The sequence below is a fragment of the Coregonus lavaretus genome (assembly GCF_964263955.1).
Source record: "Coregonus lavaretus genome assembly, chromosome: 3".
NCBI lineage: Eukaryota > Metazoa > Chordata > Actinopteri > Salmoniformes > Salmonidae > Coregonus > Coregonus lavaretus.
The window spans coordinates 21,254,913-21,398,050 of record NC_139990.1 but is presented as its reverse complement, the minus strand read 5'-3'; the positions used below and the strand labels follow the sequence as shown (position 1 = coordinate 21,398,050).

The window sequence follows — 143,138 nt, the reverse complement described above, 5'->3', positions numbered from 1 at the left end:
GTCCATTTAGAATTTGTGATAAAACTGTCATCATTTGGCAAGAAATGTAGCTTGTTGAAATGCAATTGAGTGAGTGGAACACTGAGGGGAAAGGGAATTTAGGGATCAGAACTGTGTGACTGTTTATTTTTTGTTGTGTCCCGCAAATGCATATGTACACATGGAACACTACAGTCAAAGCAAATTAACATTGTCTTCAAGACAAAATTTCAACCAACAAGTTTAACAGTATTTCATGAAAATGTGATCTCTGGTTAAACATCGAGTTTTGATTTCAGTTTGAGTACTGCAGTACTCAATTACTCATGCCCATCTCTCTCCCACAGCACTTATGAAATCCAGCTTCACTCTTCTCACTCCAGCTATAACCAAAATCATAAATTACAGTCTTAATTCAGGTACTGTGCCTAATTCCCTGAAAACTGCCTCCGTTACACCAACATTGAAAAAACCTGGACTTGACCCCAACACCCTTGAAAATTACAGACCAATTTTCAACCTGCTCTTTCTATCAAAGGTCCTGTGTGGAATGTGTGGGGAATGTGTGGTCTCAATACAGCTACAGAACTTCCTTTCAACCAACAGTCTCCATGATCGCTTCCAGTCTGGCTTCTGTGCACAGCACATCACAGAGACAGCCCAGGTAAGAGTATGAAATGACTTATTGATGGCAGCTGATGATGGGGACACTAGCATCCTTTTGCTTCTGGACATGACATCAGCCTTTGACACAGTGAATCATGACATTCTCATCAACAGACTACACAATTTGCGTGGATACTCTAGCACAGCTCTCCAGTGGTTTCGCTCCTATCTGATGACAGACAACAATTTGTGACATTTGCCAATTATAAATCCAACCCTGCCACAGTCACTCAAGGGGTCCCACAGGGCTCTGTTCTGGGGCCCCTCCTGTTCTCTATATACATGCTGCCACATGGTATACTAACAGTGCTGGAAAAAGTACCTTAATAGAAAATGACTCAGTCACCCAGTAAAATACCATTTTGTCAAGGTCGAGGTAAGGAGTAGACCAAGGCGCAGCGTGATGAACAAACATGACTTTAATTAGTTAAAGCGTCAAAATACAAAACAAAACACGACTCGTGACGTCCACGGTATCAATGACCGAACACGGAACAAAAACCCACAAACACAAAGGGAAAACATACAGTTTAAATATGGCTCCCAATCAGAGACAACCAGCCAACAGCTGACACTCGTTGCCTCTGATTGGGAGTCACTCAGGCAAAACATAGAAATAGACGAACTAGAACCCCCAACATAGAAATACACACATAGAATGAACACACCCCGGCTCAACACAATGAGTCCCAGAGCCAGGGTGTGACACATTTGAGTAAAAGTAAAAGTATTGCTTTTAAATATACTTAACTATCAAAAGTAAATGGAATTGCTAAAATGTACTTAAGTATCAAAAGTAAAAGGAAAAGTATAAATCATTTCAACTTCCTTATATAAAGCAAAAGTTATTTAAAAAAATTTTTATTGACGGATAGCCAGAAGCACACTCCAACACTCAGACATAATTTACAAACGAAGCATTTGTGTTTAGTAAGTCCGCCAGATCAGAGGCAGTAGGGATTACCAGGAAAGTTATCTTGATAAGTGTGTGAATTGGACCATTTTCCTGTCAAAATGTAACAAATACTTTTGGGTGTCAGGGAAAATGTATGGAGTAAAAAGTACATTATTTTCTTTAGGAATGTAGTGAAGTAAAAGTAAAAGTTGCCAAAAATATAAATAGTCAAGTAAAGTACGGATACCCCAAAAAACTATTTAAGTATTACTTTAAAGTATTTTTACTTAAGTACTTTACACTACTGTGTACTTATCTGAAGATGTGGACTGAACTGTCATTTTTATGCTGATGACACACAAATATATGTAAGGACAAATGGGGACACTGAGACTTTAAAAACTAAACTGACAGACTGTCTAAATGCAATCAAGAGATGGATGCAGTTGAACTTCCTGAAATGTAATTGCAGCAAAACAGAGCTTGTGCTTAATGGCTCTAAGAGTGTATGGAGCAAGCTGAGCACATTCTCCATTTCTCTGGATGATGACACCACGTAGCTTCCCCCACCACTAGATTTTTAAATTTTTACTGTAATCTCTCATTTGAAGCACACATCCGCAACACAAAGAAAGTGTAATATTGACATCTACATAACATCGATTTGATCATGTAGTTCTTGTCCACTGTCGATGCTGAGAAGCTTGTGCATGTCCTGGTAACATCATCTTGACTACTGCAATGCACTGCTGACAGGAATCCCAGTAAGGCTCCTGTCTCAACTCCAGATGATCCAGAATGCAACTGCCAGATTAATCTCACACACCACACAAAAATAACACATCATCCCTGTTTTATTCAACCTCTAATGGCTGTCAGTTCAATATAGGATCAAATTCAAGATTATTCTGCTCACCTTTAAGGCCCTCAAAGGTGATGCACCTAAATACATATGTCAACTTCTAGAGAACTATTCCCCAGCACGCACTCTACGATCATCAGGCTCAAACAGCCTGGTCATACCAGCCACAACCCTGCACAGCATGAGTGTCACGCCCTGACTTATGGGACTCTAGTATGTTGAGTCAGGGTGTGGAGTTCTATGTTGTATTTTCTATGTTCTCAGTCTAGGTGTTGTATTTCTATGTTTGGCCGGGTGTGATTCCCAATCAGAGACAGCTGTCGCTCGTTGTCTCTGATTGGGGATCATACTTAGGCAGCCTGTTTGCATTCAGTTGTTGTGGGATCTTGTTCCGTGTAGAGGCTTGTATTGTCTTTAGCCTGAGGACTTCACGTTACGTTGTTTTGTTCGTGTGTTTATCGTATTATTAAACATGTATGCATTTCACGCTGCGCCTTGGTCTGACCCGTCCTTAAACGAACGTGACAGAAGATCCCACCAAACACGGACCAAGCAGTGTGCCCAGGAGCAGCAGACACCCTGGACACAGCTAGTGGAGCAGAGATCATGGACTTGGGGGGAGATAAGAGAGGATCTGGCCAAGCAAATGGATGCCCTGAAAAGGTTGAGGGTGGAGAAGGAGAGAGTAGCCGGTAGAGGACCCTGGGCGAAGGAGGAAGCCCAGGCAGGAGAGGAGAAACGGCGACCCAAGAGGACGCGGTCACGACGAAAGCCTGAGAAGCAGCCCCAAGAAAAACATTTTGGGGGGCACACGGGGTGGTTGGCGAAGCCTGGGTTCAGAGCAGAGCCAACTCCCCATACTCACGCTAGGAAGCGTGTGACCATGCAGGCTCCGTGTTATGCGGAGCTACGCACTGTGTCGCCAGTGCGCCGGCATAGTCCAGTGCGTCCTGAGCTAGCATCACGAACGTGCCGTGGAAAAGTGGGCATCCAGCCAGCACGGGTTGTGCCAGCTCTCCGCTCCAGACCTCCAGTCCGCCTCCACAGTCCGGTACGGCCTGTGCCTGCTCCCCGCACCAAGCCAGTGGTGCGTGTTCCCAGTCCGGCCCGGCCCATTCCTGCTCCTCACACCAGACCAGTGGTGCGTGTTCCCAGTCCGGCCCGGCCCGTTCCTGTTCCTCGCACCAAGCAAGTGGTGCGTGTTCCCAGTCCGGCCCGGCCCGTTCCTGCTCCTCGCACCAAGTCAGTGGTGCGTGTTCCTAGTCCGGTCCGGCCCGTGCCTGCTCCTCGCACCAGACCAGTGGTGCGTGTGTCCAGTCCGGCACGGCCCGTGCCCGTTCCACCGGTGCCTGGTCCGGCACCGGTCAACAGCTTCACTCCGGAGTCAGAGCAGTCCGCTTCACCGGGGTCCAGTCCAGCTCCGGTCAGCAGCTCCAGTCCGGAGCCAGAGCAGTCCGCTCCACCGGTGCCTAGTCCAGCTCCGGTCAGCGGCTCCAGTCCAGACCCAGACGTCAGCCCCTCGCCAGGATCGGGGTCTCCCACATCAAATCAAATCAAATTTTATTGGCCACATGCGCCGAATACAACAGGTGCAGACATTACAGTGAAATGCTTACTTACAGCCCTTAACCAACAGTGCATATATTTTTAACAAAAAAGTAAAAATAAAACAACAACAAAAAAGTGTTGAGAAAAAAAAGAGCAGAAGTAAAATAAAATAACAGTAGGGAGGCTATATACAGTGGGGGAAAAAAGTATTTAGTCAGCCACCAATTGTGCAAGTTCTCCCAATTAAAAAGATGAGAGAGGCCTGTAATTTTCATCATAGGTACACGTCAACTATGACAGACAAATTGAGAAAAAAAAATCCAAAAAATCACATTGTAGGATTTTTTATGAATTTATTTGCAAATTATGGTGGAAAATAAGTATTTGGTCACCTACAAACAAGCAAGATTTCTGGCTCTCACAGACCTGTAACTTCTTCTTTAAGAGGCTCCTCTGTCCTCCACTCGTTACCTGTATTAATGGCACCTGTTTGAACTTCTTATCAGTATAAAAAACACCTGTCCACAACCTCAAACAGTCACACTCCAAACTCCACTATGGCCAAGACCAAAGAGCTGTCAAAGGACACCAGAAACAAAATTGTAGACCTGCACCAGGCTGGGAAGACTGAATCTGCAATAGGTAAGCAGCTTGGTTTGAAGAAATCAACTGCGGGAGCAAAAATTTGCACACACTGTATATTATATGTATTTCTGTTGTATTTTTGACTTTGTTTTGTTTTACCCCATATATAACTCTCTGTTGTTGTTTTTATCGCACTGCTTTGCTTTATCTTGGCCAGGTCGCAGTTGTAAATGAGAACTTGTTCTCAACTGGTTTACCTGGTTAAATAAAGGTGAAATAAAAAAAATAAGGAAATGGAAGACATACAAGACCACTGATAATCTCCCTCGATCTGGGGCTCCACGCAAGATCTCACCCCGTGGGGTCAAAATGATCACAAGAACGGTGAGCAAAAATCCCAGAACCACACGGGGGGACCTAGTGAATGACCTGCAGAGAGTGGGACCAAAGTAACAAAGCCTACCATCAGTAACACACTATGCCGCCAGGGACTCAAATCCTGCAGTGCCAGACGTGTCCCCCTGCTTAAGCCAGTACATGTCCAGGCCCGTCTGAAGTTTGCTAGAATGCATTTGGATGATCCAGAAGAGGATTGGGAGAATGTCATATGGTCAGATGAAACCAAAATATAATTGTTTTTGTAAAAACTCAACTCGTTGTGTTTGGAGGACAAAGAATGCTGAGTTGCATCCAAAGAACATCATACCTACTGTGAAGCATGGGGGTGGAAACATCATGCTTTGGGGCAGTTTTTCTGCAAAGGGACCAGGACGACTGATCCGTGTAAATTAAAGAATGAATGGGGCTATGTATCGTGAGATTTTGAGTGAAAACCTCCTTCCATCAGCAAGGGCATTGAAGATTAAACGTGGCTGGGTCTTTCAGCATGACAATGATCCCAAACACACTGCCCGGGCAACGAAGGAGTGGCTTCGTAAGAAGCATTTCAAGGTCCTGGAGTGGCCTAGCCAGTCTCCAGATCTCAACCCCATAGAAAATCATTGGAGGGAGTTAAATGTCCGTGTTGCCCAGTGACAGCCCGAAAACATCACCGCTCTAGAGGAGATCTGCATGGAGGAATGGGCCAAAATACCAGCAACAGTGTGTGAAAACCTTGTGAAGACTTACAGAAAACGTTTGACCTGTGTCATTGCCAACAAAGGGTATATAACAAAGTATTGAGAAACTTTTGTTATTGACCAAATACTTATTTTCCACCATAATTTGCAAATAAATTCATTAAAAATCCTACAATGTGATTTTCTGGAAATAAAATTCTCATTTTGTCTGTCATTGTTGACGTGTACCTATGATGAAAATTACAGGCCTCGCTCATCTTTTTAAGTGGGAGAACTTGCACAATTGGTGGCTGACTAAATACTTTTTCCCCACTGTATACAGGGGGGTAACGGTGCAGAGTCAATGTGCGGGGGCACCGGGTAGTTGACGTAGTTGAAGTAATATGTACATGTGGGCAGATTTAAAGTGACTATGCATAAATAATTAACAGAGTAGCAGCAGCGTAAAAGGATGGGGTGGGGGGGGGCAGTGCAAATAGTCCGGGTAGCTATGATTAGCTGTTCAGGAGTCTTATGGCTTGGGGGTAGAAGCTGTTGAGAAGTCTTTTGGACCTAGACTTGGCACTCCGGTACCGCTTGCCGTGCGGTAGCAGAGAGAACAGTCTATGACTAGGGTGGCTGGAGTCTTTGACAATTTTGAGGGCTTTCCTCTGACACCGCCTGGTATAGAGGTCCTGGTTGGCAGGAAGCTTGGCCCCAGTGATGTACTGGGCCGTACGCACTACCCTCTGTAGTGCCTTGCGGTCGGAGGCCAAGCAGTTGCCATACCAGGCGGTGATGCAACCAGTCAGGATGCTCTCGATGGTGCAGCTGTAGAATTTTTTGAGGATCTGAGGACCCATGCCAAATCTTTTCAGTCTCCTGAGGGGGAATAGGCTTTGTCGTGCCCTCTTCACGACTGTCTTGGTGTGTTTGGACAATGATAGTTCGTTGGTGATGTGGACACCAAGGAACTTGAAGCTCTCAACCTGTTCCACTACAGCCCCGTCGATGAGAATGGGGGCGTGCTCAGTCCTCTTTTTTTTCCTGTAGTCCACAATCATCTCCTTTGTCTTGGTCACGTTGAGGGAGAGGTTGTTGTCCTGGCACCACACTCCAGGTCTCTGACCTCCTCCCTATAGGCTGTCTCATCGTTGTCGGTGATCAGGCCTACCACTGTTGTGTCGTCGGCAAACTTAATGATGGTGTTGGAGTCGTGCCTGGCCATGCAATCATGGGTGAACAGGGAGTACAGGAGGGGACTGAGCACGCACCCCTGAGGGGCCCCCGTGTTGAGGATCAGTGTGGCAGAAGTGTTGTTACCTACCCTTACCACTTGGGGGCAGCCTGTCAGGAAGTCCAGGATCCAGTTGCAGAGGGAGGTGTTTAGTCCCAGGATCCTTAGCTTAGTGATGAGCTTTGAGGGCACAAAGGTGTTGAATGCTGAGCTGTAGTCAATGAATAGCATTCTCACGTAGGGGTTCCTCTTGTCCAGGTGGGAAAGGGCAGTGTGGAGTGCAATAGAGATTGCATCATCTGTGGATCTGTTGGGGCGGTATGCAAATTGGAGTGGGTCTAGGGTTTCTGGGATAACGCTGTTGATGTGAGCCATGACCAGCCTTTCGAAGCACTTCATGGCTACAGACGTCAGTGCTACGGGTCGGTAGTCATTTAGGCAGGTTATCTTAGAGTCTTTGGGCACAGGGACTATGGTGGTCTGCTTGAAACATGTTGGTATTACAGACTCAGTCAGGGACATGTTGAAAATGTCAGTGAAGACACTTGCCAGTTGGTCAGCACATGCTCGGAGAACACGTCCTGGTAATCCATCTGGCCCTGCGGCCTTGTGAATGTTGACCTGCTTAAAAGTCTTACTCACATCGGCTACGGAGAGCGTGATCACATAGTCATCCAGAACAGCTGGTGCTCTCATGCATGCTTCAGTGTTGCTTGCCTCGAAGCGAGCATAGAAGTGGTTTAGCTCGTCTGGAAGTCTTGTGTCACTGGGCAGCTCACGGTTGTGCTTCCCTTTGTAGTCTGTAATAGTTTTCAAGCCCTGCCACATCCGACGAGCGTCAGAGCCAGTGTAGTACGATTCAATCTTAGTCCTGTATTGACTCTTTGCCTGTTTGATGGTTCGTCGGAGGGCATAGCGGGATTTCTTATAAGCGTCCGGGTTAGAGTCCCGCTCCTTGAAAGCGGCAGCTCTACCCTTTAGCTCAGTGCGGATGTTTCCTGTAATCCATGGCTTCTGGTTGGGGTACGTACAGTCACTGTGGGGACGACATCATCGATGCACTTATTGATGAAGCCAGTGACTGATGTGGTGTACTCCTCAATGCTATCTGAAGAATCCCGGAACATGTTCCAGTCTGTGCTAGCAAAACAGTCCTGTAGCTTAGCATCTGTGTCATCTGACCACTTTTTTATTAACCGAGTCACTGGTGCTTCCTGCTTTAGTTTTTGCTTATAAGCAGGAATCAGGAGGATAGGCTCCATCAGGGTCCAGACAGGGCTTGGTACATCATGGGAGGAAGGAGAGGGGAAGCAGCGCGCCGAGGTCCAGACCAGACCAGGGGCGTAACGGGGAGGCTGAGAGAATGTGGTCGTCATGCCCGGAGCCGTATCCGCCTCCGAGGCGGAATGACCACCCGGACCCTTCCCTGTTATGTCAGGTTGGTGCGGTCGGAGTCCGCACCTTTGGGGGGGGGGGGGTACTGTCACGCCCTGACTTATGGGACTCTAGTATGTTGAGTCAGGGTGTGGAGTTATATGTTGTATTTTCTATGTTCTCAGTCTAGGTGTTGTATTTCTATGTTTGGCCGGGTGTGATTCCCAATCAGAGACAGCTGTCGCCCGTTGTCTCTGATTGGGGATCATACTTAGGCAGCCTGTTTGCATTCAGTTGTTGTGGGATCTTGTTCCGTGTAGAGGCTTGTATTGTGTTTAGCCTGAGGACTTCACTTCACGTTACGTTGTTTTGTTCGTGTGTTTATCGCATTATTAAACATGTATGCATTTCACGCTGCGCCTTGGTCTGACCCGTCCTTAAACGAACGTGACAATGAGTGACAGGAGCTCCTCACATGTGGCCCAATCAGCTCTGGAACACTCTAGCTGTACATGTCAAGGAGGCATCTTATATTTCCTCATTTAAAAAAACATTCAAGCTACCTTTTAATGTTTGATTGCTTAATTTGGTTAAAGTCTATATTTTGCATTAGTAGGTAATGTTTTTATGTATTATGATCGATTTCTACTTTTTTATGTATTGACGCTGTTTTTAGTTTAGTTTTTGTTTTCTACCTTATGTGCATTGAACTTGGGAAATGCATTCTAAAAATGAAATGTTGTTATTATTATCATTATAATAACCCAGGAGTAGTAAAGGGTTGCAAAAATGGAGCAGTAGCTTTTCAAGGTTGTGCCCTTTAGCTGGGCACTATGCCCAAAAGTGATCAATACAATCAGTTGATCTAAAAACAAATGATTTTGTGCAACTTGTTTCTAACCAGCAACATGTATCACTTCTGAACTTGTACATGCTCCCTGAGAGGGATGGCTGACTCAACTTGTCTAAATGTTCAAATCAGAGCCTTCTTGGCTAATAAGGAACGTTGCCATGGATGTAATGTGTGTGCAATTCAGTTATGCTTGCTAGGCGAAGAGAACATGTTTATTTTTTTAGGGTGTAATTTTTTCAGGTGTGACAGCTTTAGTTTGTAAGGCTCATATTGCCCAACCTATTCACGGAGTAATATGACATTTCACATTCAACAAAACCTGAGATGACATAGTCTCGGATATCTCAGACCTTGGAGCATCGTAAGCTATAGCCTGGTTACCCATCCACATCGTTCAGGCCAACTGACGTTTAATCTCCTCTATGAGTCTGGAAATGCCTCCCTCCCTGATGATTTCTAGAATGCAAACACATTCTGACCGTTCTGATTGCTCCCAGAAATCGATGGGTTGGGCCAGAGCCGGCCTACATGATGACGTTATCTGTATTGATGTGATTGTGAGTGATTGTTTAAGACACTCTTTTACGACACCTGTGATATATATGGTGGCAATGGTGAATAACAATAAAAGGCCATACTGTTGGCTTTGCAGTGGGTGGAGGAAGTCAAACAAGACAGAGTAGTTATTTGCTCTGATTCATGTGCAGTGTTAATGAGTCTCCAGTCCGTTAGCTCACGTAGCAGACACAACCTGCTTTATGAGGTGCTACAAACCCATGGCAGGATTAAGCAGATGGGTATTCAGATAAGATTTACCTGGGTCCCAGCCCATGTGGGGGTGGAGGGGAACGAGGCAGTATATTAACAGGCTAAACAAGCACTTAGTAGTGGGGCTGTTGATGTTGAAGTTTTAATGAGCAAGGCAGAGGCAAAAAGACTGATAAATACAGTGATGGTGCAGAGATGGCAGGAGAAGTGGAATAGAGATAATAAGGGAAGGCATTTATTTCAAGTACAGAGGAAAGTCAGGGAGGACGGCAGGAAGGGACAGAAGAGAGGAGGCTATTTTTACAAGATTATGGGTGGGACACAGCCAGTTTAATAAGACATTACATATGATAGGAAAGCATCCAACAGGAAAGTGTGATTATTGTCAGGAAACAGAGACCGTGGAGCATGTATTTCTACAGTGTGGGCAGTATCAGAGGGAAAGAGAGAGGATGAGATCTAGTATGAGGGAGAAGGGGATACAGTTGTTGTCGTAGGAGCTGGAGTTGTGGTTATCACAGCAGCTGCCATTGTTGTGGTTGGAGCTGCAGTTGTGGTTGTCGTAGGAGTTGTGGTTGTCGTAGGAGTTGTGGTTGTCGTAGGAGCTGTGGTTGTCGTAGGAGCTGCGGTTGTCGTAGGAGCTGCGGTTGTAGTTGTCGTAGGAGCTGCGGTTGTCGTAGGAGCTGCGGTTGTGGTTGTCGTAGGAGCTGCGGTTGTCGTAGGAGCTGCGGTTGTGGTTGTCATAGGAGCTGCGGTTGTGGTTGTCGTAGGAGTTGTGGTTGTCGTAGGAGCTGCTGTTGTGGTTGTCAAGGGAGCTACAGTTGTTGTCGTAGGAGCTGGAGTTGTGGTTATCACAGCAGCTGCCATTGTTGTGGTTGGAGCTGCAGTTGTGGTTGTCGTAGGAGTTGTGGTTGTCGTAGGAGCTGTGGTTGTCGTAGGAGCTGCGGTTGTCGTAGGAGCTGCGGTTGTCGTAGGAGCTGCGGTTGTCGTAGGAGTTGTGGTTGTCGTAGGAGCTGTGGTTGTCGTAGGAGCTGTGGTTGTCGTAGGAGCTGTGGTTGTCGTAGGAGCTGCAGTTGTGGTTTTTCTAGGAGCTGCAGTTGTGGTTGTCGTAGGCGCTGGAGTTGTGGTTGTCATAGCAGCTGCCATTGTTGTAGTATGAGCTGCAGTTGTGGTTTTTGTAGGAGCTGCCATTGTTATTGTAGTAGGTGCTGCAGTTGTAGTTGTCGTAGGAGCTGCTGTTGTGGTTGTCCCAGGAAATGCAGTTATTGTCGAAGGAGTTACAGTTGTCATAGCAGCTGCAGTTGTGGTTTTTCTAGGAGCTGCAGTTATGGTTGTCGTAGGAGCTGCAGTTGTGGTTGTTGTAGGAGCTGCAGTTAGGGTTTTTGTAGGAGCTGGAGTTGTGGTTGTCATAGCAGCTGCAATTGTTGTAGTATGAGCTGCAGTTGTGGTTTTTGTAGGAGCTGCCATTGTCATTGTAGTAGGTGCTGCAGTTGTCGTGGTAGTATTTGCTGCAGTTGTAGTTGTCATAGGAGCTGCTGTTGTGGTTGTCCCAGGAAATGCAGTTATTGTCGAAGGATGCAGTTATTGTAGACGTAGTTGTCGTAGGAGCTGCAGTTGTTGTAGTATGAGCTGCATTTGTTGTAGTAGGAGCTGCAGTTGTTGTAGTAGGAGCTGCAGTTGTGGTTATTGTAGGTGCTGCAGTTGTAGTTGTTGTAGGTGCTGCAGTTGTCGTAGGAGCTACAGTTGTCATTGTAGGTGCTGCTGTTGTAGTGGTCGTAGGAGCTACAATTATTATAGTAGGAGGTGCAGTTGTGGTTGTCGTTGGAGCTGCAGTTGTGGTTGTCGTTGGAGCTGCAGTTGGAGTTGTTGTAGTAGGTGCTGCAGTCTTAGTGGTCGTAAGAGCTAGAGTTGTAGTAGGAGCTGTAGTGGTTGTCGAAGTAGCTGCTGCAGTTGTAGTGGTAGTAGGAGATATATTTGTTGTCGTATGAGCTACAGTTGCATTTGTTTGTGCTGCTGTTGTAGTGGTCGAAGGATCTAAAGTTGTTCTGGTAGGAGCTGCAGTTGTTGTCTTAGGAGCTTGAGTTATACAGTGGGGAGAACAAGTATTTGATACACTGCCGATTTTGCAGAATTTCCTACTTACAAAGCATATAGAGGTCTGTAATTTTTATGATAGGTACACTTCAACTGTGAGAGACGGAATCTAAAACAAAAATCCAGAAAATCACATTGTATGATTTTTAAGTAATTAATTAGCATTTTATTGCATGTCATAAGTATTTGATCACCTAGCAACCAGTAAGAATTCCGGCTCTCACAGACCTGTTAGTTTTTCTTTAAGAAGCCCTCCTGTTCTCCACTCATTACCTGTATTAACTGCACCTGTTTGAACTTGTTACCTGTATAGAAGACACCTGTGCACACACTCAATCAAACAGACTCCAACCTCTCCACAATGGCCAAGACCAGAGAGCTGTGTAAGGACATCAGGGATAAAATTGTAGACCTGCACAAGGCTGGGATGGGCTACAGGACAATAGGCAAGCAGCTTGGTGAGAAGGCAACAACTGTTGGCGCAATTATTAGAAAATGGAAGAAGTTCAAGATGACGGTCAATCAACCTCGGTCTGGGGCTCCATGCAAGATCTCACCTCGTGGGGCATCAATGATCATGAGGAAGGTGAGGGATCAGCCCAGAACTACACGGCAGGACCTGGTCAATGACCTGAAGAGAGCTGGGACCACAGTCTCAAAGAAAACCATTAGTTACACACTACGCCGTCATGGATTAAAATCCTGCAGCGCACGCAAGGACCCCTGCTCAAGCCAGCGCATGTCCAGGCCCGTCTGAAGTTTGCCAATGACCATCTGGATGATCCAGAGGAGGAATGGGAGAAGGTCATGTGGTCTGATGAGACAAAAATATAGCTTTTTGGTCTAAACTCCACTCGCCGTGTTTGGAGGAAGAAGAAGGATGAGTACAACCCCAAGAACACCATCCCAACCGTGAAGCATGGAGGTGGAAACATCATTCTTTGGGGATGCTTTTCTGCAAAGGGGACAGGACGACTGCACCGTATTGAGGGGAGGATGGATGGGGCCATGTATCGCGAGATCTTGGCCAACAACCTCCTTCCCTCAGTAAGAGCATCGAAGATGGGTCGTGGCTGGGTCTTCCAGCATGACAACGACCCGAAACACACAGCCAGGGAAACTAAGGAGTGGCTCCGTAAGAAGCAGCTCAAGGTCCTGGAGTGGCCTAGCCAGTCTCCAGAGACCTGAACCCAATAGAAAATATTTGGAGGGAGCTGAAAGTCCGTATTGCCCAGCGACAGCCCCGAAACCTGAAGGATCTGGAGAAGGTCTGTATGGAGGAGTGGGCCAAAATCCCTGCTGCAGTGTGTGCAAACCTGGTCAAGACCTACATGAAACATATGATCTCTGTAATTGCAAACAAAGGTTTCTGTACCAAATATTAAGTTCTGCTTTTCTGATGTATCAAATACTTATGTCATGCAATAAAATGCAAATTAATTACTTAAAAATCATACAATGTGATTTTCTGGATTTTATTAAATTAGAGATTCCATCTCTCACAGTTGAAGTGTACCTATGATAAAAATTACAGACCTCTACATGCTTTGTAAGTAGGAAAACCTGCAAAATCGTCAGTGTATCAAATACTTGTTCTCCCCACTGTAGGTGTCATAGTAGGTGCTGCAGTTGAAGTGATTTTATGAGCTACAGTTGTTGTTGTGGGACCTGCAGTGCTTGTCAAAGTAGTAACTGCAGTTGTAGTGGTCGAAGTATCTACAGTTGTAGTAGAAGCTGCTGTTGTGGTGATCGTAGGAGCTGCAGTTGTAGTAGAAGTTGCTGCAGTTCAAATTTAGCGTAGGTGCAACAAATGTTGTAGTAGGAGCGGCAGTTGTGGTTGTAGCTTTAGCTGCTGTTGCGGTTTTTGTATAAGCTTCAATTGTAGTTGTAGTGTTCATAGGAGTTTCAGTTGTAGTTGTGGTAGTAGGTGCGGCAGTCGCAGTAGTCTTAGAAGCTACAGTTGTTGTTATAGGTGCTGCTGTTGTATTGGTTGTACTAGGTGTTGTGGTTGTCGTAGGAGCTTCAGTTGTCATTTTAGGTGCTTCTGTTGTAGTGGTCGTAGGATCTGATGGGTTTGTAGTAGGAGCTGCAGTTGTGGTTGTCGTAAGAGCTGCATGTGTAGTTGTCGTAGTAGGTCCTTCAGTTGTAGAAGTCAAAGTTGCAACAGTTGTAGTAGGAGCTGCAGTGGTTGTCGAAGTAGGTGCTGCAGTTGTAGTGGTCGCAGGAGCTACAGTTGTTGTCATAGGAGCTACAGTTGTCGTTATAGGAGCTACAGTTGTCATTTTAGGTGCTGCAGTTGTAGATATTGTAGGTGCTACAGTTCTCATTGTAGTAGTAGGTGCTGCAGTTGTGGTTGTCGTAGGAGCTTCATTGGTAGTTGTCGTAGTAGGTGCTGCAGTCGTAGTGGTCGTTAGAGCTACAGTTGTTGTTAAAGGTGCTGCTGTTGTAATGGTTGTCGTAGGAGCTACAGTTGTTGGCATTGGAGCTACATTTGTTGTTGTTGCTGCAGTTGTAATAGGAGCTGCAGTTTTGTTTATTACAGGAGCTGCTGTTGTAGTTGTCTTAGTAGGTTCTGCAGTTGTAGTTGTCGTAGTATGTGACTGCAGTTGTAGTTGTAGTAGTAGGTGCTGCAGTTGTGGTTGTCGTGGGAGTTTCAATTGTAGTTGTGGTAGTAGGTGCTGCAGTCGTAGTGGTCGAAGGACCTACAGTTTTGTATGAGCTGCAGTTGTCGTAGGACCTGCAGTTATCGTTGTAGGTCCTGCAGTTGTCATAGAATGTGCTGCCGTTGTGGTTGTCGCAGGAGTTTCAGTTCTAGTTGTTGTAGAAGGAGCTGCATTTGTAGAAGTTGTAGGGGCTACAGTTGTTGTCATAGGAGCTGCAGTTGTCATTGTAGTGGTAGGTGCTGCAGTTGTGATTGTCGAAGGAGCTTCAATTGTAGTTGTCGTAGCAGGTGCTGCAGTTGTAGTGGTCTTAAGTGCTACAGTTGTGGTTATAGGTGCTGCTGTTGCAATGGTCGTAGTAGGAGTTGTGGAGGAGGAGCTTCAGTTGTTGTTGTAGTAGTAGTAGGTGCTTCAGTTGTAGAAGTCTTAGAAGCTACAGTTGTAGTAGGTGCTTCTGTTGTAGTGGTCGTAGGATCTAAAGTTGTTGGAGTAGGAGCTGCAGTTGTGGTTTTCGTAGGAGCTGAAGTTGCAGTTGTTGTAGTAGGTGATTCAGTTGTAGAAGTTGTAGAGGCTACAGTTGTTGTCATAGGAGCTGCAGTTGTCATTGTAGTGGTAGGTGCTGCAGTTGTGATTGTCGTAGGAGCTTCAATTGTAGTTGTCGTAGCAGGTGCTGCAGTTGTAGTGGTCTTAAGTGCTACAGTTGTGGTTATAGGTGCTGCTGTTGTAATGGTCGTAGTAGGAGTCGTGGAGGAGGAGCTTCAGTTGTCATTGTAGTAGTAGGTGCTGCAGTTGTGGTTGTCATAGGAGCTTGAGTTTTAGTTGTGGTAGTAGGTGCTGCAGTCGAAGTGGTCGTAGTAGGTGTCGTGTTTGTCGTAGTAGCTTCTGTTGTCATTTTAGTTACTTCTGTTGTAGTGGTCATAGGATCTAAAGTTGTTGTAGTAGGTGCTTTAGTTGTGGTTGTCGTAGGAGCTGCATTTGTAGTTGTCGGAGTAGGTGCTGTAGTTGTGGTTGTCGTAGGAGCTTCAGTTGTCATAGCATGTGCTGCAGTTTTGGTTGTCGTAGGAGTTTCAGTTGTAGTTATGGTAGTAGGTGCTGCAGTCGTAGTGGTCGAAGGAGCTACAGTTGTCGTCGTAGCTGCAGTGGTTGTCGTTCTTGTAGGAGCTGCAGTTGCAGTTGTCGTAGTAGGTACTACAGTCATAGTGGTCATTGGAGCTACAGTTGTTGTAGTAGGAGCTGCAGTGGTTGTCGTAGAGGGTGCTGCAGTTGTGTAAACAGCAGTTGTGGTCAAAATTCCATGGACAGTCTAGCATAAAAACACTGTGCTTTATGAGATGAATGGTTCATATATTTATTGCGCACAATATCAATATTTCCAAGATTACCCTTCATCAGCATGGTGCAGTTTTTTACATCGTAATATACAATAAACAATTAGCATTTGTAGCCACATAAATTAAATACTGAAATTAATCCCTTGATTGTTAATAATATTACCTATAATACCTTATTGAGATTACCACACATGAGTTGTATTTTTTGTTTGTTTACAAGATGGCACATTTTTCATTACAGTAGTTTGGTAATATAATTCAAGTAATAGACGTTACAGAAGTGTGGTTATGTTTATCGCTTACAATTTAGTCATTTTCCTTTTTAATATTTTGGAAATGTATTTAATTGAGGTGTGACATTTGACAGTAGACTTGGCAAAATGTAGAATTGCCCCCATGAAATTTCAAAATAAATATATTTTGAAAAAATCATATGCACTGTAACATCATATGCAAAGAATATGTACATCATTGCTCATTATTATAATTACATTATCCAAATGTACATGGTCTATTCTGTCACCATCTTGCCTTTTTGGTTGTTAATATTTTGATTCAGGATTAATATACGAGTTGGCATGAAGTTAGCAATTAGTAAAAATTAGTTAGAAACATGAACACAGAATGAAATTCAGTGTACTACATACCCATGATAAAAAAGTAGTCTTCATTTTGAACTCAGTTGATGCAGTTGTTTTCTGAATAGAAAGAAAAGTATACATTTTATTGACAGGTCATATGAACCACTATTAATGTGCAACAGTGGACACTTTTCAACTTAATATGTAACTTGGTAAGGAAACTTGTGCACTTTAACTCATTTAGGTGTGCCAGATCAAGAGGTGTATATAATTATGCATTCAAGACATCTCAGTGAATAAAAGTTTCTATGGTTTTATCATGGAGTGCTTTTGTGGAAGAGTGGAAAAAATAAGGCAACAAAATGTGAAAACTTTACAACGGTGTGAATAATTTCACAATAGGCACTATAACTGCTGTAAACATGGATGTGTACACCCTAGTGAAATTATACAGTAAAATCCAGATTAGCGTTGCATTCTTTCCATGAGAAATCAGTATCACTTCAATCATGTTACTTCATAAAAGAGGAAAAGTAATTTCACATTTTCAAATGGTCTGCCAGCGCCCAGCAATTCACTCAGAATTCTATACATACAGCTCTGGAAAAAATGAAGAGACCACTGCAAAAATATACGTTTCTCTGGTTTTACTTTTGACTGGTACTGTATATATAGAGTTATACAGTAGGGAGAACAAGTATTTGATACACTGCCGATTTTGCAGGTTTTCCTACTTATAAAGCATGTAGAGGTCTGTAATTTTTATCATAGGTACACTTCAACTGTGAGAGACGGAATCTAAAACAAAAATCCAGAAAATCACATTGTATGATTTTTAAGTAAATCATTTGCATTTTATTGCATGACATTAGTATTTGATACATCAGAAAAGCAAAACTTAATATTTGGTACAGAAACATTTGTTTGCAATTACAGAGATCATACGTTTCCTGTAGGTCTTGACCAGGTTTGCACACACTGCAGCAGGGATTTTGGCCCACTCCTCCATACAGACCCTCTCCAGATCCTTCAGGTTTCGGGGCTGTCGCTGGGCAATACGGATTTTCAGCTCCCTCCAAAGATTTTCTATTGGGTTCAGGTCTGGAGACTGGCTAGGCCACTCCAGGACCTTGTGATGCTTCTTATGGAGCCACTCCTTAGTTTCCCTGGCTGTGTGTTTCGGGTCGTTGTCATGCTGGAAGACCCAGCCACGACCCATCTTCAATGCACTTACTGAGGGAAGGAGGTTGTTGGCCAATATCTCGCAACACATGGCCCCATCCATCCTCCCCTCAATACGGTGCAGTCGACCTGTCCCCTTTTCAGAAAAGCATCCCCAAAGAATGATGTTTCCACCTCCATGCTTCACGGTTGGGATGGTGTTCTTGGGATTGTACTCATCCTTCTTCCTCCAAACACGGCGAGTGGAGTTTAGACCAAAAAGCTCTATTTTTGTCTCATCAGACCACATGACCTTCTCCCATTCCTCCTCTGGATCATCCAGATGGTCATTAGCAAACTTCAGACAGGCCTGGACATGCGCTGGCTTGAGCAGGGGGACCTTGCGTGCGCTGCAGGATTTTAATCCATGACGGCGTAGTGCAGTGCTTCTCAATTATTTTCTGTTACACCCCCCCTAGGAAGAAGTAAACATTTCGCGCCCCCCAACTCTCCGCTGCGACTGTAAATAGTATCATTTGTCTATAAAATTGTTATAAGTACACCTCTGCATAACATTGTATCCTTATTAACGTTAAATATAGATCAATTTACAACAAAGAATAACTTTATTAACACAGTTTTTTAGTCTGTAACAGAAAATACATAAAGTGCATCAATTTGCCTGAAATTAAGAAAATAATTCAATCCTTATTTAAACTGTAAACATTTTTTGACCATTTGATACTGAAAAATGGTATTAAATATAATCAATAAATAATAATAAATTCAAATTGATCAGCAACATTAACTCAGGAGCACAATATATGAAACACTTTGACCTATAAAACAAAAATGAATAAAACAATTTGTGCTGATTTTTTTTTTATCAAAATGAGGAAGTCAGGATTAATGGCTACAATGAGCACGTTTTGCAGTGCACAGCTTTTCGAAGCGGGGTTTGAAGCATGATACTGCAACTCTCAGCTCCTGCTCAATGTTTAGCTGGGACCTGTACTTGGTCTTCAGTGCAGCAACAGCAGAGAAGCCAGTCTCACAAAGATAAGATGTTGCAAAAGGAAGAAGAATGCCCATGGCCCTCTGCCCTAAGAGTGGATACTGCCTCTCTACACTCAGCCAGAATTCACTCAGTGTCTGTGATGTGAACCTCAGTCTCAATGTGGAGTCAGACGTCATATCAATGAACTGGTCCTCCTCTGCAGAGCTGAAACCAGTTGGAGCTGGTGCATTGAAAGGATCTCTCACCCATTCATATTGGGAACTGTTTTCAGGGAAGTACTTTTTAAAGAATCCCATCAGTGATGAAATATGCTCCTTAATATATGGAATCACTGAGGTGGCATCATAGTCAGTAGTGTCAACAAATTCATGCAGGTTCTCGAATGAATCAGTATGTCCTTCATCAAGTCGCCTGCCCCACATTACAAGCTTTCGAGTGAAAGAGCTGACCTTGTCTGTGACCTTATGGTATTATTTTATGTATCATTAAGGCAAATGTAGGTAGAGGTCAAAGGTAAAATAATAATATTAGTAATAAGCATGGATATGTTGTAAAATTAAAAACCTATATGCCTTAAAATGTTTATGGATTGAGAACCAGTTGAAGGGTGAATACAGAGCAGAGACATTTATGTGTTTTTCATAAAAACTCCCTGCAGCTGGTCTGGGAATGTCAATGACGTGATGGCTGTGTGGAGATTGAAGTAACAATGGAACTAGTGTTATCATTTCTTTATGCTTATGACCTTATGACCTGACACATGGCCACATGCACATAATCTCAGGGGCCGGGGAGGATGATGAATGATAAATGTTTTATAATGTGTTATGAAATGATAATGGTGAAACAGAATGAACATGTTTGATATTTTATAATCCAGATACATGCTTAAATAAGGAATATAGACGTGGAGTATATGCTGTGTTTTAAATGAATGCATGTGTTCTTTCACAGGGGCTCTTAAACTGTGGCCCATGGGCTTGTTATAGACACATGGTATGCATTACATTAGTTTTTTTAAGAAGGGGCTTTTAAGAAGGGGCCTAAGCACGCAGCCAATAGAATGATAGAATGAGAGGGGTGGTACAGAACTAAAAAAAGTTAGGAATGTACGCATGTTTTTTCATTTGGGTGGATATAAGAGATCTTTAAGCCAGAGAGAGACAGTTTTGTTCCATGGAGCAAGCTGGGCTTTGTTATGCAATAAAGTCTAATTCTTGAATTCACAGGCTCCGGTGTCTTGAGAGATATTTTTGAGTTGATTATCTATTAGTCAAATATTTCTACCACGACATAATTGGCGAGCTTGCCAGGAGATGATAGGGATCAGTGACGGTATACATCTGCAGTTATGAAACGGCTTGGACGGACCATACAAACAAAAGCGGCCGCTTTTAAAAGGTAAGCCAAGTTCTTACTTATATAGTATAACGTTTGTGTGGTCCGATCCGGGGCACGGTATCAGCAGCAGAAATACCAAAGTAGGTCTCTCCAAATTTAAGAACCAGAAAATTAGACACTAGGAGCTTTTGAATTTAAGAATACATGTCGCTGTTGTTTGTCTGAACCGTCTGTTCAATTGATTTGATTCATTTGATTCATTTGATTCATTTGATTCATTTGATTCATTTGATTCATTTGATTCATTAGATTCATCTTGTTGATCGCTCTGTCTGGGTCATTTCGACACGGGTGGTTGTCCCGCTGGTTGAGCGATCAGACAATAACATGTTAAGTCCTGCAGATACCGCTTTAGACGTGTTGGGGGAGTGAATCGTCTTGAGGACTGCTTAGGTAGGCAGAAATCCTGTGTAATACCACTCCTTTTTCTGTGTTGAGAAAGTGTAACAGAAAAAATAGGGCAGAATTTACAGGTCGCTTAGGAAAGCGTAGTAGAAGTCCAGGTGTGTTGAGGAAGTGTAATACCTAGGGGGCTAAATAAATAGAAATCCTGTGGATACCGCTTTGGAGAGCTAAAATTAGCACTCCAGGGGTGGCAGGTAGCTTAGTGGGTAAGAGCGTTGTGCCAGTAACCGAAAGGTCGCTGGTTCTAATCCCCGAGCCGACTAGGTGAAAAATCTGTCGATGTGCCTCTGAGCAAGGCACTTAACCCTAATTGCTCCTGTAAGTCGCTCTGGATAAGAGCGTCTGCTAAATGACTAAAATGTAAATGTATGTAAATGTCTGAACGGGCAGGAAGGGAATCATCCTGTGTTGTGGTGATGCCAAAATTAGGTAGGGTCGATCAGGTAAAAAAGTTAGGTCATCCGGCGTAGGTGACACCGTAAATTGGAGTAACACCGGTCATCCTGAGTAGGTGAACGGGTTAAATAGCTACAAGGGCTTCAACATTTTGATAAAGTGTTATATATAGAGTAGGTCTGCTCATCTCGTATGGTGAATGGTTTGCTTTGGTGGCTGTGAGTCATTCAACTGTCTGATTCATTTGGGCACAAGTGGCTGCTCATCTGTGTGAGTGAGAATAATAAGAAATCCTGCAAGTAAATAGCCTTTCTGTAAGGAAAGGAAATATATTTGAGGTTGTTTGAAGCTTCTGTCTGATGGAGAAAGGGTGTGCCCAATCTCACATTAGGAAAGAGAAGAATAAATGGTGCGTGGATATTCATTGACCAACTGAGTGTAGAAAATTCACGTTACCAGGAGGGGTAGAATAAATCCTGTTGGAGGAACAGGTCACGTGTACCGGTGTGGTCATATGACGTCTATGCATTGTATTTTGATAAATCTGTTAGGGTATGTTTCTGACATTATATTTAGAAACTTTAGAGGTGATGCAGTATTATGATAAATTGACTACAGTAAAATAATAACTAGGATAGGGTTAACATTCCAAATTTGGGCCCTTTGATAGAATAAAATATTCCTGTAGGTTATACAAAGTAATTAAGGGCGTTTAAGAACAACATTTTATAAATATGGAATAAGAGTGGTATAATGATGTAAATTAGTCGCACTCTGAAGTTTGAATGATGAGATATAGAGGTGTGTTTGATAATTATATATACATTGAAATAATAAGCTTTTCTGGTAAATTATATCTTGGAGTTTCGTACAACAATGCCTGTCATAGAATTTTGTAAGATCAGGGAATAGTGACCAGCATATATGATTCTAGGAGGATTCTATGACTGAGGGAAAGGATTTGGGTAATTTGTTGTTTGTTCCGCTGAGACTAGATGGTGATTAACTGATTTGTGGCAATAAAGAATAATTAGAAACATGAATGGTTTGGTAGATATGAATATATTGGAATATAATGAATTTTATGTGAGTGTGATTTAATACGAGGGATTGGATAAAATTATAGGTGTTGACTTGCCCAAACACGTAGACGTACGTGGAAATGGGAGAGAGTACATAGGACATGTGGTAGAATTAAGCATTATAATAAACTATCTATTATTTCAGAAGCAGATATATAATTCATTTGGTTAGGTCGTTAGATCTGTTTCCAAATCAATGAATGTGGGGTTTGACTTGTTGACTGCTAAGTTGATTACGTTGAGCGTGTGAGATCTGTGTCCTTCAAAGCTATTTTCTGATAAAGTGTGGTATGTGCCAGATACTAAAACTACTGGCCATTATCATTGGAATAAAGGAGGATTAACTTGTCATTTCGATAAAGCATAGATTCTGCATCGCTGAACAGAGTCTAGGTTTTCTAAGTATAGTTTAGCTACAGTTGTGGGTTGTTTAGATTGAAGGAACAGTCAGGATTATTAGTTATTGTTGGGATGTGAATAGATTTTACTAATGCCATGAATTAGTTTCCGGTAAAAAGAGAGTCATACTTGTTTGACTGTATCGAGCTGAAAGAGTTATTTAAAGAAAGTTTGAATAGTTGGATGAAAAACATTTATTTGACAAAATTCTAATTGTTATTACTTTATTCTATGGTTTGCGTGACATCAGTAATGTATGCGAATAGTTGAATTCTAGAATGATCATGTATTTTCGTTACGTGAATTAGGGGATGCAAGAAGCTTTGGCTATTATGCTATAGTGGGTTCTAGATTTGTTGAATAAACAAACTCATATTTTAAACTAAAGTAATGCAATAGGCTACAATTATAACATTATCAGAAAAAGGCACTATACGCTCATCTGTGGTCCTCTGTAGCTCAGTTGGTAGAGCACGGTGCTTGAAAAGCCAGGGTTGGGTGTTCGATTCCCAAGGGGGGCTAGTATAAGTATAATAATGTATGAGCACACTAATTGTGAGTCGCTTGGAATAAGAGCATCTGCTAAATGACTAAAATGTTAACGGAGATGAGACTACGTGGTAATAATTTTTAGTCATTGAATGAGGTCTTGCTAGATTAAACGAGTGACAATGGTGGAATATGTCTATAAATAAATTGGATTGTGATAAATGGATGATTTCAATATATGATGGTAAACTACAGCAAGTGTTTGGTGTTACTTGTAGCTTACTTAGAAAGGATAGTTAATTCATTCTGTAATGGCGGGGTGATGGTTTAATTGCGTGGCTATGATTTTAGTTGAATACAAGAGAAATAGGATATAGTTTACGACGCATGGAGAAGTGAATGTCTTATATGGTAATAGATCAACTGAACCAAACATGACCTTACTACGGCAATTTAGGATGGTTAATGTTGTTAAGTTCGTTTTTAAACCCTATGATAGAGGTAAATGCAGAACGCTGTTTGAAAGTGTTTTATTGGGTCTGCTAGGAAAAATTGAAGAATTTCTATTTTTTCTCTGTGGATGTTAAACTTGCTGAAACGTGAGAGTGTTATAAGGGACATTATGGGTTATGTTAGGTGTACGGGGATCGCGTGTTTTGTGGGAGGTCGTGGAAGGTTGAATGTTATCGGCAGGAGATTGCTAGCTGGTTAGCGGTGAGAGCTAGTGCGGTTTTTGTTGGGTGATGTCACTTGCTCTATGAACTGGAAGTAGATGCTTTGTGTGGCACTGGTGGAACGATGGGTAACGGTGCTTCGATGGTGAATGTTGTCAATGTGTGCAGAGGGTCCCTGGTTCGAACCCAGTAAGGGACAGAAAGCAAATCTTTTACATTGATGTTATTGATGTGAATTCTGGTTTCATTGATAACATTATAGGAAAGATGTTGTCCTACCAATCCATGTCGGATAGGATAACATATTAATTGAAATTAGCGGTAGAGTATGATAGATATTGTAGAGGGTTTAAAAAATAAGTTAATTGGGTGATGAGACAGGTTGACTTGATGTTGAATGGGATTGTTTAATAGAAGTAATTATTTATATTTCGGAGAATGAGAATATGTTATTAGGTAGTATTGCTTTGTGGAGACGATTAACTAATGAAGAACATGTCTCGATAGTTGAATAAGGAACGATATTTGATAATTGATCATTTTATTATGACATTATATAGTTTGTTTAAACAGCAGTGAGTTATGATGATGTTTTATTACTTCAGATAACGATCATTTGTTTATAGTACGTTGAACCTGGGGAGGTAGTTGTCGCTGTTGACTTGATGGATTGAGTAGACATCTTTTTATGGGTTTTGGATTATGAAACAATAAGTTTATATTTTAGAGAAGAAAAAAAAAGAAAAAAAAAAGAAAACATCAATGCAACAGTTTGCGATGTTTAAATTACTAAAATGGGGTTATAGGTTTATAGTGGAAGGTGTAGTTAACTTAATAAAATGTGTTATTATCTAGTGTCTTCTAAGTGGGAGTTTTCTTTTAAGGATTGATGGGAGTCTCCTATAATATTATGTTAGGGGTAAAGTAGGACACGACGTATCAAACAATTTTAAATCGATGCTGGGGTTAATGATTGTTGATGAGATAGGACTGGGGAGATATGTATGAAGTTTTGTGTGTAATTACTATCTTGGATTGTTGCTTATATGTTAACGACATGTATACTTTCTCTTCCAGGAACATGGGGATTTCTTTATTGGGAGGTTAAAAAAGTCTGTCGGCTAGGGTGGAACTAGTTAGTAAAATTAAGTAGTTTTATTTTTAGGTTGTCATAGGGAGCTACCAAAATAAATAAGGCCTGGCCATTTTTGTTTGTTTATTGTTTTATTACATGGTGTTCGAATAACCACAAACAAACTACTTAGTATGAAATGTTAGTTGTATAGGATTTTTATTTCTATTTGGGTTTTTTTTTTTGACAGGATGGAAGTGAAATATCTTAAAGGGGCATACGCATGTAATTTGGGTTTTATTTACTGAGGGATAAGTAAATATGTATGATTTATTTTGAAAAGAGCTGTACTAAGGAATTACAACATTAATGAAAGGTTTTGATGGTTGTTAGAAGTAGTATACTATAGGATGAAACAATTCATTGAATGATTTTAATGACCTCTGAAATCTGTCCTGGCTTTATAGTGCGACCTGATCACCCGCACTATGAATTCTAGAGGCATGCTGAATTAGGGAGTTAGATAAAATAAGGATAATTGTGAGGAAGTTTATAATTTGGAAAAAATCCTATATATTTATATAAATTAGTCCAAACAGGACAAGGATGAAGTGAGAGAGTTAGTCCTGAAGGAGAGGTATTCCTTGAATAGTGTTATGGAATACAGTTAAGTAAAGATATGCTCAAGGGTTGTCATTTTCAGTTTAGTTGGCAATATTGTTGTAATATTGTTGTTGTTTTGTTTTTTGTACACATGCATCACGATGTGATGCATGTGTCCAAGGGGGGAAGTTGGGATTACAGAGGTTTTAATGGTTTATTATGGTTTTGTGGGGGAAATATGCAAGGTGTATTAAGGATATGAGCAGTAGTAATAATGTGTTATGGGTTAGGTTAAATCTTTTTTTGTTTTTGTGATAGGAGGTATGAAATAAGTGGACTACAACAAGCTGGAAGCAGGTGTGCTTCATAATCTCAAGGCTTCTCTTGACGGATGAGAGGACATGAGTAGCATACTGTGTCTCACCTAACCTAATAATGTTCTTAAGATTTTCTTTTCATGGGTGAAGATAACTATGCCCAACTGAGTAGGATAATTTGAGTATTTTCTGTGCCCTGGAGACTATGTGATGGCAAAAGACTACAGAAGAAAGAGCTGGAAAGACCCTATGTGGAGGGGCCTGTACCAGGTGTGGTTGGCTACCTTAATGATGGTAAAAGTGGTGGAGACAGATACTTAGATTCATGTTTCCCACTATAGGAGTGTTCCAACCTCAGCCATTGGGTAGCATTGTTGTCTTTTGTGTGTGTATGTGCTTGTGTCTTTGCAGCAGTAACTCTGAGCTTGATAGAAGGACACTTTTCACAGACCGATGTCGATAGATTGAGAGGGACTCTGGCTGATCCGGAGACCCTAGTGACGGGGGAAGGTTAACAACTGAAGTGACCATACACATCGTTGTCCAGGTTATACCAACATGGTACGGATAGAGGGGAGTATCGGGTATCATCTTAACCATTGTACCAGAGTGAGGGAACTGATGATTAAGAGACTTTAAGGACCTTCCAGACCGCCGAGAGATTCCAGACCACCGAGAGATTCCAGACCTCCAAGATGCACCAGATATCCTTATCATTGATTTCTCTACACTTGACTAGTTACCTGAGAATAAGGGGAATGGAGTACTGATAATAATAAAGAGCAGAAGAACAAGACATAGAAGGGATATAGACAGGATTAGAATGTATATTCTTGCACAGGCAGGAACCATAACTAAAAATACAGGAAGGGATCACTATTAAAATACAAGGGTTAAAATATTATTGGTGAGAAACCAGCACAAAGAGTATGGGGAAGTCACATGGGGTAGTGTGACCTTAAGATAATGAAAGAAAGAGACAGGTGAATCATAGACATAAGGAAAACAGTCCAAGACTTAGATAAACAATTTGATGTAGTATTTGGTGTTAGATTTCCAGGGGAAAGTGTTATTAGAAGAGAGAAGTGTAAGCAATGGTTAGAATAGGAACAAGGAAAGGGAAACACCAGAGTAATGTCAAATAGAGTATGAGCAAAAATATAGGAATGTTACAATAAAACAATTGGGTTATATCATTTGGGAGAATTCAAGGAAGAATGTGAAATTAGGGGTTGTTTAAACAGATAGCCTTTGGAATACAGGGGCCCCTCAAAGGAAAATCTATCAGGCGTTAGATAGAAATGGGTATAAGAATGAGTGATGAAACATAATGATTTGTCATGTAGACAATGTTAATAGGGATGTTTTGGATTGGAAATTAACTCAACTGAACTGTTATGATCTGTCCTTTCCTGAGGTTGCTACGGATGGTGTCGTAATGCATTGCAGAGATCATTTGGCCCAGAACGGTGTAAACCTCAATAAAAACCAAAAATCCTCTACTCGGCTGAAGAGGAACAACAAAGGCGTTGAAGACGTTCCTGTCTGACCCACCTCTGCCAGGAGATCTGAATCCAGCATCAAATCAAAGCAATCAATTGCCTTCTCTTTTGTGCCTTTTCTTTCAAGAATGTGAGGAAAGAGGTATAGGCAAAGGCAACGTTCTTCCTAGTTTGGGTATACTGGGTTGCACATGGACAAAACAGGATGATGGTGGAGGTGTGGCGGTTCAGGTGTGACATTGGAATTGGGACATTGCTATGGGTAATCCAAGATGAACTATGAAGCTATCTGAAGAACATAATGAAGACGCCGGAAGATTGAGTGCCGGTAGAGGAAGGGAGTGTTAGTTGAGGTAGTATGTTGATTAAGGAGGTATTATACACTACTAAATTTATAGTAATTTGGACAATGCATTAGGGTACTGATCTGATGTAATTCTTGTTATGAGGAAGTTAATGCTAGAATTAGTATAATATAAATATAGATTCGGCCAGTATCAATATGTGCCAAGGTGAGAGTTTTAACTTTGAATGATGGAACAAAGGTGACTAATTAAGAATTGTCATTCTAAAGTTGTTTTGGGTAATTAATTTGATTATGATTATAAATTATAAGTGGACTGACTGATCTGAATAACTTATTAATATTAATGCTTAGTGATGTTGACATGGCAATTACTTGATTAGATATGGATATTGATTATTTTGATTGTTATAATACTTGTGATATGGGTGATTAATCTTTGTATTGATGGGACATTGGTGGAATGTCCCATAGGGGGGATTATATGGTATTATTTTATGTATCATTAAGGCAAATGTAGGGAGAGGTCAAAGGTAAAATAATAATATTAGTAATAAGCATGGATATGTTGTAAAATTAAAAACCTATATGCCTTAAAATGTTTATGGATTGAGAACCAGTTGAAGGGTGAATAAAGAGCAGAGACATTTATGTGTTTTTCATAAAAACTCCCTGCAGCTGGTCTGGGAATGTCAATGACATGATGGCTGTGTGGAGATTGAAGTAACAATGGAACTAGTGTTATCATTTCTTTATGCTTATGACCTTATGACCTGACACATGGCCACATGTACATAATCTCAGGGGCCGGGGAGGATGATGAATGATAAATGTTTTATAATGTGTTATGAAATGATAATGGTGAAACAGAATGAACATGTTTGATATTTTATCATCCAGATACATGCTTAAATAAGGAATATAGACGTGGAGTATATGCTGTGTTTTAAATGAATGCATGTGTTCTTTCACAGGGGCTCTTAAACTGTGGCCCATGGGCTTGTTATAGACACATGGTATGCATTACATTAGTTTTTTTAAGAAGGGGCTTTTAAGAAGGGGCCTAAGCACACAGCCAATAGAATGATAGAATGAGAGGGGTGGTACAGAACTAAAAAAAGTTAGGAATGTACGCATGTTTTTTCATTTGGGTGGATATAAGAGATCTTTAAGCCAGGGAGAGACAGTTTTGTTCCATGGAGCAAGCTGGGCTTTGTTATGCAATAAAGTCTAATTCTTGAATTCACAGGCTCCGGTGTCTTGAGAGATATTTTTGAGTTGATTATCTATTAGTCAAATATTTCTACCACGACAACCTGAGGGAGGTGTTTATCTTTCCCTTGAAGCTGTAGATTTAGTTCATTTAGCTTTCCAAATATGTCACTCAGGTAGGCCAGTTTTGCCAGGAAGTTCTCATCACTAAATTTTTCTGCGAGGTCATACTTGTGCTCCTGCTCCGAAAACATTCTTATCTGCTCTCTGAGCTCAAAAACTCGGGACAAGACTTTTCCTCGTGACAGCCACCTTGCTTCACTGTGAAACAGCACAGCTTGATGTTCAGCTCCCATCTCCTCACAGATAGCAGAGAAGACTCTTGTTTTTAGTGGTCTGGTCTTTATAAAATTGACTACACCTACAATGTCAGTCATAACCTCACTTAATTCAGAGGAAAGGTGCCTTGAAGCCAGTGCTTCTCTGTGTATAACACAGTGTGTCCACTCAGCATTAGGTGAGGCCTTCTTGATGAGTGCCCGAAGTCCTTTTCTCATCCCTGTCATGGTCTGTGCACCATCACTGCAAACACCAATGCAGTTCTCCCACTTTAGCCCATTCTCAGTCAGGAAGCAGTCCAGCATTTTGAATAGCTCTTCAGCTGTGGCTCTGTCTCTGACATATTTACAAAAAAGTAGATCCTCACACAGGGAGTTTGTCATGTAAAAACGTACATAAGCGATAAACAAACAGTCTTTGTTGCTGTCAGTTGCTTCATCGAACTGTAAGGCAAAACGTTTGTCTTTGAGTTTATCTACCAGCTGTTCTTTAAGATCGTTAGCAATGTCATTTATACGTCTGACGACAGTGTCATTGGACAGAGGGATAGTTTTTATTTTTGCAGCACTTGCGTCATCCAGCATGACAGAGACCATGTCTAATGCTGCAGGCAGTATCAGCTCCTCTGCTATGGAGTGGTTTTTTTTGCACTGAGCAATTTGGTACGCCACCTTATATGATGCTAACAGTGCTCGCTGGTTTACTGAAGTAGCATTCACAAAGCGGGACGATTGTTGGCAATATTCGGCACGTTTTCGCTGAAAAAACTAAAGCGGCTTATCAGCGTGATTGGGGTGTAATGTCTTTAAGTGACGCCTTAATTTATTTGGCTTCATGCTGTCCGCTGCCAACATTTTTAGACACAGTAAACATACCGGTCTTTCCTCGTCTCCCACCGTAGTCACAGTGAAGCCAAGCGCTACATACGCTTCGTCATATTTCCTCGTCTTAGCTTTCGGGAGACTTACGTTTGTCTCATTATCTCCGTCTCTCTCCGCCTTTCTTTTCATCCCTGTTAAATATTTTTCCATGGTGTCTCTTAAGGGTTTGTTATCTGCACTTCATATATCCTGCTCTGTGCTGTGTGCTCTTGTTCGGTGCAAAAAAAACATACTCCCTGGGGGGGAAAAAGCACGTTCCACGGGGTCACACGCGCCCCCCCTGGCATTGCTCCGAGCCCCACCAGGGGGGCGCGCCCCACTATTTGAGAAGGACTGGCGTAGTGTGTTACTAATGGTTTTCTTTGAGACTGTGGTCCCAGCTCTCTTCAGGTCATTGACCAGGTCCTGCCGTGTAGTTCTGGGCTGATCTCTCACCTTCCTCATGATCATTGATGCCCCACGAGGTGAGATCTTTCATGGAGCCCCAGACCGAGGGTGATTGACCGTCATCTTGAACTTCTTTCATTTTCTAATAATTGCGCCAACAGTTGTTGCCTTCTCACCAAGCTGCTTTCCTATTGTCCTATAGCCCATCCCAGCCTTGTGCAGGTCTACAATTTTATCCCTGATGTCCTTACACAGCTCTCTGGTTTTGGCCATTGTGGTGAGGTTGGAGTCTGTTTGATTGAGTGTGTGGACAGGTGTCTTTTATACAGGTAACGAGTTCAAACTGGTGCAGTAAATACAGGTAATGAGTGGAGAACAGGAGGGCTTCTTAAAAAAACTAACAGGTCTGTGAGAGCCAGAATTCTTACTGGTTGGTAGGTGAGGAAATACTTATGTCAGGCAATAAAATGCAAATTAATTACTTAAAAATCATACAATGTGATTTTCTGGATTTTTGTTTTAGATTCCGTCTCTCACAGTTGAAGTGTACCTATGATCAAAATTACAGACCTCTACATGCTTTTTAAGTAGGAAAGCCTGCTAAATCGGCAGTGTATCAAATGCTTGTTCTCCCCACTCTATGTGTTTGGGTGAAATTAACATTTTTGTTTTATTCTATAAACTACTGACATTTCTCCCAAATTCCAAATAAAAATATTGTCATTTAGAGCATTTATTTGCAGAAAATGACAACTGGTCAAAATAACAAAAAAGATGCAGTGTTGTCAGACCTCGAATAATGCAAAGAAAATAAGTTCATGTTAATTTTTAAACAGCACAATACTAATGTTTTAACTAAGGAAGAGTTCAGAAATCAATATTTGGTGGAATAACCCTGATTTTCAATCACAGCTTTCATGCGTCTTGGCATGCTCTCCACCAGTCTTTCACATTGATATTGGGTGACTTTATGCCACTCCTGGCGGAAAAAGTCAAGCAGCTCAGCTTTGTTTGATGGCTTGTGACCATCCATCTTCCTCTTGATCCCATTCCAGAAGTTTTCAATGGGGTTCAGGTCTGGAGATTGGGCTGGCCATGACAGGGTCTTGATCTGGTGGTCCTCCATCCACACCTTGATTGACCTGGCTGTGTGGCATGACGCATTATCCTGTTGGAAAAACCAATCCTCAGAGTTGGGGAACAATGTCAGAGCAAAAGGAAGCAAGTTTTCTTCCAGGACAACCTTGTAAGTGGCATGATTCATGCGTCCTTCACAAAGACAAATCTGCCCGATTCCAGCATTGCTGAAGCACCCCCAGATCATCACCAATCCTCCACCAAATTTCAGAGTGGTTGCGAGACACTGTGGCTTGTAGGCCTCTCCAGGTCTCCGTCTAACCATTAAACGACCAGGTGTTGGGCAAAGCTGAAAATTGGACTCATCAGAGAAGATGTCCTTACTCCAGTCCTCTACGGCCCAATCCAAATGGTCTTTTGCAAACCTCAGCCTGGCTCTTGTTTGCTTCTCATTGATGAAGGGCTTTTTTCTAGCTTTGCACGACTTCAGCCCTGCCCCTAGGAGCCTGTTTCGAACCGTCCTCGCCGTGCACTTCACCCCAGCTGCCGTTTGCCATTATTTTTTTAGGTCACTTGATGTCATCCTATGGTTGTTGAGTGACATTCGAATGAGTTGGCGTCATCCCGGTCAGTAGAGTCATTTTTGCCCTCTGCCGGTCTGTAGCTTTGTTGTCCCCAATGTCTGCTGCTTGACCGCCGTCTTTGAAATTTTAAGGATGGAAGCAACTTGACTCTCACTGTATCCCTCTGCCAGTAAAGCCAGAATTGAACCCTTCTTTCCCTCACTCAAAACTTTCCTTTTCAACTCTTTTGGCATGGTCAATAGTTATTTTTTGATTAAAATTACTTTTGAGGTACTATTGGCACTGTTTTTGCAATCCAGCTGGTCCTATTGCAAGAGGATATTGATGACCACAGCAGTGGATTTTATACTTTTCCTCGTTAAATAAGATTTGGTACATGTGATCACCTAATTCAGTAGAATGAGGTGTGCCTGTGTTGGAATGGAAGTCATACATGTAGAGATGCTGATTTAAGAGCTGTATTTTGTGACAGTAATAGGTGTAGTTCATCAAAACTTTTTTAAATATAACACAAAATAATACAGTAAAATCCACATTAGCGTTGCATTTTCTCAAGAGAAATCAGCCTTTTACTGCTGAAAAAACAATTATTTAAACTTATTCTGAGTGTTAATTTGCAACCTTATGTAGACATTGCTCCACCCACATCCGTTCAATGCATCGAATGGGGTTGGAGTATAAGGAAAACAAGCATATGTTACCAAATATAACAATGTGCATTTCATAAGTATTCTAATAATTCTAATAAAGTGTGCACATAAAAGTATTAAACAAGACTGTGAAACCACAATGAGGACATTGACCTATCAAATACGTTTTCATAAATCATTGGTTACTGTACAAGAAAAAATTGAGTTCCTGAAGTGGCGGCATTAACTCATGTTCACATTTACAACATAACATGAATGGGCATTTCATCATTAAGACCTTTTGGGTATAATGTTTAAAGGGTGAAAATCCAAAAACATTCTATTTTTCTCAGAGTATTATTTATATCACCTCCCCGGTCTGATATCTTGACTTTCTCTATGCCACAAAATCTAAAAAGGTAGAAATGTCATGTTTTTGGTCATTAACATGTACTGCGACTGGATAATGCCTGACGTTTCTCCTGATTGAACTTTTATGTTCAATAATTCTCTGTTTGAGAATGTTGTAAAATCTCAATTTAATCCATTTTGAATTCAGGCTGTAACACAACAAAATGTGGAATAAGTCAAGGAGTATGAATACTTTCTGAAGGCACTGTAAATCATGTAACTCTTACTTCATAAAAGAGAAAGTAATTTCAGGTTTTCAAATGGTCTGCCAGCAATTCACTCTGAATCCTATACATATTCTGTGACAGAATAGTAGTTGTAGTTCATCAAAAGTGTATGGGTGTTCACATATAAAACATACAGTGGGGAAAAAAAGTATTTAGTCAGCCACCAATTGTGCAAGTTGTCCCACTTAAAGATGAGAGAGGCCTGTAATTTTCATCATAGGTACACGTCAACTATGACAGACAAATTGAGAAAAAGAAATCCAGAAAATCACATTGTAGGATTTTTAATGAATTTATTTGCAAATTATGGTGGAAAATAAGTATTTGATCACCTACAAACAAGCAAGATTTCTGGCTCTCACAGACCTGTAACTTCTTCTTTAAGAGGCTCCTCTGTCCTCCACTCGTTACCTGTATTATTGGCACCTGTTTGAACTTGTTATCACTATATGTGTGAAAACCTTGTGAAGACTTACAGAAAACGTTTGGCCTGTGTCACTGCCAACAAATGGTATATAACAAAGTATTGAGAAACTGTTGTTATTGACCAAATACTTATTTTCCACCATAATTTGCAAATAAATTCATAAAAAATCCTACAATGTGATTTTCTGGATTTTTTTCTCATTTTGTCTGTCATAGTTGACGTGTACCTATGATAATTACAGGCCTCTCTCATCTTTTTAAGTGGGAGAACTTTTACAATTGGTGGCTGACTAAATACTTTTTTCCCCACTGTATACACACACACATACACACACACAGTGGGGAGAACAAGTATTTGATACACTGCCGATTTTGCAGGTTTTCCTACTTATAAAGCATGTAGAGGTCTGTAATTTTTATCATAGGTACACTTCAACTGTGAGAGACGGAATATAAAACAAAATTCCAGAAAATCACATTGTATGATTTTTATGTAAATAATTTGCATTTTATTGCATGACATAAGTATTTGATACATCAGAAAAGCAGAACTTAATATTTGGTACAGAAACCTTTGTTTGCAATTACAGAGATCATACGTTTCCTGTAGGTCTTGACCAGATTTGCACACACTGCTGCAGGGATTTTGGCCCACTCCTCCATACAGACCTTCTCCAGATCCTTCAGGTTTCGGGGCTGTCGCTGGGCAATACGGACTTTCAGCTCCCTCCAAAGATTTTCTATTGGGTTCAGGTCTGGAGACTGGCTAGGCCACTCCAGGACCTTGAGATGCTTCTTACGGAGCCGCTCCTTAGTTGCCCTGGCTGTGTGTTTCGGGTCGTTGTCATGCTGGAAGACCCAGCCATGACCCATCTTCAATGCTCTTACTGAGGGAAGGAGGTTGTTGGCCAAGATCTCGCAATACATGGCCCCATTCATTCTTTCCTTTACACGGATCAGTTGTCCTGGTCCCTTTGCAGAAAAACAGCCCCAAAGCATGATGTTTCCACCCCCATGCTTCACAGTAGGTATGGTGTTCTTTGCGCTGGCTTGAGCAGGGGGACCTTGCGTGCGCTGTAGGATTTTAATCCATGACGCCGTAGTGTGTTACTAATGGTTTTCTTTGAGACTGTGGTCCCAGCTCTCTTCAGGTCATTGACCAGGTCCTGCCGTGTAGTTCTGGGCTGATCCTTCACCTTCCTCATTATCATTGATGCCCCACGAGGTGAGATCTTTCATGGAGCCCCAGACCGAGGGTGATTGACCGTCATCTTGAACTTCTGCCTTTTTCTAATAATTGCGCCAACAGTTGTTGCCTTCTCACCAAGCTGCTTGCCTATTGTCCTGTAGCCCATCCCAGCCTTGTGCAGGTCTACAATTTCATCCCTGATGTCCTTATACAGCTCTCTGGTCTTGGCCATTGTGGAGAGGTTGGAGTCTGTTTGATTGAGTGTGTGGACAGGTGTCTTTAATACAGGTAACGAATTCAAACAGGTGCAGTTAATATAGGTAATGAGTGGAGAACAGGAGGGCTTCTTATTTGGTACAGAAACCTTTGTTTGCAATTACAGAGATCATACGTTTCCTGTAGGTCTTGACCAGATTTGCACACACTGCTGCAGGGATTTTGGCCCACTCCTCCATACAGACCTTCTCCAGATCCTTCAGGTTTCGGGGCTGTCGCTGGGCAATACGGACTTTCAGCTCCCTCCAAAGATTTTCTATTGGGTTCAGGTCTGGAGACTGGCTAGGCCACTCCAGGACCTTGAGATGCTTCTTACGGAGCCGCTCCTTAGTTGCCCTGGCTGTGTGTTTCGGGTCGTTGTCATGCTGGAAGACCCAGCCATGACCCATCTTCAATGCTCTTACTGAGGGAAGGAGGTTGTTGGCCAAGATCTCGCAATACATGGCCCCATTCATTCTTTCCTTTACACGGATCAGTCGTCCTGGTCCCTTTGCAGAAAAACAGCCCCAAAGCATGATGTTTCCACCCCCATGCTTCACAGTAGGTATGGTGTTCTTTGCGCTGGCTTGAGCAGGGGGACCTTGCGTGCGCTGCAGGATTTTAATCCATGACGCCGTAGTGTGTTACTAATGGTTTTCTTTGAGACTGTGGTCCCAGCTCTCTTCAGGTCATTGACCAGGTCCTGCCGTGTAGTTCTGGGCTGATCCTTCACCTTCCTCATTATCATTGATGCCCCACGAGGTGAGATCTTTCATGGAGCCCCAGACCGAGGGTGATTGACCGTCATCTTGAACTTCTGCCTTTTTCTAATAATTGCGCCAACAGTTGTTGCCTTCTCACCAAGCTGCTTGCCTATTGTCCTGTAGCCCATCCCAGCCTTGTGCAGGTCTACAATTTCATCCCTGATGTCCTTATACAGCTCTCTGGTCTTGGCCATTGTGGAGAGGTTGGAGTCTGTTTGATTGAGTGTGTGGACAGGTGTCTTTAATACAGGTAACGAATTCAAACAGGTGCAGTTAATATAGGTAATGAGTGGAGAACAGGAGGGCTTCTTAAAGAAAAACTAACAGGTCTGTGAGAGCCGGAATTCTTACTGGTTTGTAGGTGATCAAATACTTATGTCATGCAATAAAATGCAAATTATTTACTTAAAAATCACACAATGTGATTTTCTGAATTTTTGTTTTAGATTCCGTCTCTCACAGTTGAAGTGTACCTATGATAAAAATTACAGACCTCTACATGCTTTGTAAGTAGGAAAACCTGCAAAATCGGCAGTTTTTCAAATACTTGTTCTCCCCACTGTATATGCGACAAAAAAAAAGAAAAGAAAAAACATATGGCGGCTTGGAAGTGATGCAGACAATTACAATGATGGAAGTTAGAATCTATCTGCAATTTTAAAGCTGATCTACCCCCTAAAAAAATAAAAATAAAAATAATAATAATAATAATAATAATAATAATAATAATAATAATAGTCACTGACCAATAACCAAATGAAACAGGTGGGTTTGTAGGAGGGGTACTGAAATACAATTGTGGGGGTGTCCACTGAAAGTTGACTAGCAACAACAACTGGAACCTAATAGACACCAACCATGAGTGCCCACTAAATTTGCCCAATGAAGAGGCAAGCAAAAGAAAAACCCACATCAAACTTCGAGACAGGAAGCAAACCAAAAAGGTAGAGCAAAACAAAATCAGATAAAGGATTGTTTGTCTAGAAATCAAAATAGGGAGAGCCAACTAAAGGTGTTAACCCTCCGCATCTATCAAGACAACTGGAGCACGGGGCCAGCCCCTCTTAAATATCACCTGGGCCAGGACAGGTGAAACACCTAACGAGATGGCAACCAGCACAGGTGTAAAACATACTGACTAACAAGGTGACACCAATCGGTGCTCCCTACGTGCTAACATGCAATGCGTGCTAAAAGTCCAACCTCAAAACATCAATGGAAAAACCAAAGCCTGTAACGTGCATAATCGTAGCCTATTTCACAAGTGGTGCTTTGCAATATCACAGTCATTTTATCAATTGATTCCTCAGTGATTAAAAATAAAAAATAAAATATCCATGCTCTATGAGCTCAGTAGACCTACTACTGCCTTTAACTCTCATCACTCTAGGCATTTTAATTTCATTTGTATTTCATCTTGTTATAAACAAAATGTCTCCTGAAATAATTTGATATGTTAAGTCAGTCCTTGCAATCAGTTCATTCTCGAATAATGGTTATATTCTCCAGGCTACCAGCGCAAACCAAGTAGCAGGTTGGCCATCGACAGTAATATATAAATTAACAACTGTGGCTGTGCTGGTTTTGACACCTTAATACTGCCATAAATTAGAGATAGGAGAATCTGGCCCTCTAGTATGGTGAAAGGAATGTCCTTTGTTTCAGAGAACTTTGCAGGCCAAAAACTTCAACATCCAACAATTAACATTGGGACAATATATTTCAACATCCAAACGTTGGGAATGATGAGAAATTGAGTATGAAAAATGTGTGTCTATTTTGTGATGTCATTAAAAATTGTATAAAGGCGTTATAACGAAAACATTGTGACTTGAAGAGCTTTTACACCGTGTATATCAGGTTTACATCCTTTACGTTGTGTAGAAAATATCAAGGAGGAAGATAATGTTTTCGTGAAGATGGGAATGTGATTTTAGCTTTCTAACAAAATCATAGTGATAATAATACCTTTGCCTCGTAACTAGCCCCACCCGAGGGAGCTCAGAGAGCGTGTCAGTATGACGGAAACGCCCCTCTTTACCAGAGTGCATAAAAGACTGAGATAAGAATTAGCAGATCAGACTAGACGGACCTCAAGCTGCAGCTTTTGTCCATATTGGTCCCTGAAAATCAACACGAGGTGAAGACGACAAAGTTGCCTCCACTAACAATCAATGTTAAGGCTGAGTAGCTGTTCTAAGTACTGTATCTAAGAAGGTGAATTTAAGTGGGAGCATCCTGTTACTCTCTTCAAACCATTGTCTACTACACTGCTCTCATCACCCCACAGGGGATCATCGACACGGCTGATTAGCCGTCCTCAGAAGACCACTTCCAGAACGAGTGAATATAAACAGACGACTAAGAAGAAGGACATTGTGACCTCTTGTGGACAATCTGAGCCTTACATCTAAAAGTCCATCCGAAAAGAGAAGGCCCAATCGACCCTTCCCACGAAGGCCTCGGTCCAACAGAGACGACGAAGACAAACATGTAAATACATGCATTACTTCTTACCAAACGGGTGGCAGTTCTGGGCAAATTATAAGAAATACTATGAGCGTAGGTCCATGTGTATCCAAGTGTTTTTCTTTCTCTCTCTCTTTAACTCGCCATCTTTTGTAACAAGTGTCATATTGTGTTAGTCCGCTAGGGACCCGTTTTCATTGTATGAAGTTTCTAATCCCTACCTATACCATTTATGTGTTTGTATCTTGTGTTATTATTTTTAATTATTTAGTAAATAAATAATTACATCAATTTGTGTGGTACGGAATGATCAGTAAGACCCGGGTTCGTGCAGACTTAAAGAGCCTACGACTTTCAGAATGAGACTGATGTGGTAAATGATTAATAAATGACTGTTAAATGATAAGAGATATCTAGATATCTTTAGAGTTAATTCGGGAAATGGTAACTCGTTAAACAACTTTTCCCGTGGTGCCCCAAATTCCTAATGAGTTAATTGTTACATGATTCATTTAATCTAGTAACAATTAAACATATTAGGTAAATATTCTATAAAGAATAGTCATCACAATAATGAAAGGCACGTCACGAGGTGGAGCTTCAGTTTCTAAGAACCGGGTTACATCTTGCCTGAACTGATTTGGGGAAATGCTTCCCTATGCAAGCTTCAAAACATCCTACTCAACTAACAACAGTTGGTCCCACGGTCACCGACTTCTGATTGCAAATTAAGGTTACCAAGCAATGGGTTCCACCCCGTTAGTTCCCTTACTGCTAGCGTGCAAGATTCATCTGGCACTGGCGCATCCTTGGTTAGCACTCAGTGTTTCGTAACAATTTTAGTCAAGTGCCTTTTCATAGTTGGTCTAACAGTTTCCATGGTCATGTTGCAACAATGCCTTGACGATCTCATTATGTGTTAGAGTTGGCACTGAGACAGGTTCTACTACGGATGATTCCCATCCATGTACTTTTGTGGGATTGTCAGGCTAAGTAGTCTGCAGTTGATTGCCCTTACATTATGGATAAAGGGTAACTCTATAATAGTGGGTCTCAACACATAGGCCTAGCGACAGCATGTCGCACACTAGGCGAATCACATTATTTCAGGCAACTATTACCTCTAATTTCTTTCTCTCTTGCCATCTTTGTCCATTCATATTCAATCAGCACGACCCTTCTTCACCGCAACACAACTATTTTAATCCAAATACTAAGCTACCTGCTGTATCTAACATTCTAAATCGTGTTACTTACACTCAATACTGTCTTATGCTTTATGCTAATACAGTGCTTTCAGAAAGTATTCATACCCCTTGACTTAAAGAATTCCACATTTTGTTGTGTTACAGCCAAACATTTTGATTAAATATATTTTTCTCTAAACCATCTACACAAAATACCCCATAATGACAAAGTGAATTGTTTTGTGTGGAACTGTTGGCAAATTTATAGAAAATTAAATACAGAAATATTACATTTACATAAGTATTCACACCCCTGAGTCAATACATGTTAGAATCACATATGGCAGTGATTCTAGTTGTAAGTCTTTCTGGGTAAGTCTCTAAGATCTTTGCACACCTGGATGGTACAATATTTGCGCATTTTTTAAAAATTATTTTAAGAATTCTTCAAGCTCTGTCTAGGTGGTTGTTGATCGTTGCTAGACAGCCATTTTCAAGTCTTGCCATAGATGTTCAAGCCAATTTAAGTCAAAACTGTCACTCTGGAACATTCAATGTCGTCTTGGTAAGCAACTCCAGTGTATATTTGGTCTTGTGATTTAGGTTGTTGTCGTGCTGAAAGGTGAATTTGTCTCCCATTTTGCCTGTGCTTAGCTCTATTACGTTTGTTTTTATCTAAAAAAAACTCCCTAGTCCTTTTCGATGACAAGCATACCCATAACATGATGAAGCAATATGAAGAGTGGTACTCAGTGATGTGTTGTGTTGGAATTGCCCCAAAAATAATGCTTTGTATTCAGGACATAAAGTTAATTTCTTTGCCACATTTTTTGTAGTTTTACTTTAGTGCCTCATTGCAAACAGGATGCATAAAGTCACCATTGGCCTCATGGTGAAATCCCTGAGTGGTTTCCTTCCTCTCCGGCAACTGAGTTAGGAAGGATGCCTGTATTTATTTTGTGACTGGGTGTATTGATACACCATCCAAAGTGTAATTAATAACGTCAACATGCTCAAAGGGATATTCAATGTCCGTTTTTTATTTAATTTCTACCCATCTACCAATAGGTGCTGTCACGACCGTCTATGAAGTAGGACCAAAGCGCAGCGTTGGTAGCGAACATATTAACATTAATGAAATACACGAGAATACAAAACAAAACACGATCATGAAGTCCTCAGTGACAACGACTGAACATAGAACAAAAACCCACAAACACAAGGTGAAAACACACAGTTTAAATATGGCTCCCAATCAGAGATAACGAGCCGACAGCTGACACTCGTTACCTCCGATTGGGAGTCATTTGACCAAACACAACCAATGACAAACCAACCAAACAAAACACAACCAAAACGAACACACCCTGGCTCAAAATACAAAGTCCCGGAGCCAGAGCGTGACAGTACCCCCCCCTAAAGGCGCGGACTCCGACCGCGCCTACACCCCAAATAGGGGAGGGCTGGGTGGGTGTTGCTCCTCGGAGGCGGCTCCGGCTCCGGGCTTGACCACCACCCTACTACAATCCCCCCGTAGTGCCCCCAGTCCGATCTGACCCAGTTAGCTGGATCAGGACTGCCGACGCGCACCCCTGGCTTGGCGCGTGAGGCAGGAATGTACCGGACCTGGCAGACGATACGCACCCTTTGCATGGTGCGTGGAGCCGGAACGGACCTCACCGGACTGACGACTCCATTCCCTGGCTTGGTGCGAGTAGCAGGAACGGGCTGGACCAGGCTGACGACTCGCATCCCTGGTTTGGTGCGAGTAGCAGGAACAGGCTGGACCAGGCTGCCGACTCGCACCCCTGGCTTGGTGCGAGTAGCAGGAACGGGTTGGACCAGGCTGGCGACTCGCACCCCTGGTTTGGTGCGAGTGGCAGGAACAGGCCGGGCTGGGCTGTCGACGCACACCACTGACTTGGTGGGAATGGCAGGAACAGGCCGGGCTGGGCTGTCGACGCACACCACTGACTTGGTGGGAATGGCAGGAACAGGCCGGGCTGGGCTGACGATGCGCACCACTGACTTGGTGGGAATGGCAGAAACAGGCCGGGCTGGGCTGTCGACGCACACCACTGACCTGGTGGGAATGGCAGGAACAGGCCGGGCTGGGCTGACGATGCGCACCACTGACTTGGTGGGAATGGCAGAAACAGGCCGGGCTGGGCTGTCGACGCACACCACTGACTTGGTGGGAATGGCAGGAACAGGCCGGGCTGGGCTGACGATGCGCACCACTGACTTGGTGGGAATGGCAGGAACAGGCCGGACCGTACTGGGGACACACACCACTGGCCCCACGCAGGGATCAGGAACGGGCCGGACCGGACTGGGAACACACCCCAGTACCTCTCGCCGTGCCTCCACACATTCCTTCCCCTTCGTGACCAGTGGCCCCCTTAACCTGGCGGCCTTTTCTGCCAACCTACTGCACTCCTCTACCCCGTACTCCTGCTGCCCCGACGTCGTGAGCCCCCCCCTAAAAATTTTCTGGGGGTCTCTCCTCTCCGTGGACCAGGCCTCTATAGTCCTCTCCCAACCTTCGCTCTTCTGTCTCCACCACTCGTCATCCAACTCCTGGAAACGCTGCTCGGTCTCGTTGTGGTGGGTTTTTCTGTCATGACGTCTATGAAGTAGGACCAAAGCGCAGCGTTGGTAGCGAACATATTAACTTTAATGAAATACACGAGAATACAAAACAAAACACGATCATGAAGTCCTCAGTGACAACGACTGAACATAGAACAAAAACCCACAAACACAAGGTGAAAACACACAGTTTAAATATGGCTCCCAATCAGAGATAACGAGCCGACAGCTGACACTCGTTACCTCCGATTGGGAGTCATTTGACCAAACACAACCAATGACAAACCAACCAAACAAAACACAACCAAAACGAACACACCCTGGCTCAAAATACAAAGTCCCGGAGCCAGAGCGTGACAGGTGCCCTTCTTTGCAAGGCATTGGAAAACCTCCCTGGTCTTTGTGGTTGAATCTGTGTTTGAAATTCACTGCTCAACTGAGGGACTTACAGAACATTGTGTGTGGGGTACAGAGATTAAGTAATTCAAAAATCATGTTAAACACTTTTATTGCGCACATACTGATTATGTGACTTGTAAAGCATATGCTTTTTGATTCCAATTCCTAAATACCTCATTCCACTTTGACATTATTGGGTACTGTGTGTAGGCCAGTAACACAAAATCAGTAACACCATTTATTTTATTTTATTCAGGCTGTAACACAACAAAATGTGGAAAAAGTAAAGTGGTGTGAATACGTTCTGAAGGGACTGAAGTCGGAAGTTTACATACACCTTAGCCAAATACATTTAAACTCAGTTTTTCACAATTCCTGACATTTAATCCTAGTAAAAATGCCTTAGGCTGGAGTCAATAAAAATAGTTTTTCAACCACTGCACAAATGTCTTGTTAACAAACTATAGTTTTGGCAAGTCGGTTAGAACATCAAATTTGTGCATGACACAAGTAATTTTTCAAAAAATTGTTTACAGACAGATTATTTATCTTATAATTCACTGTATCACAATTCCAGTGGGTCAGAAGTTTACATGCACTAAGTTGACTGTGCCTTTAAACAGCTTGGAAAATTCCAGAAAATGAAGCTTCTGATAGGCTAATTGACATAATTTGAGTTATTTGGAGGAGTACCTGTGGATGTATTTCAAGGCCTACCTTCAAACTCAGTGCCTCTTTGCTTGACATCATAGGAAAATCAAAAGAAATCAGCCAAGACCTCAGAAAAATTGTAGACCTCCACAAGTCTGGTTCATCCTTGGGAGCAATTTCCAAATGCCTGAAGGTACCACGTTCATCTGTACAAACAATAGTACGCAAGTATAAACACCATGGGACCACGCAGGCATCATACCGCTCAGGAAGTAGACACGTTCTGTCTCCTAGTGATGAACGTACTTTGGTGCGAAAAATGCAAAACTATCCCAGAACAACAGCAAAGGACCTTGTGAAGATGCTGGAGGAAACAGGTACACAAATATCTAAATCCACAGTAAAACGAGTCCTATATCGACATAACCTGAAAGGCCGCTCAGCAAGGAAGAAGCCACTGCTCCAAAACCGCCATAAAAAAGCCAGACTACGGTTTACAACTGCACATGGGGACAAAGATCGTACTTTTTGGAGAAATGTCCTCTGGTCTGATGAAACATAAATAGAACTGTTTGGCCATAATGACCATCGTTATGTTTGGAGGAAAAAGGGGGATGCTTACAAGCCGAAGAACACCATCCCAACCGTGAAGCATGGGGGTGGCAACATCATGCTGTGGGGGTGCTTTGCTGCAGGAGGGACTGGTGCACTTCACAAAATAGATGGCATCATGAGGAAGGAAAATGATGTGGATATATTGAAGCAACATCTCAAGACATCAGTCAGCAAATGGGTCTTCCAAATGGACAATGACCCCAAGCATACTTCCAAAGTTGTGGCAAAATGGCTTAAGGACAACAAAATGCAAATAGTCTGGGTAGACATTTTATTAGCTGTTCAGGAGTCTTATGGCTTGGGGGTAGAAGCTGTTAAGAAGCCTTTTGGACCTAGACTTAGCGCTCTGGTACCGCTTGCCGTGCGGTAGCAGAGAGAACAGTCTATGACTAGGGAGGCTGGAGTCTTTGACCATATTTAGGGCCTTCCTTTGACACCGCCTTGTATAGAGGTCCTGGATGGCAGGAAGCTTGGCCCCAATGATGTACTTGGCCGTACGCACTACCCTCTGTAGTGCTTTGTGGTCGGAGGCCGAGCAGTTGACATACCAGGCAGTGATGCAACCAGGCAGGATGCTCTCGACGGTGCAGCTGTATAACTTTTTGAGGACCCATGCCAAATCTTTTCAGTCTCCTGAGGGGGAATAGGCTTTGTCGTGCCCTCTTCATGACTGTCTTGGTGTGTTTGGACCATGATATTTTGTTGGTGATGTGGACACCAAGGAACTTGAAGCTCTCAAACTGCTCCACTACAGCCACGTCGATGAGAATGGGGGCGTGCTCGGTCCTCTTCTTTTTCCTGTAGTCCACAATTATCTATTTTGTCTTGATCACGTTGAGGGAGAGGTTGTTATCCTGGCACCACATGGCCAGGTCTCTGACCTCCTCCATATAGGCTGCCTCATCGTTGTCGGTGATCAGGCCTACCACTGTTGTGTCGTCGGCAAACTTAATGATGTGTTGGAGTTGTGCCTGGCCATGCAGTCATTGGTGAACAGGGAGTACAGGACGGGACTGAGCACGCACCCCTGAGGGGCCCCCGTGTTGAGGATCAGTGTGGCAGATGTGTTGTTACCTACCCTTACCACCTGGGGGCGGCCCGTCAGGACGTCCAGGATCCAGTTGTAGCGGGATGTGTTTAGTCCCAGGGTCCTTATCTTAGTGATGAGCTTTGAGGGCACTATGGTGTTGAACGCTGAATTGTAGTCAATGAATAGCATTCTCACGTAGGTGTTCCTTTTGTCCAGGTGGGAAAGGGCAGTGTGAAGTGCAATAGAGATTGCATCATCTGTGGATCTGTTGGGGCGGTATGCAAATTGGAGTGCGTCTAGGGTTTCTGGGAAAATGGTGTTGATGTGAGCAATGACCAGCCTTTCAAAGCACTTCATGGCTACAGACGTGAGTGCTACGGGTCAGTAGTCATTTAGGCAGGTTACCTTAGTGTTTTTGGGCACAGGGACTATGGTGGTCTGCTCGAAACATGTTGGTATTTACAGACTCAGTCAGGGACATGTTGAAAATGTCAGTGAAGACACTTGCCAGTTGGTCAACGCATGCTCAGAGTACACGTCCTGGTAATCCGTCTGTGTGAATGTTGACCTGTTTAAAGGTCTTACTCACATCGGCTACAGAGAGTGTGATCACACAGTTGTCCGGAGCAGCTGATGCACTCATGCATGCTTCGGTGTTGCTTGCCTCAAAGCGAGCATAGAAGTACTTTAGCTCGTCTGGTAGGCTTGTGTCACTAGGCAGCTCACGGCTGTTCTTCCCTTTGTAGTCTGTAATACTTTGCAAGCCCTGCCACATCCGACGAGCGTCGGAGCCGGTGTAGTATGATTCAATGTTAGTCCTGTATTGACGCTTTGCCTGTTTGATGGTTCATCTGAGAGCATAGCGGGATTTCTTATAAGCGTCCGGGTTAGAGTCCCGCTCCTTGAAAGCGGCAGCTCTAATCTTTAGCTCAGTGCGGATGCCATGGCTTCTGGTTGGGGTATGTATGGTCACTGTGGGGACGACATCATCGATGCACTTATTGATGAAGCCAGTGACTGTAGTCCTCAATGCCAGCGGAAGAATCCCGGAACATATTCCAGTCTGTGCTAGCAAAACAGTCTTTAGCTTAGCATCTGCGTCATCTGACCAATTCTTTATTGACCGAGTCACTGGTGCTTTCTGCTTTTGTTTTTGCATGTAAGCAGGAATCAGGAGGATTGAGTTATGGTCAGATTTGCCAAATGGAGGGCGAGGGAGAGCTTTGTACGCGTCTCCGTGTGTGGAGTAAATGTGGTCTAGAGTTTTTTTTCCTATGGTTGCACATTTAACATGCTGGTAGAAATGAGGTAAAATGGATTTAAGTTTCCCTGCAGTAAAGTCCCCAGCCACTAGGAGTGCCGCCTCTGGATGAGCGTTTTCCTGTTTGCTTATGGCCTTCTACAGCTCATTGAGTGCGGTCTTAGTGCCAGCATCGGTTTGTGGTGGTAAATAGACAGCTATGAAAACTATAGATGAAAACTCTCTTGGTAAATAGTGTGGTCTACAGCTTGTCATGAGATACTCAACCTCAGGCGAGCAAAACCTTTAGACGTCCTTAATATTAGATTTTGTGCACCAGCTATTGTTTACAAATATACACAGACCGTCACCCCTTGTGTTACCGGAGGCAGCTGTTCTATCTTGCCGGTGCAGCGTATATATTCCGGCAGATGTATGTTATCCATGTCGTCGTTCAGCCACTACTCGTTGAAACATAAGATATTAAAGTTTTTAATGTCCCATTGGTAGGATATCCGTGATCTTAGTTTGTCTATTTCGTTATCCAATGATTGTACGTTGGCTAATAGGACTGAAGGTAGAGGCAGATTACGCACTTGCCGTCAGATCCTTACAAGCCACCCTGACCTACACTACCGGTCAAAAGTTTTAGAACACCTACTCATTCAAGATTTTTTCTTTATTTTTACTATTTTCTACATCATAGAATAATAGTGAAGACATCAAAACTATGAAATAACACATAGTAACCAAAAACGTGTTAAACAAATCAAAATATATTTTATATTTGAGATTCTTCAAATAGCCATCCTTTAACTTGATGACAGCTTTGTCCCTGAAATCTTCGTCTCTCTCATGCGAATGACGGGGATTTGGGCCTTGTCGGTGTCTGAAGAAAATCCTTTGCATCCGACTCGTTAAAGAAAAAATCTTCATCCAGTACGAGGTGAGTAATCGCTGTCCAGATATCCAGAAGCTCTTTTCAGTAATTAGAGACGGTAGCAGAAACATTATGTACAAAATAAATTACAAATAACCTGAAAAAACACACACAATAGCACAATTGGTTAGGAGCCCTTAAAACGGCAGCCATCTCCTTCGGCGCCATTCTATCCCAATGCACCATAGTACATTACATTTTATTCATTTGGTTATTACTTAAACGATCAAAGGAGGTTCTATCAAAATACATTATAAGTAAACAAAATCAACACGTAAAACCAGACACTTAATTCTTTCAAACCCTTCATTCTGGGTTGTACAATCCAATTTGTAAAACCATTGCAGTAGAATGTTTTAACTTAAGACCTTCGCTTCATACAGTTACACATATGCTTCATTACACAATTTCATTGATGGATTCTGGCAATGACATTTCAGCTGGAGCTTTTGTCGCGAGTGGCATGTTAATGACAGATCGGTATCTCAATGCATTTTTTGTCTAAATTACTATACATTTCGTTGTGTGCAGACCTCCACAATCAACATGATACCCCAAATAAACTTTTTTGGACAAGTCAAAACCAATTTTGGGCACATACGACCCCCTCCTCCCCCCTCCCAGCACTCATTCTTCTGCCGTTTCTTCATTTTCTTCTTCACATTTTGTTTCAGTTCGTCCTCCCAATGGCACATGTTCAAAGTGGATGGCCCTTGATAATGTCCCGATTTCAATATCTGGGGAATAATCTGATTTTCTCAAGCAGTCGAATCTCTCACCTGTCTTTTACGGTCCATTATGTCTTGTCCATTTTCCTATCAGTAGACCAGCAGCATGAGAGGTTTGGATGGGATCTCTGTCCATGCTCACTCCACGTGGACTCATGTCGCACTCCTGAGAGAAAAGTCATGAGAGAAAAGGCAGCTGATAGCTTCGACTGGATGCTGTGCACAGGTTGCTGGCTCGGACTCAGGTCTCTGGGCAGAAATGGTGAAGGACCATAGTGAATGCCATTGTCACCATTACTTCAGCCGGTTAGAGGGGGTGAGGCTCACACTGTTCTCGGTCGAAATGATCCCTTCCATGCATCTAGATACCATCTGTGGTCACCTTCGCCATAACCTCGAGAGAGGACAGACCAGAACAACAGTTTAGTTTAGGGCATTTCTGATTCAGGAAATCCAGACAAACTATTTACTGTATGACAAATTATTACTACTACAAATACTCTTAATATACATTTCTAAGACAAATGTCAAAGAGAATAACAACACACAGTTGAAACCATTTTTGCAAATTGGCTTACACTCCCCTATCATCTTGGCGATCTCACCACAGAATTACAGGGTCAGGGAGTTAGTGCTAATCCTTAGGGAGAAATCCCGACCATCCAACAGATCCAATCTGATGAGATTTGTATTGAAGCAAGACAAAAACAAAACAAACAAAACAACAATACACACAAACACAACAACAACATACACTTTTTGATTCATGATTCATGCGTCCCCAAAAAAAACAACAACACTGCCTGTTGAATCAAAATGAAAAATTTAATTAGAATTACATCTTTTGATAACAGCCCCCTTCATCTTCACCCCTCTACTCCTGCCACCATTTATTTTCACCTTCCAAAATACATAACTGCTGACATGAATGTGCCTCAGGGCCAAAATAGCACAGCATCGTTGTATTTGTATTTGTATTTATTATGGATCCCCAATCGTTCTGGAATCCAGCAAAATTAAGGCAGTTTATACCATTTTAAAAACATTACAATACATTCACAGATTTCACAACACACTGTCTGCCCTCAGGCCCCTACTCCACCACTACCACATATCTGCAGTACAATATCCATGTGTATGTGTGTGTATAGTGCATATGTTTTCGTGTGTGTGTGTATGCATGTGTCTGTGCCTATGTTTGTGTTGCTACACAGTTCTCGCTGTTCCATACGGTCTATGACTGAGGGAGCTACATAACATTTAGTATGTAGTCACCCAGGTGTCTTCACAAGAAATCTCCCATCACCTGCACTACTCTTTCTGTTACCCTCTGCTTTACAGCAGAAAGAGACCGCTATGGGACTTGGCATCAGTAGCACAATCTTGTGTAGAGGACTGAGGGTGTTCTAAATATTGTAATTGTAAATTGTGTGTGTGTGTGTGTATATATATATATATATGTATATATTTATTTTTCACTTTGTGTGTGGTTTGTGGTGTGTTCACTTTTGACATTAGATCAGTGTTGGCTGCCTACTTGGCCCTTATCTTAAATAGTTCACTTATGTGTTGGGAGGCATTGGATCAGCATTCTCGTCGCATCTCCTGTTAGTACCTTTTATGTAGGGAAGCTAATGATCCATCATGTATGACATTCCTGGGAGTGTGTAAACGTGTATTGTTTATTACCATAGCATTTTTGTATGTTCTCTATAGTTATGTACTTGAAAATATATCAATTTATCAATTTGGCCACTTGAGTACATTTGGGCAAACTCGTGAGGGACACCTGGGTGACTTTATACTAAATGTTATGTCGCTCCCTCATTCTTGAAGATATCAGTCTGAAACTTTGCACATACACTTTTGCCCTCTTGTAGACAACATCTAAATTACCTCTAGCTTCCTATCTGAATGTATGGCTTTTATTTTTCATGTCAAAAATGATACAACAAAAATATAAATAGAAAACTTATGTTTTTGTTTTATCTTTTACCAGATCTATTGTGTTATGTTCTCTTACATTAATTTCACATCTCCACAAACTTCAAAGTGTTTCCTTTCAAATAATACCAAAAATATGCATATCCTTGCTTCAGGTCCTGAGGCAGTTAGATTTGTGTGTCATTTTAGGCGGAAATTGAAAAGAAGGGTCTGATCCTTAAGAGGTTAACTGTCCTGTTGCGTAACAATCACATTTTGGAACAGTGAGTGCATTCTGACTTCACGTGCATAAAACAACCGTTAGAGATATTGGGAACTCATGTGTGAAGAGGTTAATAGTAATAATATCTCTTATTATCTAAATTTCAACCCTGTTATTATCAAAATTTCCAGCCTCTTTATATCCAAATTTCAACCAGCTTAATATCCTAATTTCAATCCTCTTATTATCCCAAATTTAAATATTTGTTGAACTCAGCTTACCACTTATTATCCAAATTTAAATCTCTTAACACCAAAGATATCTCTTATTATAGAAATGTCAATCAGTTTAATACGTCCTTTCCACACACAATTCTCACATCCACATTGACTTAGTACTATTCCCAAACACACTCTGTAATCTCCCTTATTACTCCATGTGCATTTTCAACGATTCTCTTGTCGTTACTTCCTATGCACCATATGTATCTTCAACGATTCTCTTGTCGTTACTTCCTATGCACCATATGTTACTTCAACGATTCTCTTGTCGTTACTTCCTATGCACCATATGTATCTTCAACGGGTCTCTTGTCGTTACTTCCTATGCACCAAATGTATCTTCAATGGGTCTCTTGTCGTTACTTCCTATGCACCATATGTTACTTCAACAATTCTCTTGTCGTTACTTCCTATGCACCATATGTATCTTCAACGGGTCTCTTGTCGTTACTTCCTATGCACCATATGTATCTTCAACGGGTCTCTTGCCGCTACATCCTATACATATAAAATAACACCTCGTGCTGCAGACCACATAGACACTTCAAATGAATGCCTACAGACAGCTGTCAGCGGGGCTTTCTCATGGTACTGTTACTTGCCCTCGCTCTAGTCTTCTCTATAAGACTAGCTCTAGCCTTCTTCTTAAGACTAGTGGTACCTTTTTATGTTTAGTTTTATTGGTTTTATTATTTATTTTTATACAGATTCATTTAAATTGACTTTAAATTCAGTTGCCGTGTCCCTCAATTGTTCGCGGATGATGTGGAAGCTCACAGTAAGGGTCTGGTCTAGGTGGATTGTGATGACCCTCCCACTCTGTCTGCCAAATTCTCTCTTTGTTCCTGTTTTCCTTAAAAGGATGTTGGTGGGCGTAGCTGGGAGGGTCGTCGGAGAAATGGGATACACCTGAGCTCGGGTGTGTCCCAGGGATAAATACACCTTTCCCCCATTTGTTGTGGAGACTTTCTCCATGCAGACACACTGTTGGATTTTGGTTGTGGCATTTTTGTGGCTGTATTGTTTGTTTGTGATGGCACCTTTCAACACTCATTATCACATCTATGCACGCATCCACTGACTTACATTACTGACTACACACACCATTGTTAATCGTATATAGTTTGCTTTAGTTAATATAACATTTTTGTTATTCCTTATCTCCACGTTGTCTCCCTATTTGTCAAGGATCATCATCATATGGTTGGTTCCTAGACATATTGGTGTATAGTATTTTGTTGCATTATGATGGGTTAATGTTACTTGGGATACACTTTGGTTGGTATTCACTGCATAGTCTTATAAGTGTTTGGTATAGTGCCTTAGAGACGTATCAGTGATTTTAGTTGTCCGGTGACACTACCAAACAGTGTGTTGCCTGGTAAAGTATGCCAGTAGGCCGAATACTTGTGTTTGGCTAACTGGTATGCATATTTTGTTTGGGAGAAAATGTGGAGTTAGTGTTCAATAAATTCTTTAGGTGCTTTGTTTGCATCTTTTGTTACATTTCTTTTTTTGGGGGATGTTTGGTAGGCCCAGTGTTGGTTGCGTTTTGTATTTTTAATTGGAGAGAGTAAATTGGTTAGTTTCCAGGCCCCTGCCCAGTCTGAAACTCTTGCTCTACTCGCTGTTGGGGCATCAGTCCAAGGAGGTGAGTACAATCGGCTGTGTACCTCAGTGGGAGATTTGGGTAGGGTAGTGCTATTTGCTACCCGGAGCTATAGCCTTTCTTTTCCCCTGTTAGGCTTAGTGACGTGTTCCACTTTGGAATACGTTGGGCATGGTTATTTTGTTATTTTTTTGTGGTGTCCGTGGACGGAGCAGTTGTCTCTGGGTCACATCCATGGCTTGGGTGGAATCCGCCAGCGTGCTGTTTTATTTTCTCATGCCAGCGGGCTACAGTGCGTAATTACCCACCGCAAATCCGTGTGAAGACTAGGAACGATCCCCAACCCTATATCCTAGACACCCACCTGAGCGACCCATACTCCAAAGAGCCATCTGTTTCATGGACCTGCTGTGAGTTGCCTATACAGTGGGGAAAAAAAGTATTTAGTCAGCCACCAATTGTGCATGTTCTCCCACTTAAAAAGATGAGAGAGGCCTGTAATTTTCATCATAGGTACACGTCAACTATGACAGACAAAATGAGAAAAAGAATTCCAGAAAATCACATTGTAGGATTTTTTATGAATTTATTTGCAAATTATGGTGGAAAATAAGTATTTGGTCAATAACAAAAGTTTCTCAATACTTTGTTATATACCCTTTGTTGGCAATGACACAGGTCAAACGTTTTCTGTAAGTCTTCACAAGGTTTTCACAAACTGTTGCTGGTATTTTGGCCCATTCCTCCATGCAGATCTCCTCTAGAGCAGTGATGTTTTGGGGCTGTCACTGGGCAACACGGACTTTCAACTCCCTCCAAAGATTTTCTATGGGGTTGAGATCTGGAGACTGGCTAGGCCACTCCAGGACCCAGAAATGCTTCTTACGAAGCCACTCCTTCGTTGCCCGGGCGGTGTGTTTGGGATCATTGTCATGCTGAAAGACCCAGCCACGTTTCATCTTCAATGCCCTTGCTGATGGAAGGAGGTTTTCACTCAAAATCTCACGATACATGGCCCCATTCATTCTTTCCTTTACACGGATCAGTCGTCCTGGTCCCTTTGCAGAGAAACAGCCCCAAAGCATGATGTTTCCACCCCCATGCTTCACAGTAGGTATGGTGTTCTTTGGATGCAACTCAGCATTCTTTGTCCTCCAAACACGACGAGTTGAGTTTTTACCAAAAAGTTATATTTTGGTTTCATCTGACCATATGACATTCTCCCAATCCTCTTCTGGATCATCCAAATACACTCTAGCAAACTTCAGACGGGCCTGGACATGTACTGGCTTAAGCAGGGGGACACGTCTGGCACTGCAGGATTTGAGTCCCTGGCTGCGTAGTGTGTTACTGATGGTAGGCTTTGTTACTTTGGTCCCAGCTCTCTGCAGGTCATTCACTATGTCCCCCCGTGTGGTTCTGGGATTTTTGTTCACTGTTCTTGTGATCATTTTGACCCCACGGGATGAGATCTTGCGTGGAGCCCCAGATCGAGGGAGATTATCAGTGGTCTTGTATGTCTTCCATTTCCTAATAATTGCTCCCACAGTTGATTTCTTCAAACCAAGCTGCTTACCTATTGCAGATTCAGTCTTCCCAGCCTGGTGCAGATCTACAATTTTGTTTCTGGTGTCCTTTGACAGCTCTTTGGTCTTGGCCATGGTGGAGTGTGGAGTGTGACTGTTTGAGGTTGTGGACAGGTGTCTTTTATACTGATAACAAGTTCAAACAGGTGCCATTAATACAGGTAACGAGTGGAGGACAGAGGAGCCTCTTAAAGAAGAAGTTACAGGTCTGTGAGAGCCAGAAATCTTGCTTGTTTGTAGGTGACCAAATACTTATTTTCCACCATAATTTGCAAATAAATTCATAAAAAATCCTACAAAGTGATTTTCTGGATAATTTTTTCTCAATTTGTCTGTCATAGTTGACGTGTACCTATGATGAAAATTACAGGCCTCTCTCATCTTTTTAAGTGGGAGAACTTGCACAATTGGTGGCTGACTAAATACTTTTTTTCCCCACTGTATGTAGCCAAAACAGAAATAAATGCAGTCAGAGACCTACTTGAGCAGCACCGCCCCCTCAAGATTCTGAGCCTGCCTTGCAGGGTTGGTCTTACAAAGCCAGAGCCCCCTGATGGTAGAGCATAATATACAAGGAAATTCTCAAAGCTGCTAATGAGAACCTTGACGACCTTGTACCTAGCCGGTGGGGATTCCGGTGGGGTACCCCCACCCAGGTAGTGTCAGTGCTGGCAACACTGGCTGCAGTAACCCATGGGGAGGGGGTCACACTCGGACAATCAGAGAGGGGGCTTATTATTGTGGCCCAGGTGGCACAAAATAATCAAAGGTCTGACTGCACGGAGATGCTTGGGAAAAATGGTTACAACGGGGGACCAGAATGTTTGTGTCCTCCATCACCTAGGACTTGACATAGATTAAATAGATTAATCAAATCTTACATTGTTGTCAATTTTTGCTCAATCTTGCATGCTTTCTCAAACAGCTGTAACTGTATATGCATTCGTAAATCAGGTCCTTTCTTGAGTTGGGCTCTGGGATGTAACAACTGTTGAGCATCTGATCTTATGGTTGATTGTGGAGGAAAGGGGTTGAGTGTGTTAGAGTGTGCGTGTGTGTTTATCCAACATCTGTTGCAAGGGAGTAACGATGTTAGGGAGAATATAGGATGAACCACAATAATTGTTTGCTAAAATAATAATTGCTTGTCAAAAATGTATGTAATACAATGGCAATCTGGGTTATAGGTTAAAATCCTACGCATGAACTGCCGACATTATTACGCATGTTAATTGATAATGATGGAAAATAAGATATGCAAGATATTTGAATAGATATATATTTTAAAATAGCTATATATATATATATATATTGAGGTGAGAGCATTGGAAATGCTTTTGGCAGTTGACCTGCTTCTGTTTTGTGGGTGGCACTGTGTGCTGTTTCGATGGATGGGTCATGGCCTCTCGGGGGCCTAGGGATCCGGGGGGACGGGGGTGGTATGCTGATCACTGGGATTGCGGCCCAACTTGGGATGGGGAGGGGTTTTAGCGGGGGAATTAGTGGAGAACAATTGGAGGGTTACTTAGTAGCAATGCAAATATCATGGTACAGCTATATGGACACTCAATCAGTATGGTATTTTTTATTGGTAAATGTACAAACATATATAAAGATACAAGCTTCAAATCTATTTATCTCATTATGGTATGTGGTGAAATAAGTATAGCCAGTTATAATTGTAATGGCTTAGAAGATAATAACAAAAGAAGAACAATATTTACATGGCTCAAAGAGAAGGAATATAATATCTATTGTTTACAGGAAACTCATTCAACAATTCTAGATGAAGTTGCGTGGAAAAAGGAATGGGGGGGGGGGGGGGGGGGGGGGGGGGGGGCAAATATACTTCTCCCATGGGCAAAGAAACTCAAAAGGGGTGATGATATTAATTAACAGTAATTTCGATCCGAATGTGCAAATTGTCCAAACAGATATGCAAGGTAGATGGATTATTTTAAATATGTTATTGGACCATAAACAGATATGTCTCATTAACCTTTACGGACCGAATAATGATGATCCACACTTCTTTGACAATATAATAAATTATCAACCCTGCAAGCAATTCAAGACTCTAATATTATGGTGGGAGATTATAATACCGTTTTAAATAGCTCAATGGACCGTAAAGGACATCACACTACAAACAATCACCCTCATGCTCTTAAGGAAATCATGAATGTCATGGATACATTAGAACTAGTAGATATATGGAGGCTTAAATATCCTGATCTAGTGAGACATACATGGCGGAGACTCAATCAAGCTAGTCGTCTTGACTTCTTTCTTATGTCATTCTCGTTGGCACCAAAAGTTTAAAAAGTGTTGATAGGGGACAGAATGCGGTCGGACCATCATATAATTGGCATTTACAGTGGGGAGAACAAGTATTTGATACACTGCCGATTTTGCAGGTTTTCCTACTTACAAAGCATGTAGAGGTCTGTAATTTTTATCATAGGTACACTTCAACTGTGAGAGACGTAATCTAAAACAAAAATCCAGGAAATCACATTGTATGATTTTTAAGTAATTAATTTGCATTTTATTATTAGTATTTGATACATCAGACAAGCAGAACTTAGTATTTGGTACAGAAACCTTTATTTGCAATTACAGAGATCATATGTTTCCTGTAGGTCTTGACCAGGTTTGCACACACTGCAGCAGGGATTTTGGCCCACTCCTCCATACAGACCTTCTCCAGATCCTTCAGGTTTCGGGGCTGTCGCTGGGCAATACGGACTTTCATATTTTCTATTGGGTTCAGGTCTCTGGAGAGTGGCTAGGCCACTCCAGGACCTTGAGATGCTTCTTACGGAGCCACTCCTTAGTTTCCCTGGCTGTGTGTTTCGGGTCGTTGTCATGCTGGAAGACCCAGCCACGACCCATCTTCAATGCTCTTACTGAGGGAAGGAGGTTGTTGGCCAAGATCTCGCGATACATGGCCCCATCCATCCTCCCCTCAATACGGTGCAGTCGTCCTGTCCCCTTTGCAGAAAAGCATCCCCAAAGAATGATGTTTCCACCTCCATGCTTCACGGTTGGGATGGTGTTCTTGGGGTTGTACTCATCCTTCTTCTTCCTCCAAACACGTCGAGTGTAGTTTAGACCAAAAAGCTCTATTTTTGTCTCATCAGACCACATGACCTTCTCCCATTCCTCCTCTGGATCATCCAGATGGTCATTGGCAAACTTCAGACGGGCCTGGACATGTGCTGGCTTGAGCAGGGGGACACCTTGCGTGCGCTGCAGGATTTTAATCCATGACGCCGTAGTGTGTTACTAATGGTTTTCTTTGAGACTGTGGTCCCAGCTCTCTTCAGGTCATTGACCAGGTCCTGCCGTGTAGTTCTGGGCTGATCCCTCACCTTCCTCATGATCATTGATGCCCCACGAGGTGAGATCTTGCATGGAGCCCCAGACCAAGGGTGATTGACCGTCATCTTGAACTTCTTCCATTTTCTAATAATTGCGCCAACAGTTGTTGCCTTCTCACCAAGCTGCTTGCCTATTGTCCTGTAGCCCATCCCAGCCTTGTGCAGGTCTACACAGCTCTCTGGTCTTGGCCATTGTGGAGAGGTTGGAGTCTGTTTTATTGACTGTGTGGACAGGTGTCTTTTATACAGGTAACGAGTTCAAACAGGTGCAGTTAATACAGGTAATGAGTGGAGAACAGGAGGGCTTCTTAAAGAAAAACTAACAGGTCTGTGAGAGACGGAATTCTTACTGGTTGGTAGGTGATCAAATACATATGTCATGCAATAAAATGCAAATTAATTACTAAAAAATCATACAATGTGATTTTCTGGATTTTTGTTTTAGATTCCGTCTCTCACAGTTTAAGTGTACCTATGATAAAAAATTACAGACCACTACATGCTTTGTAAGTAGGAAAACCTGCTAAATCGGCAGTATATCAAATACTTGTTCTCCCCACTGTATATTATGATATAGTTTTGCATCAATTATTATAAAAATTCAGCAATACTCACTATTGTCTTCATTACAATCAATCAAATGAACCCTGTTTTACTCCATTGTTTGTAAATAATTGATAGCTTAAACCAGTTAAAACTATAATTTTCATCTTTGGACTGTCAGTCCTTGCACTAGACGAAATGTCTATGAGAGGGGTTACATTTCCCTCGTCCCTCAGCTATTTACCAAGTGGCAGAGCTACAGTTTTTTTTTTACTTTGAGATTCTTACTTCAGTCCTTTTTGTTTACTTTTTAGCCAGTAGTACCTGATCAACGAAGACGATGAGGCCGCCTATAAAGAGGAGGTCAGTGATTTGGCAGTGTTGTGCCAGGACAACAACCTCTCCCTCAACTTCAACAAGACAAAGGTGCTGATCGTGGACTATAGAAAACGGGCCGAGCATGCCCCCATCCACATCGACAGGGCTGTAGTGGAGTGGGTCGAGAGCTTCAAGTTCCTCAGTGTCCACATCACTAAAGAATTAACATGGTCCACACACACCAACACAGTCGTGAAGATGGCACAGCAATGCCTCTTCCGCCTCAAAAGGCTGAAAAGATTTGGCATGGGCCCTCAGATCCTCAAAAGGTTCTACAGCTGCACCATTGAGAGCATTTTGACTGGCTGCATCACCGCTTGGTATGGCACCTGCTTGGCATCCGACAACAAGGCACTACAAAGGGTAGTGGGTACGGCCCAGTACATCACTGGGGCCGAGCTCCCTTCCATCCAGGACCTCTATAAAAGGCGGTGTCAGAACAGCGGAAGGCCCTAAAAATTGTCAAAGATTCCAGCCACCCAAGTCATAGACTATTTACTTTTCTACCTGATGGCAAGTGGTACCGATTCACCAAGTCAGGAACCAACCGGACCCTGAACAGCTTCTACCCCAAAGCTATAAGACTTCTAAACTGTTAACCATAGAGTCAGTGCGTCAATATAAGTTAGATTACAAAATAATGCCCATCAAAATATGTCAATTTAAGCTAGAGATATCGTTTTTTTTGCATTTCAACCTCATAGTGTTGAAATATACAGTGCCTTCAGAAACTATTAACACCCCTTGACTTTTTCCACATTTTGTTGTGTTACATGTTGGAATTAAAATGGATTTAATTTACATTTCTTGTAAAATATCTACTCTATATGGTAAAAGTTGAAGAAAAATTCTAACATAAAAAAAAACACTAATATATCTTGATTACAAAAGTATTCAACGCCTTGAGTCAATACATTAGAATCACCTTTGGCAGCAGCGATTACAGCTGTGAGTCTTTCTGGGTAAGTCTCTAAGAGCTTTCCACACCTGGATTGTGCAACATTTGCCCATGATATTTTCTAAATTCTTCAAGCTCTGTCAAATGTGTTGTTGATCATTGCTAGACAACCATTTTCAGGTTTTGCCATGGATTTTCAAGCAGATTTAAATCAAAACTGTAACTCGGACACTCAGGAACATTCACAGTCTTCTTGGTTTAGTTTATAAGGATCCCCATTAGCTACTGCACATTCAGAAGCTACTCTTCCTGGGGTCCACATAAAACATACAAATACATAAAGTACAGAACAGTAATAGACAAGAACAACATTAGATATTACATTAAATAAAACATTTACCGTACCAGTCAAAAGTTTGGACACACCTACTCATTCAAGGGTTTTTATTTATTTTTACTATTTTCTACATTGTAGAATAATAGTGACGACATCAAAACTATGAAATAACACATATGGAGTCATGTAGTAACCAAACAAGTGTTAAACAAATCAAAATATATCTTATGTTTTAGATTCTTCAAAGTAGCCACTCTTTGCCTTGATGACACCTTTGCACACTCTTGGCATTCTCTCAACCAGCTTCATGAGGAATGCTTTTCCAATGGTCTTGAAGGAGTTCCCACATACGCTGAGCACATATTGGCTGCTTTTCCTTCACTCTGCGGTCCAACTCATCCCAAACCATCTCAATTGGTTTGAGGTCGGGTGATTGTGGAGGCCAGGTCATCTGATGCAGCACTCCATCACTCTCCTTCTTGGTCAAATAGCCCTTACACAGCCTGGAGTTGTGTTTTGGGTCATTGTCCTTTTGAAAAACAAATGATGGTCCCACTAAGCCCAAACCAGATGGGATTGCGTATCGCTGCAGAATGCTGTGGTGGCCATGCTGGTTAAGTGTGCCTTGAATTCTAAATAAATCACAGACAGTGTCACCAGCAAAGCACCCCCACACCATCACACCTCCTCCTCCATGCTTCACGGTGGGAACCACACATGCGAAGATAATCCGTTCACCTACTCTGCGTCTCACAAAGACATGGCAGTTGGAACCAAAAATCTCAAATTTGGACTCATCAGACCAAAGGACAGATTTCCCCCGGTCTAATGTCCATTGCTCGTGTTTCTTGGCCCAAGCAAGTCTCTTCTTTATTATTGGTGTCCTTTACTAGTGGTTTCTTGGCAGCAATTCGACCATGAAGGCCTGATTCATGCTGTCTCATCTGAACAGTTGATGTTGAAATGTGGCTGTTACTTGAACTGTGTGAAGCATTTATTTGGGCTGCATTCTGAGGTGTAGTTAACTCTAATGAACTTATCCTCTGCAGCAGAGGTAACTCTGGGTCTTTCTTTCCAGTGGCGGTCCTCATGAGAGCCAGTTTCATCATAGTGCTTGATGGTTTTTGCGACTGCACAAGTTCTTGAAATAATGATGGACTGTCATTTCTCTTTGCTTATTTGAGCTGTTCTTGCCATAATATGGACTTGGTCTTTTACCAAATAGGGCTATCTTCTGTATACCACCCCTACCTTGTCGCAGCACAACTCATTGGCTCAAACACATTAAGAAGGAAAGAAATTCCACAAATTACCTTTTAACAAGGCACAACTGTTAATTGAAATGCATTCCAGGTTCCTACCTCAAGAATCTGGTTGAGAGAATGCCAAGAGTGTGCAAAGCTGCCATCAAGGCAAAGGGTGACTACTTTGAAGAATCTAAAATCTAAAATATATTTTGAGTTTTTTAACACTTTATTGGTTACTACATGATTCCATTTGTGTTATTTCATAGTATTGATGTCTTCACTATTATTCTACAATGTAGAAAAAAAATTCCTTAATGAGTAGGTGTGTCCAAACTTTTGACTGGTACTGTATATAGAGAGTTATATAGTGGGGAGAACAAGTATTTGATACACTGCCGATTTTGCAGGTTTTGCTACTTACAAAGAATGTAGAGGTCTGTAATTTTTATCATTATCACTTCAACTGTGAGAGACGGAATCTAAAAAATCACATTGTATGATTTTTAAATAATTAATTTGCATTTTATTGCATGACATAAGTATTTGATCACCTACCAACCAGTAAGAATTCCGTCTCTCACAGACCTGTTAGTTTTTCTTTAAGAAGCCCTCCTGTTCTCCACTCATTACCTGTATTAACTGCACCTGTTTGAACTCGTTACCTGTATAAAAGACACCTGTCCACACACTCAATCAAACAGACTCCAACCTCTCCACAATGGCCAAGACCAGAGAGCTGTGTAAGGACATCAGGGATAAAATTGTAGACCTGCACAAGGCTGGGATGGGCTACAGGACAATAGGCAAGCAGCTTGGTGAGAAGGCAACAACTGTTGGCGCAATTATTAGAAAATGGAAGAAGTTCAAGATGACGGTCAATCACCCTCGGTCTGGGGCTCCATGCAAGATCTCACCTCGTGGGGCATCAATGATCATGAGGAAGGTGAGGGATCACCCCAGAACTACACGGCAGGACCTGGTCAATGACCTGAAGAGAGCTGGGACCACAGTCTCAAAGAAAACCATTAGTAACACACTACGCCGTCATGGATTAAAATCCTGCAGCGCACGCAAGTTCCCCCTGCTCAAGCCAGCGCATGTCCATGATGATGATCCAGAGGTGGAATGGGAGAAGGTCATGTGGTCTGATGAGACAAAAATAGAGCTTTTTGGTCTAAACTCCACTCGCCGTTTTTGGAGGAAGAAGAAGGATGAGTACAACCCCAAGAACACCATCCCAACCGTGAAGCATGGAGGTGGAAACATCATTCTTTGGGGATGCTTTTCAGCAAAGGGGACAGGACGACTGCACCGTATTGAGGGGAGGATGGATGGGGCCATGTATCGCGAGATCTTGGCCAACAACCTCCTTCCCTCAGTAAGAGCATTGAAGATGGGTCGTGGCTGGGTCTTCCAGCATGACAACGACTCGAAACACACAGCCAGGGCAACTAAGGAGTGGCTCCGTAAGAGGCATCGCAAGGTCCTGGAGTGGCCTAGCCAGTCTCCAAACCTGAACACAATAGAACATCTTTGGAGGGAGCTGAAAGTCCGTATTGCCCAGCGACAGCCCCGAAACCTGAAGGATCTGGAGAAGGTCTGTATGGAGGAGTGGGCCAAAATCCCTGCTGCAGTGTGTGCAAACCTGGTCAAGACCTACAGGAAACGTATGATCTCTGTAATTGCAAACAAAGATTTCTGTACCAAATATTAAGTTCTGCTTTTCTGATGTGTCAAATACTTATGTCATGCAATAGAATGCAAATTAATTACAAAAAAATCATACAATGTGATTTTCTGGATTTTTGTTTTAGATTCCGTCTCTCACAGTTGAAGTGTACCTATGATAAAAATTACAGACCTCTACATTCTTTGTAAGTAGCAAAACCTGCAAAATCGGCAGTGTATCAAATACTTGTTCTCCCCACTGTATATAGGAAAGACACCAAGAGACAGTGTAGTTTTGGCCTTGTGTTTTAGGTTATTGTCCTGCTGAAAGCTGAATTCCACCCAATGTCTGGTGGAAAGCAGACTGAACCAGGTTTTTCTCTAGGATTTTACCAGTGCTTAGCTCCATTCCATTTATGTTTTATCCTGAAAAATGTCCCAGTCCTTAATGATTACAAGCACACCCAAAACATGATGCAGCCACCACTATGCTTGCAAATAGGGAGAGTGGTACTCAGTAATGTGTTGTGTTGGATTTGCCCCAAATAAAACACCTTGTATTCAGGACAAAAAGTGAATTGCTATGCCACATTCTTTGCAGTATTACTTTAGTGCCTTGTTGCAAACGGGATGTACGTTTTGGAATATTCTATACAGGCAACCTTCTTTTCACTCTGTCAGTTCAGTTAGTTTTGTGGAGTAACTACAATGTTGTCGGTCAATCCTAAGTTTACTCCTATCACAGCCATTCAACTTTGTAACTGTTTTAAAGTCACCATTGGCCTCATGGTGAAATTCCTGAGCAGTTCCCTTCCTCTCTGGTCACTGAGTTAGGAAGGATTCCAGTATCTTTGTAGTGACTGGGTGTATTGATACACCATATAAAGTGTAATTAATAACTTAACCATGCTCAAAGGGCTGCTTTTTTTAAATACCAATCCACCAATAGGTGCCCTTCTTTGCGAGGCATTGGAAAACCTCCCTGGGGTTTGTGGTTGAATCTGTGTTTGAAATGCACTGCTCAACTGAGGGACCTTACAGATAATTGTATGTGTGGGGTACAGAGATGAGGTAGTAATTCCAAATTCATGTTAAATACTATTATTACACACAGAGTGAGTCCATGCAACTTATTATGTGAACTTATTTAAGCTTGCCATAACAAAGGGATTGAATACTTATTGACTTTCTAAATTAATTTGTAAAAAAATTCTAAAAACATAATACCACTCTGACATTATTAGGTATTGTGTGTTGACCAGTGTCACAAAATCTCAATTTAATCAATTTCAAATTTTGCCTGTAACACAAAACATTTTGGACAAACGTCAAGGGGTGTGAACACATTCTGAAGGCACTGTATACAAAACACAGGAAAATCACGTTTTTGACTACACTGGGTCTTTAATAAGGTTTGCATAGATTGTTAAGGTGCCAGGTCAGACAATTTTGACTACTTTTAATATGTAGATGTATGTCTGTAATCACCCAGCAGTCAAACCTATTCATAAAGTATTTTTATTACATTTGTCAAACTGTAATATTAAGAAACACGTACTGTATTGCAGATTTTAAAATAAATGAGTTCATAGTTAATCAAGAGAGGAAATAACAAAAAAATATACACTACCGTTCAAAAGTTTGGGGTCACTTAGAAATGTCTACATTTCTGATAACATAAAATTGATCAGAAATGTAGACATTGTTGATGTTGTAAATGACTATTGTAGCTGGAAACGGTTGATTTTTAATGGAATATCTACATAGGCGTACAGAGGCCCATAATCAGCAACCATCAGTCCTGTGTTCCAATTGCACGTTGTGTTTGCTAATCCAAGTTTATCATTTTAAAAGGCTAATTGATCATTAGAAAACCCTTTTGCAATTATGTTTGCACAGCTGAAAACTGTTGTGCTGATTAAAGAAGCAATAAAAAATGGCCTTCTTGAGACTAGTTGAGTATCTGGAGCATCAGCAATTGTGGGTTCGATTACAGGATCAAAATGTCCAGAAACAAATAACTTTCTTCTGAAACTCGTCAGTCTATTCTTGTTCTGAGAAATTAAGGCCACTCCATGCGAGAAATTGCCAAGAAACTGAAGATCTCGTACAGCGCTGTGTACTACTCCCTTCACAGAACAGCGCAAACTGGCTCTAACCAGAATAGAAAGAGGAGTGGGAGGCCCCGGTGCACAACTGAGCAAGAGGACAAATACATTAGTGTGTCTAGTTTGAGAAACAGACGCCTCACAGTCTCAACGTCAACAGTGAAGAGGTGACTCCGTGATGCTGACCTAGGCAGAGTTGCAAAGAAAAAGTCAAGTGTGTGTGTTCTTTTGTCCATTTTAATATTTTATTTTTATTGGCCAGTCTGAGATATGGCTTTTTCTTTGCAACTCTGCCTAGAAGGTCAGCATCCTGAAGTCGCCTCTTCACTGTTGACGTTGAGACTGGTGTTTTGCGGGTACTATTTAATGAAGCTGCCAGTTGAGGACCTGTGAAGCTTACACATTAAATAAATAAGTGATAACCGTTTTAGTCAGAAGACAGCACAGCTTTAAACCACAAATGGCATAGCTAATAAATATATAAACGTACTTTGTTCAGCTCAGCTGTAACTTTGATTAACAACCAGATGCATTATATAAAAAGTAGTACATTGCACCAAAAACATGTGGCCTATTATCAATTTTCTTTTTATGATAAAAATATATGGAAGTCTTGATCTTGATATATGGAAGTCTTGATCTTCTCAGATGCAATGGTGTGTAGTCACAAGTGATTTTCCATGCATTAAAGTCCCGTGATTAGCAGATATAGATTATTGGCTGTTCTTGTGATGACAGTTGCCCACAGATGTTAGTGTTGTCACCTCAGAAGAGGCCGTTTCTGGTGGTGTACTGTACATTGTAAGATCTACGTCTGTGCCAGCGTCTCCTTACAGCTGCACAGCAGCCACACAGCATGCACTGCAAAACAAAGATGGGGAAGTATGATTCACATGTTAAATCAATATCATTGCAGAGATTGAACAGCTTATTTGATAATATACTTTGTAGAGTATTTTCACAGTACACAAGTGAACACAAGCCTATACGTACACATAGCAGGATCCACAGGGGTACCAGAATGATAGCGATGCCACAAGGGATGATAATGGCCAGAGCCCAACCAGGAAAACCTCCACCACTTGTGGTATTCAAAGGAGTGGTCAGCAAAAGGGTAGGAAGTGGTGTGGTGCTGTAAGTTGTTGGGGCAACAGTGGTTGGAAGGAGACCTAGAATATAAATGAAAATACATTTAAGAATGATTAAAAACTTGTAATATGTCATATACAGTACAACAGATGTGAACGTGTTTTTTCGAGATTGAGTATTACACATATTTTACATGGTGTTTGATAACTCATTGTAATAAAAAAACAGAAATAGCAACAAAAGCAGCATACCTGAGACTTTTAAGACTTCCTCTAGAATAGCACTAGGGAGGTTGATTTCTCCCTCTTTGTATACATACATCACGTCTGCCCTGATTTGAGTACCAACAGTACTGTGAACGTAAAATTGGTTTTGTGTGAGAGTTGAACATGTTCCCTCCATCCTGTTTAGCTGTACAAACAGCAGCTGTATGACATCTGCAGACATTCTAAAGAGTGAGTTGAGAAGGCTGGGTTGGTTCACGGACATGACGTTGTACTTACGTGAAGTCGGGCTTGGGAAAGTCAAACTGTTTGCTGTCTGGTTTACAAAGAATAGCACGGAGCTAAAAGGGGTTAAAACACCAAGTTGTCAATTACTATCATGACCTGAAGATGACCATGGATGTATCTTATGTATAAATGTATCTTACTAGGCTGTTAATTGAATCCTCTATCTGGCTGTAGGTCTCACTGGTGAATGTGATTCTATTACTTCGCGACTCCATGGTTACATTGGTTATTTTGAAACCAAGATTGACGGCAAATGAAGTATCTGTAAGTTCTGTGAGCACACAAAAAATGGTAACTATAGCAACAGCCAAAATGAATTGCTACAATTTAGGAGTTTAAAAATTAGAAAACATTCAAGAAGTATATAGATAGCGGAAGCAGTTGAATGATTTTATCTATAAAAAATGTTATAGAGTAGATAAATGTCTTCATGATATAAGCCTAATTTGTTGAACTCACTGATATAAGTTCCATTCTGGAAGGTGGTTTGAGTGTTTTTCTGAATGTTGAATTGATTATATAGTTGCTTGTTGAAGGCAATAAGGACATCATCCTCAGTGGGGACTGGTCTGTTGAGCTGGAACATCAGTCTAACAGAAACCACCACTGCTCCAAATCTAAGAGAAAATAAGAATAAATAGAAAAGTCAATTTCCTAAAGAAAATGTGTGTTCTTGCTAGCTTGTCTTAAGGTATTTATGGTTGTGAAATAAGTTAAAGTAGCGGTAGTCACTGCAGTAGTAATGGAAGTGACTGGTTATAGTTGGGAAAAGTAGGTAGATGGAAAAAATGATAGATTGGAAAGGATAGCCAGAACATGTCAATGTTGGTTTGTGTCTCTAGCTTGAATGGTTCAAGAGTTACTATTATTGTTGGTAGGTTATTATATGCTAGTTTATACTTGTTTGAATTCGTATAGTTTATAACGTTTTGAAAATATTAAAGTTGTTTTAAATGTTTGTAGCTGAAATGGTTAAGGAGCAGCAGCATTTTAAATGTTTACCACTGTGTTCCCATGATTGGCATTGATTCCATGAAGTGTTATGCTAATTTATGCAAATTATATAATTACTGTTCATAAAAGTTTTAGAATATTTGAAGCTTTTGACAAGCAATCTAATATGGGTCAGTCTGTACATTTCAACGTTGGTTTGGTCTTTGTAGCATAAATAGTTCAAGAGAAGTGGCGAAACCAAACATTTCTCATTAAAGCCTATGGAGCTTTTATGCAACTTTAAAATGGTTATAGTTCAACAAGTATAAATAGTATAAAAAAGCTGAATAAAAGCAATCTAAGTTGGGTCAGTCTGAAAATATCAATGTTGGTTTGGTGTTGAAATGCATTGGGAGCTGATTTAAATATTGTTGTAGGACTAAAGGTATTAATGCAAAAAAAAAAATTCTCAAGTAATCTAATTTGGTTCCGTGTTCATAGCTTGAAGCGTTTAAGTGCTAGAGCGGGCTAAATTAATCAAATAATTAGAAGTAGTATGTAGGAAATATGGTGGTCTTGCCTTCAGCAAGCACACTAATAACAATAGATTGGATTTATATAGCGCCCTTCTACCAACTGAGGTACTCAAAGAGCTTTTCTAAAGAAAGGCTGACATTTTGAATGCTTTATGAAAATATCAGTAGTTAACGACACAAGCACGGATATACATGCTTCTTCGTTTCAAAGGTTCCTTGATTGACAAAGTGTTAATTGAATTGCATAAAATAATTATACTAAATTATCTTGCTTACCTAGTTGTTGATGTCACTGAAGACATAGAAGTTGAGGTCAAAGTTGCAGTTGTCGTTGTAGGAAGTACAATTGTGGTTGTTGTTGGAGGACCTGCAGTTTTAATTGCCGTAGTGGAAGCCACAGTGGTGGTGGTGGTTGTTGGGGCAACAGTGGTTGGCAGGAGACCTAGAATATAAATGAAAATACATTTATGGGGGGATAATAAACTTGTAATATGTCATATACAGTACCATAGATGTGAAAGTGTTTTTTCGAGATTGAGTATTACACATATTTGACATGGTGTTTGATGACTCACCGTAATAACAAACAGAAATAGCAACAAAAGCAGCATACCTGAGACTTTTAAGACTTCCTCTAGAAAAGCACTAGGGAGGTTGATGTCTTCCTTTTTGTATACATACAGTGGGGAAAAAAAGTATTTAGTCAGCCACCAATTGTGCAAGTTCTCCCACTTAAAATGATGAGAGAGGCCTGTAATTTTCATCATAGGTACACGTCAACTATGACAGACAAATTGAGGAAAAGAAATCCAGAAAATCACATTGTAGGATTTTTAATGAATTTATTTGCAAATGATGGTGGAAAATAAGTATTTGGTCACCTACAAACAAGCAAGATTTCTGGCTCTCACAGACCTGTAACTTCTTCTTTAAGAGGCTCCTCTGTCCTCCACTCGTTACCTGTATTAATGGCACCTGTTTGAACTTGTTATCAGTATAAAAGACACCTGTCCACAACCTCAAACAGTCACACTCCAAACTCCACTATGGCCAAGACCAAAGAGCTGTCAAAGGACACCAGAAACAAAATTGTAGACCTGCACCAGGCTGGGAAGACTGAATCTGCAATAGGTAAGCAGCTTGGTTTGAAGAAATCAACTGTGGGAGCAATTATTAGGAAATGGAAGACATACAAGACCACTGATAATCTCCCTCGATCTGGGGCTCCACGCAAGTTCTCACCCCGTGGGGTCAAAATGATCACAAGAATGGTGAGCAAAAATCCCAGAACCACACGGGGGGACCTAGTGAATGACCTGCAGAGAGCTGGGACCAAAGTAACAAAGCCTACCATCAGTAACACACTACGCCGCCAGGGACTCAAATCCTGCAGTGCAAGACGTGTCCCCCTGCTTAAGCCAGTACATGTCCAGGCCCGTCTGAAGTTTGCTAGAGTGCATTTGGATGATCCAGAAGAGGATTGGGAGAATGTCATATGGTCAGATGAAACCAAAATAGAACTTTTAGGTAAAAACTCAACTCGTCGTGTTTGGAGGACAAAGAATGCTGAGTTGCACCATACCTACTGTGAAGCATGGGGGTGGAAACATCATGCTTTGGGGCTGTTTTTCTGCAAAGGGACCAGGACGACTGATCAGTGTAAAGGAAAGAATGATTGGGGCCATGTATCGTGAGATTTGGAGTGAAAACCTCCTTCCATCAGCAAGGGCATTGAAGATGAAACGTGGCTGGGACTTTCAGCATGACAATGATCCCAAACACACCGCCCGGGAAACGAAGGAGTGGCTTCGTAAGAAGCATTTGAAGGTCCTGGAGTGGCCTAGCCAATCTCCAGATCTCAACCCCATAGAAAATCTTTGGAGGGAGTTGAAAGTCCGTGTTGCCCAGCGACAGCCCCAAAACATCACTGCTTTAGAGGAGATCTGCATGGAGGAATGGGCCAAAATACCAGCAACAGTGTGTGAAAACCTTGTGAAGACTTACAGAAAACGTTTGACATGTGTCATTGCCAACAAAGGGTATATAACAAAGTATTGAGAAACTTTTGTTATTGACCAAATACTTATTTTCCACCATAATTTGCAAATAAATTCATTAAAAATCCTACTATGTGATTATCCGGAATTTTATTTCTCATTTTGTCTGTCATAGTTGACGTGTACCTATGATGAAAATTACAGGCCTCTCTCATCTTTTTAAGTGGGAGAACTTGCACAATTGGTGGCTGACTAAATACTTTTTTTCCCCACTGTACATCACTTCTGCCCTGATTGGAGTGCCAACAGTACTGTGGACGTAACAATTGGTTTCGTGTGAGAGTTGAACATGTTCCCTCCATCCTGTTTAGCTGTACAAACAGCAGCTGTATGACATTTGCAGACATTCTAAAGAGTGCAGTTGAGAAAGCTGGGTTGGTTCACGGACATGACGTTGTACTTACGTGAAGATGGGTTTGGGAAAGTCAAACTGTTTGCTGTCTGGTTTACAAAGAATATCATGGAGCTAAAAGGGGACAAAACACAAAGTTGTCAATTACTATCATGACCTGAACATGACTATGGATGTATCGTATGTATAGAAGTATCTTACTAGGCTGTTAATTGAATCCTCTATCTGGCTGTAGGTCTCATTGGTGAATGTGAGGCTATTACTTTGCGACACCATGGTTACATTGGTTATTTTGAAACCAAGATCGACGGCAAATGAAGTATCTGTAAGTTCTGTGAGCACACAAAACAATGGTCACTATAGCAACAGACAAAATGAAATGCTACAATTTAGGAGTTTCAACATTAGAAAACATTCTAGAAGTATTTACATAGCGGAAGCAGTTGAATGTTTACCTATAAAAAAAAGAATTATAGAGTGGAAATAAATGTCTTCATGATATAAGCCTAATTTATTGAACTCACTGATATAAGTTCCATTCTGGAAGGTGGTTTGAGTGTTTGTCTGATTGTTGAATTGACGATACAGTTGCTTGTCGACGGCACCAAGGACATCATCCTTAGTGGGGACTGGTGTGTTTAGCTGGAACATCAGTCTAACAAAAAACATCACTGTGCCAAATCTAAGAGAAAATAATAATTAATAAAAAAGTCAATTTCCTTAAGAAAATGTGTGTTCTTGCTAGCTTGTCTTAAGGTATTTATGGTTGTGAAATAAGTTATAGTAGTGGTAGTCACTGCAGTAGTAATGGAAGTGACTGGTTATAGTTGGGAAAAGTAGGTAGATGGAAAAATGTATAGATTGGATAGGATAGCCAGAACATGTCAATGTTGGTTTGTGTCTCTAGCTTGAATGGTTCAAGAGTTACTATTATTGTTGGTAGGTTATTATATGCTAGTTTATACTTGTTTGAATTCGTATAGTTTATAACGTTTTGAAAATGTTAAAGTTGTTTTAAATGTTTGTAGCTGAAATGGTTAAGGAGCAGCAGCATTTTAAATGTTTACCACTGTGTTCCCATGATTGGCATTGAATCCATGAAGTGTTATGACCATTTATGCTAATTATATCATTACGGTACATACAAGTTTTAGAATATTTGAAGCTTTTGACAAGCAATCTAATATGGGTCAGTCTGTACATTTCAACGTTGGTTTGGTCTTTGTAGCATAAATAGTTCAAGAGAAGTGGCGAAACCAAACATTTCTCATTAAAGCCTATGGAGCTTTTATGCAACTTTAAAATGGTTATAGTTCAACAAGTATAAATAGTATAAAAAAGCTGAATAAAAGCAATCTAAGTTGGGTCAGTCTGAAAATATCAATGTTGGTTTGGTGTTGAAATGCATTGGGAGCTGATTTAAATATTGTTGTAGGACTAAAGGTATTAATGCAAAAAAATATTTTCTCAAGTAATCTAATTTGGTTCCGTGTTCATAGCTTGAAGCGTTTAAGTGCTAGAGCGGGCTAAATTAATCAAATAATTAGAAGAAGTATGTAGGAAATATGGTGGTCTTGCCTTCAGCAAGCACACTAATAACAATAGATTGGATTTATATAGCGCCCTTCTACCAACTGAGGTACTCAAAGAGCTTTTCTAAAGAAAGGCTGACATTTTGAATGCTTTATGAAAATATCAGTAGTTAACGACACAAGCACGGATATACATGCTTCTTCGTTTCAAAGGTTCCTTGATTGACAAAGTGTTAATTGAATTGCATAAAATAATTATACTAAATTATCTTGCTTACCTAGTTGTTGATGTCACTGAAGACATAGAAGTTGAGGTCAAAGTTGCAGTTGTCGTTGTAGGAAGTACAATTGTGGTTGTTGTTGGAGGACCTGCAGTTTTAATTGCCGTAGTGGAAGCCACAGTGGTGGTGGTGGTTGTTGGGGCAACAGTGGTTGGCAGGAGACCTAGAATATAAATGAAAATACATTTATGGGGGGATTATAAACTTGTAATATGTCATATACAGTACCATAGATGTGAAAGTGTTTTTTCGAGATTGAGTATTACACATATTTGACATGGTGTTTGATGACTCACCGTAATAACAAACAGAAATAGCAACAAAAGCAGCATACCTGAGACTTTTAAGACTTCCTCTAGAAAAGCACTAGGGAGGTTGATGTCTTCCTTTTTGTATACATACATCACTTCTGCCCTGATTGGAGTGCCAACAGTACTGTGGACGTAACAATTGGTTTCGTGTGAGAGTTGAACATGTTCCCTCCATCCTGTTTAGCTGTACAAACAGCAGCTGTATGACATCTGCAGACATTCTAAAGAGTGCAGTTGAGAAAGCTGGGTTGGTTCACGGACATGACGTTGTACTTACGTGAAGATGGGTTTGGGAAAGTCAAACTGTTTGCTGTCTGGTTTACAAAGAATATCATGGAGCTAAAAGGGGACAAAACACAAAGTTGTCAATTACTATCATGACCTGAACATGACTATGGATGTATCGTATGTATAGAAGTATCTTACTAGGCTGTTAATTGAATCCTCTATCTGGCTGTAGGTCTCATTGGTGAATGTGAGGCTATTACTTTGCGACACCATGGTTACATTGGTTATTTTGAAACCAAGATCGACGGCAAATGAAGTATCTGTAAGTTCTGTGAGCACACAAAACAATGGTCACTATAGCAACAGACAAAATGAAATGCTACAATTTAGGAGTTTCAACATTAGAAAACATTCTAGAAGTATTTACATAGCGGAAGCAGTTGAATGTTTACCTATAAAAAAAAGAATTATAGAGTGGAAATAAATGTCTTCATGATATAAGCCTAATTTATTGAACTCACTGATATAAGTTCCATTCTGGAAGGTGGTTTGAGTGTTTGTCTGATTGTTGAATTGACGATACAGTTGCTTGTCGACGGCACCAAGGACATCATCCTTAGTGGGGACTGGTGTGTTGAGCTGGAACATCAGTCTAACAAAAAACATCACTGTGCCAAATCTAAGAGAAAATAATAATTAATAAAAAAGTCAATTTCCTTAAGAAAATGTGTGTTCTTGCTAGCTTGTCTTAAGGTATTTATGGTTGTGAAATAAGTTATAGTAGTGGTAGTCACTGCAGTAGTAATGGAAGTGGCTGGTTATAGTTGGGAAAAGTAGGTAGATGGAAAAATGTATAGATTGGATAGGATAGCCAGAACATGTCAATGTTGGTTTGTGTCTCTAGCTTGAATGGTTCAAGAGTTACTATTATTGTTGGTAGGTTATTATATGCTAGTTTATACTTGTTTGAATTCGTATAGTTTATAACGTTTTGAAAATGTTAAAGTTGTTTTAAATGTTTGTAGCTGAAATGGTTAAGGAGCAGCAGCATTTTAAATGTTTACCACTGTGTTCCCATGATTGGCATTGAATCCATGAAGTGTTATGACCATTTATGCTAATTATATCATTACGGTACATACAAGTTTTAGAATATTTGAAGCTTTTGACAAGCAATCTAATATGGGTCAGTCTGTACATTTCAACGTTGGTTTGGTCTTTGTAGCATAAATAGTTCAAGAGAAGTGGCGAAACCAAACATTTCTCATTAAAGCCTATGGAGCTTTTATGCAACTTTAAAATGGTTATAGTTCAACAAGTATAAATAGTATAAAAAAGCTGAATAAAAGCAATCTAAGTTGGGTCAGTCTGAAAATATCAATGTTGGTTTGGTGTTGAAATGCATTGGGAGCTGATTTAAATATTGTTGTAGGACTAAAGGTATTAATGCAAAAAAATATTTTCTCAAGTAATCTAATTTGGTTCCGTGTTCATAGCTTGAAGCGTTTAAGTGCTAGAGCGGGCTAAATTAATCAAATAATTAGAAGAAGTATGTAGGAAATATGGTGGTCTTGCCTTCAGCAAGCACACTAATAACAATAGATTGGATTTATATAGCGCCCTTCTACCAACTGAGGTACTCAAAGAGCTTTTCTAAAGAAAGGCTGACATTTTGAATGCTTTATGAAAATATCAGTAGTTAATGACACAAGCACGGATATACATGCTTCTTCGTTTCAAAGGTTCCTTGATTGACAAAGTGTTAATTGAATTGCATAAAATAATTATACTAAATTATCTTGCTTACCTAGTTGTTGATGTCACTGAAGACATAGAAGTTGAGGTCAAAGTTGCAGTTGTCGTTGTAGGAAGTACAATTGTGGTTGTTGTTGGAGGACCTGCAGTTTTAATTGCCGTAGTGGAAGCCACAGTGGTGGTGGTGGTTGTTGGGGCAACAGTGGTTGGCAGGAGACCTAGAATATAAATGAAAATACATTTATGGGGGGATTATAAACTTGTAATATGTCATATACAGTACCATAGATGTGAAAGTGTTTTTTCGAGATTGAGTATTACACATATTTGACATGGTGTTTGATGACTCACTGTAATAACAAACAGAAATAGCAACAAAAGCAGCATACCTGAGACTTTTAAGACTTCCTCTAGAAAAGCACTAGGGAGGTTGATGTCTTCCTTTTTGTATACATACATCACTTCTGCCCTGATTGGAGTGCCAACAGTACTGTGGACGTAACAATTGGTTTCGTGTGAGAGTTGAACATGTTCCCTCCATCCTGTTTAGCTGTACAAACAGCAGCTGTATGACATCTGCAGACATTCTAAAGAGTGCAGTTGAGAAAGCTGGGTTGGTTCACGGACATGACGTTGTACTTACGTGAAGATGGGTTTGGGAAAGTCAAACTGTTTGCTGTCTGGTTTACAAAGAATATCATGGAGCTAAAAGGGGACAAAACACAAAGTTGTCAATTACTATCATGACCTGAACATGACTATGGATGTATCGTATGTATAGAAGTATCTTACTAGGCTGTTAATTGAATCCTCTATCTGGCTGTAGGTCTCATTGGTGAATGTGAGGCTATTACTTTGCGACACCATGGTTACATTGGTTATTTTGAAACCAAGATCGACGGCAAATGAAGTATCTGTAAGTTCTGTGAGCACACAAAACAATGGTCACTATAGCAACAGACAAAATGAAATGCTACAATTTAGGAGTTTCAACATTAGAAAACATTCTAGAAGTATTTACATAGCGGAAGCAGTTGAATGTTTACCTATAAAAAAAAGAATTATAGAGTGGAAATAAATGTCTTCATGATATAAGCCTAATTTATTGAACTCACTGATATAAGTTCCATTCTGGAAGGTGGTTTGAGTGTTTGTCTGATTGTTGAATTGACGATACAGTTGCTTGTCGACGGCACCAAGGACATCATCCTTAGTGGGGACTGGTGTGTTGAGCTGGAACATCAGTCTAACAAAAAACATCACTGTGCCAAATCTAAGAGAAAATAATAATTAATAAAAAAGTCAATTTCCTTAAGAAAATGTGTGTTCTTGCTAGCTTGTCTTAAGGTATTTATGGTTGTGAAATAAGTTATAGTAGTGGTAGTCACTGCAGTAGTAATGGAAGTGGCTGGTTATAGTTGGGAAAAGTAGCTAGATGGAAAAATGTATAGATTGGATAGGATAGCCAGAACATGTCAATGTTGGTTTGTGTCTCTAGCTTGAATGGTTCAAGAGTTACTATTATTGTTGGTAGGTTATTATATGCTAGTTTATACTTGTTTGAATTCGTATAGTTTATAACGTTTTGAAAATGTTAAAGTTGTTTTAAATGTTTGTAGCTGAAATGGTTAAGGAGCAGCAGCATTTTAAATGTTTACCACTGTGTTCCCATGATTGGCATTGAATCCATGAAGTGTTATGACCATTTATGCTAATTATATCATTACGGTACATACAAGTTTTAGAATATTTGAAGCTTTTGACAAGCAATCTAATATGGGTCAGTCTGTACATTTCAACGTTGGTTTGGTCTTTGTAGCATAAATAGTTCAAGAGAAGTGGCGAAACCAAACATTTCTCATTAAAGCCTATGGAGCTTTTATGCAACTTTAAAATGGTTATAGTTCAACAAGTATAAATAGTATAAAAAAGCTGAATAAAAGCAATCTAAGTTGGGTCAGTCTGAAAATATCAATGTTGGTTTGGTGTTGAAATGCATTGGGAGCTGATTTAAATATTGTTGTAGGACTAAAGGTATTAATGCAAAAAAATATTTTCTCAAGTAATCTAATTTGGTTCCGTGTTCATAGCTTGAAGCGTTTAAGTGCTAGAGCGGGCTAAATTAATCAAATAATTAGAAGAAGTATGTAGGAAATATGGTGGTCTTGCCTTCAGCAAGCACACTAATAACAATAGATTGGATTTATATAGCGCCCTTCTACCAACTGAGGTACTCAAAGAGCTTTTCTAAAGAAAGGCTGACATTTTGAATGCTTTATGAAAATATCAGTAGTTAACGACACAAGCACGGATATACATGCTTCTTCGTTTCAAAGGTTCCTTGATTGACAAAGTGTTAATTGAATTGCATAAAATAATTATACTAAATTATCTTGCTTACCTAGTTGTTGATGTCACTGAAGACATAGAAGTTGAGGTCAAAGTTGCAGTTGTCGTTGTAGGAAGTACAATTGTGGTTGTTGTTGGAGGACCTGCAGTTTTAATTGCCGTAGTGGAAGCCACAGTGGTGGTGGTGGTTGTTGGGGCAACAGTGGTTGGCAGGAGACCTAGAATATAAATGAAAATACATTTATGGGGGGATTATAAACTTGTAATATGTCATATACAGTACCATAGATGTGAAAGTGTTTTTTCGAGATTGAGTATTACACATATTTGACATGGTGTTTGATGACTCACCGTAATAACAAACAGAAATAGCAACAAAAGCAGCATACCTGAGACTTTTAAGACTTCCTCTAGAAAAGCACTAGGGAGGTTGATGTCTTCCTTTTTGTATACATACATCACTTCTGCCCTGATTGGAGTGCCAACAGTACTGTGGACGTAACAATTGGTTTCGTGTGAGAGTTGAACATGTTCCCTCCATCCTGTTTAGCTGTACAAACAGCAGCTGTATGACATCTGCAGACATTCTAAAGAGTGCAGTTGAGAAAGCTGGGTTGGTTCACGGACATGACGTTGTACTTACGTGAAGATGGGTTTGGGAAAGTCAAACTGTTTGCTGTCTGGTTTACAAAGAATATCATGGAGCTAAAAGGGGACAAAACACAAAGTTGTCAATTACTATCATGACCTGAACATGACTATGGATGTATCGTATGTATAGAAGTATCTTACTAGGCTGTTAATTGAATCCTCTATCTGGCTGTAGGTCTCATTGGTGAATGTGAGGCTATTACTTTGCGACACCATGGTTACATTGGTTATTTTGAAACCAAGATCGACGGCAAATGAAGTATCTGTAAGTTCTGTGAGCACACAAAACAATGGTCACTATAGCAACAGACAAAATGAAATGCTACAATTTAGGAGTTTCAACATTAGAAAACATTCTAGAAGTATTTACATAGCGGAAGCAGTTGAATGTTTACCTATAAAAAAAAGAATTATAGAGTGGAAATAAATGTCTTCATGATATAAGCCTAATTTATTGAACTCACTGATATAAGTTCCATTCTGGAAGGTGGTTTGAGTGTTTGTCTGATTGTTGAATTGACGATACAGTTGCTTGTCGACGGCACCAAGGACATCATCCTTAGTGGGGACTGGTGTGTTGAGCTGGAACATCAGTCTAACAAAAAACATCACTGTGCCAAATCTAAGAGAAAATAATAATTAATAAAAAAGTCAATTTCCTTAAGAAAATGTGTGTTCTTGCTAGCTTGTCTTAAGGTATTTATGGTTGTGAAATAAGTTATAGTAGTGGTAGTCACTGCAGTAGTAATGGAAGTGGCTGGTTATAGTTGGGAAAAGTAGGTAGATGGAAAAATGTATAGATTGGATAGGATAGCCAGAACATGTCAATGTTGGTTTGTGTCTCTAGCTTGAATGGTTCAAGAGTTACTATTATTGTTGGTAGGTTATTATATGCTAGTTTATACTTGTTTGAATTCGTATAGTTTATAACGTTTTGAAAATGTTAAAGTTGTTTTAAATGTTTGTAGCTGAAATGGTTAAGGAGCAGCAGCATTTTAAATGTTTACCACTGTGTTCCCATGATTGGCATTGAATCCATGAAGTGTTATGACCATTTATGCTAATTATATCATTACGGTACATACAAGTTTTAGAATATTTGAAGCTTTTGACAAGCAATCTAATATGGGTCAGTCTGTACATTTCAACGTTGGTTTGGTCTTTGTAGCATAAATAGTTCAAGAGAAGTGGCGAAACCAAACATTTCTCATTAAAGCCTATGGAGCTTTTATGCAACTTTAAAATGGTTATAGTTCAACAAGTATAAATAGTATAAAAAAGCTGAATAAAAGCAATCTAAGTTGGGTCAGTCTGAAAATATCAATGTTGGTTTGGTGTTGAAATGCATTGGGAGCTGATTTAAATATTGTTGTAGGACTAAAGGTATTAATGCAAAAAAATATTTTCTCAAGTAATCTAATTTGGTTCCGTGTTCATAGCTTGAAGCGTTTAAGTGCTAGAGCGGGCTAAATTAATCAAATAATTAGAAGAAGTATGTAGGAAATATGGTGGTCTTGCCTTCAGCAAGCACACTAATAACAATAGATTGGATTTATATAGCGCCCTTCTACCAACTGAGGTACTCAAAGAGCTTTTCTAAAGAAAGGCTGACATTTTGAATGCTTTATGAAAATATCAGTAGTTAATGACACAAGCACGGATATACATGCTTCTTCGTTTCAAAGGTTCCTTGATTGACAAAGTGTTAATTGAATTGCATAAAATAATTATACTAAATTATCTTGCTTACCTAGTTGTTGATGTCACTGAAGACATAGAAGTTGAGGTCAAAGTTGCAGTTGTCGTTGTAGGAAGTACAATTGTGGTTGTTGTTGGAGGACCTGCAGTTTTAATTGCCGTAGTGGAAGCCACAGTGGTGGTGGTGGTTGTTGGGGCAACAGTGGTTGGCAGGAGACCTAGAATATAAATGAAAATACATTTATGGGGGGATTATAAACTTGTAATATGTCATATACAGTACCATAGATGTGAAAGTGTTTTTTCGAGATTGAGTATTACACATATTTGACATGGTGTTTGATGACTCACCGTAATAACAAACAGAAATAGCAACAAAAGCAGCATACCTGAGACTTTTAAGACTTCCTCTAGAAAAGCACTAGGGAGGTTGATGTCTTCCTTTTTGTATACATACATCACTTCTGCCCTGATTGGAGTGCCAACAGTACTGTGGACGTAACAATTGGTTTCGTGTGAGAGTTGAACATGTTCCCTCCATCCTGTTTAGCTGTACAAACAGCAGCTGTATGACATCTGCAGACATTCTAAAGAGTGCAGTTGAGAAAGCTGGGTTGGTTCACGGACATGACGTTGTACTTACGTGAAGATGGGTTTGGGAAAGTCAAACTGTTTGCTGTCTGGTTTACAAAGAATATCATGGAGCTAAAAGGGGACAAAACACAAAGTTGTCAATTACTATCATGACCTGAACATGACTATGGATGTATCGTATGTATAGAAGTATCTTACTAGGCTGTTAATTGAATCCTCTATCTGGCTGTAGGTCTCATTGGTGAATGTGAGGCTATTACTTTGCGACACCATGGTTACATTGGTTATTTTGAAACCAAGATCGACGGCAAATGAAGTATCTGTAAGTTCTGTGAGCACACAAAACAATGGTCACTATAGCAACAGACAAAATGAAATGCTACAATTTAGGAGTTTCAACATTAGAAAACATTCTAGAAGTATTTACATAGCGGAAGCAGTTGAATGTTTACCTATAAAAAAAAGAATTATAGAGTGGAAATAAATGTCTTCATGATATAAGCCTAATTTATTGAACTCACTGATATAAGTTCCATTCTGGAAGGTGGTTTGAGTGTTTGTCTGATTGTTGAATTGACGATACAGTTGCTTGTCGACGGCACCAAGGACATCATCCTTAGTGGGGACTGGTGTGTTGAGCTGGAACATCAGTCTAACAAAAAACATCACTGTGCCAAATCTAAGAGAAAATAATAATTAATAAAAAAGTCAATTTCCTTAAGAAAATGTGTGTTCTTGCTAGCTTGTCTTAAGGTATTTATGGTTGTGAAATAAGTTATAGTAGTGGTAGTCACTGCAGTAGTAATGGAAGTGGCTGGTTATAGTTGGGAAAAGTAGGTAGATGGAAAAATGTATAGATTGGATAGGATAGCCAGAACATGTCAATGTTGGTTTGTGTCTCTAGCTTGAATGGTTCAAGAGTTACTATTATTGTTGGTAGGTTATTATATGCTAGTTTATACTTGTTTGAATTCGTATAGTTTATAACGTTTTGAAAATGTTAAAGTTGTTTTAAATGTTTGTAGCTGAAATGGTTAAGGAGCAGCAGCATTTTAAATGTTTACCACTGTGTTCCCATGATTGGCATTGAATCCATGAAGTGTTATGACCATTTATGCTAATTATATCATTACGGTACATACAAGTTTTAGAATATTTGAAGCTTTTGACAAGCAATCTAATATGGGTCAGTCTGTACATTTCAACGTTGGTTTGGTCTTTGTAGCATAAATAGTTCAAGAGAAGTGGCGAAACCAAACATTTCTCATTAAAGCCTATGGAGCTTTTATGCAACTTTAAAATGGTTATAGTTCAACAAGTATAAATAGTATAAAAAAGCTGAATAAAAGCAATCTAAGTTGGGTCAGTCTGAAAATATCAATGTTGGTTTGGTGTTGAAATGCATTGGGAGCTGATTTAAATATTGTTGTAGGACTAAAGGTATTAATGCAAAAAAATATTTTCTCAAGTAATCTAATTTGGTTCCGTGTTCATAGCTTGAAGCGTTTAAGTGCTAGAGCGGGCTAAATTAATCAAATAATTAGAAGAAGTATGTAGGAAATATGGTGGTCTTGCCTTCAGCAAGCACACTAATAACAATAGATTGGATTTATATAGCGCCCTTCTACCAACTGAGGTACTCAAAGAGCTTTTCTAAAGAAAGGCTGACATTTTGAATGCTTTATGAAAATATCAGTAGTTAATGACACAAGCACGGATATACATGCTTCTTCGTTTCAAAGGTTCCTTGATTGACAAAGTGTTAATTGAATTGCATAAAATAATTATACTAAATTATCTTGCTTACCTAGTTGTTGATGTCACTGAAGACATAGAAGTTGAGGTCAAAGTTGCAGTTGTCGTTGTAGGAAGTACAATTGTGGTTGTTGTTGGAGGACCTGCAGTTTTAATTGCCGTAGTGGAAGCCACAGTGGTGGTGGTGGTTGTTGGGGCAACAGTGGTTGGCAGGAGACCTAGAATATAAATGAAAATACATTTATGGGGGGATTATAAACTTGTAATATGTCATATACAGTACCATAGATGTGAAAGTGTTTTTTCGAGATTGAGTATTACACATATTTGACATGGTGTTTGATGACTCACCGTAATAACAAACAGAAATAGCAACAAAAGCAGCATACCTGAGACTTTTAAGACTTCCTCTAGAAAAGCACTAGGGAGGTTGATGTCTTCCTTTTTGTATACATACATCACTTCTGCCCTGATTGGAGTGCCAACAGTACTGTGGACGTAACAATTGGTTTCGTGTGAGAGTTGAACATGTTCCCTCCATCCTGTTTAGCTGTACAAACAGCAGCTGTATGACATCTGCAGACATTCTAAAGAGTGCAGTTGAGAAAGCTGGGTTGGTTCACGGACATGACGTTGTACTTACGTGAAGATGGGTTTGGGAAAGTCAAACTGTTTGCTGTCTGGTTTACAAAGAATATCATGGAGCTAAAAGGGGACAAAACACAAAGTTGTCAATTACTATCATGACCTGAACATGACTATGGATGTATCGTATGTATAGAAGTATCTTACTAGGCTGTTAATTGAATCCTCTATCTGGCTGTAGGTCTCATTGGTGAATGTGAGGCTATTACTTTGCGACACCATGGTTACATTGGTTATTTTGAAACCAAGATCGACGGCAAATGAAGTATCTGTAAGTTCTGTGAGCACACAAAACAATGGTCACTATAGCAACAGACAAAATGAAATGCTACAATTTAGGAGTTTCAACATTAGAAAACATTCTAGAAGTATTTACATAGCGGAAGCAGTTGAATGTTTACCTATAAAAAAAAGAATTATAGAGTGGAAATAAATGTCTTCATGATATAAGCCTAATTTATTGAACTCACTGATATAAGTTCCATTCTGGAAGGTGGTTTGAGTGTTTGTCTGATTGTTGAATTGACGATACAGTTGCTTGTCGACGGCACCAAGGACATCATCCTTAGTGGGGACTGGTGTGTTGAGCTGGAACATCAGTCTAACAAAAAACATCACTGTGCCAAATCTAAGAGAAAATAATAATTAATAAAAAAGTCAATTTCCTTAAGAAAATGTGTGTTCTTGCTAGCTTGTCTTAAGGTATTTATGGTTGTGAAATAAGTTATAGTAGTGGTAGTCACTGCAGTAGTAATGGAAGTGGCTGGTTATAGTTGGGAAAAGTAGGTAGATGGAAAAATGTATAGATTGGATAGGATAGCCAGAACATGTCAATGTTGGTTTGTGTCTCTAGCTTGAATGGTTCAAGAGTTACTATTATTGTTGGTAGGTTATTATATGCTAGTTTATACTTGTTTGAATTCGTATAGTTTATAACGTTTTGAAAATGTTAAAGTTGTTTTAAATGTTTGTAGCTGAAATGGTTAAGGAGCAGCAGCATTTTAAATGTTTACCACTGTGTTCCCATGATTGGCATTGAATCCATGAAGTGTTATGACCATTTATGCTAATTATATCATTACGGTACATACAAGTTTTAGAATATTTGAAGCTTTTGACAAGCAATCTAATATGGGTCAGTCTGTACATTTCAACGTTGGTTTGGTCTTTGTAGCATAAATAGTTCAAGAGAAGTGGCGAAACCAAACATTTCTCATTAAAGCCTATGGAGCTTTTATGCAACTTTAAAATGGTTATAGTTCAACAAGTATAAATAGTATAAAAAAGCTGAATAAAAGCAATCTAAGTTGGGTCAGTCTGAAAATATCAATGTTGGTTTGGTGTTGAAATGCATTGGGAGCTGATTTAAATATTGTTGTAGGACTAAAGGTATTAATGCAAAAAAATATTTTCTCAAGTAATCTAATTTGGTTCCGTGTTCATAGCTTGAAGCGTTTAAGTGCTAGAGCGGGCTAAATTAATCAAATAATTAGAAGAAGTATGTAGGAAATATGGTGGTCTTGCCTTCAGCAAGCACACTAATAACAATAGATTGGATTTATATAGCGCCCTTCTACCAACTGAGGTACTCAAAGAGCTTTTCTAAAGAAAGGCTGACATTTTGAATGCTTTATGAAAATATCAGTAGTTAACGACACAAGCACGGATATACATGCTTCTTCGTTTCAAAGGTTCCTTGATTGACAAAGTGTTAATTGAATTGCATAAAATAATTATACTAAATTATCTTGCTTACCTAGTTGTTGATGTCACTGAAGACATAGAAGTTGAGGTCAAAGTTGCAGTTGTCGTTGTAGGAAGTACAATTGTGGTTGTTGTTGGAGGACCTGCAGTTTTAATTGCCGTAGTGGAAGCCACAGTGGTGGTGGTGGTTGTTGGGGCAACAGTGGTTGGCAGGAGACCTAGAATATAAATGAAAATACATTTATGGGGGGATTATAAACTTGTAATATGTCATATACAGTACCATAGATGTGAAAGTGTTTTTTCGAGATTGAGTATTACACATATTTGACATGGTGTTTGATGACTCACCGTAATAACAAACAGAAATAGCAACAAAAGCAGCATACCTGAGACTTTTAAGACTTCCTCTAGAAAAGCACTAGGGAGGTTGATGTCTTCCTTTTTGTATACATACATCACTTCTGCCCTGATTGGAGTGCCAACAGTACTGTGGACGTAACAATTGGTTTCGTGTGAGAGTTGAACATGTTCCCTCCATCCTGTTTAGCTGTACAAACAGCAGCTGTATGACATCTGCAGACATTCTAAAGAGTGCAGTTGAGAAAGCTGGGTTGGTTCACGGACATGACGTTGTACTTACGTGAAGATGGGTTTGGGAAAGTCAAACTGTTTGCTGTCTGGTTTACAAAGAATATCATGGAGCTAAAAGGGGACAAAACACAAAGTTGTCAATTACTATCATGACCTGAACATGACTATGGATGTATCGTATGTATAGAAGTATCTTACTAGGCTGTTAATTGAATCCTCTATCTGGCTGTAGGTCTCATTGGTGAATGTGAGGCTATTACTTTGCGACACCATGGTTACATTGGTTATTTTGAAACCAAGATCGACGGCAAATGAAGTATCTGTAAGTTCTGTGAGCACACAAAACAATGGTCACTATAGCAACAGACAAAATGAAATGCTACAATTTAGGAGTTTCAACATTAGAAAACATTCTAGAAGTATTTACATAGCGGAAGCAGTTGAATGTTTACCTATAAAAAAAAGAATTATAGAGTGGAAATAAATGTCTTCATGATATAAGCCTAATTTATTGAACTCACTGATATAAGTTCCATTCTGGAAGGTGGTTTGAGTGTTTGTCTGATTGTTGAATTGACGATACAGTTGCTTGTCGACGGCACCAAGGACATCATCCTTAGTGGGGACTGGTGTGTTGAGCTGGAACATCAGTCTAACAAAAAACATCACTGTGCCAAATCTAAGAGAAAATAATAATTAATAAAAAAGTCAATTTCCTTAAGAAAATGTGTGTTCTTGCTAGCTTGTCTTAAGGTATTTATGGTTGTGAAATAAGTTATAGTAGTGGTAGTCACTGCAGTAGTAATGGAAGTGGCTGGTTATAGTTGGGAAAAGTAGGTAGATGGAAAAATGTATAGATTGGATAGGATAGCCAGAACATGTCAATGTTGGTTTGTGTCTCTAGCTTGAATGGTTCAAGAGTTACTATTATTGTTGGTAGGTTATTATATGCTAGTTTATACTTGTTTGAATTCGTATAGTTTATAACGTTTTGAAAATGTTAAAGTTGTTTTAAATGTTTGTAGCTGAAATGGTTAAGGAGCAGCAGCATTTTAAATGTTTACCACTGTGTTCCCATGATTGGCATTGAATCCATGAAGTGTTATGACCATTTATGCTAATTATATCATTACGGTACATACAAGTTTTAGAATATTTGAAGCTTTTGACAAGCAATCTAATATGGGTCAGTCTGTACATTTCAACGTTGGTTTGGTCTTTGTAGCATAAATAGTTCAAGAGAAGTGGCGAAACCAAACATTTCTCATTAAAGCCTATGGAGCTTTTATGCAACTTTAAAATGGTTATAGTTCAACAAGTATAAATAGTATAAAAAAGCTGAATAAAAGCAATCTAAGTTGGGTCAGTCTGAAAATATCAATGTTGGTTTGGTGTTGAAATGCATTGGGAGCTGATTTAAATATTGTTGTAGGACTAAAGGTATTAATGCAAAAAAATATTTTCTCAAGTAATCTAATTTGGTTCCGTGTTCATAGCTTGAAGCGTTTAAGTGCTAGAGCGGGCTAAATTAATCAAATAATTAGAAGAAGTATGTAGGAAATATGGTGGTCTTGCCTTCAGCAAGCACACTAATAACAATAGATTGGATTTATATAGCGCCCTTCTACCAACTGAGGTACTCAAAGAGCTTTTCTAAAGAAAGGCTGACATTTTGAATGCTTTATGAAAATATCAGTAGTTAACGACACAAGCACGGATATACATGCTTCTTCGTTTCAAAGGTTCCTTGATTGACAAAGTGTTAATTGAATTGCATAAAATAATTATACTAAATTATCTTGCTTACCTAGTTGTTGATGTCACTGAAGACATAGAAGTTGAGGTCAAAGTTGCAGTTGTCGTTGTAGGAAGTACAATTGTGGTTGTTGTTGGAGGACCTGCAGTTTTAATTGCCGTAGTGGAAGCCACAGTGGTGGTGGTGGTTGTTGGGGCAACAGTGGTTGGCAGGAGACCTAGAATATAAATGAAAATACATTTATGGGGGGATTATAAACTTGTAATATGTCATATACAGTACCATAGATGTGAAAGTGTTTTTTCGAGATTGAGTATTACACATATTTGACATGGTGTTTGATGACTCACCGTAATAACAAACAGAAATAGCAACAAAAGCAGCATACCTGAGACTTTTAAGACTTCCTCTAGAAAAGCACTAGGGAGGTTGATGTCTTCCTTTTTGTATACATACATCACTTCTGCCCTGATTGGAGTGCCAACAGTACTGTGGACGTAACAATTGGTTTCGTGTGAGAGTTGAACATGTTCCCTCCATCCTGTTTAGCTGTACAAACAGCAGCTGTATGACATCTGCAGACATTCTAAAGAGTGCAGTTGAGAAAGCTGGGTTGGTTCACGGACATGACGTTGTACTTACGTGAAGATGGGTTTGGGAAAGTCAAACTGTTTGCTGTCTGGTTTACAAAGAATATCATGGAGCTAAAAGGGGACAAAACACAAAGTTGTCAATTACTATCATGACCTGAACATGACTATGGATGTATCGTATGTATAGAAGTATCTTACTAGGCTGTTAATTGAATCCTCTATCTGGCTGTAGGTCTCATTGGTGAATGTGAGGCTATTACTTTGCGACACCATGGTTACATTGGTTATTTTGAAACCAAGATCGACGGCAAATGAAGTATCTGTAAGTTCTGTGAGCACACAAAACAATGGTCACTATAGCAACAGACAAAATGAAATGCTACAATTTAGGAGTTTCAACATTAGAAAACATTCTAGAAGTATTTACATAGCGGAAGCAGTTGAATGTTTACCTATAAAAAAAAGAATTATAGAGTGGAAATAAATGTCTTCATGATATAAGCCTAATTTATTGAACTCACTGATATAAGTTCCATTCTGGAAGGTGGTTTGAGTGTTTGTCTGATTGTTGAATTGACGATACAGTTGCTTGTCGACGGCACCAAGGACATCATCCTTAGTGGGGACTGGTGTGTTGAGCTGGAACATCAGTCTAACAAAAAACATCACTGTGCCAAATCTAAGAGAAAATAATAATTAATAAAAAAGTCAATTTCCTTAAGAAAATGTGTGTTCTTGCTAGCTTGTCTTAAGGTATTTATGGTTGTGAAATAAGTTATAGTAGTGGTAGTCACTGCAGTAGTAATGGAAGTGGCTGGTTATAGTTGGGAAAAGTAGGTAGATGGAAAAATGTATAGATTGGATAGGATAGCCAGAACATGTCAATGTTGGTTTGTGTCTCTAGCTTGAATGGTTCAAGAGTTACTATTATTGTTGGTAGGTTATTACATGCTAGTTTATACTTGTTTGAATTCGTATAGTTTATAACGTTTTGAAAATGTTAAAGTTGTTTTAAATGTTTGTAGCTGAAATGGTTAAGGAGCAGCAGCATTTTAAATGTTTACCACTGTGTTCCCATGATTGGCATTGAATCCATGAAGTGTTATGACCATTTATGCTAATTATATCATTACGGTACATACAAGTTTTAGAATATTTGAAGCTTTTGACAAGCAATCTAATATGGGTCAGTCTGTACATTTCAACGTTGGTTTGGTCTTTGTAGCATAAATAGTTCAAGAGAAGTGGCGAAACCAAACATTTCTCATTAAAGCCTATGGAGCTTTTATGCAACTTTAAAATGGTTATAGTTCAACAAGTATAAATAGTATAAAAAAGCTGAATAAAAGCAATCTAAGTTGGGTCAGTCTGAAAATATCAATGTTGGTTTGGTGTTGAAATGCATTGGGAGCTGATTTAAATATTGTTGTAGGACTAAAGGTATTAATGCAAAAAAATATTTTCTCAAGTAATCTAATTTGGTTCCGTGTTCATAGCTTGAAGCGTTTAAGTGCTAGAGCGGGCTAAATTAATCAAATAATTAGAAGAAGTATGTAGGAAATATGGTGGTCTTGCCTTCAGCAAGCACACTAATAACAATAGATTGGATTTATATAGCGCCCTTCTACCAACTGAGGTACTCAAAGAGCTTTTCTAAAGAAAGGCTGACATTTTGAATGCTTTATGAAAATATCAGTAGTTAACGACACAAGCACGGATATACATGCTTCTTCGTTTCAAAGGTTCCTTGATTGACAAAGTGTTAATTGAATTGCATAAAATAATTATACTACATTATCTTGCTTACCTAGTTGTTGATGTCACTGAAGACATAGAAGTTGAGGTCAAAGTTGCAGTTGTCGTTGTAGGAAGTACAATTGTGGTTGTTGTTGGAGGACCTGCAGTTTTAATTGCCGTAGTGGAAGCCACAGTGGTGGTGGTGGTTGTTGGGGCAACAGTGGTTGGCAGGAGACCTAGAATATAAATGAAAATACATTTATGGGGGGATTATAAACTTGTAATATGTCATATACAGTACCATAGATGTGAAAGTGTTTTTTCGAGATTGAGTATTACACATATTTGACATGGTGTTTGATGACTCACCGTAATAACAAACAGAAATAGCAACAAAAGCAGCATACCTGAGACTTTTAAGACTTCCTCTAGAAAAGCACTAGGGAGGTTGATGTCTTCCTTTTTGTATACATACATCACTTCTGCCCTGATTGGAGTGCCAACAGTACTGTGGACGTAACAATTGGTTTCGTGTGAGAGTTGAACATGTTCCCTCCATCCTGTTTAGCTGTACAAACAGCAGCTGTATGACATCTGCAGACATTCTAAAGAGTGCAGTTGAGAAAGCTGGGTTGGTTCACGGACATGACGTTGTACTTACGTGAAGATGGGTTTGGGAAAGTCAAACTGTTTGCTGTCTGGTTTACAAAGAATATCATGGAGCTAAAAGGGGACAAAACACAAAGTTGTCAATTACTATCATGACCTGAACATGACTATGGATGTATCGTATGTATAGAAGTATCTTACTAGGCTGTTAATTGAATCCTCTATCTGGCTGTAGGTCTCATTGGTGAATGTGAGGCTATTACTTTGCGACACCATGGTTACATTGGTTATTTTGAAACCAAGATCGACGGCAAATGAAGTATCTGTAAGTTCTGTGAGCACACAAAACAATGGTCACTATAGCAACAGACAAAATGAAATGCTACAATTTAGGAGTTTCAACATTAGAAAACATTCTAGAAGTATTTACATAGCGGAAGCAGTTGAATGTTTACCTATAAAAAAAAGAATTATAGAGTGGAAATAAATGTCTTCATGATATAAGCCTAATTTATTGAACTCACTGATATAAGTTCCATTCTGGAAGGTGGTTTGAGTGTTTGTCTGATTGTTGAATTGACGATACAGTTGCTTGTCGACGGCACCAAGGACATCATCCTTAGTGGGGACTGGTGTGTTGAGCTGGAACATCAGTCTAACAAAAAACATCACTGTGCCAAATCTAAGAGAAAATAATAATTAATAAAAAAGTCAATTTCCTTAAGAAAATGTGTGTTCTTGCTAGCTTGTCTTAAGGTATTTATGGTTGTGAAATAAGTTATAGTAGTGGTAGTCACTGCAGTAGTAATGGAAGTGGCTGGTTATAGTTGGGAAAAGTAGGTAGATGGAAAAATTGATAGATTGGATAGGATAGCCAGAACATGTCAATGTTGGTTTGTGTCTCTAGCTTGAATGGTTCAAGAGTTACTATTATTGTTGGTAGGTTATTATATGCTAGTTTATACTTGTTTGAATTCGTATAGTTTATAACATTTTGAAAATGTTAAAGTTGTTTTAAATGTTTGTAGCTGAAATGGTTAAGGAGCAGCAGCATTTTAAATGTTTACCACTGTGTTCCCATGATTGGCATTGAATCCATGAAGTGTTATGACCATTTATGCTAATTATATCATTACGGTACATACAAGTTTTAGAATATTTGAAGCTTTTGACAAGCAATCTAATATGGGTCAGTCTGTACATTTCAACGTTGGTTTGGTCTTTGTAGCATAAATAGTTCAAGAGAAGTGGCGAAACCAAACATTTCTCATTAAAGCCTATGGAGCTTTTATGCAACTTTAAAATGGTTATAGTTCAACAAGTATAAATAGTATAAAAAAGCTGAATAAAAGCAATCTAAGTTGGGTCAGTCTGAAAATATCAATGTTGGTTTGGTGTTGAAATGCATTGGGAGCTGATTTAAATATTGTTGTAGGACTAAAGGTATTAATGCAAAAAAATATTTTCTCAAGTAATCTAATTTGGTTCCGTGTTCATAGCTTGAAGCATTTAAGTGCTAGAGCGGGCTAAATTAATCAAATAATTAGAAGAAGTATGTAGGAAATATGGTGGTCTTGCCTTCAGCAAGCACACTAATAACAATAGATTGGATTTATATAGCGCCCTTCTACCAACTGAGGTACTCAAAGAGCTTTTCTAAAGAAAGGCTGACATTTTGAATGCTTTATGAAAATATCAGTAGTTAACGACACAAGCACGGATATACATGCTTCTTCGTTTCAAAGGTTCCTTGATTGACAAAGTGTTAATTGAATTGCATAAAATAATTATACTAAATTATCTTGCTTACCTAGTTGTTGATGTCACTGAAGACATAGAAGTTGAGGTCAAAGTTGCAGTTGTCGTTGTAGGAAGTACAATTGTGGTTGTTGTTGGAGGACCTGCAGTTTTAATTGCCGTAGTGGAAGCCACAGTGGTGGTGGTGGTTGTTGGGGCAACAGTGGTTGGCAGGAGACCTAGAATATAAATGAAAATACATTTATGGGGGGATTATAAACTTGTAATATGTCATATACAGTACCATAGATGTGAAAGTGTTTTTTCGAGATTGAGTATTACACATATTTGACATGGTGTTTGATGACTCACCGTAATAACAAACAGAAATAGCAACAAAAGCAGCATACCTGAGACTTTTAAGACTTCCTCTAGAAAAGCACTAGGGAGGTTGATGTCTTCCTTTTTGTATACATACATCACTTCTGCCCTGATTGGAGTGCCAACAGTACTGTGGACGTAACAATTGGTTTCGTGTGAGAGTTGAACATGTTCCCTCCATCCTGTTTAGCTGTACAAACAGCAGCTGTATGACATCTGCAGACATTCTAAAGAGTGCAGTTGAGAAAGCTGGGTTGGTTCACGGACATGACGTTGTACTTACGTGAAGATGGGTTTGGGAAAGTCAAACTGTTTGCTGTCTGGTTTACAAAGAATATCATGGAGCTAAAAGGGGACAAAACACAAAGTTGTCAATTACTATCATGACCTGAACATGACTATGGATGTATCGTATGTATAGAAGTATCTTACTAGGCTGTTAATTGAATCCTCTATCTGGCTGTAGGTCTCATTGGTGAATGTGAGGCTATTACTTTGCGACACCATGGTTACATTGGTTATTTTGAAACCAAGATCGACGGCAAATGAAGTATCTGTAAGTTCTGTGAGCACACAAAACAATGGTCACTATAGCAACAGACAAAATGAAATGCTACAATTTAGGAGTTTCAACATTAGAAAACATTCTAGAAGTATTTACATAGCGGAAGCAGTTGAATGTTTACCTATAAAAAAAAGAATTATAGAGTGGAAATAAATGTCTTCATGATATAAGCCTAATTTATTGAACTCACTGATATAAGTTCCATTCTGGAAGGTGGTTTGAGTGTTTGTCTGATTGTTGAATTGACGATACAGTTGCTTGTCGACGGCACCAAGGACATCATCCTTAGTGGGGACTGGTGTGTTGAGCTGGAACATCAGTCTAACAAAAAACATCACTGTGCCAAATCTAAGAGAAAATAATAATTAATAAAAAAGTCAATTTCCTTAAGAAAATGTGTGTTCTTGCTAGCTTGTCTTAAGGTATTTATGGTTGTGAAATAAGTTATAGTAGTGGTAGTCACTGCAGTAGTAATGGAAGTGGCTGGTTATAGTTGGGAAAAGTAGGTAGATGGAAACATGTATAGATTGGATAGGATAGCCAGAACATGTCAATGTTGGTTTGTGTCTCTAGCTTGAATGGTTCAAGAGTTACTATTATTGTTGGTAGGTTATTATATGCTAGTTTATACTTGTTTGAATTCGTATAGTTTATAACATTTTGAAAATGTTAAAGTTGTTTTAAATGTTTGTAGCTGAAATGGTTAAGGAGCAGCAGCATTTTAAATGTTTACCACTGTGTTCCCATGATTGGCATTGAATCCATGAAGTGTTATGACCATTTATGCTAATTATATCATTACGGTACATACAAGTTTTAGAATATTTGAAGCTTTTGACAAGCAATCTAATATGGGTCAGTCTGTACATTTCAACGTTGGTTTGGTCTTTGTAGCATAAATAGTTCAAGAGAAGTGGCGAAACCAAACATTTCTCATTAAAGCCTATGGAGCTTTTATGCAACTTTAAAATGGTTATAGTTCAACAAGTATAAATAGTATAAAAAAGCTGAATAAAAGCAATCTAAGTTGGGTCAGTCTGAAAATATCAATGTTGGTTTGGTGTTGAAATGCATTGGGAGCTGATTTAAATATTGTTGTAGGACTAAAGGTATTAATGCAAAAAAATATTTTCTCAAGTAATCTAATTTGGTTCCGTGTTCATAGCTTGAAGCATTTAAGTGCTAGAGCGGGCTAAATTAATCAAATAATTAGAAGAAGTATGTAGGAAATATGGTGGTCTTGCCTTCAGCAAGCACACTAATAACAATAGATTGGATTTATATAGCGCCCTTCTACCAACTGAGGTACTCAAAGAGCTTTTCTAAAGAAAGGCTGACATTTTGAATGCTTTATGAAAATATCAGTAGTTAACGACACAAGCACGGATATACATGCTTCTTCGTTTCAAAGGTTCCTTGATTGACAAAGTGTTAATTGAATTGCATAAAATAATTATACTAAATTATCTTGCTTACCTAGTTGTTGATGTCACTGAAGACATAGAAGTTGAGGTCAAAGTTGCAGTTGTCGTTGTAGGAAGTACAATTGTGGTTGTTGTTGGAGGACCTGCAGTTTTAATTGCCGTAGTGGAAGCCACAGTGGTGGTGGTGGTTGTTGGGGCAACAGTGGTTGGCAGGAGACCTAGAATATAAATGAAAATACATTTATGGGGGGATTATAAACTTGTAATATGTCATATACAGTACCATAGATGTGAAAGTGTTTTTTCGAGATTGAGTATTACACATATTTGACATGGTGTTTGATGACTCACCGTAATAACAAACAGAAATAGCAACAAAAGCAGCATACCTGAGACTTTTAAGACTTCCTCTAGAAAAGCACTAGGGAGGTTGATGTCTTCCTTTTTGTATACATACATCACTTCTGCCCTGATTGGAGTGCCAACAGTACTGTGGACGTAACAATTGGTTTCGTGTGAGAGTTGAACATGTTCCCTCCATCCTGTTTAGCTGTACAAACAGCAGCTGTATGACATCTGCAGACATTCTAAAGAGTGCAGTTGAGAAAGCTGGGTTGGTTCACGGACATGACGTTGTACTTACGTGAAGATGGGTTTGGGAAAGTCAAACTGTTTGCTGTCTGGTTTACAAAGAATATCATGGAGCTAAAAGGGGACAAAACACAAAGTTGTCAATTACTATCATGACCTGAACATGACTATGGATGTATCGTATGTATAGAAGTATCTTACTAGGCTGTTAATTGAATCCTCTATCTGGCTGTAGGTCTCATTGGTGAATGTGAGGCTATTACTTTGCGACACCATGGTTACATTGGTTATTTTGAAACCAAGATCGACGGCAAATGAAGTATCTGTAAGTTCTGTGAGCACACAAAACAATGGTCACTATAGCAACAGACAAAATGAAATGCTACAATTTAGGAGTTTCAACATTAGAAAACATTCTAGAAGTATTTACATAGCGGAAGCAGTTGAATGTTTACCTATAAAAAAAAGAATTATAGAGTGGAAATAAATGTCTTCATGATATAAGCCTAATTTATTGAACTCACTGATATAAGTTCCATTCTGGAAGGTGGTTTGAGTGTTTGTCTGATTGTTGAATTGACGATACAGTTGCTTGTCGACGGCACCAAGGACATCATCCTTAGTGGGGACTGGTGTGTTGAGCTGGAACATCAGTCTAACAAAAAACATCACTGTGCCAAATCTAAGAGAAAATAATAATTAATAAAAAAGTCAATTTCCTTAAGAAAATGTGTGTTCTTGCTAGCTTGTCTTAAGGTATTTATGGTTGTGAAATAAGTTATAGTAGTGGTAGTCACTGCAGTAGTAATGGAAGTGGCTGGTTATAGTTGGGAAAAGTAGGTAGATGGAAAAATGTATAGATTGGATAGGATAGCCAGAACATGTCAATGTTGGTTTGTGTCTCTAGCTTGAATGGTTCAAGAGTTACTATTATTGTTGGTAGGTTATTACATGCTAGTTTATACTTGTTTGAATTCGTATAGTTTATAACGTTTTGAAAATGTTAAAGTTGTTTTAAATGTTTGTAGCTGAAATGGTTAAGGAGCAGCAGCATTTTAAATGTTTACCACTGTGTTCCCATGATTGGCATTGAATCCATGAAGTGTTATGACCATTTATGCTAATTATATCATTACGGTACATACAAGTTTTAGAATATTTGAAGCTTTTGACAAGCAATCTAATATGGGTCAGTCTGTACATTTCAACGTTGGTTTGGTCTTTGTAGCATAAATAGTTCAAGAGAAGTGGCGAAACCAAACATTTCTCATTAAAGCCTATGGAGCTTTTATGCAACTTTAAAATGGTTATAGTTCAACAAGTATAAATAGTATAAAAAAGCTGAATAAAAGCAATCTAAGTTGGGTCAGTCTGAAAATATCAATGTTGGTTTGGTGTTGAAATGCATTGGGAGCTGATTTAAATATTGTTGTAGGACTAAAGGTATTAATGCAAAAAAATATTTTCTCAAGTAATCTAATTTGGTTCCGTGTTCATAGCTTGAAGCGTTTAAGTGCTAGAGCGGGCTAAATTAATCAAATAATTAGAAGAAGTATGTAGGAAATATGGTGGTCTTGCCTTCAGCAAGCACACTAATAACAATAGATTGGATTTATATAGCGCCCTTCTACCAACTGAGGTACTCAAAGAGCTTTTCTAAAGAAAGGCTGACATTTTGAATGCTTTATGAAAATATCAGTAGTTAACGACACAAGCACGGATATACATGCTTCTTCGTTTCAAAGGTTCCTTGATTGACAAAGTGTTAATTGAATTGCATAAAATAATTATACTACATTATCTTGCTTACCTAGTTGTTGATGTCACTGAAGACATAGAAGTTGAGGTCAAAGTTGCAGTTGTCGTTGTAGGAAGTACAATTGTGGTTGTTGTTGGAGGACCTGCAGTTTTAATTGCCGTAGTGGAAGCCACAGTGGTGGTGGTGGTTGTTGGGGCAACAGTGGTTGGCAGGAGACCTAGAATATAAATGAAAATACATTTATGGGGGGATTATAAACTTGTAATATGTCATATACAGTACCATAGATGTGAAAGTGTTTTTTCGAGATTGAGTATTACACATATTTGACATGGTGTTTGATGACTCACCGTAATAACAAACAGAAATAGCAACAAAAGCAGCATACCTGAGACTTTTAAGACTTCCTCTAGAAAAGCACTAGGGAGGTTGATGTCTTCCTTTTTGTATACATACATCACTTCTGCCCTGATTGGAGTGCCAACAGTACTGTGGACGTAACAATTGGTTTCGTGTGAGAGTTGAACATGTTCCCTCCATCCTGTTTAGCTGTACAAACAGCAGCTGTATGACATCTGCAGACATTCTAAAGAGTGCAGTTGAGAAAGCTGGGTTGGTTCACGGACATGACGTTGTACTTACGTGAAGATGGGTTTGGGAAAGTCAAACTGTTTGCTGTCTGGTTTACAAAGAATATCATGGAGCTAAAAGGGGACAAAACACAAAGTTGTCAATTACTATCATGACCTGAACATGACTATGGATGTATCGTATGTATAGAAGTATCTTACTAGGCTGTTAATTGAATCCTCTATCTGGCTGTAGGTCTCATTGGTGAATGTGAGGCTATTACTTTGCGACACCATGGTTACATTGGTTATTTTGAAACCAAGATCGACGGCAAATGAAGTATCTGTAAGTTCTGTGAGCACACAAAACAATGGTCACTATAGCAACAGACAAAATGAAATGCTACAATTTAGGAGTTTCAACATTAGAAAACATTCTAGAAGTATTTACATAGCGGAAGCAGTTGAATGTTTACCTATAAAAAAAAGAATTATAGAGTGGAAATAAATGTCTTCATGATATAAGCCTAATTTATTGAACTCACTGATATAAGTTCCATTCTGGAAGGTGGTTTGAGTGTTTGTCTGATTGTTGAATTGACGATACAGTTGCTTGTCGACGGCACCAAGGACATCATCCTTAGTGGGGACTGGTGTGTTGAGCTGGAACATCAGTCTAACAAAAAACATCACTGTGCCAAATCTAAGAGAAAATAATAATTAATAAAAAAGTCAATTTCCTTAAGAAAATGTGTGTTCTTGCTAGCTTGTCTTAAGGTATTTATGGTTGTGAAATAAGTTATAGTAGTGGTAGTCACTGCAGTAGTAATGGAAGTGGCTGGTTATAGTTGGGAAAAGTAGGTAGATGGAAAAATTGATAGATTGGATAGGATAGCCAGAACATGTCAATGTTGGTTTGTGTCTCTAGCTTGAATGGTTCAAGAGTTACTATTATTGTTGGTAGGTTATTATATGCTAGTTTATACTTGTTTGAATTCGTATAGTTTATAACATTTTGAAAATGTTAAAGTTGTTTTAAATGTTTGTAGCTGAAATGGTTAAGGAGCAGCAGCATTTTAAATGTTTACCACTGTGTTCCCATGATTGGCATTGAATCCATGAAGTGTTATGACCATTTATGCTAATTATATCATTACGGTACATACAAGTTTTAGAATATTTGAAGCTTTTGACAAGCAATCTAATATGGGTCAGTCTGTACATTTCAACGTTGGTTTGGTCTTTGTAGCATAAATAGTTCAAGAGAAGTGGCGAAACCAAACATTTCTCATTAAAGCCTATGGAGCTTTTATGCAACTTTAAAATGGTTATAGTTCAACAAGTATAAATAGTATAAAAAAGCTGAATAAAAGCAATCTAAGTTGGGTCAGTCTGAAAATATCAATGTTGGTTTGGTGTTGAAATGCATTGGGAGCTGATTTAAATATTGTTGTAGGACTAAAGGTATTAATGCAAAAAAATATTTTCTCAAGTAATCTAATTTGGTTCCGTGTTCATAGCTTGAAGCATTTAAGTGCTAGAGCGGGCTAAATTAATCAAATAATTAGAAGAAGTATGTAGGAAATATGGTGGTCTTGCCTTCAGCAAGCACACTAATAACAATAGATTGGATTTATATAGCGCCCTTCTACCAACTGAGGTACTCAAAGAGCTTTTCTAAAGAAAGGCTGACATTTTGAATGCTTTATGAAAATATCAGTAGTTAACGACACAAGCACGGATATACATGCTTCTTCGTTTCAAAGGTTCCTTGATTGACAAAGTGTTAATTGAATTGCATAAAATAATTATACTAAATTATCTTGCTTACCTAGTTGTTGATGTCACTGAAGACATAGAAGTTGAGGTCAAAGTTGCAGTTGTCGTTGTAGGAAGTACAATTGTGGTTGTTGTTGGAGGACCTGCAGTTTTAATTGCCGTAGTGGAAGCCACAGTGGTGGTGGTGGTTGTTGGGGCAACAGTGGTTGGCAGGAGACCTAGAATATAAATGAAAATACATTTATGGGGGGATTATAAACTTGTAATATGTCATATACAGTACCATAGATGTGAAAGTGTTTTTTCGAGATTGAGTATTACACATATTTGACATGGTGTTTGATGACTCACCGTAATAACAAACAGAAATAGCAACAAAAGCAGCATACCTGAGACTTTTAAGACTTCCTCTAGAAAAGCACTAGGGAGGTTGATGTCTTCCTTTTTGTATACATACATCACTTCTGCCCTGATTGGAGTGCCAACAGTACTGTGGACGTAACAATTGGTTTCGTGTGAGAGTTGAACATGTTCCCTCCATCCTGTTTAGCTGTACAAACAGCAGCTGTATGACATCTGCAGACATTCTAAAGAGTGCAGTTGAGAAAGCTGGGTTGGTTCACGGACATGACGTTGTACTTACGTGAAGATGGGTTTGGGAAAGTCAAACTGTTTGCTGTCTGGTTTACAAAGAATATCATGGAGCTAAAAGGGGACAAAACACAAAGTTGTCAATTACTATCATGACCTGAACATGACTATGGATGTATCGTATGTATAGAAGTATCTTACTAGGCTGTTAATTGAATCCTCTATCTGGCTGTAGGTCTCATTGGTGAATGTGAGGCTATTACTTTGCGACACCATGGTTACATTGGTTATTTTGAAACCAAGATCGACGGCAAATGAAGTATCTGTAAGTTCTGTGAGCACACAAAACAATGGTCACTATAGCAACAGACAAAATGAAATGCTACAATTTAGGAGTTTCAACATTAGAAAACATTCTAGAAGTATTTACATAGCGGAAGCAGTTGAATGTTTACCTATAAAAAAAAGAATTATAGAGTGGAAATAAATGTCTTCATGATATAAGCCTAATTTATTGAACTCACTGATATAAGTTCCATTCTGGAAGGTGGTTTGAGTGTTTGTCTGATTGTTGAATTGACGATACAGTTGCTTGTCGACGGCACCAAGGACATCATCCTTAGTGGGGACTGGTGTGTTGAGCTGGAACATCAGTCTAACAAAAAACATCACTGTGCCAAATCTAAGAGAAAATAATAATTAATAAAAAAGTCAATTTCCTTAAGAAAATGTGTGTTCTTGCTAGCTTGTCTTAAGGTATTTATGGTTGTGAAATAAGTTATAGTAGTGGTAGTCACTGCAGTAGTAATGGAAGTGGCTGGTTATAGTTGGGAAAAGTAGGTAGATGGAAACATGTATAGATTGGATAGGATAGCCAGAACATGTCAATGTTGGTTTGTGTCTCTAGCTTGAATGGTTCAAGAGTTACTATTATTGTTGGTAGGTTATTATATGCTAGTTTATACTTGTTTGAATTCGTATAGTTTATAACATTTTGAAAATGTTAAAGTTGTTTTAAATGTTTGTAGCTGAAATGGTTAAGGAGCAGCAGCATTTTAAATGTTTACCACTGTGTTCCCATGATTGGCATTGAATCCATGAAGTGTTATGACCATTTATGCTAATTATATCATTACGGTACATACAAGTTTTAGAATATTTGAAGCTTTTGACAAGCAATCTAATATGGGTCAGTCTGTACATTTCAACGTTGGTTTGGTCTTTGTAGCATAAATAGTTCAAGAGAAGTGGCGAAACCAAACATTTCTCATTAAAGCCTATGGAGCTTTTATGCAACTTTAAAATGGTTATAGTTCAACAAGTATAAATAGTATAAAAAAGCTGAATAAAAGCAATCTAAGTTGGGTCAGTCTGAAAATATCAATGTTGGTTTGGTGTTGAAATGCATTGGGAGCTGATTTAAATATTGTTGTAGGACTAAAGGTATTAATGCAAAAAAATATTTTCTCAAGTAATCTAATTTGGTTCCGTGTTCATAGCTTGAAGCATTTAAGTGCTAGAGCGGGCTAAATTAATCAAATAATTAGAAGAAGTATGTAGGAAATATGGTGGTCTTGCCTTCAGCAAGCACACTAATAACAATAGATTGGATTTATATAGCGCCCTTCTACCAACTGAGGTACTCAAAGAGCTTTTCTAAAGAAAGGCTGACATTTTGAATGCTTTATGAAAATATCAGTAGTTAACGACACAAGCACGGATATACATGCTTCTTCGTTTCAAAGGTTCCTTGATTGACAAAGTGTTAATTGAATTGCATAAAATAATTATACTAAATTATCTTGCTTACCTAGTTGTTGATGTCACTGAAGACATAGAAGTTGAGGTCAAAGTTGCAGTTGTCGTTGTAGGAAGTACAATTGTGGTTGTTGTTGGAGGACCTGCAGTTTTAATTGCCGTAGTGGAAGCCACAGTGGTGGTGGTGGTTGTTGGGGCAACAGTGGTTGGCAGGAGACCTAGAATATAAATGAAAATACATTTATGGGGGGATTATAAACTTGTAATATGTCATATACAGTACCATAGATGTGAAAGTGTTTTTTCGAGATTGAGTATTACACATATTTGACATGGTGTTTGATGACTCACCGTAATAACAAACAGAAATAGCAACAAAAGCAGCATACCTGAGACTTTTAAGACTTCCTCTAGAAAAGCACTAGGGAGGTTGATGTCTTCCTTTTTGTATACATACATCACTTCTGCCCTGATTGGAGTGCCAACAGTACTGTGGACGTAACAATTGGTTTCGTGTGAGAGTTGAACATGTTCCCTCCATCCTGTTTAGCTGTACAAACAGCAGCTGTATGACATCTGCAGACATTCTAAAGAGTGCAGTTGAGAAAGCTGGGTTGGTTCACGGACATGACGTTGTACTTACGTGAAGATGGGTTTGGGAAAGTCAAACTGTTTGCTGTCTGGTTTACAAAGAATATCATGGAGCTAAAAGGGGACAAAACACAAAGTTGTCAATTACTATCATGACCTGAACATGACTATGGATGTATCGTATGTATAGAAGTATCTTACTAGGCTGTTAATTGAATCCTCTATCTGGCTGTAGGTCTCATTGGTGAATGTGAGGCTATTACTTTGCGACACCATGGTTACATTGGTTATTTTGAAACCAAGATCGACGGCAAATGAAGTATCTGTAAGTTCTGTGAGCACACAAAACAATGGTCACTATAGCAACAGACAAAATGAAATGCTACAATTTAGGAGTTTCAACATTAGAAAACATTCTAGAAGTATTTACATAGCGGAAGCAGTTGAATGTTTACCTATAAAAAAAAGAATTATAGAGTGGAAATAAATGTCTTCATGATATAAGCCTAATTTATTGAACTCACTGATATAAGTTCCATTCTGGAAGGTGGTTTGAGTGTTTGTCTGATTGTTGAATTGACGATACAGTTGCTTGTCGACGGCACCAAGGACATCATCCTTAGTGGGGACTGGTGTGTTGAGCTGGAACATCAGTCTAACAAAAAACATCACTGTGCCAAATCTAAGAGAAAATAATAATTAATAAAAAAGTCAATTTCCTTAAGAAAATGTGTGTTCTTGCTAGCTTGTCTTAAGGTATTTATGGTTGTGAAATAAGTTATAGTAGTGGTAGTCACTGCAGTAGTAATGGAAGTGGCTGGTTATAGTTGGGAAAAGTAGGTAGATGGAAACATGTATAGATTGGATAGGATAGCCAGAACATGTCAATGTTGGTTTGTGTCTCTAGCTTGAATGGTTCAAGAGTTACTATTATTGTTGGTAGGTTATTATATGCTAGTTTATACTTGTTTGAATTCGTATAGTTTATAACGTTTTGAAAATGTTAAAGTTGTTTTAAATGTTTGTAGCTGAAATGGTTAAGGAGCAGCAGCATTTTAAATGTTTACCACTGTGTTCCCATGATTGGCATTGAATCCATGAAGTGTTATGACCATTTATGCTAATTATATCATTACGGTACATACAAGTTTTAGAATATTTGAAGCTTTTGACAAGCAATCTAATATGGGTCAGTCTGTACATTTCAACGTTGGTTTGGTCTTTGTAGCATAAATAGTTCAAGAGAAGTGGCGAAACCAAACATTTCTCATTAAAGCCTATGGAGCTTTTATGCAACTTTAAAATGGTTATAGTTCAACAAGTATAAATAGTATAAAAAAGCTGAATAAAAGCAATCTAAGTTAGGTCAGTCTGAAAATATCAATGTTGGTTTGGTGTTGAAATGCATTGGGAGCTGATTTAAATATTGTTGTAGGACTAAAGGTATTAATGCAAAAAAATATTTTCTCAAGTAATCTAATTTGGTTCCGTGTTCATAGCTTGAAGCATTTAAGTGCTAGAGCGGGCTAAATTAATCAAATAATTAGAAGAAGTATGTAGGAAATATGGTGGTCTTGCCTTCAGCAAGCACACTAATAACAATAGATTGGATTTATATAGCGCCCTTCTACCAACTGAGGTACTCAAAGAGCTTTTCTAAAGAAAGGCTGACATTTTGAATGCTTTATGAAAATATCAGTAGTTAACGACACAAGCACGGATATACATGCTTCTTCGTTTCAAAGGTTCCTTGATTGACAAAGTGTTAATTGAATTGCATAAAATAATTATACTAAATTATCTTGCTTACCTAGTTGTTGATGTCACTGAAGACATAGAAGTTGAGGTCAAAGTTGCAGTTGTCGTTGTAGGAAGTACAATTGTGGTTGTTGTTGGAGGACCTGCAGTTTTAATTGCCGTAGTGGAAGCCACAGTGGTGGTGGTGGTTGTTGGGGCAACAGTGGTTGGCAGGAGACCTAGAATATAAATGAAAATACATTTATGGGGGGATTATAAACTTGTAATATGTCATATACAGTACCATAGATGTGAAAGTGTTTTTTCGAGATTGAGTATTACACATATTTGACATGGTGTTTGATGACTCACCGTAATAACAAACAGAAATAGCAACAAAAGCAGCATACCTGAGACTTTTAAGACTTCCTCTAGAAAAGCACTAGGGAGGTTGATGTCTTCCTTTTTGTATACATACATCACTTCTGCCCTGATTGGAGTGCCAACAGTACTGTGGACGTAACAATTGGTTTCGTGTGAGAGTTGAACATGTTCCCTCCATCCTGTTTAGCTGTACAAACAGCAGCTGTATGACATCTGCAGACATTCTAAAGAGTGCAGTTGAGAAAGCTGGGTTGGTTCACGGACATGACGTTGTACTTACGTGAAGATGGGTTTGGGAAAGTCAAACTGTTTGCTGTCTGGTTTACAAAGAATATCATGGAGCTAAAAGGGGACAAAACACAAAGTTGTCAATTACTATCATGACCTGAACATGACTATGGATGTATCGTATGTATAGAAGTATCTTACTAGGCTGTTAATTGAATCCTCTATCTGGCTGTAGGTCTCATTGGTGAATGTGAGGCTATTACTTTGCGACACCATGGTTACATTGGTTATTTTGAAACCAAGATCGACGGCAAATGAAGTATCTGTAAGTTCTGTGAGCACACAAAACAATGGTCACTATAGCAACAGACAAAATGAAATGCTACAATTTAGGAGTTTCAACATTAGAAAACATTCTAGAAGTATTTACATAGCGGAAGCAGTTGAATGTTTACCTATAAAAAAAAGAATTATAGAGTGGAAATAAATGTCTTCATGATATAAGCCTAATTTATTGAACTCACTGATATAAGTTCCATTCTGGAAGGTGGTTTGAGTGTTTGTCTGATTGTTGAATTGACGATACAGTTGCTTGTCGACGGCACCAAGGACATCATCCTTAGTGGGGACTGGTGTGTTGAGCTGGAACATCAGTCTAACAAAAAACATCACTGTGCCAAATCTAAGAGAAAATAATAATTAATAAAAAAGTCAATTTCCTTAAGAAAATGTGTGTTCTTGCTAGCTTGTCTTAAGGTATTTATGGTTGTGAAATAAGTTATAGTAGTGGTAGTCACTGCAGTAGTAATGGAAGTGGCTGGTTATAGTTGGGAAAAGTAGGTAGATGGAAAAATGTATAGATTGGATAGGATAGCCAGAACATGTCAATGTTGGTTTGTGTCTCTAGCTTGAATGGTTCAAGAGTTACTATTATTGTTGGTAGGTTATTATATGCTAGTTTATACTTGTTTGAATTCGTATAGTTTATAACGTTTTGAAAATGTTAAAGTTGTTTTAAATGTTTGTAGCTGAAATGGTTAAGGAGCAGCAGCATTTTAAATGTTTACCACTGTGTTCCCATGATTGGCATTGAATCCATGAAGTGTTATGACCATTTATGCTAATTATATCATTACGGTACATACAAGTTTTAGAATATTTGAAGCTTTTGACAAGCAATCTAATATGGGTCAGTCTGTACATTTCAACGTTGGTTTGGTCTTTGTAGCATAAATAGTTCAAGAGAAGTGGCGAAACCAAACATTTCTCATTAAAGCCTATGGAGCTTTTATGCAACTTTAAAATGGTTATAGTTCAACAAGTATAAATAGTATAAAAAAGCTGAATAAAAGCAATCTAAGTTGGGTCAGTCTGAAAATATCAATGTTGGTTTGGTGTTGAAATGCATTGGGAGCTGATTTAAATATTGTTGTAGGACTAAAGGTATTAATGCAAAAAAATATTTTCTCAAGTAATCTAATTTGGTTCCGTGTTCATAGCTTGAAGCGTTTAAGTGCTAGAGCGGGCTAAATTAATCAAATAATTAGAAGAAGTATGTAGGAAATATGGTGGTCTTGCCTTCAGCAAGCACACTAATAACAATAGATTGGATTTATATAGCGCCCTTCTACCAACTGAGGTACTCAAAGAGCTTTTCTAAAGAAAGGCTGACATTTTGAATGCTTTATGAAAATATCAGTAGTTAACGACACAAGCACGGATATACATGCTTCTTCGTTTCAAAGGTTCCTTGATTGACAAAGTGTTAATTGAATTGCATAAAATAATTATACTAAATTATCTTGCTTACCTAGTTGTTGATGTCACTGAAGACATAGAAGTTGAGGTCAAAGTTGCAGTTGTCGTTGTAGGAAGTACAATTGTGGTTGTTGTTGGAGGACCTGCAGTTTTAATTGCCGTAGTGGAAGCCACAGTGGTGGTGGTGGTTGTTGGGGCAACAGTGGTTGGCAGGAGACCTAGAATATAAATGAAAATACATTTATGGGGGGATTATAAACTTGTAATATGTCATATACAGTACCATAGATGTGAAAGTGTTTTTTCGAGATTGAGTATTACACATATTTGACATGGTGTTTGATGACTCACCGTAATAACAAACAGAAATAGCAACAAATGCAGCATACCTGAGACTTTTAAGACTTCCTCTAGAAAAGCACTAGGGAGGTTGATGTCTTCCTTTTTGTATACATACATCACTTCTGCCCTGATTGGAGTGCCAACAGTACTGTGGACGTAACAATTGGTTTCGTGTGAGAGTTGAACATGTTCCCTCCATCCTGTTTAGCTGTACAAACAGCAGCTGTATGACATCTGCAGACATTCTAAAGAGTGCAGTTGAGAAAGCTGGGTTGGTTCACGGACATGACGTTGTACTTACGTGAAGATGGGTTTGGGAAAGTCAAACTGTTTGCTGTCTGGTTTACAAAGAATATCATGGAGCTAAAAGGGGACAAAACACAAAGTTGTCAATTACTATCATGACCTGAACATGACTATGGATGTATCGTATGTATAGAAGTATCTTACTAGGCTGTTAATTGAATCCTCTATCTGGCTGTAGGTCTCATTGGTGAATGTGAGGCTATTACTTTGCGACACCATGGTTACATTGGTTATTTTGAAACCAAGATCGACGGCAAATGAAGTATCTGTAAGTTCTGTGAGCACACAAAACAATGGTCACTATAGCAACAGACAAAATGAAATGCTACAATTTAGGAGTTTCAACATTAGAAAACATTCTAGAAGTATTTACATAGCGGAAGCAGTTGAATGTTTACCTATAAAAAAAATAATTATAGAGTGGAAATAAATGTCTTCATGATATAAGCCTAATTTATTGAACTCACTGATATAAGTTCCATTCTGGAAGGTGGTTTGAGTGTTTGTCTGATTGTTGAATTGACGATACAGTTGCTTGTCGACGGCACCAAGGACATCATCCTTAGTGGGGACTGGTGTGTTGAGCTGGAACATCAGTCTAACAAAAAACATCACTGTGCCAAATCTAAGAGAAAATAATAATTAATAAAAAAGTCAATTTCCTTAAGAAAATGTGTGTTCTTGCTAGCTTGTCTTAAGGTATTTATGGTTGTGAAATAAGTTATAGTAGTGGTAGTCACTGCAGTAGTAATGGAAGTGGCTGGTTATAGTTGGGAAAAGTAGGTAGATGGAAAAATGTATAGATTGGATAGGATAGCCAGAACATGTCAATGTTGGTTTGTGTCTCTAGCTTGAATGGTTCAAGAGTTACTATTATTGTTGGTAGGTTATTATATGCTAGTTTATACTTGTTTGAATTCGTATAGTTTATAACGTTTTGAAAATGTTAAAGTTGTTTTAAATGTTTGTAGCTGAAATGGTTAAGGAGCAGCAGCATTTTAAATGTTTACCACTGTGTTCCCATGATTGGCATTGAATCCATGAAGTGTTATGACCATTTATGCTAATTATATCATTACGGTACATACAAGTTTTAGAATATTTGAAGCTTTTGACAAGCAATCTAATATGGGTCAGTCTGTACATTTCAACGTTGGTTTGGTCTTTGTAGCATAAATAGTTCAAGAGAAGTGGCGAAACCAAACATTTCTCATTAAAGCCTATGGAGCTTTTATGCAACTTTAAAATGGTTATAGTTCAACAAGTATAAATAGTATAAAAAAGCTGAATAAAAGCAATCTAAGTTGGGTCAGTCTGAAAATATCAATGTTGGTTTGGTGTTGAAATGCATTGGGAGCTGATTTAAATATTGTTGTAGGACTAAAGGTATTAATGCAAAAAAATATTTTCTCAAGTAATCTAATTTGGTTCCGTGTTCATAGCTTGAAGCGTTTAAGTGCTAGAGCGGGCTAAATTAATCAAATAATTAGAAGAAGTATGTAGGAAATATGGTGGTCTTGCCTTCAGCAAGCACACTAATAACAATAGATTGGATTTATATAGCGCCCTTCTACCAACTGAGGTACTCAAAGAGCTTTTCTAAAGAAAGGCTGACATTTTGAATGCTTTATGAAAATATCAGTAGTTAACGACACAAGCACGGATATACATGCTTCTTCGTTTCAAAGGTTCCTTGATTGACAAAGTGTTAATTGAATTGCATAAAATAATTATACTAAATTATCTTGCTTACCTAGTTGTTGATGTCACTGAAGACATAGAAGTTGAGGTCAAAGTTGCAGTTGTCGTTGTAGGAAGTACAATTGTGGTTGTTGTTGGAGGACCTGCAGTTTTAATTGCCGTAGTGGAAGCCACAGTGGTGGTGGTGGTTGTTGGGGCAACAGTGGTTGGCAGGAGACCTAGAATATAAATGAAAATACATTTATGGGGGGATTATAAACTTGTAATATGTCATATACAGTACCATAGATGTGAAAGTGTTTTTTCGAGATTGAGTATTACACATATTTGACATGGTGTTTGATGACTCACCGTAATAACAAACAGAAATAGCAACAAAAGCAGCATACCTGAGACTTTTAAGACTTCCTCTAGAAAAGCACTAGGGAGGTTGATGTCTTCCTTTTTGTATACATACATCACTTCTGCCCTGATTGGAGTGCCAACAGTACTGTGGACGTAACAATTGGTTTCGTGTGAGAGTTGAACATGTTCCCTCCATCCTGTTTAGCTGTACAAACAGCAGCTGTATGACATCTGCAGACATTCTAAAGAGTGCAGTTGAGAAAGCTGGGTTGGTTCACGGACATGACGTTGTACTTACGTGAAGATGGGTTTGGGAAAGTCAAACTGTTTGCTGTCTGGTTTACAAAGAATATCATGGAGCTAAAAGGGGACAAAACACAAAGTTGTCAATTACTATCATGACCTGAACATGACTATGGATGTATCGTATGTATAGAAGTATCTTACTAGGCTGTTAATTGAATCCTCTATCTGGCTGTAGGTCTCATTGGTGAATGTGAGGCTATTACTTTGCGACACCATGGTTACATTGGTTATTTTGAAACCAAGATCGACGGCAAATGAAGTATCTGTAAGTACTGTGAGCACACAAAACAATGGTCACTATAGCAACAGACAAAATGAAATGCTACAATTTAGGAGTTTCAACATTAGAAAACATTCTAGAAGTATTTACATAGCGGAAGCAGTTGAATGTTTACCTATAAAAAAAATAATTATAGAGTGGAAATAAATGTCTTCATGATATAAGCCTAATTTATTGAACTCACTGATATAAGTTCCATTCTGGAAGGTGGTTTGAGTGTTTGTCTGATTGTTGAATTGACGATACAGTTGCTTGTCGACGGCACCAAGGACATCATCCTTAGTGGGGACTGGTGTGTTGAGCTGGAACATCAGTCTAACAAAAAACATCACTGTGCCAAATCTAAGAGAAAATAATAATTAATAAAAAAGTCAATTTCCTTAAGAAAATGTGTGTTCTTGCTAGCTTGTCTTAAGGTATTTATGGTTGTGAAATAAGTTATAGTAGTGGTAGTCACTGCAGTAGTAATGGAAGTGGCTGGTTATAGTTGGGAAAAGTAGGTAGATGGAAAAATGTATAGATTGGATAGGATAGCCAGAACATGTCAATGTTGGTTTGTGTCTCTAGCTTGAATGGTTCAAGAGTTACTATTATTGTTGGTAGGTTATTATATGCTAGTTTATACTTGTTTGAATTCGTATAGTTTATAACGTTTTGAAAATGTTAAAGTTGTTTTAAATGTTTGTAGCTGAAATGGTTAAGGAGCAGCAGCATTTTAAATGTTTACCACTGTGTTCCCATGATTGGCATTGAATCCATGAAGTGTTATGACCATTTATGCTAATTATATCATTACGGTACATACAAGTTTTAGAATATTTGAAGCTTTTGACAAGCAATCTAATATGGGTCAGTCTGTACATTTCAACGTTGGTTTGGTCTTTGTAGCATAAATAGTTCAAGAGAAGTGGCGAAACCAAACATTTCTCATTAAAGCCTATGGAGCTTTTATGCAACTTTAAAATGGTTATAGTTCAACAAGTATAAATAGTATAAAAAAGCTGAATAAAAGCAATCTAAGTTGGGTCAGTCTGAAAATATCAATGTTGGTTTGGTGTTGAAATGCATTGGGAGCTGATTTAAATATTGTTGTAGGACTAAAGGTATTAATGCAAAAAAATATTTTCTCAAGTAATCTAATTTGGTTCCGTGTTCATAGCTTGAAGCGTTTAAGTGCTAGAGCGGGCTAAATTAATCAAATAATTAGAAGAAGTATGTAGGAAATATGGTGGTCTTGCCTTCAGCAAGCACACTAATAACAATAGATTGGATTTATATAGCGCCCTTCTACCAACTGAGGTACTCAAAGAGCTTTTCTAAAGAAAGGCTGACATTTTGAATGCTTTATGAAAATATCAGTAGTTAACGACACAAGCACGGATATACATGCTTCTTCGTTTCAAAGGTTCCTTGATTGACAAAGTGTTAATTGAATTGCATAAAATAATTATACTAAATTATCTTGCTTACCTAGTTGTTGATGTCACTGAAGACATAGAAGTTGAGGTCAAAGTTGCAGTTGTCGTTGTAGGAAGTACAATTGTGGTTGTTGTTGGAGGACCTGCAGTTTTAATTGCCGTAGTGGAAGCCACAGTGGTGGTGGTGGTTGTTGGGGCAACAGTGGTTGGCAGGAGACCTAGAATATAAATGAAAATACATTTATGGGGGGATTATAAACTTGTAATATGTCATATACAGTACCATAGATGTGAAAGTGTTTTTTCGAGATTGAGTATTACACATATTTGACATGGTGTTTGATGACTCACCGTAATAACAAACAGAAATAGCAACAAAAGCAGCATACCTGAGACTTTTAAGACTTCCTCTAGAAAAGCACTAGGGAGGTTGATGTCTTCCTTTTTGTATACATACATCACTTCTGCCCTGATTGGAGTGCCAACAGTACTGTGGACGTAACAATTGGTTTCGTGTGAGAGTTGAACATGTTCCCTCCATCCTGTTTAGCTGTACAAACAGCAGCTGTATGACATCTGCAGACATTCTAAAGAGTGCAGTTGAGAAAGCTGGGTTGGTTCACGGACATGACGTTGTACTTACGTGAAGATGGGTTTGGGAAAGTCAAACTGTTTGCTGTCTGGTTTACAAAGAATATCATGGAGCTAAAAGGGGACAAAACACAAAGTTGTCAATTACTATCATGACCTGAACATGACTATGGATGTATCGTATGTATAGAAGTATCTTACTAGGCTGTTAATTGAATCCTCTATCTGGCTGTAGGTCTCATTGGTGAATGTGAGGCTATTACTTTGCGACACCATGGTTACATTGGTTATTTTGAAACCAAGATCGACGGCAAATGAAGTATCTGTAAGTTCTGTGAGCACACAAAACAATGGTCACTATAGCAACAGACAAAATGAAATGCTACAATTTAGGAGTTTCAACATTAGAAAACATTCTAGAAGTATTTACATAGCGGAAGCAGTTGAATGTTTACCTATAAAAAAAATAATTATAGAGTGGAAATAAATGTCTTCATGATATAAGCCTAATTTATTGAACTCACTGATATAAGTTCCATTCTGGAAGGTGGTTTGAGTGTTTGTCTGATTGTTGAATTGACGATACAGTTGCTTGTCGACGGCACCAAGGACATCATCCTTAGTGGGGACTGGTGTGTTGAGCTGGAACATCAGTCTAACAAAAAACATCACTGTGCCAAATCTAAGAGAAAATAATAATTAATAAAAAAGTCAATTTCCTTAAGAAAATGTGTGTTCTTGCTAGCTTGTCTTAAGGTATTTATGGTTGTGAAATAAGTTATAGTAGTGGTAGTCACTGCAGTAGTAATGGAAGTGGCTGGTTATAGTTGGGAAAAGTAGGTAGATGGAAAAATGTATAGATTGGATAGGATAGCCAGAACATGTCAATGTTGGTTTGTGTGTCTAGCTTGAATGGTTCAAGAGTTACTATTATTGTTGGTAGGTTATTATATGCTAGTTTATACTTGTTTGAATTCGTATAGGTTATAACGTTTTGAAAATGTTAAAGTTGTTTTAAATGTTTGTAGCTGAAATGGTTAAGGAGCAGCAGCATTTTAAATGTTTACCACTGTGTTCCCATGATTGGCATTGAATCCATGAAGTGTTATGACCATTTATGCTAATTATATCATTACGGTACATACAAGTTTTAGAATATTTGAAGCTTTTGACAAGCAATCTAATATGGGTCAGTCTGTACATTTCAACGTTGGTTTGGTCTTTGTAGCATAAATAGTTCAAGAGAAGTGGCGAAACCAAACATTTCTCATTAAAGCCTATGGAGCTTTTATGCAACTTTAAAATGGTTATAGTTCAACAAGTATAAATAGTATAAAAAAGCTGAATAAAAGCAATCTAAGTTGGGTCAGTCTGAAAATATCAATGTTGGTTTGGTGTTGAAATACATTGGGAGCTGATTTAAATATTGTTGTAGGACTAAAGGTATTAATGCAAAAAAATATTTTCTCAAGTAATCTAATTTGGTTCCGTGTTCATAGCTTGAAGCGTTTAAGTGCTAGAGCGGGCTAAATTAATCAAATAATTAGAAGAAATATGTAGGAAATATGGTGGTCTTGCCTTCAGCAAGCACATTAATAACAATAGATTGGATTTATATAGCGCCCTTCTACCAACTGAGGTACTCAAAGAGCTTTTCTAAAGAAAGGCTGACATTTTGAATGCTTTATGAAAATATCAGTAGTTAACGACACAAGCACGGATATACATGCTTCTTCGTTTCAAAGGTTCCTTGATTGACAAAGTGTTAATTGAATTGCATAAAATAATTATACTAAATTATCTTGCTTACCTAGTTGTTGATGTCACTGAAGACATAGAAGTTGAGGTCAAAGTTGCAGTTGTCGTTGTAGGAAGTACAATTGTGGTTGTTGTTGGAGGACCTGCAGTTTTAATTGCCGTAGTGGAAGCCACAGTGGTGGTGGTGGTTGTTGGGGCAACAGTGGTTGGCAGGAGACCTAGAATATAAATGAAAATACATTTATGGGGGGATTATAAACTTGTAATATGTCATATACAGTACCATAGATGTGAAAGTGTTTTTTCGAGATTGAGTATTACACATATTTGACATGGTGTTTGATGACTCACCGTAATAACAAACAGAAATAGCAACAAAAGCAGCATACCTGAGACTTTTAAGACTTCCTCTAGAAAAGCACTAGGGAGGTTGATGTCTTCCTTTTTGTATACATACATCACTTCTGCCCTGATTGGAGTGCCAACAGTACTGTGGACGTAACAATTGGTTTCGTGTGAGAGTTGAACATGTTCCCTCCATCCTGTTTAGCTGTACAAACAGCAGCTGTATGACATCTGCAGACATTCTAAAGAGTGCAGTTGAGAAAGCTGGGTTGGTTCACGGACATGACGTTGTACTTACGTGAAGATGGGTTTGGGAAAGTCAAACTGTTTGCTGTCTGGTTTACAAAGAATATCATGGAGCTAAAAGGGGACAAAACACAAAGTTGTCAATTACTATCATGACCTGAACATGACTATGGATGTATCGTATGTATAGAAGTATCTTACTAGGCTGTTAATTGAATCCTCTATCTGGCTGTAGGTCTCATTGGTGAATGTGAGGCTATTACTTTGCGACACCATGGTTACATTGGTTATTTTGAAACCAAGATCGACGGCAAATGAAGTATCTGTAAGTTCTGTGAGCACACAAAACAATGGTCACTATAGCAACAGACAAAATGAAATGCTACAATTTAGGAGTTTCAACATTAGAAAACATTCTAGAAGTATTTACATAGCGGAAGCAGTTGAATGTTTACCTATAAAAAAAATAATTATAGAGTGGAAATAAATGTCTTCATGATATAAGCCTAATTTATTGAACTCACTGATATAAGTTCCATTCTGGAAGGTGGTTTGAGTGTTTGTCTGATTGTTGAATTGACGATACAGTTGCTTGTCGACGGCACCAAGGACATCATCCTTAGTGGGGACTGGTGTGTTGAGCTGGAACATCAGTCTAACAAAAAACATCACTGTGCCAAATCTAAGAGAAAATAATAATTAATAAAAAAGTCAATTTCCTTAAGAAAATGTGTGTTCTTGCTAGCTTGTCTTAAGGTATTTATGGTTGTGAAATAAGTTATAGTAGTGGTAGTCACTGCAGTAGTAATGGAAGTGACTGGTTATAGTTGGGAAAAGTAGGTAGATGGAAAAATTGATAGATTGGATAGGATAGCCTGAACATGTCAACGTTGGTTTGTGTCTCTAGCTTGAATGGTTCAAGAGTTACTATTATTGTTGGTAGGTTATTATATGCTAGTTAATACTTGTTTGAATTTGTATAGTTTATAACGTTTTGAAAATGTTAAAGTTGTTTTAAATGTTTGTAGCTGAAATGGTTAAGGAGCAGCAGCATTTTAAATGTTTACCACTGTGTTCCCATGATTGGCATTGATTCCATGAAGTGTTATGCTAATTTATGCAAATTATATCATTACGGTTCATAAAAGTTTTAGAATATTTGAAGCTTTTGACAAGCAATCTAATATGGGTCAGTCTGTACATTTCAACGTTGGTTTGGTCTTTGTTGCATAAATAGGTCAAGAGAAGTGGCAAAACCAAATATTTCTCATTAAAGCCTATGAATCTTTCATGCAACTTTAAAATTGTTATAGTTCAACAAGTATAAATAGTATAAAAAAGCTGAATAAAAGCAATCTAAGTTGGGTCAGTCTGAAAATATCAATGTTGGTTTGGTGTTGAAATGCATTGGGAGCTGATTTAAATATTGTTGTAGGACTAAAGGTATTAACGCAAAAAAATATTTTCTAAAGTAATTTAAGTTGGTTCCGTGTTCATAGCTTGAAGCGTTTACGTGCTAGAGTGGGCTAAACAAATCAAATAATTAGAAGTATGTAAGAAATCTAGTGGTCTTGCCTTCAGCAAGCACACTAATAATAATAGATTGGATTTATATACCACCTTTCTACCAACTGAGGTACTCAAAGAGCTTTTCTAAAGAAAGGCTGACATTTTGAATGCTTTATGAAAATATCAGTAGTTAACGACACAAGCACGGATATATATGATTCTTCGCTTCAAAGGTTCCTTGATTGACAAAGTGTTAATTGAATTGCATAAAAAAATTATACTAAATTATCTTGCTTACCTAGTTGTTGATGTCACTGAAGTCATAGAAGTTGAGGTAAAGGTTGCAGTTGTCGTTGTCGTTGTCGAGGTAGGAAGTACAATTGTGGTTGTACTTGTAGATGCTGCAGTTGTAGTCATTGTAGGAGCAGCAGTTGTGCTTGTTGTTGTAGGATCTGCAGTTTTAATTGCCGTAGTAGAAGCCACAGTGGTGGTGGTGGTTGTTGGGGCAACAGTGGTTGTCTGGAGACCTAGAATATAAATGAAAATATATTTATGGGGGGATTATAAACTTGTAATATGTCATATACAGTACCATAGATGTGAAAGTGTTTTTTCGAGATTGAGTATTACACATATTTGACATGGTGTTTGATGACTCACCGTAATAACAAACAGAAATAGCAACAAAAGCAGCATACCTGAGACTTTTAAGACTTCCTCTAGAAAAGCACTAGGGAGGTTGATGTCTTCCTTTTTGTATACATACATCACTTCTGCCCTGATTGGAGTGCCAACAGTACTGTGGACGTAACAATTGGTTTCGTGTGAGAGTTGAACATGTTCCCTCCATCCTGTTTAGCTGTACAAACAGCAGCTGTATGACATCTGCAGACATTCTAAAGAGTGCAGTTGAGAAAGCTGGGTTGGTTCACGGACATGACGTTGTACTTACGTGAAGATGGGTTTGGGAAAGTCAAACTGTTTGCTGTCTGGTTTACAAAGAATATCATGGAGCTAAAAGGGGACAAAACACAAAGTTGTCAATTACTATCATGACCTGAACATGACCATGGATGTATCGTATGTATAGAAGTATCTTACTAGGCTGTTAATTGAATCCTCTATCTGGCTGTAGGTCTCATTGGTGAATGTGAGGCTATTACTTTGCGACACCATGGTTACATTGGTTATTTTGAAACCAAGATCGACGGCAAATGAAGTATCTGTAAGTTCTGTGAGCACACAAAACAATGGTCACTATAGCAACAGACAAAATGAACTGCAATAATTTAGGAGTTTCAACATTAGAAAACATTCTAGAAGTATTTACATAGCGGAAGCAGTTGAATGTTTACCTATTAAAAAAATGTATAGAGTGGAAATAAATGTCTTCATGATATAAGCCTAATTTATTGAACTCACTGATATAAGTTCCATTCTGGAAGGTGGTTTGAGTGTTTGTCTGATTGTTGAATTGACAATACAGTTGCTTGTCGACGGCACCAAGGACATCATCCTTAGTGGGGACTGGTGTGTTGAGCTGGAACATCAGTCTAACAAAAAACATCACTGTGCCAAATCTAAGAGAAAATAATAATAAATAAAAAAGTCAATTTCCTAAAGAAAATGTGTGTTCTTGCTAGCTTGTCTTAAGGTATTTATGGTTGTGAAATAAGTTATAGTAGTGGTAGTCACTGCAGTAGTAATGGAAGTGACTGGTTATAGTTGGGAAAAGTAGGTAGATGGAAAAATTGATAGATTGGATAGGATAGCCTGAACATGTCAACGTTGGTTTGTGTCTCTAGCTTGAATGGTTCAAGAGTTACTATTATTGTTGGTAGGTTATTATATGCTAGTTAATACTTGTTTGAATTTGTATAGTTTATAACGTTTTGAAAATGTTAAAGTTGTTTTAAATGTTTGTAGCTGAAATGGTTAAGGAGCAGCAGCATTTTAAATGTTTACCACTGTGTTCCCATGATTGGCATTGATTCCATGAAGTGTTATGCTAATTTATGCAAATTATATCATTACGGTTCATAAAAGTTTTAGAATATTTGAAGCTTTTGACAAGCAATCTAATATGGGTCAGTCTGTACATTTCAACGTTGGTTTGGTCTTTGTTGCATAAATAGGTCAAGAGAAGTGGCGAAACCAAATATTTCTCATTAAAGCCTATGAATCTTTCATGCAACTTTAAAATTGTTATAGTTCAACAAGTATAAATAGTATAAAAAAGCTGAATAAAAGCAATCTAAGTTGGGTCAGTCTGAAAATATCAATGTTGGTTTGGTGTTGAAATGCATTGGGAGCTGATTTAAATATTGTTGTAGGACTAAAGGTATTAACGCAAAAAAATATTTTCTAAAGTAATTTAAGTTGGTTCCGTGTTCATAGCTTGAAGCGTTTACGTGCTAGAGTGGGCTAAACAAATCAAATAATTAGAAGTATGTAAGAAATCTAGTGGTCTTGCCTTCAGCAAGCACACTAATAATAATAGATTGGATTTATATACCACCTTTCTACCAACTGAGGTACTCAAAGAGCTTTTCTAAAGAAAGGCTGACATTTTGAATGCTTTATGAAAATATCAGTAGTTAACGACACAAGCACGGATATATATGATTCTTCGCTTCAAAGGTTCCTTGATTGACAAAGTGTTAATTGAATTGCATAAAAAAATTATACTAAATTATCTTGCTTACCTAGTTGTTGATGTCACTGAAGTCATAGAAGTTGAGGTAAAGGTTGCAGTTGTCGTTGTCGTTGTCGAGGTAGGAAGTACAATTGTGGTTGTACTTGTAGATGCTGCAGTTGTAGTCATTGTAGGAGCAGCAGTTGTGCTTGTTGTTGTAGGATCTGCAGTTTTAATTGCCGTAGTAGAAGCCACAGTGGTGGTGGTGGTTGTTGGGGCAACAGTGGTTGTCTGGAGACCTAGAATATAAATGAAAATATATTTATGGGGGGATTATAAACTTGTAATATGTCATATACAGTACCATAGATGTGAAAGTGTTTTTTCGAGATTGAGTATTACACATATTTGACATGGTGTTTGATGACTCACCGTAATAACAAACAGAAATAGCAACAAAAGCAGCATACCTGAGACTTTTAAGACTTCCTCTAGAAAAGCACTAGGGAGGTTGATGTCTTCCTTTTTGTATACATACATCACTTCTGCCCTGATTGGAGTGCCAACAGTACTGTGGACGTAACAATTGGTTTCGTGTGAGAGTTGAACATGTTCCCTCCATCCTGTTTAGCTGTACAAACAGCAGCTGTATGACATCTGCAGACATTCTAAAGAGTGCAGTTGAGAAAGCTGGGTTGGTTCACGGACATGACGTTGTACTTACGTGAAGATGGGTTTGGGAAAGTCAAACTGTTTGCTGTCTGGTTTACAAAGAATATCATGGAGCTAAAAGGGGACAAAACACAAAGTTGTCAATTACTATCATGACCTGAACATGACCATGGATGTATCGTATGTATAGAAGTATCTTACTAGGCTGTTAATTGAATCCTCTATCTGGCTGTAGGTCTCATTGGTGAATGTGAGGCTATTACTTTGCGACACCATGGTTACATTGGTTATTTTGAAACCAAGATCGACGGCAAATGAAGTATCTGTAAGTTCTGTGAGCACACAAAACAATGGTCACTATAGCAACAGACAAAATGAACTGCAATAATTTAGGAGTTTCAACATTAGAAAACATTCTAGAAGTATTTACATAGCGGAAGCAGTTGAATGTTTACCTATTAAAAAAATGTATAGAGTGGAAATAAATGTCTTCATGATATAAGCCTAATTTATTGAACTCACTGATATAAGTTCCATTCTGGAAGGTGGTTTGAGTGTTTGTCTGATTGTTGAATTGACGATACAGTTGCTTGTCGACGGCACCAAGGACATCATCCTTAGTGGGGACTGGTGTGTTGAGCTGGAACATCAGTCTAACAAAAAACATCACTGTGCCAAATCTAAGAGAAAATAATAATAAATAAAAAAGTCAATTTCCTAAAGAAAATGTGTGTTCTTGCTAGCTTGTCTTAAGGTATTTATGGTTGTGAAATAAGTTATAGTAGTGGTAGTCACTGCAGTAGTAATGGAAGTGACTGGTTATAGTTGGGAAAAGTAGGTAGATGGAAAAATTGATAGATTGGATAGGATAGCCTGAACATGTCAACGTTGGTTTGTGTCTCTAGCTTGAATGGTTCAAGAGTTACTATTATTGTTGGTAGGTTATTCTTTGCTAGTTAATACTTGTTTGAATTTGTATAGTTTATAACGTTTTGAAAATGTTAAAGTTGTTTTAAATGTTTGTAGCTGAAATGGTTAAGGAGCAGCAGCATTTTAAATGTTTACCACTGTGTTCCCATGATTGGCATTGATTCCATGAAGTGTTATGCTAATTTATGCAAATTATATCATTACGGTTCATAAAAGTTTTAGAATATTTGAAGCTTTTGACAAGCAATCTAATATGGGTCAGTCTGTACATTTCAACGTTGGTTTGGTCTTTGTTGCATAAATAGGTCAAGAGAAGTGGCGAAACCAAATATTTCTCATTAAAGCCTATGAATCTTTCATGCAACTTTAAAATTGTTATAGTTCAACAAGTATAAATAGTATAAAAAAGCTGAATAAAAGCAATCTAAGTTGGGTCAGTCTGAAAATATCAATGTTGGTTTGGTGTTGAAATGCATTGGGAGCTGATTTAAATATTGTTGTAGGACTAAAGGTATTAACGCAAAAAAATATTTTCTAAAGTAATTTAAGTTGGTTCCGTGTTCATAGCTTGAAGCGTTTACGTGCTAGAGTGGGCTAAACAAATCAAATAATTAGAAGTATGTAAGAAATCTAGTGGTCTTGCCTTCAGCAAGCACACTAATAATAATAGATTGGATTTATATACCACCTTTCTACCAACTGAGGTACTCAAAGAGCTTTTCTAAAGAAAGGCTGACATTTTGAATGCTTTATGAAAATATCAGTAGTTAACGACACAAGCACGGATATATATGATTCTTCGCTTCAAAGGTTCCTTGATTGACAAAGTGTTAATTGAATTGCATAAAAAAATTATACTAAATTATCTTGCTTACCTAGTTGTTGATGTCACTGAAGTCATAGAAGTTGAGGTAAAGGTTGCAGTTGTCGTTGTCGTTGTCGAGGTAGGAAGTACAATTGTGGTTGTACTTGTAGATGCTGCAGTTGTAGTCATTGTAGGAGCAGCAGTTGTGCTTGTTGTTGTAGGATCTGCAGTTTTAATTGCCGTAGTAGAAGCCACAGTGGTGGTGGTGGTTGTTGGGGCAACAGTGGTTGTCTGGAGACCTAGAATATAAATGAAAATATATTTATGGGGGGATTATAAACTTGTAATATGTCATATACAGTACCATAGATGTGAAAGTGTTTTTTCGAGATTGAGTATTACACATATTTGACATGGTGTTTGATGACTCACCGTAATAACAAACAGAAATAGCAACAAAAGCAGCATACCTGAGACTTTTAAGACTTCCTCTAGAAAAGCACTAGGGAGGTTGATGTCTTCCTTTTTGTATACATACATCACTTCTGCCCTGATTGGAGTGCCAACAGTACTGTGGACGTAACAATTGGTTTCGTGTGAGAGTTGAACATGTTCCCTCCATCCTGTTTAGCTGTACAAACAGCAGCTGTATGACATCTGCAGACATTCTAAAGAGTGCAGTTGAGAAAGCTGGGTTGGTTCACGGACATGACGTTGTACTTACGTGAAGATGGGTTTGGGAAAGTCAAACTGTTTGCTGTCTGGTTTACAAAGAATATCATGGAGCTAAAAGGGGACAAAACACAAAGTTGTCAATTACTATCATGACCTGAACATGACCATGGATGTATCGTATGTATAGAAGTATCTTACTAGGCTGTTAATTGAATCCTCTATCTGGCTGTAGGTCTCATTGGTGAATGTGAGGCTATTACTTTGCGACACCATGGTTACATTGGTTATTTTGAAACCAAGATCGACGGCAAATGAAGTATCTGTAAATTCTGTGAGCACACAAAACAAAACAATTAGGAGTTTCAACATTAGAAAACATTCAAGAAGTATTTACATAGCGGAAGCAGTTGAACGTTTACCTAAAAAAATATTTTATAGAGTGGAAATAAATGTCTTCATGATATAAGCCTAATTTATTGAACTCACTGATATAAGTTCCATTCTGGAAGGTGGTTTGAGTGTTCGTCTGATTCTTGAATTGACGATACAGTTGCTTGTCGACGGCACCAAGGACATCATCCTTAGTCGGGACTGGTGTGTTGAGCTGGAACATCAGTCTAACAAAAAACATCACTGTGCCAAATCTAAGAGAAAATAATAATAAGTAAAATAGTCAATTTCCTAAAGAAAATTTGTGTTATTGCTAGCTTGTCTTATGGTATTTATGGTTGTGAAATAAGTTATAGTAGTGGTAGTCACTGCAGTAGTAATGGACGTGACTGGTTATAGTTGGGAAAAGTAGGTAGATGGAAAAATTGATAGATTGGATAGGATAGCCAGAACATGTCAATGTTGGTTTGTGTCTCTAGCTTGAATGGTTCAAGAGTTACTATTATTGTTGGTATGTTATTATCTGCTAGTTAATACTTGTTTGAATTTGTATAGTTTATAACGTTTTGAAAATGTTAAAGTTGTTTTAAAGGTTTGTAGCTGAAATGGTTAAGGAGCAGCAGCATTTTAAATGTTTACCACAGTGTTCCCATGATTGGCATTGAATCCATGAAGTGTTATGCTAATTTCTGCAAATTATATCATTACAGTTCATACAAATTGTAGAAAATTTGAAACTTTTGACAAGCAATCTAATATGGGTTAGGCTGTACATTTCAACGTTGGTTTGGTCTTTGTAGCATAAATAGGTCAAGAGAAGTGGCGAAACCAAACATTTCTCATTAAAGCCTATGGAGCTTTCATGCAACATTAAAATTCAACAAGTATAAATAGTATAAAAAAGCTGAATAAAAGCAATCTAAGTTGGGTCAGTCTGAAAATATCTATGTTGGTTTGGTGTTGAAATGCATTGGGAGCTGATTTAAATATTGTTGTAGGACTAAAGGTATTAATGAAAAAAAATATTTTCTAAAGTAATTTAAGTTGGTTCCGTGTTCATAGCTTGAAGCGTTTACGTGCTAGAGTGGGCTAAACAAATCAAATAATTAGAAGTATGTAAGAAATCTAGTGGTCTTGCCTTCAGCAAGCACACTAATAATAATAGATTGGATTTATATACCACCTTTCTACCAACTGAGGTACTCAGAGCTTTTCTAAAGAAAGGCTGACATTTTGAATGCTTTATGAAAATATCCATAGTTAACGACACAAGCACGGATATACATGCTTCTTCGCTTAAAAGTTTCCCCACCAGACATGCCACCAGGGGTCTTTTCACAGTCCCCAAATCCAGAACAAATTCAAGAAAGCATACATTATTATATACAACCATTAATGCATGGAACTCTGCTCCATCTCATATTGCTGAAATAAACAACAAACCTGGTTTCAAAAAACAGATAAAGCAACACCTCACGGCACAACGCCTCTCCCCTATTTGACCTAGATAGTTTGTGTGTATGTATTGATACGTTGGCTACGTGTGCCTTTATAAAAATCATCAGTTCTGTCCTTGAGCTGTTCTTGTCTATTAATGTTCTATATTACGTCATGTTTCATGTTTTGTGTGGACCCCAGTAAGAGTAGCTGCTGCTTTTGTAACAGCTAATGGGGATCCTAATAAAATACCAAAATACCAACACCAAATACCTTGATTGACAAAGTGTTAATTGAATTGCATAAAATAATTCTACAAAATTATCTTGCTTACCTAGTTGTTGATGTCACTGAAGCCATAGAAGTTGAGGTAAAAGTTGCAGTTGTCGAGGAAGGAAGTACAAATGTGGTTGTACTTGTAGGTGCTGCAGTTGTAGTCATTGTAGGAGCAGCAGTTGGGGTGGTTGCTGTAGCACCTGCAGTTTTAATTGCCGTAGTAGAAGCCACAGTGGTGGTGGTGGTTGATAAAGCTGGAGTTACCATTGTCGGAGATGCATTTGTAGTTGTCATTATGGCAGCTAAAGTTGTGGTTGTTGTAGGAGAAGCTACAGTTGTGTTGGTAATAGGAGCTGCAGTTATAGTGTGAGCTTCTGTGGTGCTGTTGGTAGTAGGAACAGTGGTAGTTCTCGTAAAAGTTGCAGTTGTGGTTCTCATAGTAGGAGCTGCAGTTGTGGTTGTCGTAGCAGGAGCTGCAGTTGTTGTTGTCGTAGCAGAAGCTGCGGTTGTGAATGTCGAAGGAGCTTCAAGTATGGTTGTGGTAGGAGCTGCAGTTGTAAGTTTTGCAGTTTTTGTTGTAGTAGGCGCTGAAGTTGTTGTCATATTAGAAGCTACAGATGTTGTAGTAGCAGCTGCATGTGTGGTTGTCGTAGGAGCTGCATTTGTAGTTGTTGTAGTAGGTGCTTCAGTTGTAGAAGTCGTAGGAGCTACAGTTGTCATTGTAGGCGCTTCTGTTGTAGTGGTAGTAGGATCTAAAGTTGTTGTAGTAGGAGCTGCAGTTGTGGTTGTCGTAGGAGCTGAAGTTGTAGTTGTAGTAGTAGATGCTGCAGTTGTAGTTGTCGTTGGAGCTTCAGTTGTTGTTGTCGTAGCAGGTTCTGCAGTTGTGGTTGTCATAGTAGGTGAATCAGTTTTAGGAGTCGTAGGAGCTGCAGTGGATGTCGACGTAGGTGCTGCTGTTGTAGTGGTAGTAAGAGCTACAGTTGTTGTCGTAGAAGCTACAGTTGTCATTGTAGGTGCTGCAGTTCTGGTGGTTGTAGGAGCTACAGTTGTCGTTGTAGGTGCTGCAGTTGTAGTTGTTGTAGTAGGTGCTGCAGTTGTGGTTGTAGGATCTAAAGTTGTTGTAGTTGGAGCTGCAGTTGTGGTTGTCATAGGAGCTGAAGTTGCAATGGTCATAGTAGGTGATTCAGTTGTAGAAGTCGTAGGTGCTACAGTAGTCATTGTGGTAGTAGGTGCAGAAGTTATGGTTGTCGTAGGTGTTCCGGTTGTAGTTGTCGTAGCAGATGCAGCAGTTGTGGTTGTTGTAGAAGTTTCAGATGTTGATGTGGTAGTAGGTGCTGCCGTCGTAGTTGTCGTAAGAGCTGCAGTTGTTTTCGTAGTAGATACAGTTGTTGTTATCGGTGCTGCTGTTGTAGTGGTCGTAGGATCTGCATTTATTGTAGAAGTAGGTGCTGCAGTTGTAGTGGTCGTAGTAGGTGTTGTGGTTGTCGATGGAGCTTCAGTTGTCGTTGTTGGTGCTTCAGTTGTGGAAGTCGTAGAAGCTATAGTTGTTGTAATAGGAGCTGCAGGTGTGGTTGTCGTAGGAGCTGAAGTTGCAGTTGTCGTAGTAGGTGATTCAGTTGTAGAAGTCGTAGGAGCTACAGTTGTAGTTGTAGTAGGAGCTTTTGTTGTAGTTGTAGAAGTAGGTGTTGCTGTTGAAGTAATCATAGGAGCTTCAGTTGTAGTTGTCGTAGCAGGTGCCGCAGTCTTAGTGGTCGTAAGAGCTATAGTTGTTGTCGTAGAAGCTACCGTTGTCATTGTAGTAGTAGGTGCTGCAGTTGTGGTTGTCGTAGGAGCTACAGTTGTTGTTGTAGAAGCTACAGTTTTTGTTATAGGTGCATCTGTTGTAATGGTTGTAGTAGCAGTTGTGGTTGTCATTGGAACTTCAGTTGTAGTGGTCGTAGGAGCTATAGTTGTTGTAGTAGGTGCTTCAGTTGTAGAAGTCGTAGGAGCTACAGTTGTAGTTGTAGTAGGAGCTTTTGTTGTAGTTGTAGAAGTAGGTGTTGCTGTTGAAGTAATCATAGGAGCTTCAGTTGTAGTGGTCGTAGCAGGTGCCGCAGTCTTAGTGGTCGTAAGAGCTATAGTTGTTGTCGTAGAAGCTACCGTTGTCATTGTAGTAGTAGGTGCTGCAGTTGTGGTTGTCGTAGGACCTTCATATGTAGTTGTCGGAGTAGGTGCTGCTGTTGTAGTGGTCGTAGGAGCTACAGTTGTTGTTGTAGAAGCTACAGTTTTTGTTACAGGTGCTTCTGTTGTAATGGTTGTAGTAGGTGTTGTGGTTGTCATTGGAACTTCAGTTGTAGTGGTCGTAGGAGCTATAGTTGTTGTAGTAGGTGCTTCAGTTGTGGAAGTCATAGGAGCTGCAGTTGTAGTTATTGTAGGAGCTACAGTTGTCATTGTAGTAGTAGGTGCTGCAGATGTGGTTGTCGTTGGAGCTTCAGTTGTTGTTGTCGTAGTATGTGCTGCTGTTGTAGTGGTCGTAGGAGTTACAGTTTCTGTCGAATGAGCTACAGTTGTCGTTGTAGGCGCTACTGTTGTAATGGTCGTAGGATCTAAAGTTGTTGTAGTAGGAGCTGCAGTTGTGGTTGTCGTAAGAGCTGCATTTGTAGTTGTTGTAGTAGGTGCTTCAGTTGTAGAAGTCGTAGGAGCTACAGTTGTCGTTGTAGGTGCTTCTGTTGTAGTGGTAGTAGGATCTAAAGTTCTTGTAGTAGGAGCTGCAGTTGTGGTTGTCGTAGGAGCTGAAGTTGCAGTTGTCGTAGTAGGTGATTCAGTTGTAGAAGTCGTAGGAGCTACAGTTGTCATTGTAGTAGTAGGTGCTGCAGTTGTGGTTGTCGTAGGAGCTTCGGTTGTAGTTGTAGTAGTAGGTGCTGCTGTTGAGGTAGTCATAGGAGCTTCAGTTGTAGTTGTCGTAGCAGGTGCTGCAGTCGTAGTGGTCGTTGGAGTTACAGTTGTTGTAGAAGCTACAGTTATTGATATAGGTGCTTCTGTTGTAGTAGGTGTTGTGGTTGTCGTTGGAGCTTCAGTTGTCGTTGTTGGTGAATATGTTGTAGTGGTCGTAGGATCTATAGTTGTTGTAGTAGGAGCTGCAGTTTTGGTTGTCGTAGGAGTTGAATTTATAGTTGTTGTAGTAGGTGCTTCAGTTGTAGAAGTCCTAGGAGCTACAGTTGTTGTAATAGGAGCTGCAGTGGTTGTCATAATATGTACTGCAGTTGTGGTTGTCGTAGGAGCTGCAGTTGTAGTTTTTGTAGGAGCTACAGTTGTCATTGTAGTAGTAGGTGCTGCTGTTGTAGTGGTCGTTGGAGCTTCAGATGTAGTTGTCTTAGCAGATGCTGCGGTTGTGGTTGTCGTAGGAGCTTCAGTTGTAGTAGTAGTAGGTGTTGCTGTTGCTGTTGTAGTAATCATAGGAGATACAGTTGTCATTGTAGTAGTAAGTGCTGCAGTTGTGGTTATCGTAGGAGCTTCAGTTGTAGTTGTCGTAGTAGGTGCTTCAGTTTTAGAAGTCGGAGGAGCTGCAGTGGTTGTCGACGTAGGTGCTGCAGTTGTGGTTTTCGTAGGAGCGGAAGTTTTATTTGTCGTAGTAGGTGCTGATGTTGTGGTGGTCGTAGGAGCTACATATGTAGTTGTCCTAGCAGGTGCTGCAGTTGTGGTTGTTTTAGGAGCTTCAGTTGTTGTTGTAGAAGCTACAGTTGTTGTTGTTTTAGGTGATTCTTTTGTAATGGTTGTAGTAGGTGTTGTGGTTGTCGTGTGAGCTACAGTTGTCATTGTAGTAGTAGGTGCTGCAGTTGTTATTGTCATAGGAGCTTCAGTTGTAGTTGTAGTAGTAGGTGCTGCTGTTTTAGTGGTCGTTGGAGCTTTAGTTGTTGTAGAAGCTACAGTTGTTGTTATAGCTGCTTCTGTTGTAATGGTTGTAGTAGGTGTTGAGGTTGTCGATGGAGCTTCAGTTGTTGGTAATTCTGTTGTAGTGGTCGTAGGATCTATAGTTGTTGTAGTAGGAGCTGCAGTTGTAGTTGTAGTAGTAGGTGTTGCTGTTGCTGTTGTAGTAATCATAAGAGCTACAGTTGTCATTGTAGTAGTAGGTGCTGCAGTTGTGGTTGTCGTAGGAGCTTCAGTTGTAGTTGTCGTAGTAGGTGATGATGTTTTAGTGGTCGTAGGAGCTACAGTTGTTGTTGTAGAAGCTACAGTTGTTGTTGTTATAGGTGATTCTGTTGTAATGGTTGTAGTAGGTGTTGTGGTTGTCGTAGGAGCTACAGTTGTCATTTTAGTAGTAGGTGCTGCAGTTGTGGTTGTCGTTCGAGCTTCAGTTGTTGTTGTAGTAGTAGGTGCTTCAGTTTTAAAAGTTGTAGGAGCTGCAGTGGTTGTCGACTTAGGTGCTGCAGTTGTGGTGGTTGTAGGAGCTTCAGCTGTAGTTGTCGTTGGAGGTGCTGCTGTTGTAGTGGTTGTAGGATCTGCAGTTGTTGTAAAAGTAGGTGCTGCAGTCGTAGTGGTCGTAAGAGCTACAGTTGTTGTCATAGAAGCTACAGTTGTCGTTGTAGGTGCTTCAGTTGTGGTGGTCGTAGGAGCTACAGTTGTCGTTGTAGGTGCTGCAGTTGTAGTGGTCGTAGTAGGTGCTGCAGTTGTAGTTGTTGTAGGAGCTACAGTTGTCGTTGTAGGTGCTGCAGTTGTGGTGGCCGTAGTAGGTACTGCAGTTGTGGTTGTCGTTGGAGCTTCAGTTGTTGTTGTCGTAGTAGGTGCTTCAGTTTTAGAAGTCGTAGGAGCTGCAGTGGTTGTCGACGTAGGTGCTGCAGTTGTGATGGTCGTAGGAGCTTCAGCTGTAGTTGTCGTTGGAGGTGCTGCTGTTGTAGTGGTCGTAGGATCTGCAGTTGTTGTAAAAGTAGGTGCTGCAGTTGTAGTGGTCGTAAGAGCTACAGTTGTTGTCATAGAAGCTACAGTTGTCGTTGTAGTAGTAGGTGCTGCAGTTGTGGTTGTCGTTGGAGCTTCAGTTGTTGTTGTCGTAGTAGGTGAAGCTGTTGTAGTGGTCGTAGGAGCTACAGTTGTTATTGTAGAAGCTACAGTGGTTGTTGTTATAGGTGATTCTGTTGTCATGGTTGTAGTAGGTGTTGTGGTTGTCGTAGGAGCTACAGTTGTAATTGTAGTAGTAGGTGCTGCAGTTGTGGTTGTCGTAGGAGCTTTAGTTGTTGTAGAAGCTACAGTTGTTGTTATAGGTGCTTCTGTTGTAATGGTTGTAGTAGGTGTTGTCGTTGTCGTTGGAGCTTCAGTTGTCGTTGTTGGTGCTTCTGTTGTAGTTGTCGTAGGATCTTTAGTTGTTGTAGTAGGAGCTGCAGTTGTGGTTGTCGTAGGAGCTGAATTTGTAGTTGTTGTAGTAGGTGATTTAGTTGTAGAAGTCGTAGGAGGTTCAGGTGTTGTAATAGGAGCTGCAGTGGTTGTCGGAGAAGGTGCTGCAGTTGTGGTTGTCGTAGGAGCTGCAGTTGTAGTTGTTATAGGAGCTACAGTTGTCATTGTAGTAGTAGGTGCTGCAGTTGTGGTTGTCGTTCGAGCTTCAGTTGTTGTTGTCGTAGTAGGTGCTAATGTTGTAGTGGTCGTAGGAGCTACAGATGTAGTTGTAGAAGCTACAGTTGTTGTTATAGGTGCTTCTGTTGTAATGGTTGTATTAGGTGTTGTGGTTGTCGTTGGAGCTTCAGTTGTCGTTGTTGGTGCTTCTGTTGTAGTGGTCGTGGGATCTATAGTTGTTGTAGTAGGAGCTGCAGTTGTGGTTGTCGTAGGAGCTGAAGTTGCAGTTGTCGTAGTAGGTGATTCAGTTGTAGTTGTCGTAGTAGGTGCTGCTGTTGTAGTGATCGTAGGAGCTACAGTTGTTGTTGTAGAAGCTACATTTGTTGTTATAGGTGCTTCTGTTGTACTGGTCGTAGGATCTATAGTTGTTGTAGTAGGAGCTGCAGTTGTGGTTGTCGTAGGAGCTGCATTTGTAGTTGTTGTAGTAGGTGCTTCAGTTGTAGAAGTCGTAGGAGCTACAGTTGTCGTTGTAGGCGCTTCTGTTGTAGTGGTAGTAGGATCTAAATTTGTTGTAATAGGAGCTGCAGTTGTGGTTATAGTAGGAGCGGAAGTTGCAGTTGTCGTAGTAGGTGATTCAGTTGAAGAAGTCGTAGGAGCTGCAGTGGTTGTCGGAGTAGGTGATGCAGTTGTGGTTGTCGTAGGAGCTGCAGTTGTAGTTGTAGGAGCTACAGTTGTCATTGTAGTAGTAGGTGCTGCAATTGTGGTTGTAGTTGGAGCATCAGGTATTGTTGTCGTAGTAGGTGCTGCTGTTGAAGTAGTCGTTGGAGCTACACTTGTTGTAGAAGCTACAGTTGTTGTTATAGGTGCTGCTGTTGTAATGGTTGTAGGATCTATAGTTGTTGTAGAAGGAGCTGCAGTTGTGGTTGTAGTATGATCTGAATTTGTAGTTGTTGTAGTAGGTGCTTCAGTTGTAGAAGTCGTAGGAGCTGCAGTGGTTGTCGGAGTAGGTGTTGCAGTTGTGGTTGTCGTAGGAGCTGCAGTTGTAGTTGGAGGAGCTACAGTTGTCATTGTAGTAGTAGGTGCTGCAATTGTGGTTGTAGTTGGAGCATCAAGTATTGTTGTCGTAGTAGGTGCTGCTGTTGTAGTGGTCGTAGGAGCTTCAGATGTAGTTGTCCTAGCAGATACTGCAGTTGTGGTGGTTGTAGGAGTTTCAGCTGTAGTTGTCATTGTAGGTGCTGCTGTTGTAGTGGTCGTAGGATCTGCAGTTGTTGTAAAAGTAGGTGCTGCAGTCGTAGTGGTCATAAGAGCTACAGTTGTTGTCGAAGAAGCTACAGTTGTCGTTGTAGGTGCTTCAGTTGTGGTGGTCGTAAGAGCTACAGTTGTCGTTGTAGGTGCTGCAGTTGTAGTGGTCGTAGTAGGTGCTGCAGTTGTAGTTGTTGTGGGAGCAAGAGTTGTCATTGTAGTAGTAGGTGCTGCAGTTGTGGTTGTCGTTGGAGCTTCAATTGTTGTTGTCGTAGTAGGTGCTAATGTTGTAGTGGTCGTAGGAGCTACAGATGTAGTTGTCCTAGCAGGTGCTGCAGTGGTCGTAAGAGCTACAGTTGTTGTCGTAGAAGCTACAGATGTCGTTGTAGGTGCTTCAGTTGTGGTGGTCGTAGGAGCTGTGGTGGTCGTAGGAGCTACAGTTGTCGTTGTAGGTGCTGCAGTTGTCATTGTAGTAGTAGGTGCTGCAGATGTGGTTGTCGTAGGAGCTTCAGTTGTATTTGTAGTAGTAGGTGTTGCTGTTGGTGTTTTAGTAATCATAAGAGCTACAGTTGTCATTGTAGTAGTAGGTGCTGTGGTTGTCGTTGGAGCTACAGTTGTTGTTGTAGGAGCTACAGTTGTCATTGTAGTAGTAGCTGCTGCAGTTGTGGTTGTCGTTGGAGCTTCAGTTGTTGTTGTAGTAGTAGGTGATGCTGTTGTAGTGGTCGTAGGCTCATCTACAGTTGTTGTTGTAGAAGCTACAGTTGTTGTTGTTATAGGTGATTCTGTTGTAATGGTTGTAGTAGGTGTTGTGGTTGTCGTAGGAGCTACAGTTGTCATTGTAGTAGTAGGTGCTGCAGTTGCGGTTGTCATAGGAGCTTCAGTTGTAGTTGTAGTAGTAGGTGCTGCTGTTGTAGTGGCCGTTGGAGCTTCAGCTGTAGTTGTTGTAGGAGCTACAGTTGTCATTGTAGTAGTAGCTGCTGCAGTTGTGGTTGTCGTTGGAGCTTCAGTTGTTGTTGTCGTAGTAGGTGCTTCAGTTTTAGAAGTCGTAGGAGCTGCAGTGGTTGTCGACGTAGGTGCTGCAGTTGTGGTGGTCGTAGGAGCTTCAGCTGTTGTTGTCGTTGTAGGTGCTGCTGTTGTAGTGGTCGTAGAATCTGAAGTTGTTGTAAAAGTAGGTGCTGCAGTCGCAGTGGTCGTAAGAGCTACAGTTGTTGTCGTAGAAGCTACAGTTGTCGTTGTAGGTGCTTCAGTTGTGGTGGTCGTAGGAGCTACAGTTGTTGTTGTAGGTGCTGCAGTTGTAGTGGTCGTAGTAGGTGCTGCAGTTGTAGTTGTTGTAGGAGCTACAGTTGTCATTGTAGTAGTAGGTGCTGCAGATGTGGTTGTCGTAGGAGCTTCAGTTGTATTTGTAGTAGTAGGTGTTGCTGTTGGTGTTTTAGTAATCATAAGAGCTACAGTTGTCATTGTAGTAGTAGGTGCTGTGGTTGTCGTTGGAGCTACAGTTGTTGTTGTAGGAGCTACAGTTGTCATTGTAGTAGTAGCTGCTGCAGTTGTGGTTGTCGTTGGAGCTTCAGTTGTTGTTGTCGTAGTAGGTGCTTCAGTTTTAGAAGTCGTAGGAGCTGCAGTTGTTGTCGACGTAGGTGCTGCAGTTGTGGTGGTCGTAGGAGCTTCAGCTGTAGTTGTTGATGTAGGTGCTGCTGTTGTAGTGGTCGTAGGATCTGCAGTTGTTGTAAAAGTAGGTGCTGCAGTCGTAGTGGTCGTAAGAGCTACAGTTGTTGTCATAGAATCTACAGTTTTCGTTGTAGGTGCTTCAGTTGTGGTGGTCGTAGGAGCTACAGTTGTCGTTGTAGGTGCTGCAGTTGTCATTGTAGTAGTAGGTGCTGCAGTTGTGGTTGTCGTTGGAGCTTCAGTTGTTGTTTTCGTAGTAGGTGATGCTGTTGTAGTGGTCGTAGGAGCTACAGTTGTTGTTGTAGAAGCTACAGTTGTTGTTGTTATAGGTGATTCTATTGTAATGGTTGTAGTAGGTGTTGTGGTTGTCGTAGGAGCTACAGTTGTCATTGTAGTAGTAGGTGCTGCAGTTGTGGTTGTCATAGGATCTTCGGTTGTAGTTATAGTAGGTGAAATTGTTGTAGTGGTCAAAGGAGCTACAGTTGTTGTTGTAGAAGCTACAGTTGTAGTTGTTATAGGTGATTCTGTTGTAATGGTTGTAGTAGGTGTTGTGGTTGTCGTTGGAGCTACAGTTGTCGTTGTTGGTGCTTCTGTTGTAGTGGTCGTAGGATCTATAATTGTTTTAGTAGGAGCTGCAGTTGTGGTTGTCGTTGGCACTTCAGTTGTTGTTGTCGTAGTAGGTGCTGCTGTTGTAGTGGTCGTAGGAGCTACATATGTAGTTGTCCTAGCAAGTGCTGCAGTTGTGGTTGTCGTAGGAGCTTCAGTTGTTGTCGTACTAGGTGCTTCAGTTTTAGAAGTAGTAGGAGCTACAGTTGTCATTGTAGTAGTAGGTGCTGCAGATGTGGTTGTCGTAGGAGCTTCAGTTGTAGTTGTAGTAGTAGGTGTTGCTGTTGCTGTTGTAGTAATCATAAGAGCTACAGTTGTCATTGTAGTAGTAGGTGCTGCAGTTGTTGTTATAGGTGATTCTGTTGTAATGGTTGTAGTAGGTGTTGTGGTTGTCGTTGGAGCATCAGTTGTCGTTGTAGGTGCTTCTGTTGTAGTGGTCGTAGGATCTATAGTTGTTGTAGTAGGAGCTGCAGTTGTGATTGTGGTAGGAGCTGCATTTGTAGTTGTTGTAGTAGGTGCTTCAGTTGTAGAAGTCGTAGGAGCTACAGTTGTCGTTGTAGTAGTAGGTGCTGCAGATGTGGTTGTCGTAGGAGCTTCAGTTGTAGTTGTAGTAGTAGGTGTTGCTGTTGCTGTTGTAGTAATCATAAGAGCTACAGTTGTCATTGTAGTAGTAGGTGCTGCAGTTGTTGTTATAGGTGATTCTGTTGTAATGGTTGTAGTAGGTGTTGTGGTTGTCGTTGGAGCATCAGTTGTCGTTGTAGGTGCTTCTGTTGTAGTGGTCATAGGATCTATAGTTGTTGTAGTAGGAGCTGCAGTTGTGGTTGTGGTAGGAGCTGCATTTGTAGTTGTTGTAGTAGGTGCTTCAGTTGTAGTGGTCGTAGGAGCTACATATGTAGTTGTCCTAGCAAGTGCTGCAGTTGTGGTTGTCGTAGGAGCTTCAGTTGTTGTCGTACTAGGTGCTTCAGTTTTAGAAGTAGTAGGAGCTACAGTTGTCATTGTAGTAGTAGGTGCTGCAGATGTGGTTGTCGTAGGAGCTTCAGTTGTAGTTGTAGTAGTAGGTGTTGCAGTTGTTGTTATAGGTGATTCTGTTGTAATGGTTGTAGTAGGTGTTGTGGTTGTCGTTGGAGCTTCAGTTGTTGTTGTTGGTGCTTCTGTTGTAGTGGTAGTAGGATCTAAAGTTGTTGTAGTAGGAGCTGCAGTTGTGGTTGTCGTAGGAGCGGAAGTTGCAGTTGTCGTAGTAGGTGATTCAGTTGTAGTGGTCGTTGGTGCTGCTGTTGTAGTGGTCGTTGGAGCTACAGTTGTTGTAGAAGCTACAGTTGTTGTTATAGGTGCTTCTGTTGTAATGGTTGTAGTAGGTGTTGTGGTTGTCGATGGAGCTTCAGTTGTTGTTGTTGGTGCTTCTGTTGTAGTGGTCGTAGGATCTATAGTTGGTGTAGTAGGAGCTGCAGTTGTGGTTGTCGTAGGAGCTGAATGTGTAGTTGTTGTAGTGGGTGCTTCAGTTGTAGAAGTCGTAGGAGCTACATTTGTTGTAATAGGAGCTGCAGTGGTTTTCGGAGTAGGTGCTGCAGTTGTGGTTGTCGTAGGAGCTTCAGTTGTCATTGTAGTAGTAGGTGCTGCAGTTGTTGTTGTCATAGGAGCTTTGGATGTAGTTGTAGTAGTAGGTTCTGCTGTTGTAGTGGTCGTTGGAGCTTTAGTTGTTGTAGAAGCTACAGATGTTGTTATAGGTGCTTCTGTTGTAATGGTTGTAGCAGGTGTTGTGGTTGTCGTTGGAGCTTCAGTTGTCGTTGTTGGTGCTTCTGTTGTAGTGGTCGTAGGATCTATAGTTGTTGTCGTAGGAGCTGCAGTTGTGGTTGTCGTAGGAGCTGAAGTTGCAGTTGTCATTGTAGGGGATTCAGTTGTAGTTGTCGTAGTAGGTGCTGCTTTTGTAGTGATCGTAGGAGCTACAGTTGTTGTTGTAGAAGCTACAGTTGTTGTTATAGGTGATTCTGTTGTAATGGTTGTAGTAGGTGTTGTGGTTGTCGTTGGAGCATCAGTTGTCGTTGTAGGTGCTTCTGTTGTAATGGTCGTAGGATCTATAGTTGTTGTAGTAGGAGCTGTAGTTGTGGTTGTGGTAGGAGCTGCATTTGTAGTTGTTGTAGTAGGTGCATCAGTTGTAGAAGTCGTAGGAGCTACAGTTGTCGTTGTAGGCGCTTCTGTTGTAGTGGTAGTAGGATCTAAAGTTGTTGTAGAAGGAGTTGCAGTTGTGGTTGTCGTAGGAGCGGAAGTTGCAGTTGTCGTAGTAGGTGATTCAGATGTAGTGGTCGTTGGAGCTACAGTTGTTGTAGAAGCTACAGTTGTTGTTATAGGTGCTTCTGTTGTAATGGTTGTAGTAGGTGTTGTGGTTGTCGCTGGAGCTTCAGTTGTTGTTGTTGGTGCTTCTGTTGTAGTGGTCGTAGGATCTATAGTTGGTGTCGTAGGAGCTGCAGTTGTAATTGTAGTAGTAGGTGCTGTAGTTGTAGTGGTTGTAGGAGCTTCAGATGTAGTTGTCATAGCAGGTGCTGCAGCTGTGGTGGTCGTAGGAGCTTCAGCTGTAGTTGTCGTTGTAGGTGCTGCTGTTGTAGTGGTCGTAGGATCTGCTGTTGTTGTAAAAGTAGGTGCTGCAGTCGTAGTGGTCGTAAGAGCTACAGTTGTTGTCGTAGAAGCTACTGTTGTCGTTGTAGGTGCTTCAGTTGTGGTGGTCGTAGGAGCTACACTTGTCGTTGTAGGTGCTGCAGTTGTAGTGGTCGTAGTAGGTGCTGCAGTTGTGGTTGTCGTAGGACCTTCAGTTGTAGTTGTCGTAGTAGGTCCTTCAGTTTTAGAAGTCGTAGGAGCTACAGTTGTCATTGTAGTAGTAGTTGCTACAGATGTGGTTGTCGTAGGAGCTTCAGTTGTAGTTGTAGTAGTAGGTGTTGCTGTTGTAGTAATCATAAGAGCTACAGTTGTCATTGTAGTAGTAGGTGCTGCAGTTGTGGTTGTCGTAGGAGCTTCAGTTGTAGTTGTCGTAGTAGGTGATGCTGTTGTAGTGGTCGTAGGAGCTACAGTTGTTGTTGTAGAAGCTACAGTTGTTGTTGTTATAGGTGATTCTGTTGTAATGGTTGTAGTAGGTGTTGTGGTTGTCGTAGGAGCTACAGTTGTCATTGTTGTAGTAGGTGTTGCAGTTGTGGTTGTCGTTGGAGCTGCAGTTGTAGTTGTTGTAGGAGCTACAGTTGTCATTGTAGTAGTAGGTGCTGCAGTTGTGGTTGTCGTTGGAGTTTCAGTTGTAGTTGTGGTAGTAGGTGCTGCTGTTGTAGTGGTCGTTGGAGCTACAATTGTTGTAGAAGCTACAGTTGTTATAGGTGCTTCTGTTGTAATGGTTGTAGTAGGTGTATTGGTTGTCATTGGAGCTTCAGTTGTCGTTGTTGGTGCATCTGTTTTAGTGGTCGTAGGATCTATAGTTGTTGTAGTAGGAGCTGCAGTTGTGGTTGTCGTAGGAGCTGAATTTGTAGTTGTTATAGTAGGTGCTTCAGTTGTAGAAGTCGTAGGAGCTACAGTTGTTGTAATAGGAGCTGCAGTGGTTGTCGGAGTAGGTGCTGCAGTTGTGGTTGTCGTAGGAGCTGCAGTTGTGGTTGTTGTAGGAGTTACAGTTGTCATTGTAGTTGTAGGTGCTGCAGTTGTAGTGGGCGTAGGAGCTTCAGATGTAGTTGTCATAGCAGGTGCTGCAGTTGTGGTGGTCGTAGGAGCTTCAGCTGTAGTTGTCGTTGTAGTAGTAGGTGCTGCAGTTGTGGTTGTCGTTGGAGTTTCAGTTGTAGTTGTGGTAGTAGGTGCTGCTGTTGTAGTGGTCGTTGGAGCTACAATTGTTGTAGAAGCTACAGTTGTTGTTATAGGTGCTTCTGTTGTAAGTGTTGTAGTAGGTGTTGTGGTTGTCATTGGAGCTTCAGTTGTCGTGGTTGGTGCTTCTGTTGTAGTGGTCGTAGGATCTATAGTTGTTGTAGTAGGAGCTACAGTTGTGGTTGTCGTAGGAGCTGAATTTGTAGTTGTTATAGTATGTGCTTCAGTTGTAGAAGCCGTAGGAGCTACAGTTGTTGTAATAGGAGCTGCAGTGGTTGTCGGAGTAGGTGCTGCAGTTGTGGTTGTCGTAGGAGCTGCAGTTGTGGTTGTTGTAGGAGTTACAGTTGTCATTGTAGTAGTAGGTGCTGCAGTTGTAGTGGGCGTAGGAGCTTCAGATGTAGTTGTCATAGCAGGTGCTGCAGTTGTGGTGGTCGTAGGAGCTGCAGTTGTAGTTGTTGTAGGAGCTACAGCTGTAGTTGTCGTTGTAGGTGCTGCTGTTGTAGTGGTCGTAGGATCTGCTGTTGTTGTAAAAGTAGGTGCTGCAGTCGTAGTGGTCGTAAGAGCTACAGTTGTTGTCGTAGAAGCTACTGTTGTCGTTGTAGGTGCTTCAGTTGTGGTGGTCGTAGGAGCTACACTTGTCGTTGTAGGTGCTGCAGTTGTAGTGGTCGTAGTAGGTGCTGCAGTTGTGGTTGTCGTAGGACCTTCAGTTGTAGTTGTCGTAGTAGGTCCTTCAGTTTTAGAAGTCGTAGGAGCTACAGTTGTCATTGTAGTAGTAGTTGCTGCAGATGTGGTTGTCGTAGGAGCTTCAGTTGTAGTTGTAGTAGTAGGTGTTGCTGTTGTAGTAATCATAAGAGCTACAGTTGTCATTGTAGTAGTAGGTGCTGCAGTTGTGGTTGTCGTAGGAGCTTCAGTTGTAGTTGTCGTAGTAGGTGATGCTGTTGTAGTGGTCGTAGGAGCTACAGTTGTTGTTGTAGAAGCTACAGTTGTTGTTGTTATAGGTGATTCTGTTGTAATGGTTGTAGTAGGTGTTGTGGTTGTCGTAGGAGCTACAGTTGTCATTGTTGTAGTAGGTGTTGCAGTTGTGGTTGTCGTTGGAGCTGCAGTTGTAGTTGTTGTAGGAGCTACAGTTGTCATTGTAGTAGTAGGTGCTGCAGTTGTGGTTGTCGTTGGAGTTTCAGTTGTAGTTGTGGTAGTAGGTGCTGCTGTTGTAGTGGTCGTTGGAGCTACAATTGTTGTAGAAGCTACAGTTGTTATAGGTGCTTCTGTTGTAATGGTTGTAGTAGGTGTATTGGTTGTCATTGGAGCTTCAGTTGTCGTTGTTGGTGCTTCTGTTGTAGTGGTCGTAGGATCTATAGTTGTTGTAGTAGGAGCTGCAGTTGTGGTTGTCGTAGGAGCTGAATTTGTAGTTGTTATAGTAGGTGCTTCAGTTGTAGAAGTCGTAGGAGCTACAGTTGTTGTAATAGGAGCTGCAGTGGTTGTCGGAGTAGGTGCTGCAGTTGTGGTTGTCGTAGAAGCTGCAGTTGTGGTTGTTGTAGGAGTTACAGTTGTCATTGTAGTTGTAGGTGCTGCAGTTGTAGTGGGCGTAGGAGCTTCAGATGTAGTTGTCATAGCAGGTGCTGCAGTTGTGGTGGTCGTAGGAGCTTCAGCTGTAGTTGTCGTTGTAGTAGTAGGTGCTGCAGTTGTGGTTGTCGTTGGAGTTTCAGTTGTAGTTGTGGTAGTAGGTGCTGCTGTTGTAGTGGTCGTTGGAGCTACAATTGTTGTAGAAGCTACAGTTGTTGTTATAGGTGCTTCTGTTGTAATGGTTGTAGTAGGTGTTGTGGTTGTCATTGGAGCTTCAGTTGTCGTGGTTGGTGCTTCTGTTGTAGTGGTCGTAGGATCTATAGTTGTTGTAGTAGGAGCTACAGTTGTGGTTGTCGTAGGAGCTGAATTTGTAGTTGTTATAGTACGTGCTTCAGTTGTAGAAGTCGTAGGAGCTACAGTTGTTGTAATAGGAGCTGCAGTGGTTGTCGGAGTAGGTGCTGCAGTTGTGGTTGTCGTAGGAGCTGCAGTTGTGGTTGTTGTAGGAGTTACAGTTGTCATTGTAGTAGTAGGTGCTGCAGTTGTAGTGGGCGTAGGAGCTTCAGATGTAGTTGTCATAGCAGGTGCTGCAGTTGTGGTGGTCGTAGGAGCTGCAGTTGTAGTTGTTGTAGGAGCTACAGTTGTCATTGTAGTAGTAGGTGCTGCAGTTGTGGTTGTCGTTGGAGTTTCAGTTGTAGTTGTGGTAGTAGGTGCTGCTGTTGTAGTGGTCGTTGGAGCTACAATTGTTGTAGAAGCTACAGTTGTTATAGGTGCTTCTGTTGTAATGGTTGTAGTAGGTGTATTGGTTGTCATTGGAGCTTCAGTTGTCGTTGTTGGTGCTTCTGTTGTAGTGGTCGTAGGATCTATAGTTGTTGTAGTAGGAGCTGCAGTTGTGGTTGTCGTAGAAGCTGAATTTGTAGTTGTTATAGTAGGTGCTTCAGTTGTAGAAGTCGTAGGAGCTACAGTTGTTGTAATAGGAGCTGCAGTGGTTGTCGGAGTAGGTGCTGCAGTTGTGGTTGTCGTAGGAGCTGCAGTTGTGGTTGTTGTAGGAGTTACAGTTGTCATTGTAGTTGTAGGTGCTGCAGTTGTAGTGGGCGTAGGAGCTTCAGATGTAGTTGTCATAGCAGGTGCTGCAGTTGTGGTGGTCGTAGGAGCTTCAGCTGTAGTTGTCGTTGTAGTAGTAGGTGCTGCAGTTGTGGTGGTCGTAGGAGCTTCAGCTGTAGTTGTCGTTGGAGCTTTAGTTGTTGTAGAAGCTACAGTTGTTGTTATAGGTGCTTCTGTTGTAATGGTTGTAGCAGGTGTTGTGGTTGTCGTTGGAGCTTCAGTTGTCGTTGTTGGTGCTTCTGTTGTAGTGGTCGTAGGATCTATAGTTGTTGTCGTAGGAGCTGCAGTTGTGGTTGTCGTAGGAGCTGAAGTTGCAGTTGTCATTGTAGGGGATTCAGTTGTAGTTGTCGTAGTAGGTGCTGCTTTTGTAGTGATGGTAGGAGCTACAGTTGTTGTTGTAGAAGCTACAGTTGTTGTTATAGGTGATTCTGTTGTAATGGTTGTAGTAGGTGTTGTGGTTGTCGTTGGAGCATCAGTTGTCGTTGTAGGTGCTTCTGTTGTAATGGTCGTAGGATCTATAGTTGTTGTAGTAGGAGCTGTAGTTGTGGTTGTGGTAGGAGCTGCATTTGTAGTTGTTGTAGTAGGTGCATCAGTTGTAGAAGTCGTAGGAGCTACAGTTGTCGTTGTAGGTGCTTCAGTTGTGGTGGTCGTAGGAGCTACACTTGTCGTTGTAGGTGCTGCAGTTGTAGTGGTCGTAGTAGGTGCTGCAGTTGTGGTTGTCGTAGGACCTTCAGTTGTAGTTGTCGTAGTAGGTCCTTCAGTTTTAGAAGTCGTAGGAGCTACAGTTGTCATTGTAGTAGTAGTTGCTGCAGATGTGGTTGTCGTAGGAGCTTCAGTTGTAGTTGTAGTAGTAGGTGTTGCTGTTGTAGTAATCATAAGAGCTACAGTTGTCATTGTAGTAGTAGGTGCTGCAGTTGTGGTTGTCGTAGGAGCTACAGTTGTCATTGTTGTAGTAGGTGTTGCAGTTGTGGTTGTCGTTGGAGCTGCAGTTGTAGTTGTTGTAGGAGCTACAGTTGTCATTGTAGTAGTAGGTGCTGCAGTTGTGGTTGTCGTTGGAGTTTCAGTTGTAGTTGTGGTAGTAGGTGCTGCTGTTGTAGTGGTCGTTGGAGCTACAATTGTTGTAGAAGCTACAGTTGTTATAGGTGCTTCTGTTGTAATGGTTGTAGTAGGTGTATTGGTTGTCATTGGAGCTTCAGTTGTCGTTGTTGGTGCTTCTGTTGTAGTGGTCGTAGGATCTATAGTTGTTGTAGTAGGAGCTGCAGTTGTGGTTGTCGTAGGAGCTGAATTTGTAGTTGTTATAGTAGGTGCTTCAGTTGTAGAAGTCGTAGGAGCTACAGTTGTTGTAATAGGAGCTGCAGTGGTTGTCGGAGTAGGTGCTGCAGTTGTGGTTGTCGTAGAAGCTGCAGTTGTGGTTGTTGTAGGAGTTACAGTTGTCATTGTAGTTGTAGGTGCTGCAGTTGTAGTGGGCGTAGGAGCTTCAGATGTAGTTGTCATAGCAGGTGCTGCAGTTGTGGTGGTCGTAGGAGCTTCAGCTGTAGTTGTCGTTGTAGTAGTAGGTGCTGCAGTTGTGGTTGTCGTTGGAGTTTCAGTTGTAGTTGTGGTAGTAGGTGCTGCTGTTGTAGTGGTCGTTGGAGCTACAATTGTTGTAGAAGCTACAGTTGTTGTTATAGGTGCTTCTGTTGTAAGTGTTGTAGTAGGTGTTGTGGTTGTCATTGGAGCTTCAGTTGTCGTGGTTGGTGCTTCTGTTGTAGTGGTCGTAGGATCTATAGTTGTTGTAGTAGGAGCTACAGTTGTGGTTGTCGTAGGAGCTGAATTTGTAGTTGTTATAGTACGTGCTTCAGTTGTAGAAGTCGTAGGAGCTACAGTTGTTGTAATAGGAGCTGCAGTGGTTGTCGGAGTAGGTGCTGCAGTTGTGGTTGTCGTAGGAGCTGCAGTTGTGGTTGTTGTAGGGGATTCAGTTGTAGTTGTCGTAGTAGGTGCTGCTTTTGTAGTGGGCGTAGGAGCTTCAGATGTAGTTGTCATAGCAGGTGCTGCAGTTGTGGTGGTCGTAGGAGCTTCAGCTGTAGTTGTCGTTGGAGCTTTAGTTGTTGTAGAAGCTACAGTTGTTGTTATAGGTGCTTCTGTTGTAATGGTTGTAGCAGGTGTTGTGGTTGTCGTTGGAGCTTCAGTTGTCGTTGTTGGTGCTTCTGTTGTAGTGGTCGTAGGATCTATAGTTGTTGTCGTAGGAGCTGCAGTTGTGGTTGTCGTAGGAGCTGAAGTTGCAGTTGTCATTGTAGGGGATTCAGTTGTAGTTGTCGTAGTAGGTGCTGCTTTTGTAGTGATCGTAGGAGCTACAGTTGTTGTTGTAGAATCTACAGTTGTTGTTATAGGTGATTCTGTTGTAATGGTTGTAGTAGGTGTTGTGGTTGTCGTTGGAGCATCAGTTGTCGTTGTAGGTGCTTCTGTTGTAATGGTCGTAGGATCTATAGTTGTTGTAGTAGGTGCTGTAGTTGTGGTTGTGGTAGGAGCTGCATTTGTAGTTGTTGTAGTAGGTGCATCAGTTGTAGAAGTCGTAGGAGCTACAGTTGTCGTTGTAGGTGCTTCTGTTGTAATGGTCGTAGGATCTATAGTTGTTGTAGAAGGAGTTGCAGTTGTGGTTGTCGTAGGAGCGGAAGTTGCAGTTGTCGTAGTAGGTGATTCAGATGTAGTGGTCGTTGGAGCTACAGTTGTTGTAGAAGCTACAGTTGTTGTTATAGGTGCTTCTGTTGTAATGGTTGTAGTAGGTGTTGTGGTTGTCGCTGGAGCTTCAGTTGTTGTTGTTGGTGCTTCTGTTGTAGTGGTCGTAGGATCTATAGTTGGTGTCGTAGGAGCTGCAGTTGTAGTTGTTGTAGGAGCTACAGTTGTCATTGTAGTAGTAGGTGCTGCAGTTGTAGTGGGCGTAGGAGCTTCAGATGTAGTTGTCATAGCAGGTGCTGCAGCTGTGGTGGTCGTAGGAGCTTCAGCTGTAGTTGTCGTTGTAGGTGCTGCTGTTGTAGTGGTCGTAGGATCTGCTGTTGTTGTAAAAGTAGGTGCTGCAGTCGTAGTGGTCGTAAGAGCTACAGTTGTTGTCGTAGAAGCTACTGTTGTCGTTGTAGGTGCTTCAGTTGTGGTGGTCGTAGGAGCTACACTTGTCGTTGTAGGTGCTGCAGTTGTAGTGGTCGTAGTAGGTGCTGCAGTTGTGGTTGTCGTAGGACCTTCAGTTGTAGTTGTCGTAGTAGGTCCTTCAGTTTTAGAAGTCGTAGGAGCTACAGTTGTCATTGTAGTAGTAGTTGCTGCAGATGTGGTTGTCGTAGGAGCTTCAGTTGTAGTTGTAGTAGTAGGTGTTGCTGTTGTAGTAATCATAAGAGCTACAGTTGTCATTGTAGTAGTAGGTGCTGCAGTTGTGGTTGTCGTAGGAGCTTCAGTTGTAGTTGTCGTAGTAGGTGATGCTGTTGTAGTGGTCGTAGGAGCTACAGTTGTTGTTGTAGAAGCTACAGTTGTTGTTGTTATAGGTAATTCTGTTGTAATGGTTGTAGTAGGTGTTGTGGTTGTCGTAGGAGCTACAGTTGTCATTGTTGTAGTAGGTGTTGCAGTTGTGGTTGTCGTTGGAGCTGCAGTTGTAGTTGTTGTAGGAGCTACAGTTGTCATTGTAGTAGTAGGTGCTGCAGTTGTGGTTGTCGTTGGAGTTTCAGTTGTAGTTGTGGTAGTAGGTGCTGCTGTTGTAGTGGTCGTTGGAGCTACAATTGTTGTAGAAGCTACAGTTGTTATAGGTGCTTCTGTTGTAATGGTTGTAGTAGGTGTTGTGGTTGTCATTGGAGCTTCAGTTGTCGTGGTTGGTGCTTCTGTTGTAGTGGTCGTAGGATCTATAGTTGTTGTAGTAGGAGCTGCATATGTGGTTGTCGTAGGAGCTGAATTTGTAGTTGTTATAGTAGGTGCTTCAGTTGTAGAAGTCGTAGGAGCTACAGTTGTTGTAATAGGAGCTGCAGTGGTTGTCGGAGTAGGTGCTGCAGTTGTGGTTGTCGTAGGAGCTGCAGTTGTGGTTGTTGTAGGAGTTACAGTTGTCATTGTAATAGTAGGTGCTGCAGTTGTAGTGGGCGTAGGAGCTACAGTTGTTGTTATAGGTGATTCTGTTGTAATGGTTGTAGTAGGTGTTGTGGTTGTCGTTGGAGCATCAGTTGTCGTTGTAGGTGCTTCTGTTGTAATGGTCGTAGGATCTATAGTTGTTGTAGTAGGAGCTGTAGTTGTGGTTGTGGTAGGAGCTGCATTTGTAGTTGTTGTAGTAGGTGCATCAGTTGTAGAAGTCGTAGGAGCTACAGTTGTCGTTGTAGGCGCTTCTGTTGTAGTGGTAGTAGGATCTAAAGTTGTTGTAGAAGGAGTTGCAGTTGTGGTTGTCGTAGGAGCGGAAGTTGCAGTTGTCGTAGTAGGTGATTCAGATGTAGTGGTCGTTGGAGCTACAGTTGTTGTAGAAGCTACAGTTGTTGTTATAGGTGCTTCTGTTGTAATGGTTGTAGTAGGTGTTGTGGTTGTCGCTGGAGCTTCAGTTGTTGTTGTTGGTGCTTCTGTTGTAGTGGTCGTAGGATCTATAGTTGGTGTCGTAGGAGCTGCAGTTGTAGTTGTTGTAGGAGCTACAGTTGTCATTGTAGTAGTAGGTGCTGCAGTTGTAGTGGGCGTAGGAGCTTCAGATGTAGTTGTCATAGCAGGTGCTGCAGCTGTGGTGGTCGAAGGAGCTTCAGCTGTAGTTGTCGTTGTAGGTGCTGCTGTTGTAGTGGTCGTAGGATCTGCTGTTGTTGTAAAAGTAGGTGCTGCAGTCGTAGTGGTCGCAAGAGCTACAGTTGTTGTCGTAGAAGCTACTGTTGTCGTTGTAGGTGCTTCAGTTGTGGTGGTCGTAGGAGCTACACTTGTCGTTGTAGGTGCTGCAGTTGTAGTGGTCGTAGTAGGTGCTGCAGTTGTGGTTGTCGTAGGACCTTCAGTTGTAGTTGTCGTAGTAGGTCCTTCAGTTTTAGAAGTCGTAGGAGCTACAGTTGTCATTGTAGTAGTAGTTGCTGCAGATGTGGTTGTCGTAGGAGCTTCAGTTGTAGTTGTAGTAGTAGGTGTTGCTGTTGTAGTAATCATAAGAGCTACAGTTGTCATTGTAGTAGTAGGTGCTGCAGTTGTGGTTGTCGTAGGAGCTTCAGTTGTAGTTGTCGTAGTAGGTGATGCTGTTGTAGTGGTCGTAGGAGCTACAGTTGTTGTTGTAGAAGCTACAGTTGTTGTTGTTATAGGTGATTCTGTTGTAATGGTTGTAGTAGGTGTTGTGGTTGTCGTAGGAGCTACAGTTGTCATTGTTGTAGTAGGTGTTGCAGTTGTGGTTGTCGTTGGAGCTGCAGTTGTAGTTGTTGTAGGAGCTACAGTTGTCATTGTAGTAGTAGGTGCTGCAGTTGTGGTTGTCGTTGGAGTTTCAGTTGTAGTTGTGGTAGTAGGTGCTGCTGTTGTAGTGGTCGTTGGAGCTACAATTGTTGTAGAAGCTACAGTTGTTATAGGTGCTTCTGTTGTAATGGTTGTAGTAGGTGTTGTGGTTGTCATTGGAGCTTCAGTTGTCGTGGTTGGTGCTTCTGTTGTAGTGGTCGTAGGATCTATAGTTGTTGTAGTAGGAGCTGCATATGTGGTTGTCGTAGGAGCTGAATTTGTAGTTGTTATAGTAGGTGCTTCAGTTGTAGAAGTCGTAGGAGCTACAGTTGTTGTAATAGGAGCTGCAGTGGTTGTCGGAGTAGGTGCTGCAGTTGTGGTTGTCGTAGGAGCTGCAGTTGTGGTTGTTGTAGGAGTTACAGTTGTCATTGTAATAGTAGGTGCTGCAGTTGTAGTGGGCGTAGGAGCTACAGTTGTTGTTATAGGTGATTCTGTTGTAATGGTTGTAGTAGGTGTTGTGGTTGTCGTTGGAGCATCAGTTGTCGTTGTAGGTGCTTCTGTTGTAATGGTCGTAGGATCTATAGTTGTTGTAGTAGGAGCTGTAGTTGTGGTTGTGGTAGGAGCTGCATTTGTAGTTGTTGTAGTAGGTGCATCAGTTGTAGAAGTCGTAGGAGCTACAGTTGTCGTTGTAGGCGCTTCTGTTGTAGTGGTAGTAGGATCTAAAGTTGTTGTAGAAGGAGTTGCAGTTGTGGTTGTCGTAGGAGCGGAAGTTGCAGTTGTCGTAGTAGGTGATTCAGATGTAGTGGTCGTTGGAGCTACAGTTGTTGTAGAAGCTACAGTTGTTGTTATAGGTGCTTCTGTTGTAATGGTTGTAGTAGGTGTTGTGGTTGTCGCTGGAGCTTCAGTTGTTGTTGTTGGTGCTTCTGTTGTAGTGGTCGTAGGATCTATAGTTGGTGTCGTAGGAGCTGCAGTTGTAGTTGTTGTAGGAGCTACAGTTGTCATTGTAGTAGTAGGTGCTGCAGTTGTAGTGGGCGTAGGAGCTTCAGATGTAGTTGTCATAGCAGGTGCTGCAGCTGTGGTGGTCGAAGGAGCTTCAGCTGTAGTTGTCGTTGTAGGTGCTGCTGTTGTAGTGGTCGTAGGATCTGCTGTTGTTGTAAAAGTAGGTGCTGCAGTCGTAGTGGTCGCAAGAGCTACAGTTGTTGTCGTAGAAGCTACTGTTGTCGTTGTAGGTGCTTCAGTTGTGGTGGTCGTAGGAGCTACACTTGTCGTTGTAGGTGCTGCAGTTGTAGTGGTCGTAGTAGGTGCTGCAGTTGTGGTTGTCGTAGGACCTTCAGTTGTAGTTGTCGTAGTAGGTCCTTCAGTTTTAGAAGTCGTAGGAGCTACAGTTGTCATTGTAGTAGTAGTTGCTGCAGATGTGGTT

At 40.2% G+C, this 143,138-nt stretch overlaps 3 protein-coding genes across 3 annotated transcripts; all 3 read right to left on the bottom strand.

Annotated features, from left to right (window-relative positions):
• Window positions 1-62,864: 62,864 nt before the first annotated feature.
• On the bottom strand, window positions 62,865-67,812 carry LOC311121410 (uncharacterized protein). The gene is made up of 8 exons (XM_084157958.1): window positions 67,414-67,812; window positions 67,077-67,242; window positions 65,791-65,948; window positions 65,472-65,602; window positions 65,323-65,384; window positions 65,071-65,171; window positions 64,724-64,899; window positions 62,865-64,591 (listed from the first exon to the last, which is right to left on the bottom strand). Exons 1-8 carry the CDS (start codon window positions 67,565-67,567, stop codon window positions 64,496-64,498), a joined length of 1,044 nt encoding a protein of 347 aa, XP_084014084.1. The 5' UTR covers window positions 67,568-67,812; the 3' UTR covers window positions 62,865-64,495.
• Window positions 67,813-68,983: 1,171 nt separating this feature from the next.
• On the bottom strand, window positions 68,984-106,686 carry LOC311121399 (uncharacterized protein). The gene is made up of 81 exons (XM_084157957.1): window positions 106,592-106,686; window positions 106,255-106,420; window positions 104,969-105,126; window positions 104,646-104,776; window positions 104,497-104,558; window positions 104,243-104,343; window positions 103,906-104,071; window positions 102,620-102,777; window positions 102,297-102,427; window positions 102,148-102,209; window positions 101,894-101,994; window positions 101,557-101,722; window positions 100,271-100,428; window positions 99,948-100,078; window positions 99,799-99,860; window positions 99,545-99,645; window positions 99,208-99,373; window positions 97,922-98,079; window positions 97,599-97,729; window positions 97,450-97,511; window positions 97,196-97,296; window positions 96,859-97,024; window positions 95,573-95,730; window positions 95,250-95,380; window positions 95,101-95,162; window positions 94,847-94,947; window positions 94,510-94,675; window positions 93,224-93,381; window positions 92,901-93,031; window positions 92,752-92,813; window positions 92,498-92,598; window positions 92,161-92,326; window positions 90,875-91,032; window positions 90,552-90,682; window positions 90,403-90,464; window positions 90,149-90,249; window positions 89,812-89,977; window positions 88,526-88,683; window positions 88,203-88,333; window positions 88,054-88,115; window positions 87,800-87,900; window positions 87,463-87,628; window positions 86,177-86,334; window positions 85,854-85,984; window positions 85,705-85,766; window positions 85,451-85,551; window positions 85,114-85,279; window positions 83,828-83,985; window positions 83,505-83,635; window positions 83,356-83,417; window positions 83,102-83,202; window positions 82,765-82,930; window positions 81,479-81,636; window positions 81,156-81,286; window positions 81,007-81,068; window positions 80,753-80,853; window positions 80,416-80,581; window positions 79,130-79,287; window positions 78,807-78,937; window positions 78,658-78,719; window positions 78,404-78,504; window positions 78,067-78,232; window positions 76,781-76,938; window positions 76,458-76,588; window positions 76,309-76,370; window positions 76,055-76,155; window positions 75,718-75,883; window positions 74,432-74,589; window positions 74,109-74,239; window positions 73,960-74,021; window positions 73,706-73,806; window positions 73,369-73,534; window positions 72,083-72,240; window positions 71,760-71,890; window positions 71,611-71,672; window positions 71,357-71,457; window positions 71,020-71,185; window positions 69,734-69,891; window positions 69,411-69,541; window positions 69,262-69,323; window positions 68,984-69,108 (listed from the first exon to the last, which is right to left on the bottom strand). The coding sequence occupies exons 1-81, from the start codon at window positions 106,659-106,661 to the stop codon at window positions 69,009-69,011; spliced, it is 9,957 nt and encodes a 3,318-aa protein (XP_084014083.1). The 5' UTR covers window positions 106,662-106,686; the 3' UTR covers window positions 68,984-69,008.
• Window positions 106,687-106,841: 155 nt separating this feature from the next.
• On the bottom strand, window positions 106,842-122,442 carry LOC311123938 (uncharacterized protein; the record flags this gene model as incomplete). Its single annotated transcript, XM_084158233.1, has 29 exons — window positions 120,879-122,442; window positions 119,204-119,361; window positions 118,916-119,046; window positions 118,767-118,828; window positions 118,513-118,613; window positions 118,113-118,341; window positions 116,830-116,987; window positions 116,509-116,639; window positions 116,360-116,421; window positions 116,106-116,206; window positions 115,706-115,934; window positions 114,423-114,580; window positions 114,102-114,232; window positions 113,953-114,014; window positions 113,699-113,799; window positions 113,299-113,527; window positions 112,016-112,173; window positions 111,693-111,823; window positions 111,544-111,605; window positions 111,290-111,390; window positions 110,953-111,118; window positions 109,667-109,824; window positions 109,344-109,474; window positions 109,195-109,256; window positions 108,941-109,041; window positions 108,604-108,769; window positions 107,318-107,448; window positions 106,995-107,125; window positions 106,842-106,907 (listed from the first exon to the last, which is right to left on the bottom strand). The coding sequence occupies exons 1-29, from the start codon at window positions 122,036-122,038 to the stop codon at window positions 106,842-106,844; spliced, it is 4,767 nt and encodes a 1,588-aa protein (XP_084014359.1). The 5' UTR covers window positions 122,039-122,442.
• Between the last annotated feature and the right edge of the window lie 20,696 nt (window positions 122,443-143,138).

Coding starts and splice junctions, on each gene's coding strand:
- LOC311121410 (XM_084157958.1), bottom strand. CDS start 67,567: ATGATGAAAATTACAGGCCTCTCTCATCATTTTAAGTGGGAGAACTTG. Junction 67,243..67,413: donor GGAAGTCTTAAAAGTCTCAG/GTATGCTGCTTT, acceptor TTTATATTCTAG/GTCTCCTGCCAACCACTGTT. Junction 65,385..65,471: donor AGGATTCAATTAACAGCCTA/GTAAGATACATT, acceptor AACCCCTTTTAG/CTCCGTGCTATTCTTTGTAA.
- LOC311121399 (XM_084157957.1), bottom strand. CDS start 106,661: ATGTATGTATACAAAAAGGAAGACATCAACCTCCCTAGTGCTTTTCTA. Junction 81,287..81,478: donor CCAGAATGGAACTTATATCA/GTGAGTTCAATA, acceptor GTGTGCTCACAG/AACTTACAGATACTTCATTT. Junction 69,542..69,733: donor CCAGAATGGAACTTATATCA/GTGAGTTCAATA, acceptor GTGTGCTCACAG/AACTTACAGATACTTCATTT.